The sequence below is a fragment of the Corvus hawaiiensis genome, chromosome Z, assembly GCF_020740725.1.
Source record: "Corvus hawaiiensis isolate bCorHaw1 chromosome Z, bCorHaw1.pri.cur, whole genome shotgun sequence".
Taxonomy (NCBI): Eukaryota; Metazoa; Chordata; class Aves; order Passeriformes; family Corvidae; genus Corvus; species Corvus hawaiiensis.
In genome coordinates, this window is record NC_063255.1 from 3,902,794 (window position 1) to 4,046,972 (window position 144,179).

At 38.8% G+C, this 144,179-nt stretch overlaps 2 protein-coding genes across 5 annotated transcripts in view; one reads left to right on the top strand and one right to left on the bottom strand.

Moving 5' to 3' along the window:
• Nucleotides 1-10,162: 10,162 nt before the first annotated feature.
• RNF180 (ring finger protein 180) lies at nt 10,163-83,708 on the bottom strand. 3 transcript variants are annotated; one of them, XM_048292845.1, is made up of 7 exons: nt 83,216-83,708; nt 75,254-75,330; nt 70,107-70,229; nt 68,322-69,269; nt 31,825-32,050; nt 27,124-27,249; nt 10,163-10,379 (listed from the first exon to the last, which is right to left on the bottom strand). In XM_048292845.1, exons 3-7 carry the CDS (start codon nt 70,146-70,148, stop codon nt 10,360-10,362), a joined length of 1,362 nt encoding a protein of 453 aa, XP_048148802.1. In that variant the 5' UTR covers nt 70,149-70,229; nt 75,254-75,330; nt 83,216-83,708; the 3' UTR covers nt 10,163-10,359. The 3 variants fall into 3 exon arrangements, with proteins under 3 accessions (XP_048148802.1, XP_048148801.1, XP_048148800.1); XM_048292844.1 differs by having other exon boundaries at nt 10,163-10,579; nt 83,216-83,707; XM_048292843.1 differs by having other exon boundaries at nt 10,163-10,582; nt 83,216-83,707.
• A 60,198-nt stretch (nt 83,709-143,906) lies between these two features.
• The window catches only part of HTR1A (5-hydroxytryptamine receptor 1A), a 24,859-nt gene continuing 24,586 nt past the window's right edge, over nt 143,907-144,179 (top strand). For both annotated transcript variants that reach the window (XR_007201084.1, XM_048292623.1), the window contains exon 1: nt 143,907-144,179. This exon is cut by the window's right edge. Coding sequence is in view for 1 of the 2 variants with exons in the window: in XM_048292623.1 (XP_048148580.1) it covers nt 144,042-144,179 (138 nt within the window). In the remaining variant the exon portion in view is untranslated.

Consider the following 144,179-nt stretch of genomic DNA (forward strand, 5'->3'; position numbering starts at 1 on the left):
AAATAATTAATTTTTAATGTTTGCATCTGTATCAGATGACTTACTATGATCCTTTTATTGGTGGCACTTACATTCTCTGCTTCACTGTCTTGTTTGAGGATAAAAGATTACATATGGAGTATTTTTAAGTAATTGCCTGATTATATTTTAATGATTTAATGGAAATGTAGAAACACTTCAACTAAATGTTTAAAATGTTTGATGGAAAGTGAAATAGATTATTAATAAGTTAAAATGGTATCTACTGAAAAGTCAGAATATAATTACTGCAGTTTTCTCATCCTAAAACCAAACTGCAAATTTAAATAAGCCATCATTAATATAGTAGCATAATGATTTGTATCACTTGTATAACATCAATCTAGGAATCCTGGGAGCAATTTTATTTCATTTGTAAATTAGTATTGAGATGTCAAGGGCATGAAAGTGTATTTTGTAGAGTGGACAATAAAAAATGTGGCTGAGGGAAGGCAGCATTGCTGTCGAGTACCAGAGAGGTATCTGTAGTATTGAGTTCCAGAATATTGTTTAAACTCAAAATCTACTTAGATAAGTGCACACAGGACAGTGACAGCTGCTACAATATTACAGGAATATATTTTAAATTTCAAACAATCCTGTGGGGCTTTTTCAGTAACATTTCCATGTATCATGAATAATCCTGAATGAAGCAGTATACTTTCCTGATCAAGGACCAAGGATTAAAGAGCCCTTAAGAAGATCAGGTCCAGGCAGGCTGAGCCAAGACCTTGAAGGCTCTCATCTTCACAGAAACAATGAGCAAACAGGCCCATAAGCCACTCTTCTGTTCTTACCAGCCATAAACAGAACTGAGGGAACAGCCAGTTGTTTTCTAGGCAGTGGTCTGTAAAATAATCTTGTGCTGTTAACACTGATTGTGCTTTTACTGAGCCAGGCTGAAGGGCATTCATCCAGTACCTGGCACTGCTACCTGGCACTGCTACCCAGTACTGCTATCCAGTACCTCCCTGGAAGCAGCTGCTTTGCTGTCCTTTGCTTATCTGCTATTTTACACCTTCACGGTTGCTTTCCTGCAAGAACCAACCATACTCTGGCTCCTGGCATCTTTTTTACAGGGACACAGAAGTTCCTTTGAAAAGATCTTGGGGTTTTATTTACATCTAATACAACAAGGTGTTTTGTTCCTCTTTGTCATGCATATATATTTTCCTTCCATTTATATATGCCACAACTTACATTAAAGGCTGTAGAATAAGTCAGGTTACAGTTCCTCACCTGTGTGTAAGTTCAGAATTTTGGGAGGGGGGTATGTCATGCCTTAGCAAAACCAACTGATTGAAATAGAAGAGCAGCCCCAGAGGGCAAAAAAGCAATGAAAAATAACAGCACATCATCTTGCCTTCTTTGGACAGACTCCAGTAGTCATAGGTGAACCAAAATACCTTAAGAAAACTGGGAGTATTTGGGAATCCTTTAATAAAGCAGAAAAGGAAAATCAATGTGTGCCATCAGATGACCTACATAATTCCCGAGGACTTGTTATGGGACACCTCTGCAACAGAGGACACCAGAGTGCCAGGGGAGACTGTAGAGACTGCCTTGCACAGCACTCAAAGGGCAGGGAAATCCATTTGGTCTCCTACATAACTCTGCCCTGATGAGAGTCTTTCCTTGAGAAGTGTTGGGGTTTTAGGAGTTCTCCTAGGTTTTTTTCTGTTAAAGGAATTTTCCCCATACGTGTTGCTAGGGGGACAAATTGCTGGGTATTTAAGAAAAACAAAGAACTACCCACTAGGAGTGGGGTGCATCTGGCTACTCTTTTGTTTCACCTGGGTGTGCGATTAGTCGGTCCCTGAATGCTGGAGAGGGAGGCTGGTTTTCGTCAGCTGCTTTTCCTTCTGCGGAGAAAAACCCCAGGATCCCCAGCCCGCCTTCCCTGCCCTGCTGGGAGCCGGGCCGTGGCCACCCTGCCCCGCCGTTGCTTCGAGCCTTTGCCGCGTTGTAGCCCTGCTTGCCCTGCCTGCCCAGACCTCCGGGGGGTTCTCCGTTTGGATACACCTCGTCTGCCACCTGGGATTTGTGCTCGTCCCTGCCGTTCCAGCCTGCTGTTCCAGCCTGCTGTTCCCGAGGGTCCGGCCGGACACCGGGATCGGCTGCCCAGGGGTTTGTGAAGCCTTTGTCCCATCCCTTCCCGGGATCCCAGGCCGCCGGTGCCGCGTGCTCCCCGAGCTCGCTCCGGAGCGCCCCCTGCAGCCGCGGGGGAACCATCGCACCTGCCCTGCTCACCGGGAGCCGCCAGCGCCCCTGCCGGCTGCGAGCGGAACTGCACCCGAGGGGAAAGGGCCTGACAGCCGAGAGGGCTGGGACTGGGTTTGTGATTGTTTGCTGTTACTGCCATAGTTATTGTTGTTTGTTTGCCTTGTTATACACATATAGATATATAATAGTAAAGAACTGTTATTCCTGTTTCTCATATCTTTGCCTGAAAGCCCCTGGATTTCAAAATGATAATAACTCGGAGGGAAGGGGGGTTGCATCTGCCATTCCAAGGGGGGCTCCTGCCTTCCTTAGCAGACACCTGTCTTTCAAACCAAGACAAAAAGCAAGCCCAGAGCTTTTTTTTTTTCCAGTGTCAATCTGATGACTTGTCCAGAAGCATTCCTCTGATCAAATTTGTCGGTTCATTTGGTACATTTTCTGCAGTGTTCATCAGAGATGAAGTTTGTCCTGTAGGATTTGCCTGTAATAAAGTAATTTTAGTGAAACCAAACTATGGGACTATACATACCCTCAGTCTTCTTTTAGGAACTTTTTAAAGTAAAAAAAAAACTGTAAAAATATGATTAAGTGAAAAGTTAAATGTCCTCAATTATACATTATTACATTTCATGGTTAACCTTCCACAGTGTAACAGTGGAAAGTACTTTCAAATAAGGACACATTTTAGTGCCTTACCAGAAACGTAGAAATATTTCAACCAAAGAAGATATTTGCTGGAAAATTAAATAGATTATTATTATTTTTAACTCAGTAATTTTATTAAGCTAATATTGACAGTATTTATTTTCCAGGATTACATCACAGCAACAAAGAAATCCTAATACATTTAAGATTCTGGAGGTTTAGTTTACTTTCAGTCATAGAGGAATCAAATATAAGTAAATATAAAATGTGAACTTCCTTTCACAAGAAATTCTCAAAACTATAGAAATGCCATCAGAACATGTTTTACAGTAATAGAAAAAGTTTGTAAGACACAAATTCAGTTGCAGGTGTATATGAGAAACTAGATTTTACAGTGATGACTCTTATTGATTCTGCTGGGATCCAGATCACTGCTGAAGTCCATCTTAAATATATTTAAGGCCTTGGATCCCAGTATAAGAAATCCTAAAAAACCCATTTTGGAGAAATGTGATCTTCAGTTCTGCATCAAGTCACTTTAGAAGGAAGGTCTCACATTGAGAATGACAAACTGAGGCAGCCAAAATTAGGAGGTAATGTTTGAAATTTGAATTCAAACCCTTACCTGTAAAAAATTAGATTTTAAGCTTTAAAATTTAAATAATAATAAAAAGTTTAGCTATAAGGTCAGCATATCGATTTCTGACAGTAAGATGACTCATACTGAAATAATACAACTAAACTTTCTGTGATTCTTTCCTTAGTACTTTTCTGAGTACTGCAGACAACTGCAACAACCAGATTTCAGTAAGTAGGAAGAAAAATAACCCCTTAAAGATTGAACTGTTACCAAAGAGAGACTGGTTGTATTGACTCAAGATAACAGTGAAAGAAAAGAAAATTATAATTAATTATTCTAGACAGAGAATTACAGATATGTACAGAAAAGAACAGAAATGAACAAAAATGTAGGCCAAGTTCTTCCAGCATTGTACTGCCTTTTGTTATTAAGGGAAAACATGATGTTCTCCTCAGATATTTCTGTTTTATTTACCCATTACTGAGGAATCACTTATTCTAGTCCTCAACCAGTCAATTGTGTGTCGACTCACAGAATTACTCATATGAGAGAAACTTCATTTCCTTAATCATCTTAGTAGTCCTTTGCTGACATCTCACTAATAGCTCTGTATCTCTTCTGCACAGGGCAGACCAGAACTGGACACAGCACCCCAGAGATGGCCTCATCAGTGCTGAGCAGAGTGGCAGGATCATCTCCTGTGACCTGCTGGCCACACTGCCTAATGCAGCTGAGGACACCATTAGCCTTCTTGACATAAGGATGCACTGCTGGCTCATACTCAATTTGAAGTCTACCAGGACCCCCAGGTTCTTCTCTGTAGAGCTGCTTTCCAGCTGGGTGACCTCCTGCATGTATTGAGGCATGGGGGGACTGTTCCCAGGTGCAAGACTTTGCACTTCTCCTTGTTGAACAGCACGATGTTCCTTTCAGTCCATTTCTCCAGCCAGTCAGAGTTCCACTGGACAGCAGCACAACCCTCTGGTGTATTACCCACTTCTTCCTGTTTTGTCCTCTGCAGCTTGCTGAGGGTATGCTCTGCTCCAAAATCCAGGTCATTAATGAAGATGATTAACAGGATAGGACCCAGGTTTTTTCTCTGGGATACACCCCTAGCTACTTGCCTCCAGGCAGACTTTGTGCCCCTAATCAAAGCACTCTGAGCTTGGCTGTTCAGCCAGTTTTAAATCCACCTCACTGTTTGTTAAAGATCCTATTACTGAGAGAAGCCTTGGTCTGAACTGAGGTGCAAATGAGACCATATGCCAAAGTCAATAGTATGGATTTTATTTAACAATAAAATGAGTGTGAAAGAGAAAGACAGAGGGAGAGAGAGAGAGAGAAGGAGTGAAAGAGATAGAGAGCAGAAGATAGTCACCACCCATGGTCCTTCTGGTCCTTCTTTACCTGGGGGTTCTTGGTGGTATGGGTTTTGAGGTCATTCAAAGCTTTTCACTATTTATACATTTTTGTAAGCAAAGGAATTAATGGTCATTGGCTACACAGTTCTCTTATTCTATTCGCTAAATGATTCCCTCACTTCTAATGATAATTAGTGCCATGCTCAGTCTTCTTCTGGGTTGTGAGTCAGTGGCTGCAATCTCCCCTGCAAGAATTACCTTTTACCCAGTCTGAGCTGACTTCAGCACAGCTGGTGAGTTGGCTTTCCTTGTGGCCCATAAATTCAGCCATTATCACTGATTCATTCTTCTTCCCCAGCTTTGTTTACCTCCCCCTAGGCCTGAGATAACAGACAATAGTACCACCTTTATCTTGTCTCAAGTATTCCTCATGGTGGCTCAGTTCACAGTCCAAGTTTCAGGTATCCACAGAGGCATATTTGGGGGAAGGGGCCTCTGGTGGCTGAAGATGCCAGATGTCCTATAACTTGGGGTGATCTTTATTTGACCAGTGATATGCATATGAGCAGCTGCTTCTTTACACACTTTGTCACAGTGTGAATTTTTGTCTGGATTACCCGGGATGTGCTAGCCAGACCTTGCAGGCTTGGAGTTACGCCATCCTGTCACTCCATTCTGTGCTTATCTCATGACAAAGTCTTTCTGTAGTAACTGCATTTGCAACAGAAAACTGTGATCTTTAAGTCCTTACACTATAACTGTCTTAGAACTTTCTGCTAAATAAAAGGCATCTCTAAGGAGAGCTTCATATCTTGCTCCAGATCCAGAGCAATCCACATCATATTTTTCCTCCTTCCTCACAGCATCTGCCTGGGTGTGGGGCTGAACATCAGCACATGCTCTTGATGTTCGACCTTTCTTTTCTGTTCATGTGTGACCTGGAATTCCCTAGAGGAAAGTGTGCATCTCATGATGTTGTCAGGATTGCAAAGAACAAAAGATGCTGAAAACACATCCACAAAAGCAACACTACACACTGTCAAGACAGTTACTTGTCAGATGATAGCTAAAGTAGCTACTCTTACTCCCAGACTTTCACATTATCAGCAATAATTTTCTCTAAAAATGACAAAACATACCTAAACTCTGGTTCTTCCTTCTTTTCCATCTCAGTATCAGTAATTGAGGCTGTTGTTGGTGTGATAAAACCACGAGGTGTGTATGTAGAATACTGGAAAAAGCTTAACTTGGATCTGAGCTTCTGTAGGCAGGGCAAACAGCCATGAAAGACTCTGCTGTGCTTCAGAGCAGCTACTCCCGGAGCAGCTATTGTTTGGGATTTTTTTTAGAACTGTCTCATGGGAGAAGTAAAATGACTGAACCTTTGGCAGGTAGGGGAGCTACAAACATACCCACTGCTAGGCAAAAAACCTCACACACTTCTGAGTATGCATGAAGTTCCTTTGCCTGTAAAAGTTAATCTTGTTCTGGATTTCTGCTGTCTTCAAATGGTCTTGACTAACAGCACCAGTACTGACTATTCTTCATCATCAGAATGTGTTAAGATCCAGACCATACCTCCAGATGATTTCTGACAAGAGCTGACTGCTGCCTGGAAAGTACTGAAACAAAAAAAAAAGGCTGCTAAGTATGAAAAGAGGTAATCCCCGTAGTGAAAAGTTCAGCAAACCTTAGCTGCACCCACAAAAGAGATATCAAAGAAGACAATGATTGAAAAAAAATTTTAATTCCACCAAGCAAAATTGTGAAATGGCTGCAAAATAATCAAAACAACTTAATTTTATTGTAAACATTTTAATACTAAGGTAGTTAAGAAATACAAGCTTGCTGATCAGTACAAATTTAACCAGAAAATAGCCTACAAAGGACCTGCTCTGGCTCCAAGAGGTATCAACAGCATTACAGCAAACTTCAAATTGGAGCCTTTGAATTGTAACTGCATTTTTACAAAGCTATGTATCTCAAAAAAACCCAATACATGACAAAAAAAGTGCATCTCTGTGGAAGGTATCTTTTCAGCTTTTATACCGGCTAGCACTTGTATTTCAATGCCTTAGAGAGCCTCGAGCAGCCTTGAGAGGTAGCACGGGCAATCTGGCACTTTAGTAGCTCTAAAATCGGTACCTGAATCAGCTGCAGAGCAAATACCATCAGCAGAAGCAAAGAGGGAGAAATAGAGCTCCCTGCTCGCTCAATTCCCTGCAGTTGGAAGCTTTCAAATGAGACAGACGACCAGAGATGTTTACAGGAAAGTAGCTGAGCTGAGAGAGGGCGTTTGCCTCCCCTCGACCATCTTTATTAGGAGAAGGGGAAAGGGGAGGACTGGGGGCGGACCCGGGGTGAGCGGCCAATCAGACACTGCTGAAGAGTCTGAGTTACATTTGGCTTTGCCCGCGCTTGGAACAAAGGAACTCGGAGCACATGTCTTTGGGAGGGGGGAGGGGAAGATCAGAACAGGCAGCAACACATCTCCACTCTATACCTTTTAGATGGTTGTTTTCCAGTAGAGGATGTCTCTCAGAGTTGGAGTAGTCTTCATCATGTACATTTTTAATAATTTTAAAATAATTTTCCTCTGGAATTAATAACAACCAGTAAAACAATATTGCTCAAGAAACAGTTTATTGTTTAGGCCTTGAAGAAAGGTAGAATTAAACAATTAGAAATGTCCTACAAAATTGTGAGACCTACTAACTTTAGAAAAATGTTGCACTCTCAGCCATCAATTCTTATCAAAAATGTACAGAAGGGGCCAACTTAGATTGGATTTTTCCTCTTCTTTGTTGCCCTTTTTCAAATAAAACCATAGTAACATGTTATTACTGTATCCTGCAGCCGTAGGGAGGAGGAGAGAAGATCCAGCAGGCAGGAATTGTGCAGCAAGATTGATTTATTTAATTATTTTACAAACTCTTTTATAGACTTTTTTCTTCATAGTCTAATTGGACAAAGGATCAGCCACCCCCTGGGTTGACTGGCTAAAATCCTAAAACATCCATTGTCAAAATATTTTCCTACTGTACCATAAACAAAGCTCTGCAAAGTCGCAGGTGTTCATAGTTTATAGAACTCTGCAAATATCTTTGTGAGAGAGAAAAGTATTCCACAGGACTAGAAAGCAGCAGGAGAATTTCCTGCTGACAGCATTTTTGTATCCACAACACGTTATTAAAAATGATGAAACTTTTTCTTATATAACTAGTTAGCACCTATATTACATTTCCTATGTCTCAATATATTTTTGAATATTTACTGAAGGATATTGCTTTATCAGACATCTCAGTTAAAAAAATTTAAATAACATTACTGGAATTTTAGACTATGTCACTTGAGTTAAAGTAATTTTTCATGACATTTTTTTATTTTAGTTTTTTTATGAGATCAAAAGGTAGAAGCAGTTTTGTCTTAACAGGTGAATTGGTCCCTTCCTTCTTGAGATATGAGCAGTAATTTCATAAGTTTAGAGTGGCAAACAAAAATTGCAGTTAGAATGCCAGTCTTGGCATATATGAGAGAAATGCTTAAAGTTACTGATAATATTTTAGCATACACACCCACACATCTGCATGTACCAAACAGGAGCCTATGACATATGAGGAGCCCCCAGATTCTAAAAGACTAGCTTTTAAAAGACTTTCACCAAATGATTTATTACAGCTTTAAACCTTTTAAAACATTATGCCTACTGCCACTAATAATAGAGCCAGTCACTTTTAGGTAGAGACAAAGTAACTAAGTGGATTATTATTACAAAAATGCATTTTTGTCACAAACACAACTATGTGGTGATGGTGAATTTCAGTTTTCACATCTCTTTAAATTTGCATCTATTAAAAAAGATGGCAAAGTTTATTTAGTCTAACCAGTGTAGTTACACTTGTAATTTTAAATTCTACTCTTATATTCTTGAAAAGATTGTTTTATGCAGCCTGTAAGAAAACTAAGTATTAGTAGTTGATTTACTGCTGGTTTTCAGATTAAGTGAAAGTTTCTGGTCCTGATCCCTTCACAGCCTGTAAGAGGTTGACCATGCTGGAGCTGCTTCAGTAAAGGAATATAAGCTCATGCTTAATAAAACTCTGATTTCATTCCATCACATTTGGCAGATGGCACCTTCCACAACACATTTCTCCTTGTTCTCTGCTAGAACAGGGGAGTACACCACCTACTGAAAAACCACAGGTCTCCCACACAAATTCTGATACTAGAGGGACAATATACCTACACTCCCATGCCTTTCTAGATGAAAGTACAGTGTACTTTGAAGAGTCATGCCATTAGAAATAAAAACTTCTTTGTACCTTCCTGACAAGTAAGGCCCTAAAGTATCTTGTGCCATTCTTCAGTACCTGATTCCCACATTAGTTTCTAGTATCTTTTTCTATAATTTAATAGATGCTCTTTCACTTTCACTTGAAAATACCATGTAAAGCAGCAAGTCTGGAATGATTGTTGAACTGGCTGCAGTTTGGTACTGTAAGTCATCAACCTATATACAGAATAACTATAAAGTGCTTTAGAATTGTTTCACAAGAAAGGTGCAAATAAATACTGTGCCCTCTTATGTACTCTCCCATGAGACATGAAGTCCTGGAGAGCCCACACTTAAAGAGTATCCTCAATTATTACAGCAATTTAATAATGATACTGATTTACACTGGAGAATACTTCTATTGCCAGTATTTATTTGGGTCAGTGTCTCACAGCATCACAGCCAGCAGGCCTACTGCTTGCCCTCCATTAGCTGTCTTGCTGAATCCAAACACACTCACCTGGATGGGTAAAAAAGGCACAGTGCTACACTGGAAATCTGCACAAAAATGGTCCTCTTATTGTGCAGAACTTATGGTTGTTAGTTGATTCCTTTTGATGGCTATTTGCTGAAAAGATGAACTGGCAGCACACTGCAGTATAATTTTTCTTTTTGGTTAATAGGTTCAAAATGTCCACAGTGGAATGCTGACAGGTCTATCAGTTGTCAAAATTTTTCAGGATTTGGATCAAGCCACTGAAATAGCTCTGATGAATGTCTATATAATGCATGGTGCAGCACTGCTCCTGCTCCCAAAAGATCTGAGTAAAAATGGGAAGCATCTTTATTGCTTTTATGTATGATGAATTGAAGCACCAGTGAGTGAGCAAAGTGTGTCAACAGGAGTCAAACCCCAAAATGATTCTATGGATGACATTCTGTTGTGGTACACAGACCTCCCCTAAAAACTGAGAGTACTTCTACAGAGTAATCACTTTATAAATTAGAGGTAAATTATTTTCCCATCAAAATCTCCCAAAGGCAAAACTCCACTGAATGAAGTATGATACAGATTTCACAGTATATTTGTAACCAAACTCAAGTACTTTGTCACATATAGCAGAAGAATCAAATAGCTTCACAGCATGCTTGATGCAGTCTATTACAATTCTGAATGATAAAAATGCAGTGTCAAACATTTTACCTTTTTAAATATTTTTCTATTCACATTTCTGTGGTTCACACGGCTGTCATTTTCCTTAACTGTTATTTCTACAGCCTAAAGAGGGAAAAAGAAATAACAAAGAAAACAGAAAACAATAAATCCTATAATCCAATTGACTGAATAAATGTAGATTATCACCATGTCCATATCAAACCACCATCCACAGCTATCATCCTCGAAGTCCATATAGTCCATCCTGTGAGCAGCATGTGGGAAATGCCTCCTTGTTACAGTATTTGAGTGCCTTTGAAAACCTGCTGAAAAACAGACTAGGAGATAAAAATCTTTTTAAAAGAAACCAGATTGACTAGCAAAAAAAAGTTAACACTCCTTCCCCCAGTTATCAAAAAGACAAATAGAAGCAGGAAATCTCACACCCCACAGCTAAGTTTCATCACTTTGTCGGACAAGAAGCTATCTGTGGAATTGATTTTGTAAGACTTAAAAAGTAACTCTGTGTTCCATGTCTAGAAAATAATATGTTTGTTTGTTTGTATTTGGAATTCTCTACTATAGTTAAGTAATGCTATCTGCTTATTTTATCGAGATCTATGAACACCTCTCTTTTGGTGCCTTCTTTCACTGACTTTGACTCAGTGATCTAGAAGTGAAAGGCTCCATACGCTGTAATCAATCTCTTCAGTAGTTAATTAATCTGGATTCTCTAAGTCTACTGATCTGAATTCTTCAGTAATCAAAACATATCCAGATTTGTATATACATAGTTCAGTGGCTGAAACACATTTGAATTCCTATTTCTAGAGTCTGAGATTCTTTTTCAAAACAGTCTTCAAAATAAATTCTGCTTGCTTTAGTATTATGTGCATTATGTTTAATATAAAGCGTACCAGGTTAAAATTCAATTTTTAAATCACTGTTTGTATGCTGATAACACCTTAAAAATATATAGGCAGATGCAAACAAGTCAAGTGGAAGTAAAAATCCTGTGACTACAAGATGGCCTGAATGTGGGGTCCTGTCCTCTTCATTGTTCCCCAGACTTCTCCATGTAGCAAGAGAGGTACTGTGGAAGCATAGATCTTCCCTATGTCAAGACATGAGGTTAGAGAAGAGTCTGTGCAGCTGTGTCAGACAGTAGGTTGTGGTACAAAAAAAGCCTGGGAGCTGTGGTGTAAAGGCAGAAAATCTGTCCCATTCTGACAAAGGACAGTTGTACTCTGGATTTTCGTCTGTTTTCATGTAATGTGCAATTTTTATGAATCATTCTGTGATTCTTTAATAAATTCTGATAAGAAAAATACCTTCAGATGTCTGTATCTCCAGCCAGAGTGGAAATAAGCCATGTCTCTTAGCCATCTGCAGATAAAAACTGAGAGCTGTAGAGCTCCTCAAAAACTAAACAGCAACAGGGAGTAGGGGTTTGAATTATGAAACAGAAGACCTGAGGGAGCATCAAACCCTTTCTAATGTATTTTCTCCTTCTTAAAAAATAAATCTTATCATACAGGATTTCAGTCCCCAAATAATTTATGCATGGGCATGTATTTGTGAGAATGTGTTATTTAACTTCCTTGCACATGCCTGTGTTGCTATACTCTGAACAAGAACTTCTACTCAAATCACATGAATATGCATGCACAGTGCCGGCAGAGTCTGGCAGACTACTAGTGGGAACCTGTTACTAGATAACAAAAACAATGTTGTGTGCAAATCACACTTTTATATGCACCAAAGTGTGCAAACCATAAACGATTGTCACTACAGCATCAGCAGGCACATCTGTTGTGTTTTGCAACCTTCTGCTGAAGTACTAGCAAAACACAAAATAAAACTACAAAAAAACTAAAATAGTCTCCCAATTTTATAAATTGACCTACTTTTTAAAAACTTGAGAATAGAAGGTATCAGATAGAAAATTTTACTCTAAAAATGTCCCCAAATGAATAATAATGCAAGCTACAATAACCATTTCCATTATAAGTGCTCATGTAAAATTAAATTATGTACGAACAAGTGTTCTGAGGTAATCAGATATATCAAAGTACATAACTTTGGCACAGTCTCTTCTTTCTGCAGAAGATAAGATAGATCTATTGAAAGATTGTGAGAAAAAATGCATGTACAGACGGAGACCTTCCCATATGTGCCCTTGCAGCAACTGGCAGCTTAGTGTGCTAGATCTTTGGAAGCTGTTTTCAGAACAATGTGTTAAAACAGCATTACATGTGTCTCTGCATGCTTTTGAACCAGATCTCACACTGACTCCATTTACTGCACTTTATGTCCCTTGGTGCAAGAGTTTTGGAGCAAACAAATTGTTTTCCTTTCAGGTAAAACTAGAGACAGAAGATGAGCTCTAAGAGCTCAGAAGTGTTCCAGTAATATGCTTTAACCACTAATGGGCATTTAGCCCTTGGGATTGCAAGTAAGTTGCCTCACATGCAAATGTGGACATCTGACCCCACAGCACCAATTTTTGTGCTCTATTATGGCTCATATAATTGCTAATGCAAGAATGCCTCTGAGAGACCATGAATAATCTTTCCTAAAACATCTTTATGCCATTCATAATTTTACAGACCTCTTGTATCTGTCTTCTCTAATACGCTTTCCAAACAAAAGAACTTTTGAATTTCCTTTGTATGGAAAAGCTTCAATACTTCAAATTATCCTTTCCACAATATGCTTCACCCTGCTTTATCTTTCTCTGAGATGATGTAATCTAAAATTATATGCAAAACTTGAGATGTGGGATCACCGCAAATCTAGACAACGACATAATATTTTCCATTTTGGTATGATTTTAATAATTCCTGCTTACCTTTTGACTGTGCCTATGCATGAAATGTTTTCAGAAAATTAATCCCAGTATTATCCAAATGTCTTTTTTTAAATGGCAATAGCTAATTTACAGCTCATCACAGTGCATATTATGCATTACGGAGATGGAGATGGATAGCCTTTGTGGCCATGTGCTCCACCATCTGACTGTCCTCCCAGTGGAAGTGTTTTCCTTACTTGCAAATCTGAACTTTTCATATCTCCTAATGCTCATCCTCTTGCCATGCATCACTGTGAACAGCTGGTCTTTCCTCTTGGTGGTCTCCTTATTGATAAGGATGATAAGGTTGACTAGAGATCCTCCCCAAAGCCTACCCTTCCTCAGATTGAAGAAGCCAGTTCTCTCAGCCTCTGCTTTCTCGTCAGGTTCTCCAGGCCTCTGAGCGCTCTAGTCTACTGCCATCTTCCCCATACAGGGGAGGAAGACAAAATGGCAGGATTTTAGATGTGGTGTGCTGAGTAGTAGGGGATAAAAGCTCCATGTACAGGTTTTCATACATCATACTCCTGGTCACAAAGCCCAGGATATGTTGGCCATCTTCACTGCCAGGGCACACTTCCAGCTCACACTTGCTCTCCATCAGGATGCCCAGGCTCTTTACAGAGATCTGTCCCCAGGCTGTAAGTGCCCAACCTGTCTCATTGCCAGGGGCTCTTCCTTCCCAGATGCAGGTCTCAGCATTTGTCCTTGTTGAATTTCACGAAGTCCTTCCAGCACAGTTCTGCAACTTGTCTAGGTATCTCTGAATGGCAGCCCTGTGCTAAGTCTATCAATCTGTCCTTGACTTTGCTTTTCCCTGCAGACCAGAAGAAAATGTATCCTTGCTTCCTCAAGGTCACTGATCAAGACAACTGTTAGCTGTCAAGTTCATATTTACTATCATCAGTGAAGTGAGTAATTTAATATCACTGTAAATTTTATCAGCTATATATGTATCACTTTCCCAAATCACATATGAATGTTCTGAACTACAAAGACCGCTGTGGCATTCCAACAAGGACTCAACTTGGCTTGCTACGTGCTCTTCTACACTGTATTTTCCATCTTCTACTTGGGTCTGTTTTTCTTTTTAGGTCCCTGGCAAAAGGGTCTTTGTCTGCTGAAGCACCTGCATTTCTCCAACTTGTTGTTCTCTCTGAATAGCAGCACCACTGAGTCTACCAATTTGTTGTCACCTGCAGACTTGATGACAGCATGGAGGAAAAAACCAAAATTTCCAAGTATTCTATAATTTTTCAAGTATAAAGGTGTTTTTATGTTCTTTTCACGAATAAGGTATCATCCCAAACTTCTTGCATAAATGCCCGCTTTCTCCCATACACACATCAAGAGACATTATGATGCCGGTTATGCTAACATAATAGCTAAATTGCAAGATTTGCTAGTTAAGATGAGCTGTGAGATTTGTATTTCCAAGAAATAAAAATCATATATTGCCAGAGAGGTTTATGAGAGAATAGCACTTATCCTGTGTGAATGACTGCAGGCATGTCCCATTGACTCCGCATCTTGTGCCCCAAGCCTCTAACTCAGTCTCAAGTCTCCACTGAAACTCAAGTTCCCAAAGTATCCAGTTCCTTCCCCAAATCAAGGCCACAATGCAACCACCATCCTTCTCAGATCCAGACATCATTCCTTCTGCATGAAAAGCTTGAACCTCCCCACCCTCTTGCCTCAGTATTTCAGCTCCACACACCCACTGTCTCAGAAGTCTTTTTTTCTTAGAGAGAGACATACCAAATTCCAAACCCTTCTTGCTCCAGGATGCACACTAGGACCTTCAGCTTTCCTATCTTAAAACTTCTTCTATCACCTTTCAAGGCCTTTTCCACAGCAAAATCATCTTTGCAAATCTTCCTTCCTATCCTGCTCTTACCTTCCTCTCACTTTCTCTCTCTTCTCTTTGCATATTTCTCTTCTCTTGCCCATCTGATTTCACCCATGGGCTCTCACTGGCTGCTAACACCTTATATCCATGTGTGACTAAACTTGCATGATAGCCTAAACATCTCTCCTTTTCTTTTCCATCCCCAAAATCCAAGACCTGCTTTCTGATAGTAGCTGGGCTTCAGAAAAACTGGATGTAAAATGGACATAATTCTTATCTGAAACCATTTTTACACTCACTATGTTGTCTGTCTTACCAGTTATAGGACTTTTGCTGGGCTTTTTGTTTAAATGTTGAATTCTATGACAGTCTCAGAGAGGTAAATCATGTTGAAGCAGTAATCTGTGCATGCATGTCATTTATTGAACTCACTGTGCATATGATACAGGTACTTTCTGCACATGAACAAATCAGCCGCATGCGGGCAATTTAGTGAGGAACACACAGTAACTGCTTTTAAAGGTGTCAAAGAGCACTGTCTGTTTTATTAAAAGAGTCTAGGTAAGCAACTGGTTACTGTGAAAATCTGTAAAAGCCATGTCCTGAAGCCTTTCATATGGGACACAAGACATGATTCCATAAGGGATACTCCTTTCTATAAGCCAAAGTGGCTGGGAACCACTGTTACAGCTAGATGTCTGTTTTGTGACTTCCATAAAGCATTTAACATGAAAAGAAGAACATGCTACAGACAATACTATGCAGAAATGCCAAAATGTGGAAGTGTCACTACTGACATACATTTCATTTGTCAAAACAAAAAGCTTGTAAAAACTTCAGTCCTACAGAATCAAGCACCAGGCAAACAATGCTTCTTGCTGTCTGGTATCAGCAAAACTATTGGCATTTATATCTAAGAATAGTCTCCCCTCTCTTAAAACTTTATAAATCCTACATGGGTCTGGGAAGAGAATATACCAAAATGAACCAAAAATATACAAAATGGAAAGAATGAAAAATCCCAACCAAAACAATTCATAGAAGTTCCTGTAACAATGACAGTTCTTAAAAATATTTATTTCATACTGCTCTAACTTCTCATATTATTTTCAAGACTATAAGTACTATTTTTTTTGGATAGCTAATCTCAGTGTTTTTCTACAGAGATATGTAAACAAAATAAGCCCAGAATGTAAGGTTGTTAACTACACATCAATACATAAAAGCCACTTGAATTTAGCATTTCTTTGGGTCATTTATGGTCAGTCCCTGAAATTAACATCTCTCAGGCCTTTAGAACAGAGTGGAGGCAACTTGTCATTTGAAGTTTTTCCTCTGTGAAATACTGTAAATTGCATTCCATCACAATTACAATTATTTTCACTTGACAAAGAGATTTGACAGTCTTACTCTGGATAGGAAATAAATATAAGATCTTTTTCCATTCAAATACAGCTTGTCAGATTTCAGTGAAAATTTGTAAGTGAAGTTTTTGCACATTCCTACTATTAGTCTGAATTCTAAGAAAAAAAATAGTACCTCTCCAACAGTTAACAATTATGTTCAGAATACTAAGCAAATAAATAAAAAATCTGAAGACAGTTACTTCTTGCTATTTTATAGCTGAATAATTCAGCTTTTACCAGTTAAAATACAACCCATGAAGTTAGCTTGTATATATAGACAAATAAGCAGATTGTTAGAGAAGAAAACGAGGAAGTTTAAAAATTAATAACAAAACCAATAAAGCCACATTAAATGCATGCATACACATTTTACATTGGATATCCTGCATAACTAGAATTTTCACTCATTTATTAAATAAGAAGTGTATTTACCAATTTTATGAGTATTATTCAATGACTACTATGTCCAGACCCTCTCAAAATTCACAGAAAAAGTAGAACTCCTAATTTCTGTCTTGGGATGCTTATTTTCCTGAAAATAAAGGAATCAAGAAACAAGAGGACTGTGGGAGGGCATAATGAGCTTAGAAAGCAAGCTCAGTCTGTCATTATTATCACAGAAAACATAATCATCTGTGATTATTCTATAATTATCAATACTCACAAATAGAAGCCACTTGGCTAGCTTAACTGCTAGGATATATACTAAAATGGGAGTAATTAATCCACATGTCACAGTGTAAAAATCACTTGACTTTGGAAGACTTGAAGGAATTTTGGAAGCTAGTCAGCAAGCAGATCTTTTTTTTAAGTAACTAGGTGAATTACCTGTTTGCTTTTTCTTTCTTCCCCTAAACACACAAAGTACCAGTCAGGATATTATGTAACAGTTGAGGACTGATATCAAGGAATGAAGCTGCATGGTCCCATGCATGTCACAGAGATCTAAATGCATAGGTTGCATACATTCTAGACCATAAAATGTCTTCCTTTGATTTTAAAGGTAAGTTTTGTACATGTATATTGATGACATAAAAATGACAGTTATAGTAATTTTTATATATTTGCCTTTAAGACGGGGAGTAGTAATCACTTTTGTTCGCATTTTCTTTGTAGATAAATTGTATCTTAACAGTGAACTTAATTTGTGGACAACTTCTCTCTTTGCCATGACAGTGCAGACAGTGAAAACCAAGGAATCTCAAACAGCAACTTAAGGTATTTAACTTTCTGTAGTATGTGCATCAATAATCTATATGAAAAAATAATTTTGAAAAGTATTCAGAATATTGTAAATCAGTGAATTTTTGTCTTATTTTTAATCTATTTTCTATTTCTTTTATCATCATTCATCTCTCTCTGCTGTTCCTACATTTTACCACTGAATATTTCTATGTCACCTTCTCAGATAACCAAATACTGTATTTCAGCTGATAGCAACTCTTGCTAAGTTATCATCACAAAAGCCTTTACCCATTTGTCTCATACAGCTGTAATGGCATCACCTCCCTCTAGTTTCATTCTTCCCTACAGCTCCTCCCTCCCTAACTACTTACAGCCTTGGGCTCTGTACAGACTGCTACCTCACAATATGTAGAGGGGCAAAACTATTGATATTTACAGGCAGACAATATAATAAGAGATGACTGAATAAGTATAAAATAGCATTAAAAATACGTCATATCCCTTCTTGTCTTTACTGTGAACGCTACTTGGCATGCTGCTTAATTCCCTCTAGATTCTTATTTTGTGACCTGCATGATTGCTGTCTTTTGTCAAAAAATAATATTAACTCAATACTAATGATGATTTAACAAAAACTTCACAGAGTTTTGTTATAAACTGCTGTTACAACCCTTTTAGTGCTTAAGGCTTTAACGTTTGAAGCCAATTTTAGTGAAATATCATAAGATAACAGTAATGCAAATAATTTCTTAAAAATAAATTCATGCATTGGCCCAACTTCTCTTAAGACAAGGACTGTGTGACAGCAGAGGTCAGAGGGAATACACATAATAGGCATGCCTCACCACACCCCTCCGTAAGACAAGGCTCTGAGTATTTACACAAAACATTTAGTTTATATGCAAATCTGACAACATACATCCCTTAATTTCTCCAGAGAAACTGGTGAATGGCCTACCTTGGAGCCATGCCATTGTCTTTAAACAAAGCCATGCTCAGCTTTAGCTAATGTCAATGGACAAAATTCCTATTTCTCATCTGAGCAAACAAAAGAAATATTCCTCCAGAGAATGAAAAATCCAAAGTACAAGACTGTATCTTCAGAAAGCTGGCACAGTTTTTCTGAACTGAAAGTTTTCTGATGCTGACAGTAGTCAACCAATTTTTAGGAAGTTAGCCAAGGTTTCACAGAAAGAGCTGTCTAAAAAGCCTTCATAGATGCTCAACAGAAAATCGAAAATAAATTTTCATAAAGCAGGGTTTTTTAAAAAGTTAGTAAGAAAGAAGCTGTTTGAAATAAAAAGAAAATGCTTATGAACTGTTAAAAATTCCTTCCTTTAATCCTTGATTAGATGTGTAATAGTTGTTATCTCTGATTTTTTTCTGATGCCATTTCAAACATTCAACTTTATCTACTCAGCAAGGATATTCACCAAAGCTCCTGAATTTATTCTGCTGTTTGCTCATCTCTGGCTTCTTTGAAAAGGCATGCTTAGGCTGGCACTGGACTAATTAAAATATGATCACCTTTTCTTGCTTATTGTTCTCACACATCACCTTGAGTGCTTCCATGGCTCCTCTTTTGTCCTTCATCAAATTAAAATGTCAGCTTTCGTTTTCACTTTAAGGAGTCTCCACAATTCCGTATTGCCTAGAAAATGTTGCCTAACTTTTTACAATTATGCTGTGCAAGCACCATATTCTTCCAAAAATCTTGTCAGGTTTCTGCCCAATAAATGCTCCAGGATCAAAATGAACTTGTGTTTATGTCCAAATTTGGAATGGGCACAGACCTATCTGTCACTGGTACAGGTGTATGAAGTAGTAATCACAGGCATGCTAGGTAGGAAAAACACTGTACATGGCTGTCCTGCTTTCTTCTCTGTCAACTCATTGACAGCAATGAAGCCAACCATCTACCATCTGTGGAAGGTATCTTTTCAGCTTTTTACCGGCTAGCGCTTGTATTTCAATGCCTTAGAAAGCCTTGAGCAGCCCAGAGAGGTAGCACGGGCAGTCTGGCACTTTAGTAGCTCTAAAATCGGTACCTGAATCAGCTGCAGAGCAAATACCATCAGCAGAAGCAAAGAGGGAGAAATATAGCTCCCTGCTCGCTCAATTCCCTGCAGTTAGAAGCCTTCAAATGAGACAGACGACCAGAGACGTTCACAGGAAAGTAGCTGAGCTGAGAGAGAGGGCAGAGCCTCCCCTTGACCATCTTTTATTCGGAGAAGGGGAAAGGGGAGGACTGGGGGCGGACCCGGGATGACCGGCCAATCAGACACTACTAAAGAGTTTGAGTTACATTTGGTTTTGCCCGCGCTTAGAACAAAGGAGCTCGGAGCACATGGGCAGGAGCAGGTGTCTTTGGGAGGGGGAAGGGAAGCTCAGAGCAGGCAGCAACAACCATCTAGATGGTAGATGGTAAAAATATAAAATTGTTATTTTTATAGCAAACAAAGTTTCTCTGAAGTATCAAATCAAAGGACTGAAAACCAAGAAAACTTAACTTTCAAGATAAGATATTTACACCAGCAGCGTCAGACCCTTTAGGGGCTACATGAGTACAAACTGCTCTCCTAGGCAGTGCATTTCAGTGCTGGGGAAGAACGTATGACATAAACTTTACTAACCATAATAGTTAACAGCTAATTAAGAATATAACCATTTTTTCCTATTCTACTTGGCATAGCTGGCAAGGATTATTCCCCATTTCCACTAAAACACATAAAAACCACTTGCTAATTCCTATGAAGAAAGAAGGCATCTTTTCTTCCACTTGTTCACAGAGACCAATCCTAACCTGATCTAATCAAAGCAGAATTTTGCACAAAACATAAATACTAAAACCAAGAGGTATTTTATGCTCTGAACAAATTCTGTGATGAAAAACTACCACTTCAAAAAACTAGTAATTCAAAGTTTGCCTAGGGTGGTTAAACTAAGATTATGTATTGTTTACAATTGTCTCTAGAGAGCAAATAGTAAATATTTATGTGATCTTATTTAATTAAAAAAAAATTCTTTTATGATGGCTTAAATAAAATTGTAATGGAAGACACCATTGTCATAAAACTGTAGAACATCTCATAAAACAGGCATACTCAGTAGTCTAAAAGTCTTCCTACCCTATCATTCTTTCTCTGACAAGTCAAACTATGAGGAATTGGTTGGCATTGAAAAAAACTAAGAACAGGGCAAGCATATTGCAATACTTTTCCCTCTCAGTCCCAGGGACTTGCAGTTCCAGGATCTCTGTAGACAAATGTGCTATCTTTGAGTTTAACAGGAACAAGAATCTGTCATTATTTAAACCCATGCTTTGGCATAATGATAATTTTATTTAATGTCTTTTAGTTCTTTTGCAGAGTTCTAGATCTTTTATTATGAGACCAGGAACAACAGCAGCCCATACACTTCTGTCCCGATTTTTGTGATCTTAATTACCACAACCATCCTCCCTCTTTTAGTAATCTCTTTCTTTGTGTGAAGCATTCTAGTCTATTTACATACTCCTCATCAGGAAACAATTGAAACCTGACTTTCTCTTTTATCTTGTCTGTACCCTTCCCGTTAACTACCTTGTTTTGCGATGAAAGGAAAACAATGTAAACATTGCTGAAGAACACTAGGTACCAAGACAGTCTCCTGCCACTCCTTGCACATCATGTTAATTTTTATTATCCCAAATATTTCAGTACTGTAAACAAATGTTACATCTTCATATCTTGTAAACAAATATGCTGGATGCTAGAAACTGTAATATAGACCCACACAGGACCCATATAATATCCCTTCAGTGAGAAAAGTTAATCATTAATTTATATTCCTTGTTTGGTATCTTTTAACTGGCTATTAATGCTTCAAAGAACTTTCCCTCTTACCCTGAACACAGCTATATTTTATCAAGCATCTTTAGAAAAGGACCTTTTTAAAAGATTTTAGGAATTGTAGGCTGCAGAGTCAAAACCACAATACCTCCAACTCCCCTACAAGTTCATTTGGGTCTCTCTGTGGGACCATGGCTTTGTGAGAGGTGCCAAGATGTTCTTAGTTTGTCTCACTGACCAGTATGAACACTTGGTTACCTAAGCAGAACTAAAGATGCCAATCTAACATCCAGTCAGGTCCATGTCAAACAGGGAAAGGCTATAGTATGCTTTTTTTGCCATGGCCATTCTATTCAATCCTTGGCATTGTGTAATTACAGCTATCAATATTCCTGGTACACCAGTCTTACAACATCATGGTTAAATGGAAACAAGCAATCCTGATGACACATACAAATTAGCTAGAATTTGATTCCCTTCAGTGCATTGATGAACCAATAGAGACAAATCAGCAACCATAATTTTTGAGCAGTAAATTACTCTCCTACACAGGCTAGTGCTGGAGGCAATCTTTAGGAATGGAAAAAGGTTACAGAACATTCTTTTCAATCAGAGTGTGGCTCTGAAGGAGTCCCTAAAGAACAGTGACTGCAAAAAAGCTTAAAAGATAAACAAGGCTATTGATACTTGCACAATGTTTTGTACTAGCACTGTTGGCAAAATAACAGGGACAAGTGGCAGCTCTGAAGCTGAAGCTTAAGATATCTCTGTGGCAATGACTTTTTTATTTTGGTTTCCCGTCCATCTTATTTTCCTTCCAGATTGACTTCTACTTGGTGAGGTGCAGAAGGAGAGGCATAAAGGCTAGCTAGAGCACAGCTAGGAGGAGGCACCAGCTGGAACTGAAAGAACTTGTGGGCAAGAAAAATGGGTGCAAGAGTTAGGTCCAAGTGCTGAAAAATCAGCAAAATAACAAAGTTGCCATCAGTGGAGCTGACCAAAGACACTCAACCAGCAGGGCTTGGATTCTGTCTTTCTGTATTAGTGTACTATAAGCCTAACAGACGTTCTGAGACAACACTTTCCAGTAAAGTCTCTTTTTTCGGCAGAAAATTCACTTTCTGTGAAGACTGTAGATTGCAAATGCATTTGTGAGAAATAGACGTGTGCAAATTAACTTTTTGTGATTTCACAAGCTCTACTGAAGAATCTTATGAGGAGACACCTGAGAGAGCTGGGCCTGTGGAGTCTAGACAAAAGAAGACAGAGAGAAAAGCTCAATAACACATAAATATCTCGAAGGCAGCTGCCAAGAGGATGGTGCCAGACTCTGTTCACTGGTGTTCAGAGAACGGGAAAGGGGCAATGGCCATAAACTAAAACACAAAAGTTCCACCTCAACATGAGGAAGAATTTCTTTACATTGAGGGCTGCAGAGCTGCCCAGGGAGGTTGTGGAGTCTCCCTCTCCAGAGACATTAAAAGCCCACCTGGATGAGTTCCTGTCTCACCTGCTCTGGGTGACCCTGATGGGATGGAATAGTAGAATTTGGGAAAAATAGCCCAAAATAAGGATTATTCTGGGATCCTTCTTATATGCCAGCAGTACTCTTTATAGCTAAAATTAAATGCTGCACCTTCTATTTTCAGTAACACCTGTCTTGTTTTCTTCTCAGTAGATCACAGTATCTGAACTTGAAAACTAGTATTACTTTTTTTGGTTATTTTTAAAAAAAGGAAATATGAACTTAAAACCTGTAAATTTTCTCAGTTTTTAACATCCTGCTTTTGTTGCCTATCAAACTGAAATAACGATAACAAGGATCTTGAATCAAGAAAGTAAATTTAGTGTTGTACCCCTATTTTAAAGACAGAGATATTTAAAAATGTACCAACAGGTATTATCAAAAGCTTTCTCTAAAGGAAATTGTTCACCATTTTCTCTAGAGAATGATTACACTAAAGGACATGGCAGATGTAACCTACTGAGATGGTGGTAATTTCCACTGGTATTAGTAGCCTTGGAAAACACTCTATTGTGTAGTCCTTGACTGATGTAGAAGTCAATCTTTTTATTAAGTACCTAAAGAGATGAGTTCAGGAAAAAATCTGCACAGATTTCATGGTATGCAACACTGGAGGAATGTTTTCTAGAGTAAACATTTGAAAAGATAGAAATAAATATTCTATTTTTAACTAGACTTTCAATTTAACTGCCATATTTTAAATAAAAACGTTAGCAAAAGTAACACTTGGAGGGAATTTCCTATTAGCCTAGGAATAATTATGATTTCAAACAGTCACCAAGGGTTGTAACTCAGAGGTTTCATAATCCCCTTCTCCCGCTCTGAACACCCACCTCTACTTTTCCGGAGCCATCTCTACAACCTTACTCTATATGCAGGCAGCCAGCACCCATCTACAATGCTACCATCACTTTATCCTCTATCTCTTCAATGCATTTCTATCTCAGATTTATGCAAAAACTTTTGAAATAACACTTTTAGGCCCAGTGCACTGTCTCCGTCATTTTTAATTTCCGCACTTGATTACACAAAAGTCACTGTCAAATTAGTTATCATATTTGCAATTTAAATTATCCTAATCACTTCTTTTAGCTCACATTTCTGTATCAAATTACTTTTGGAGACTTACCCTTAGTTGGTGAACTTTCTGTGACTGTACAGTGCTTACAGAATGCAATTCCACTTTAATGGCATATAAAGGCCACCTGTTATTAAACTATGAATATATGATAATAGGATCCAATTAAGTTTTGCTATTTAACTCTCCTGTTCAAACTACACTATTTATCGGTTTTAAAATCTATTTAAGGAAACCACTAATTGACATGTTATTTCTACTGTGCAATTACATTTTTTTGAAGTTGCCACAACTCAAAAGAATAAATAATTTAATTTTTGTTTATCTCATATGAAACAGAAGACATTTTAGAGAAATATTTAAAATTAGCTTGTTAACTTTTCCATGTATTAAAAATCTGAATAGGAAAAGAAGAATTGGTTTCCTTCTTGAATAGCATTTCCATTTTATCATTAACCTATCCTTGACCAAACAGAGCATACCATATAGCGAGTGATACTATAAGCAATGTTTATGAAACAAATGGGAACTCTGTCGATTATTTTATTGGAAAAAAATACAGTACAATACAAGGGCAAACTACTCTGGAGGAATTTTCATCAGCTTAAAGCCCAAAAGTGCTTGCAGTGCTGAGGTTTTTTCATTTTGTATAAGAACTCAAAAGTTATGGTTGGTTGTATGATTAGTTAAAGATAATTCTACATTCCTCATGGAAAATCTGATATGAAAGAAGACTTACATGTAGATTACCAACTATATTTGGCTTAGTGAATCAGTTCAGGAAAAAAAGTAAGGAAGAAGAGAAAGTGCTTGATTTTATCTAGCAGCCCTGCAATGTTCAGAAAGTCTAAATTAGTTACACTGATAAATCTTGTATATGATCTAGACTTCCTAACAGCCATCTTTCTCTCCTCATATCCTGATCTAGTTCTGAGGTCTGATCTTATCTAGCATCTCTAAAGAGTGATTTACTGTTCAAGGTTTACTATTTTTATATCTGTAGCATTAAAACGATATTGTGGAAGAGGTTTTGTCACAATGAAAGCTGGAATCATACAAAAAAAGCTTCTAGATTCTCAGTGAACACTGGACCTGCTGGATATGAAGGTGAAAGAGCATATGCATTTCTAACATGGCTACAGAATTTTTTCTTTGAAAATGCAGTATTGTATTGCAGTATTTGACAATGCACTCTTATACAAAGGTGGTTATTTTCACATTCAAATTTGCAAGATTTCACTGCTTTCTAGCACTGTAATCATATCCTGTTTCACTCCAGTCACTCTATTCATGTACCCACCATATTCCTCTTCCCATTCCTTATTTTTGACTTCTGAAATTCTAATATCTTATTAGGCTATTACCTTCTGAATTAAAAAAAAAAAATTAATCTAAGTACTCACTTTACCCCTTCAGCTCTCAGTGGTATCAGGGTTTTGCATTTGCAATGGAATCTAATACAGTGTCAGAAGACTTTTGCTGCCACTATTCTCAGTCTTTTATGCCTGTTAAGTCCCTAGGAGCCTCCTGAGGCAGAGAACACAAGCAATTATGAAAACAAAATATGGAACTTTAGGTGCTGCCAAGCACGATTTAGATATGAGCCCAAATAAGCAGTCCCGGAAGAAGTACTATATCTTTGCTTGTTGAATGCACACAAACCTGGAGTAGTTTCTATTGATATAGAAAGTCAGAAGAGAGAGACATGGCAGCAACACTTTTATTAGGAATGCAAAAACAAAGTTTCAGGCAGCTTTGTGGTTTGGGTGTCCTATTAAGTAGGTCTAATCATGCTTCCATTTAGTGTGGGACTTCTAGGCTACCCTGTGGAAACACGTAATTTCAGCATTTGAAATTACCTTTGTTGAACAATATGCCAAATTTTTAGGTACCACAATAGTGAAACTGTATGACCTCTCCAGGTCCTTCTTTTATTTCTAATTATTTATGCTTTGTACAATGCTTAGCATTGTGGCCCTTCATATTTATGAAAGGCGTAATTTATATAATACTACAGAACATAAAAGAACTATGTCACATACATAATATATATTAAAATAAACCAATAAGCCAGCATTAACACCCATACTACATTAACTCCTGTTAGAGAAAATAAATAGTCATCTTAGTTTGTCCTGCCAACACCTTCCTCTCTGAGTAATACCAAAGACTCTACCAGACCTCAAACTTCTCAGCTTTGCTATTTTTCATAGCCACGAACATGTCTTGATATTCTCAGTATCAAATCTTGACCTTACATGACATAGTTTTATAAGTGGAGTACCAGAATTTACCAAATTTCACCTTTACAAAGGCCTGGGTAGACTTATAAAATGAATATAAAATGGATGTCCCATTTTATTTTTTCCACATACTTTTAAAAGCAATCTCTTCTTAAAAACAGAAAAAGTGTATCTGCTAGCCAGACTCAGCACTATAAAAAGTATATACAAGTAACTATATAAGTAAATGTACATGAGGCCTGGTGAAGAAAGGCCATTAGACTGAAAACAGGGAAATATGGGTAAACAATGAATCCTGCATTTAAGTGGTCTAACTTAAATGCTGTTTAGTTAACAATCAGATAATCATGAAAATGTTTAAGTGTTAAAGTAGCAATAAGACGATTAAGCTTTCTTCATACAAAAAAGAGAAAATTAAACTAAAACACCCATACCCATTACTCCATTTCATATGTATTAAACAAGCAGTATGGAAATATTTAAAATAATTTATATTATTTGAAACTTTTAATATGACTTCTTTCATAAAAGACTGATTTTTTTTGAGAGGTCTTTATTGACCACACTCAGAACTAGGAACTTTTTTCCTAGAGTAATTTTCTTTATTCCACTATGCAGACAGAAATTTTTCTAAGGAGGAAGGTACATACAATTATCCTGATAATGTGCACAGAATTAAAGATTCAAAAATAAATTAAAATGTACACACACAGTTGTCTTTTTACAGTTTGTAGTTTATCTTTAGATTCAGAGCCCTGTGTATGAATCACCCAGGAGAGTTAAACTCAGCTCTACTTTAAGAATCATCCATTTGCCAATGGCATGTATTTCTCAGAATCTTATTTCCAAATATTACACTTGAGAATGAATGATATTTAGGAAAAAAATTAAAAATCTTACCTTCAAAAACTCTGAATGCTTTCTTGCAGCTTGGTAGAGGCCATTTAGCAGAACTGGAGTTTTGAAAGCTTTCCTTTAGATTCAAATATTCCATAGGGAAAAAAGATCTGGTAGAGTTATTCAGATCTACAATAATTAAGAGGAAAGAATGCATACATCAATGCTCTAAATAAAGCGATAATTTGCATAAATTTATACAAAATAAAAATGCCATATCTACTCTGTAATCCTTTTTCTGATTATAACATCTAATTTTCTTTTAAAATGACATTTACCCAAGCATTTCCATGTATAGCAAGAGCAAGTCTTAAACATTCTGTTTCTTTGGAAAAAAAATTAGAAAAGCTGATGTCAATTTCTGGCAAAATGATATATTTAAGAAATCAAGCTATTTAACTTATAAAACTATGATGACCTCTATGAATAAAAATTATATCCATAAAAGTGACTGTGGTATGAATTCTCAGTTCATATTGCTTTTTGTTTAACACCCCCACTCAGTAATAGTCAGTAATGCAAAGAAAGGGGAAGAGTCTGAAATTTTTTTGAGATTTTTAAAAATACTTTGGATTAACAGGAACTAAGAAAACATTTGTAGGATGATTCATGACACATTGGAGGAGTTGGCATTATGTACTAATCTCAATAAATCAACATTTTCTCAGGGCATAATTTGGGGAAATACCTTCATGATTGCAACCCAAAACTGCCAAACTAATCTATCCATAGCAGTGCAATGGAAAACAATTTAAAATCAACAATATTTTCCTACCATAGAATTGATCTGCTGATAACAAACAGGGTTGCTAAGCTAGTAGTTAACAGGAAAAACTTCAACCCCTGCCCATGAAACCCCTGCCCAATTCGTGTCTCCAAACCAAGAAGGCTCCAGATAAATACCAACAGCAGCTGCTACCAAATTCTTTCTGCACCTTCAAAAAAGAAAAGACATTCCCGGGTTTTTTGAGAAGGCTTGTGTTTAATTACTTTATGTAGCCCACTGTAATGGTACATACTTTTCTTATAATAAATATTTTATGAAAGGATAAAATCTTTTTCTCTGGCAAATTTAAGAAAGCTAAGCTTTTTGTGAGCAGGATCCAAAAAGAAGAAAAAAATTCCGAATACCTTTGTTTCCAGTAGCTTTTTCTGTGTAAGGGGAAGACAGCAGATTTGAAGTAAAAACTCTATGCTGGTCTTACTCTAAAATTATCCTTTATTTCACCATGTCACAATGCAGGTGGAATAAGGCTACACAATACATGAAGAACACAGAAATCTTCAAATCTTCTGTCTCATTATGTGAAAATAGAGCTACTGCACATATAAACTGCTGTCACTGAAGCAGGAAAGGCCATTTTCTCTCCTAAATGTAAAATGAACAAACTGTGTATTTTTCAGTAGTGTTTTTAAAATTTTTATGGGAAGAGCTTTATATGCTACTGAACATATTTGGATTAAGTACTATTCAGATTCAGGCTTCTGATGAGACTCTGCTTGCCTCTCACAGCATAGACAGAGAACATTTTAATTTCCTGCTACAGACCATAGAAATCAACACAGTTCTTTCAATTTTATTGTCCAAATTTAAATACTGAAACCTCTTTTCAGAAAAGGGAGTGCTGACAAGTCCTACGGGTTTCTAGAAAGCTGCTTGGCTAGGCTTTCACTGAAAGATCCCCTCAGGCTGGCCAGGTCACCCATCTTTCTGTACGTACATGACCCCTTCCCTGCCATGTGCCTGGACCTCCCTTGCACAACCACTACCCTGAATCTGCATTCCTCCAAAGTGGTGGATTTATTGTACATGAGTGTCAGATCTGCCCTTCTTGGAAACAACATAAATGAAACTTTGTATGAATGAAAGTGTAGAAGATCACTCTTTCCTGGTAAGTGAAGCATTTAAAAGATACTTGGTAATTTGGAAGTTACTTGGTGCAATCAGCTCAAAAGCTGATGTCTCAGGTGTATCCTGGGCACCCTATCATCTGATCAGATGTGAGTTTATCCTGACGGGAGAAGGGCTTCTAAGAAGGCATTTAAGAAAGATGGGAATGCATGGTAAACACCATCAGAGCAACCTATCTGGATTGGAACTCAAGCTTAAGGGATTCTGTAAAAAAGGCCCAGTTGATCAAGGCAACCAGCCAGAGGAAGTACCCTCATGAGTCAAATCTGGCTTTGTAGCTCCCAGTTAAACATTGTTTTTCTCCATAACTGATGGATAATCGACCTGTTAGCCTTTTTTTTTTTTCAATGTTACATGCATCCTTCTGTTGCAGTTATGTTCAGTCTGCAAAACTGTACAAGCTAAGAAGTGAACTTCTGAATAGATCCTTAATTGTTTTTCTTTTTGATATATCTTTGTAAAATAAATGCACATACACAAATGGAAAGCTGCAGAATGCATCCAAAATAAATTAATGAGGGAAATAAGACATCCCAGCTGCAGCATTAGAGAAGTATGTAAAGAGTACTAGCAACTTTGCTTTGCTGCTTGCACAAACCTATAGTAGCAGTGACTTTATCATAACTTTAAAAAGGCTTAATAAATCTTCTGAGTGAAAAAAAAATTACTATACTTTACATTGCTCTGGCACCATCACTCTTCTTAATGTGCTGATTTTACTAATTTCTCTAAGGATATGGTATCATCATCAATACCACTTGGTTAATTTAAAAGCTGCTCAGTATGTTACACACTGGAAAATTTCAAAATATTTTTCTAAATATAGATAATAAAACAAAGCTAAATTAGCATAGCTATTTTTAAATATATTGCTAAGTCAAGCATATATTGCTATACACTGCACAGCAATATACAAATAGCTGCTGATTTCTCTCATCTGAAGTTGTTAATTCTAAATATCTTATACATTGTTATGGTTCTCTATTTATAGTAGACTCTGTTTACATATCTAAGACACCGTATTTCCTCCTTAGTCACATAAATCCTTTTCCTCAAAAAAGCTACACACCTATTTAATATTTTAACAGAGTGGGTGAGGTTGAATGGGATGTCTTGAGAACAACTAGTCCAACCTGCTCAAGCAGGGTTAGCTATGCAGGTGCCCAGAACCAGGTCCAGCTGGGTTTTGATGGGTACTCCACAGCCTCTCTGACCAGCCTGTTTGACCACCCTCCCATGAAAGAAAGTGTTTTCTTGTGTACAGATGGGATCTCATGTGTTTCAGTTTGTGCCCAATGCCTCTTGTGCTTGAAGTGAGCACCACTCAGAAGAATCTGGCTCCTTCTTCTTCACTCCCTCCCACCAGGCATTTTTACACATTGTATGTTAAGTACTTAAAGGCTACAAATAATCCTGGTAGTAATCTCACTTAGATGACTGTAATGTGTTGAAAAGTTTTGCAAATACATTTTAGGAAGCATCTTTATTCTCCCTTTGTGCTCTACCAGTAGTATTTTTCTCCAGCAAATCTGCTAAATAGCTTTTTAAAAATTTAAATAGCCCTAGAAAAAGCTAACTCTCTATCAGTGAAACACACTTCATCGGTACATCAAATTGAAGGGAGCATCAAACATTAGGGAAATGAAATGAGAACAGCTTGAAATCTCTATACACCAGACAGGCAGGTGGTTGAGAGTGCTCAGGCTGCAGCTTTCCATCCATTTCCTCTGCTGCAGTGCAGTCAATGCAGGGATAGCCAGTTTCTATCCCTGACCACCAGCAGCTGCTCAGTGAATCATCCTGGGGCAATAGGTTTGTGTGAAAAATGCCTCCTTCCCACCCAAATCAGTTCTTATTTACCCCAGTCAGTTCCTCAAACTGACCCGCCATCAAATCATACAAAGTTATGCCTGTACAAAGGCAGAGTCTGTGCACAACCAGAAACAGAAGGTGGGCAGCTCTGCTGATCAATGTGAAATCCTACTTCAGTCTGCATCCCTAACCTGTCATCACAGCACTTACAATAGCTTAAAGAGGATCACTGCAAGATCTCTGTAGCATCTAAAATGAAACAAACACTTCTGCATGCCTGAGTCATTCCATTACTTTGTGATCTGTCTATGCACAGTTTTAAGTGCTGTAAATGACCTAACTCCAGATGCCACAGTGCAATTTTATCAATGGTACTTGAATCGACCATATAAGCTTTGGACATAAAAGACTGACTCATGCTGTTCCAGATATTCTATCTGCAGGACTACTTACCCTCTTCTATTTCTATACCCAATATGACATCAAACACCCCCTACCCACCATATTTTCCTACTGTTAAGGTTAAGGAACACTAGAAATGAGGGTATAAGAGGCCAGGATGGGAGATTTAAGAAAATTACCAAGAGTTCTGCCAGCCTTTATTTTCACTTGTGTCCAAATTTAATGTCATAAATGAAAAGAGCATTTTTTGGTGTGCCATTAAGCTAGCAATTTTAAAAACATTTTCCCAGTACGATAGTTTGAAAAATGTTTATTATGTTTGGAGCCTGTTATTATTTAGGAAGAAGAAACCAAAGAAATACAAAATATCAGAATCTCACTTCTAAAATAAAAAGTTTAGAAGTACAGTGCCTGAGTAACTTTTTGACACTGAAGAGAGCCTGCATGGAATGGTCCTAGGAGGAGTTACATGGAAAGAAAACCTTGCAGTGGATTAACATTACCAGAATTTGCTCTGCATGCATACAGGAAAGAAAATTACCAGTATTTTTCTATGTGTAAAAAACTTTCATTTTTACCTGTTTGGAAAAATACTCTGGCAATTGTACTGCGACACAGCGGACATGGGGTGCTGGTTGGATTGTCTTTGGCAAGCATCCTTAAGCAAGGTTCACAAAAGATATGGTGGCATGGATAGCACATGTAAGGATTGAAATAAACATCCAGACACACAGCACAGAGATAGCTTTCTTTATCTCCTCTGAGTCCATGTTCATCATCTGTCTGCAGGTTATCATTTGCAGGCTGCAAGAAGAAAAAGAGAACATATTTTCACATTCAGGTCATAACTGGTTTTGATAAAGCAATTGTTCAGAAGGTCACTTTAAATAGTGCTTAAGAAGATGGTACACACCGGTGATACTCTTAAATTTAATACAGGTTACTTTTAACAAGATGATGAAACATACAACAGGAATGTCAGAAACAGTTCTCTGTGGGAAAGAAGAAAAATCACAAGACAGTAAAAAAAGGAAGTCATAAAACCAAAAAGGCTGAGTACAACTGTATTATCATCAGATTTCTTCTTTTAAAATGAATTTCAACAATTTATGTGTAGCTGCATTACAAAAATTGTGGAAACACAGAATGGTTTGGGTTAAACGGGACCTTAAAGATCATCTAGTTCCTACCCTCCTGCCATGTGCAGGACACCTTTCACTAGACCAGGCTGATCAGAGCTCCATGCAACCTGGCCTTGAATACTTCCTATAATGGTGCATCCACAGCTTCTCTGGGCAACCTGTTCCAGTGCCTCACCATCCTCACAGTGAAGAATTTTTCCCTAATAGCTAATCTAAACTTATCTTCTTGATGTTTGAAGTCATTCCCCCTTTACATGCCCTTGTAAATAGCCTCTCTCCATCTTTCTTGTAGCCCTTTCAAGTACTGGAAGACTACAATTAGGTCACCCTTAAGCCTTCTCTTTTCCAGTTTGTACAAACCAAATTCTCAGTCTTTCCTTGTTAGAGAGGTGCTCCATCCCTCTGATTATTTTTCTGGCTTGTCTGAACCTGCTCTAATAGGTCCATGTCCTTCCCGTGCTGGGACCCCAGAGCTGGATGCAGCACTGCAGGTGGGGTCTCAGCAGAGCAGAGCAGAGGGGCAGAATCCCCTCCCTGGCCCTGCTGGCCGCGCTGCTTTGGATGCAGCCCAGGACACGTTTGGCTCTCTGGGCTGTGAGTGCCCATGGCTGGGTCATGTCCAGCCTCTCACCCACCAGCACCCCCAAATCCTTCTCTCAAGGCTGCTCTTGATCCCTTCATGCTTCAGCCTGTACTGATATCAGGGCTTGCTCCAACCAGGTGTAGTGTATTTCACTTGGTCTTATTAAACCTCATGAGATTCCTGTATACCCACTTTTTGAGCTTGTCCACATCCCTCTGGATAGCATCCCATCCTTCAGGTGTGAAAATACCTTTACTTTGCCAAGAAAGGCAAAACAAAATAAAAATCTCTAAAAATAAAACTGTGGATTTTTCTGCTTTTGAACAGTAATTTGTGAAGGCCATGTTCCAAAAAGAATGAGTTCGAAACAAGCTGCGACTTTATTACTACAAAGCACAATATAAACATTAGAGTAGAAAGCCTAGGAACTTCTAACATCTTTGGTGACTGCTTGCTTTGGTCAGCACATATGCTTCAAATTTACTTGCACTCATATATTTGTAGGAAGACATAGTTGGACTTCACAAATGGTGCATATCCCATATGAATGTAACAACTTGTGTATATTGCCATGTTCCTGCTTTGCTCTTGTAAGATGACTAAACCTTTCCAAGTAATCTGAAAAATCTGGTATTAATAGCACCCAGGGTTTTTGACTGTCGTGATTAACGAATGGTACTCCTCAATTTAGTGCTCCCACTGAGACTCTCCAAAACATGTGCCACTCACTTGCTCCCCCTCCCCTCTGCAGAGGGCTGGAGAGGAGAATTGGAAGCACAAAAGGTAAAGATCACAGGCTGAGATAAGAACAATTTACTGGGAACGGCAATGAGATGAGAAAATTAACAGTAACAGCAACAACACTAATGGCAGAAAGTATAAGAAAAAACCCCATTATTGCTCACTGTGGAAACTCCTGAGAATAGATAATACTCCACTGCTCCCTCTGGCTCAGAACTGGCACCATGCTTACTCAACTGGAAGGAAGCCCTTCTCTCCCTTCCCCTGACCTCAGCAATGACCTGAGGTAGAATAGAACAATCTTCCAGGTCCTAGCCATGTTCCCTCCTGGCTGCTGCAAAAGTTAACACTATCCTGATTAGAATGAGGATATTGGCTTAAAGAAAAAAAAAAATTATCTTTATGGGAACCGGTCAGGAGAAATTTACCATGCTCTACCGCCTCTATCCATCTTCTTTGTTTCTGGTTTTCTCTTTCACAGCTCACAGAACCCATTACAGTCCAATATCCAAGAGACCCACCAGGAAAAACAAAGACAGAAGCATATCAGACACTGCTGAGTGTCAAAACTCTTCTCTCATGTCCCTTATTTTTGCAGTGGCTGAGCCAGCGGCAGTGGAGGCCAAGGGGCCAAAGAGCTCCGGAGCAGGAGAGGCCCGTTGGTGGGCCAGCTCAATAGTTTAACATCACCCCCAGGCTCAGAGTGGGAAAGAAAGCCTCCCCCACCAGGCTTTGTGGTTCTATGCAGATTCGGTCTGTGTGGTTGGCTGGTTGACCATACACACCTTTTACCTCTTAAAAGGTTGTAATGCAGTAAGTTCTCCACTCCAGGTTCCCCCCATTGGCCCTTGCCCCTCGCCACTCCCCCAGAGCTTCCCCATTGGCTCCCATTCCCTAGCCCGCCTTTGTAGTGCCCTCATGCCCTCATATCACTAATCCCTGATGCTTGCCCTACTCCTGCATAAAACCCTGGACCCTGCATTGTTCTGGGCTCTTTGTCACTGGATCCCTTCACAGTGTGGCTGCTGTGAACCTCTGTCTGTGGGACTCTATACAAGGAACCCCTCCTGACTCTTTGCCTCTGGTAACGCATGAGCTATCCAGCCTGAGTGTGTGTGCTTTCATGCCTCTATTGGCACAGGTGTGAAAGTTAGCCTGCTGGCGTGCTACATGGCACTGCTGGAGCGATCCCTTCCCAGGAATGCTTTTGGGAAAACATGGTGACCTCTCCACCGACCACTGCACCGCGTTACCTTACTCTAAACTCCCAATACTTGCGTCCCCTGTCCAGCTGGGGTGGGAAGGGATAGAGAAGCTTTGGTGGGTGCCCGGAGTCCAGCCAGGGTCAACCCACAACACTACATATTACAGAGGCCACTTTTGACACTCATAGGCCATCACAGACCACTACTGCCTGACACTGGTACTAAAAGTTAATGACAATTGTTAATATTGGTAATATTGTGGTTACTGTAGATATGGGAATCTCTAGGTGTTTCAGAGAAGATTACATTTATGGCTTACTGGTTTGGATTTCTGTGTCTCTCATTACTCCCAAAGAGTATCTCTCTCTGTGGGAGATACTGAACTCTGCAAATAGTGATTAAGTCCTTAACAGTATGGCTACTGTGAAATGCACTAAAAACACAGAGCATAAGTATTTAGCCAGGATTTATCAGTTCTGGATAAACACTTGTCCTTTCATTCTGTGTCAGCCTTTGCATTGCACTTTCCAGGATATTACGTGCCGAGAGGGCTTGTAAATTCTGACCTGCTGTGCCAAAAATGGACGGAGATAGTTTGGGTTTAGCACTGTGTCCAAATGCAAGCTCTTGTACAACCATGAATGTCAGTAACTGTGTGTCTCTAACCTTAGAACTTACCACTCCAGCTTGATTTTCTCCACTTGACAGGGTCCCAGAAAACTTCAGTGTGTACGGAAATTTACTACAGAGGCAAGTAGGTTGTACTGATAAGCAGGCAGCATAGATCTGGCTGGACTAACATCCACAGAAGCTAGTCACAGACAGCAACAGCTTGGGACCATTACTTCCAGCTCCATGCTGTAGGAAATGCTGTTAGAGCAACGTTAAATACCAGACTATTACAGCTCTCAGTAAAACTGTTTAACTCAGACTGTCTCTGCACTTACAGCAGAGAAAACTCTCACCAGCACAGAATGGCAAAGGTAACAGAATTGATTACAGCTAAGTAATTTTAGAATGAAGGAAGCTTCATAATACCATTTCTTTGTAAAAAAAGTGGAAAATAATTTGGCGGAGAAAGTGAGGAAAGTAATCTCAGGTAATTACAGGACAGATGACTTCAGCAGAAATTAGGAAACACTAATACATTGTGAAAATAACAGTCCCCTCCAACCCCGCCACATGAGCTTGCCAGTGCTGGGTTAGTGTTTGCACTTGATGATCTTAAAGGTCTTTTCCAACCTAAATGACTCTCTGATTCTATGTAAGGTCAAAATCATAATTAAAATCTAGCACAAAACCAAAATATGCGGAAGAGCAAGCTCTTGCTGACTGGTTTTGAAGAGCACTGTTTGGAAAGAAAATGGGTACAGAGGAGCTGACAACAACATAAATGTCTTACATAAAGCAATTAAGTAAATAAGAGAGCTAGAGGCAAAACAGCTGAGGACTCAAGGGTAATGGTTGGTTCTGAGACAGGTTTGTAATCACGGTAAGATGAACAGACAGGGGTATCTCAGAACCAATTGCAATTAGAAAGATCAAAACTATTCTAATGTGCAAACAATATCTAGTTAAGAGTAATTTTCTTAGTGGAAGAGATGTCTTTTCCACGCCTTTGTGACCCTTTTCAAAAGACCTATGTAGGCACATGGCATTATTCAGTACTGCAAAGCTAAAACCAGAGGAACTTTTTTATGCAAGAAGATAATGCACAATAATTGAAACAACCATTATTTTTTGGTTTGCAATTATGTGGTGCCTATGCATTACGAGAGTCACGGCTTTAGTGTATGAGAACTTTACAAGCATAAACCAGAATGGTTTTCTTACAGGATTATAGTACAAACAAAATTGAGAAAGGACATGTAAACATCAAGGACAGTAAAAGATTGCCAAATAATAACATAAAAACCTTGAAAGCAAAACTATTCCTCCTAAGAAATGAAGGAAAGGTAAGAGCCTTTCATCTTCGCACGTCGATTGGGAACTGCTAATATGGATTTGAAAGTAACCCCTGATATTTCACTGGTTGGATATCTGAAGGACATTAACAAAAGAAAAGAGAGGAACAGTGGATCAACTTCTGCTTGAGAAGCCTCCAAAACATGTTAAGTAACATGGAGTCTAACACAGCGGTGGTTGAGAAGTGGCATGAGGGCATTAAATACAGATATTGGAGCTTGTGAGAACTCACTGCTACTGGACTGCAATGAAGTATTTGATTGAGTTCCACATTCAGAAAGAACACGTGCACCGCTGAGTAACGTTATATTTAATGTATGATTTATCTGTAATAATGTGAAAGACCTAGACCTAGCGGTTATAGACACTTACAAGAAAAGATTTTGTAAGAATGCTATCAGTAAAAGGAAGTTCAGAGTAAAACCTGGAAGTATGATCAGAAGAGTGGTAAAATCAAATAAAGCACATAGGACATTTGACAAAGATGCCCCATTATGAATAAAAAAAACTTGCAAAACCCTTCATTTTAAACTGACCTATTCAGAATGCTTTGTAAGCTCAAAAATGTCCACAGCTGAAAGGAATGATGACTGAGGAAAAATCAGTTTTATATTTCATATGGTTATCCTGCAAAGAAAACTGCCTCTAGAATGATTTGCAACTCTAAACCAAACTTTTTATTCTTCAGTTATAATGCAGAATCAGAATCATACACCTCAGGTCTGAAAAAGTAAGAAAGCGTGAGTATCGATACTGTTTTGTACAAAAACAGAACAAAAAGAAATAAATGCTTCTTTGTTGCTGCTGGACAAAAATATTAGTAGGTTTAGTCTGGTTTCCAACAAGAAAGTAGCTTATAGGAGTGCCATGTCTATCCATACATCAGATTGTCCCACAAGAGCTTTTGAGCCTCTCAGTCAATTGCAAAAAAACCTGGCACAAGGGTTATGACATCAGGTACATTGCTTCCAGAAAATATCTTAAAATTGATAGGTATATTGAGTACAGGGACTGAAATGACTGTCATTGCTATAGGGAAGTCTTTAAGTGCTCTGTTGCTTCAAACAGAATTTATCTAGCCTTATTTCTGTAAATAAATTAGTGATTTTTAATGGAATTTCAAAAGTAAACTCAGAAAAAAAAATCCAATATTAAAATGCAGAAAAACCCTACCAAAAATTTTTGCTAGCTATTCTAGCAGAAGTTCTTCCAAATTAGGCCATAAGGTATGCCAGGGTTTGTATGCCTTTGAACACCATTTCAGTTTACTGGTATAATGAATACAAAAGGACGTATTTTGAGGTGTTTGGCAAAACTAAGGTTGAAACATATAAATCATAATAGGGTAGAGATATCAATGCCCATGGCTTAAACATCTTTACAAATCAATAACTGAGTCTAAACTCCCTCCACTCTAAATTTCTCCCCATACAACATTTCAGAAAAACCCAAAGGCAAGCCAAAAACTTCAAAGCAGAGCCAAGCAGCTGAGGCAGCTCTGTGGAGCTATCTATTGCCATGTCCTCTATTCAAAATCACAGAACCACAGGATGGGTCAGGTTGGGAGAGACCACAGTGGTTCTTTTCTATCAACCTCCCTTCCCCAGCAGGGTCATTTCCAGAGCACATGGCACAGGACTGTGTCCAGACAGTTCTTGAGTATCTCCAGTGAGGGAGACTCTATCAACTCTCTGGGCAACCTGTTCCAGTGCACAGTTATCTACAAAGTACAGAAGTTCTTCCTCATGTTCAGGTGGAACTTCCTGTGCATTAGTTTCTGCCCATTGCCTCTTGTCCTATTGTTCAGCACCTCCGAGAAGAGCCTGGATCCGTCCTATTGACACCCTCCTGTCAGACACCTGTGTACATTGATAAGGCGCCCCCTCAGTCATCTCTTCGAGGCTTAGCAGGACCAGTTCCTCAGCCTTTCTGTGTAAAAGAGATGCTCCAGCTCTTTAATCATCTCTCTAACCCTCCACTGGACCCACTCCAGGAGCTCCGTGTCTCTCGTCCTGAGGAGCCCAGAACTGGACACAGCACTCCAGGTGAGGTCTCACCAGGGTTGAGTACAGGGGCAGGATCACCTTCCTCCACCTGCTGGCAATGCTCTTCCTAATGCACCCAGGGTAGCCTTCTTGGGCAGTGCTAGCTCATTCAGACTCACTCTTCTGCATTTGGGGTTGGTAAAGTGCTCTAGGGGAAACAACTGAAAGACTTTTTTTTCATTATTTTTCTAGAGAAATTTCTTTTTAGAGCTAAGAAGCTAACAGTGGTATTTATTTGGATGTTGGGTTGCTTTGGTTATATATTTTTTTTTTCATTCAGCTTCATTTAGAAGTTGCCTTAGGCATTGGAATTGTTCATCAAGCACAAATACAGGTTGGATGGAGCTCTGAGTGACCCAGTCTACTGAGTGGCATCCCTGTCCATGGAAAAGGGTCGGAACTAGATGATCTTTAAGGTCCCTTCCAACCCAAAGCATTCTATGATCTTGTGTGATTAAGTGCATTGTAGACCAAGGCTTCAAAGGCAACTACTGATAGGACACATATACTAGAGTGTCTTAAAAAAGAAAGAGTATAAAAGGCCGGAGACACAACAAGTTAACCAACTTGTTTCAATGAAATACTTTTACTTTGTCAGGAGATAAAGGCTTATTCGGTGAAGAAGTGGGGAAAAAAAAAACCTCAGAAAAAACAAACAAGGGGAAGAAATGATCTAATTTATTTTCTTTTTATTCCTGTACATACCTCACAGAAAAAGAGAAACAACTATTCTAATTTATTGCTGATTCATATTGTTTTAATCAAGTTAAAACAGGCCAGACAGAATTGCTTCTTGTGCTAGATATTGTACATGGGTATTATGCACTTATCCCCTTTCTTTCCAAGCATCTTATATAATATACTTCAGTTTCTTATCATGATGGATTTGAAATTATTTAAGCATTTTTTGTTATGCAATCTGTTTAATCTCTGCAGTTCCTTCTATTGAGTAAATGAGCCTTTAGGCTTTTGAAATATACATCTAAACCAGCAGCTCTACATATTATTACCCTTTTGGAAATTTCTCTTGGAAGAATCATATTTATTGTTAAGGAACACCTGTAAACACAGCTTTTATGAAAATATCTTGAAGATCCCTGCAACTACTTCATAGACTTACAACAAAGTTTTATTCCTATTAAAATAATTCAATTATAAAGATGAATTGAGAGATAGGCCACTGGAAAAAATATTACTCAAAGTTCTTGTACCACAATCATCTAAACACTTTAATATTTATAATCATCCTTAACTAGTATATAAGAAATTAGTAGCATGTTACAAGCTTATCTTCATTTTTATTTTGGATTTCATACAACACGTACACAGTTTATACAGGCATTTAAGAAGACGATGTAAGCATTATAGCTAAGTGGCAGATGAAGATTTCCACCAAAAATAAAGATCCAGGCACAGCTATTAGTGTGACTAGATCTAAGAATAAAGCAAATATGAACAATTATTCATCTTTATTGTAACCGCTATTTCAAACAAAGAGAAGGAAAATTCATTCAGGCCCAGAGGCCTGCAGAAACTTCTCTGAATTTCCTAGAGCCCTGGTATGATGTCTCAATGATAGACAAAAGGATCTGTTGTAACAACTTCTTCATTTTTTTACAGAAGTTGTAGGGAAGAAAAGGCAATTATTCTTCCTCCTTATGGTACTATAGACCTCCTTTGCATTTTGGAAACTGAAAGGATGCAGAATTGGCACTATCATGAGTGCTAAACATTCTACTCAGTTTTACAAACATATTTGAACTGGAAGGTCAAATTAGAGTCCTAAAGAAGTAAATGAACTGCCAGAACAATTGTTTTTTGTTAGTTAGAGCAAAACAGTTGCTATCTACACCTGAAGTCCTCCTCTCCAGTACAGTGAGAGTACAACTCCTCTCTAGTACAAACTTGTAGTTGTTCTTGTTCCTGGTAAAAAGATGAAGTCCTGTCAATTTACATACACAGTGGGCTGGATAATCAATAAAATATTTTGGCTTAAATATTAATTTTATACCTGCAAAAACAGCATTTTTTTTAGATTTTAGCAAAAAGATTTGCAGCACTGAAATAACAGACGAGTGCATATTTCTAAATACTTTTTCTAGGATTTGTGTGAATGTATACACTATTACTTTTAGGGAAAACGCTCATAACGGTATGTCTGTAAAAGAATGTCTTGAACAGTGCTGCTACATTTTGGCAGCTTTGCATAAGTATAGTATAGGAAAGAATGCAACTGAAATGCTTCTTGTCATTCGGTATAAATTTAAGGCAAATTACAGTGATGCATGACACAATCTGAGGTAGCAGCATACAACAGACCCTTAGTGAAGAATACCTACTCTTATCATTAACACAGGTCTCTTCCCCAGCACTATACAGCAGAAAGTGGAGGAGACAACATGGAAGAGTGTTGGTCAGATGTGGAGGTTTGCTACTTTTCTGAACAGCATTTATAAACTGTTTATACTCAGTGGGTCTCCACTTGTGGAACACTGCTTTCCAAAACAGTAAGATCAATGTACAGATTTTAAGTTTCCTACCAGTCTCAATGCTCCTGGCATTTCCCAGCTTCAAGGTAAAGTTCTTTCTACTCATAAAGTCTATAGTAAGTACAAAGATTTGTCTGCTAGCAATGAGCAAAAAATCAACAAAATGAGAGTTACACTGAGTTTTTGGCTGCTAGATACAGTTACAGAAGACTTCTTACTGTTTTGGACGGAAAGATGAGTTTGCTGAACTGAACTCTCAGAACAGGCTTTTTCAAAAATGTCTTCAAATAATTTTTACATAAATTCCTCACTATTACTATGTAGCCATGACCATCCTTTCAGCTGTGGTGGTTACATGATCACTCAAATTTTATGAATACAATAATAACATGTTTCCAACACAAGCTGGGGTAGAAGTGAGAAAATTCTTGCCTTTTATTCATCAGATAGAAGATAATTTAGTTAGGATTCATAACAACTATAACCAAAGGAGGTATTTAACCCAGATAAACTAACTCTGCTTTTATCTTTATTCAACAGGATGCGCATTATGGTACGACCAACTCTGACCCTTCATCTGGACACCTGTGGCATGTGACATCCTTCTGTATGGGCTGCGTGCCCACTGTGGGCCTCAGATTGAGCCTACTATTCACCCCAAAATCAAGAGTTATGAATCTGCAAGTATCCTCTGTTTCCACAAGTGAGGTATAGTTCATAAGATACCGCATAAAAAGAAAGATTCACCTAGTGTGATGAATTGCTTTAAAATAAGTTGTCCTAAAATTAGGAACCTAAAGCTATATTTAGACAATTAAAGGACTGTTCCAGTTTTCAAAAGTTTCCTTATCTGGCTGGAGCAACTGGGTGATCATCTTGCTTAGAACAATCAGGCCACCTATTTAAAGTGGGTTGACTAAGTTTATTAAAACCAGTTTAAATATTGATTACTGAAATCGATTCCATCACTAAACAGTGCTTGGAGTACAGCATTCAATTGCTCTGAAGGAAAATTAAGACAAGCAAAGGGTTTCAAAAAAGAGTATCTCTGAGAAACTTAGGTGAAGGTAATCAGATTGCATCACTGTTGCTTAATTCTTTATACCTACTAAAATGACTATGGAATAATCCTAGCTTCATCACAATCAAATGTTTTAATTCACTTCTTATGCAGTTTGGAATGACTTGAAAAATTCACATACAGTTTTTCCTTAAAATGCAAACACACACATCACCAAAATACACAGGTATCTGTTTCTACTTAAAAAAATAAATCAGGAAAATTACATTAGATTTTCCATTACTACAAACTTACTGGAAGTACAAATCTGTTTGATTTTCTACAGAAGCTACACTGCTTTTCTGGAGATTTTCTCAAAGTTGTAAATGACATTTTTAAAAGTAAAAAATTATTTAAGGTTAAGACTCTAAGTGCCATCAACAAAGAGATCTTTATCTCCATTTTGATAACGTAATTATCTGACTCAGTAAAACTTGCAGTTTGTAATCCATCTGTAGTAGACATTGCAATGCAAAATTATAACAATAAACAACCAAAATACAAAAGTGTTTCAGGTGTCCTCATGCAGCAACAGAAAAAAAAAAAGTCCCTTTTGTTCTTCTTTTTGTGTAACCCTTGGAAACTGATACTGAAACTTGATCCTGTGCTGTTGAGAAAAATAATCCAGGTGGACCTGCAGTAACAAAACGCAGCACAAATGTTGTGTATATTGTTTTTTCTGACAAATAATATATAGATGCTCAGTTTGATTAATCCTTCTCTCCTCAATTCTACATCTTTATGATACTTTATCAGAAAATTTATCAGAAATATTATTATAAACTGTGCTTCTGTATCGGCAGTAGTCAGCAACAAGCACTACATTCTTACCTTGGTATTTTATTTGGCTATATCCAAAGTAATCCAAAAAGCAAATAAGCAAAAGCTTATTTTCCTCAAATTTAATTGTTAGATGCCTCAACGTGAAAGTGCTAAAGATGAATGGATTCAAAGGGGTCAGCTGTCAGTATTCTGATACCTGAATAAATCCACTTTCCAAATACTTAAATTAAGCTCCTGTTATGTAAATCTTTTCTGCCTGATAAACAGAGCACTAATGATTGCTTACTTTTTATTTCATAGTATAAGTGAAAAATTTTACATGCATGCATCTTTCTGTAATTATTAGTAATTTCATACACATATCTGTAAACACTTCATTTCATACAGAGCAAACTACATTCCCTGAACAGGTATGAGACACTGACACTTTATTTTATGGAAGGCATAAATTTTCTGTGTTAAATAAGCAAGATATTGCACCCTACTTTATTTTCCCCAGATGTTATTTAAGAAGACAGTGAGGCCATTTTAAATTTCCTTTCCATTTCCTTTCTCATGAGCCTTCTTACAAAAGCCTTGAGGGGTCTCAATAATGACCTCTTTGAAGATTTCAATCTTTTCTCTCTGCTACAATGTAACTGTATATTTAAAAAAATACTGCAGATTTTTCTTCTAATGAAGTATCTCACAAAGCCTTTCAGAAACTGAGTATGAAAATCCACCATCCAAAAAAATGTATCAGTGTGTAAAGCTTTTCTTTGGATTTGCAGGATACTGAAACAGAAAAATAATCTACTATTTCACATTTCTCTGCCTGGATTAAAAAAGTAGGCTGCAACTACAAATGTTGGTGCAACACACCAACAGAAAATTGAGTTTTATCAGTTACTACTTACCTTTCAACAAAGACAATGTTACCATGAAATATGATTTGTGATCCTTAGATGAAGGCAAGATTCTTGTTTGAGGGTTAACATTTTTCCAAAACATACCAGAAAAAAAATTCACCATAAGCATGATCATCTTCTCACGTCTAAAATGAATCTGAACCTTTGGATTTATCTTAGCACTGGTACACTTTATCTAAAAAGCTGAATTGCTTGTGCAACAAATTGCCATCTACATTCATTAAAATTCTCACAATACATGGATTTACTGAATTGAATGCACTGCCCTATACTTCTTGTATTTGACCCAACTCAGATATATGACATAATGAATACTTGGATCTGGCTATGATGGCCAACATGCAAAATAATTAATCATCCGAGGACAAAGCACCTCAAAAAATTTCACTGCTGACATGCTAAAAATACTTGCAAGACTGACAACAAGAAGATATAAAAGCGTTAGGAAATTTGTTGAATCATAAAGAAAACTAGAACACATGGCTTTCATGTGAAGAACATTTCAAAATATACACAAGAAAAAAAGAACACCAGGAAGGGTTATTTCAGACTTACTGTTCTACATGGTGTAAAATAAACTGCAATTTATTTCTGTGGCAAAGTATTGTACTATAGTTTGATATTAGAATATCTATCCCCTTTCTGAAAAATTCAACAGATTTCTAACGCTGCCCACTACTGTTAACATATTAGTTAAATATTGTTTCATTTTTAATTATCTATACTGACATTAAGCAAAGACACTACTTCGTACTTCGCATTTAGTAGAACAGTGAGGGGAAAAATGGAATTACTATAAAAATAATCCTAGTAGACTGAGGTAGAGGACAGGTCTCACACAACAGCCTCCTCATAATCCTAGGACTATCAAGTGAGGTCTTGGAAACTGTTAGATGTCAGCTAATAATTTTCATCTCCTTAATGTGGGCAGCATCCTATGTCCTAGTTTAGAAGAACACTGGAAGTCTTTTCTAATGAGGAAACATAACAGGCAAAGACAAAAGACCCAATACAGTGAAGCACACAAAGCACACCAATGCCATTTAATTTGATTGTGCTGGGTTGGTTGCCTCCTTAATGTAAGTTTGTAGATGACAAACTGTGAGCATTTTTAGATGTATTATTTATGTCAGTTCTTCAGGCAAAAGCAGGACATGTTTAGAGCAACAAAGCTCACTTTTATACTGTTCAAAAGCCTGACAATCTCACAAAGAATAAAACTTGTTCAGCTACAAACTTTTAATTTTATGACTTTCACAGTGCACTCAGTGCAAGGGTAGGACTTAATTTTGGACCTTAAACAACACAAGCTAAAGCCCTCAAGCAGAAGATGTAACATAAAGCCTTTGTGAAGGACACAACCAGCACAAATTCTTAGACTGCACACAACAAATTCAAATCTTCTAGCACCTAACATTCTGTTGCTAAAAAGAAGTCTCTTAGTCCTCATTCTACAGATAAACTTTCAAAAGTAATAAAATTTAACTGATGGAGACAACCTGAAAGAAAAACTCAGCGATGCGAGCTCTGTCCTGCTTAAGCCTGAATGCAGTCTTAGCTCTGAAGTCCATCACTGTCAACTTTAGTTATTTAACCATGATCATTTAGTGGACACATGGTGCATGAAACAGATGCGGGACCTGGGGAGGCTGCTGGGAAGAAAACGCAGAGAAAAGCTGTAAGGTGTGTCAAAAAACTACTATCAAGTGCAGAAATAAAAAATTTCTTCATACATAGTATGAAGATATATGGCATAGATATATGTCTGTGCTTTATACCTGTGGCCAAAACAGTGCTGACAGCACATGTGTGTTTTGGCTATTGCTTCATTCCTTGGAATGCGTCCTTTGGTATTTCAAACAGGCTGGGACTGGGCTTGAGGTCAGGAGCTGATAGAGTCAAGACAGATGACCCATACCACTGAGTATGAGCAATAAATGCTCAGGGAGATGAGGAGGAAGGGGTGAATGCTTGTGGTTTTATTTCCCTGTGCAAGCAACCATTACATGTGCTGAGGCCCTGACTACCAGGAAGTAGTTGGACATCTAACTGCTGATAGAAAGGAGTGAATAAAGCCCTCTTTTTGCTCTGCTTGTACACAGAGCTTTTACCTTCCCTGCTAAATTGTCACTATCTTGATCCATGAGTGTTCTCACCTTCCTTTTATTTGCCCCCCAAGAACTGCCCCCCTATTTGCATTTGCAAAAAAGAGGAGTGAGCAAGGGGCTGGGTGGGTGGGTGTTTGGCTGCTGGCTGGGACAGCCCTGAAGGTTCTGAGCAGGTATTATTAAAAAAAAAAAACCCAAACCAAAACCCATCAAACAAAAAACAAGTCACTTGCTCCATAATAGTGGAATTGTACAATAAAAAATATAACCACTGTAATACTAAATTAAATGATATACACAAGTTTTTAATAGTTCTTATAGTTCTTCAGCCTTCAATCACAGTTCATTCACATGGCTCCTTACATTACTGTATGTAAACTTTGAGTTTCAACAGCTATTTTTTCAATTCCAGGAGAGACCAATTCATATTAAGTGCTTTAAAACATTATGTAAAAAGATCTTGTCAAAAGCCCAAACCAATTCTATAATGTAATAAAACCCAGCGAAATCTTACTTCCATGATTTTTTTAAAACTCTTCACCATAAGCCCCCCAAACTAAGAGGAAGGAAATCAATGACAGATAACATTGGAAAGGAAACTATGAACTTGTCCTTAGGTCTGTACTACACACCTGCTTTCACTAGTTCAACCTTTGTTCTTCCTGGCACCATATCTAGTCACTAAGGTACTCCTGAGATTGAAAAGATAACACATCAACACAGAATCTGATAAATTAATGCCAAAATATTCTGCCTGCCTTATCTCTAGGTGGTGTGGATTTCCAGTGACTGGTGACTTTCTGAGTGCCTAAATGTAATACAAACAAAAACTTAAACAGTATAAACAATACATCTCTGCCTTGGTAGCAATGACACTTTGAAAAGAAAGGACCTCAGACATTTCCCTTGACAAAGAATATGACTTTGTTCTCATTTTTCACAAAAAGAACATTTAATTCTCTGTGTTTACAACGAAAGTACATAATCTGACAATCTAAATGATACCGTTTTCTAGGTCTGTATTTCAAAAGGACAATCTTTCAGAAGTTTAAAAGGTATACATGCTAGCATCAAACAGATGCTGGTGTCTCATGTTTCTCTTTGCACTCATAGAACAGATACCATCATTGAGCTCTTCACTTACATCAAATGAGATTACTTTATAATGGAAAAAATATAATGGAAAAAAATACCTTCAAATATTATTTCATAAAATGTATAGCTGTACACATCATAAGAATTATCATATGGCTATCTGATATAGTTTCTTGTGCTAGAGCTGCAATTCTTTTCAGAATCCAAAGGTTAACAAGATTCTTAGAAAAACTTAGAATGAGAATAATGACTCATTTCAGTTAAAAATTACAGCAATTTTTACAAGGCAGAAAGAATCCAGGAAAAATCCTCAGAGAACACAGTAATTACCTCTGTTCTCCCAGGTTTGAGTATAGCTGTTTTAACTTCAGTTTTCAGCATAGCAAAAACAAATGTATGTTATCATCAGAAATTATGCTTATAGACAGCTCTACTGTTAAGTGTGAATTTGATTTACCCACTTGACAAAGGTTATTTGCCAATTAAAGCTTCAAATAAAATTACCTATTCCAAAGTGATTTGCAACAGTAACCCAGCAAACAATTAATCTCTTAAAACTTAAGATCTATTACCTGAATTAGAGCCTCTTAAGCACTTCTGAAAATATGTATTTTTAGTTTCAGATTATACACTAGTTTTGAGCATACTGATTTATGAATATCAACATCAGATATTTACTTTTAACTTTCAAATACCGATAACTACTCTGTGAAAGAATATATCGTAAATAATAGTATAATCAATTAAAAGCTATTTTACCTGCAAAATGAAACTAAATTAATAATTCAGACTGCCTCACGTTACCACAATCAATGCAGCATCTTTTACTGCATCTGAGAAAAATACCACATAAAATGATGATCTCTCAAATTGGAGATGATTTGTCGTTTGCACCAGGCGTATACTTATATACACACATATATACAAAAGAAAATTCTTGCAATTGGGTAAGATGATCATTCAACCAATGTTTGGGTTTTTCACATTTTCATCCCTTGAAACACCCCAGGATTTCTAGTGCTCCGATGAAGTACCTACACTGTATTCAGTACTCTCAAAGAAAATACTGCTTGGAAAAAGTGACATGCTTAGTTTTGCATCAGTTCAAACTTAAATTTGAGTTAGCATACCCTGGTCTGCCAGCCTCACCCTTGTTCTCACACCAGTCTCTAAAAACTTCTCCAGATGAAATCTTACTGAACTGTATAAGCATTGGTCTTCAGAGCAGAGTCACTAAGATGATCAGAGGGATAGAGCACCTCTCCTTTGAGAAGAGTCTCAGAGAGCTGGAGTTGTTCAGACTGGAGAAGAGAAGGCTCCAGGGAGACCTTATAGCACCTTCCAGCACCAGAAGGGACCTACCAGGAAGATGGGGAGGGACTTTTTACAAGAGCATACAGTGACAGGATGAGGAGGAATGGCTTTAAAATGAAAGAGGGTTGATTTAGATGAGACATTTTGCAGAAATCTTTTACTGTGGGGAAAGTGAGACACTAGCACAGTTGCCCAGAGAAGCTGTGGCTCCCCCATCCCTGGAAGTGTTCAAGGCCAGGTTGGATGGGCTTCTGAGTAACCTGGTCTAATGGAAAGTGCCCTGCCAATGGCAGTGGGTTTGGAAATACATGGTTTTTAAGGTCTTTTCTAAACCAAACCATTCTGATTCTATGATTTCCAGAACACATTCTTTTTTTCAGAGAATATTTTTAATTTTCCGAAATTCTGACATGACATAAAAATTTTCTACAGAGATAGAATTAAAATGCCACTGATTCTTAAGACCTTTAAGTTCTCTGAAACACGGATGGGCAATTTTTCTGCTATCAAATGATAAAAATATAGTCAGTTCTGTAATTTCAGTTCAGTTTTAAAAATGTTTGTAGAGAGTAGTTAATTCTGTAGTTAATATGCTTATGATGTACAGTCATGTCCACTCAAACCAAATTTAGTGCAAAGCAAGGAGCCAAAAATGAGAGTGGAAAAGTGTCTTTCCTAGAATAAACTGAGGACTAAGTTCAGTCTTAGGATACATCTTCAGACTTTGGTTATCCAACATTATCAGCATGCAGGTCACCCAGGCACAACTGCTAAGTAAGATGTTCCTTTTCATTGTTCTTGCATCACTGAGTGTAAATTAAAATGTATCCTCCCCCAAATATTTTAGTATCTTAGGAAACACTGGATTCACCAGATACACAGTTTGCATTGTACTTTCGCTATGTGTTACCATACCGATTTTTTAACACAAGAATATGCTCACTGCCTTGTGGAATGAGGACAATCGCATGACTAGATGAGCAGGCAGTTCTTAGTGCCTAAGAAGTGCTCTCTAAAGTGACCACTGTCAAATACTTTTCATTACAGAAGTGGAACAGACATCTGGAACTGGGGGTTCAGATGAGTCCTTTCAGAATTGAAAAAAAAAAAAATTTGTATTAATATATTTTATAAATTCCCTCCACAAATGGTACTGCACAGGTGCTGAGACTGCTCTAATTAAATAAGAATCAACACATTTTTCCACAATACTGGTTCTCCCTATCCCAGCTCTCCCCCTGTCCCTCCTGCATAACCCCCTGGTATTTTAAGATTTCTTACGTAACATGGGAGGAAATTTACTTTCAGAGTTTTAAATTTTTAAATAATGTTTCAGACTCTGTTGCAGAAAAAGTAGTCCTTCTCAACACCACCCCCACCCACTAATCCCTATCATTTCTATAGCAGTATAAAAATACTATAGAGGCAAAATACAAACTCCCTGACCATAAAGCAAAGCAAAGTATCACTGTATATGCTATATGATTTAAGCGTGGATTGTTAGATACATTAAATATGCAAGGATAAAAAAGCTCAAAAGCAGATACAAAAGTCCATATTCAAAATTTAGAGAGATAGAAACTGGATCAGAGTTTCATATTCACATTATAAAGTCAGGGTTTCAATACATGGGGATTATACTCTAGCCTTCAACTTAATTCTGTCCACAGCAAATCAGTTCTGGATAATGTCTCATACACTTCCACTGAGAATAATTACATTTTTATAGCCATCATAAGAAACATCCATCAAGTAAAGATGACTTGCTGATAGGAAACAGTATGACTCCAAACAACCAAGACTTTAACATAAGAACATTTCCTATCAGGATTGTTAGACTACGGAACAAACTAGTAGCAAAAATCAAAAATATAAAGCCACTAGCTCAGCTACTAGCTCAGCTGATCTACCAGCTAACATTTGTATACCTCCAATCACACAGTTCCAACTATATTCTTATGCTGGCTACAGCAAACTAGTAAACCCAACATGATCTGATACAGTAGAAAAAGCAATAGGAAAGTATTTAGTTTTAGTCTTTTTTTTCCTCTCTGAAATCAGGGCACCATGGGTCAGATGAGACAAGAAAAGTAGAGAGTTCCAGCCAGAATTTTATGGGGGTTCCTTTTCATCCGCTTTCACATGAAACCACCACCTATACTGCCTACTCACACTATCATTTAAACTAAAAAGGTAATCAGATACTGGCATATTTTGGCACTGCCATGTGGTTCTGACTGTGTTGGTATTTTGAACAAAGAACTGTGCAAGTTTCCCAGAATATAATTCATAAAACGAAATTGCAATAGTGTATCAGTGAGGTGGTGAGTCATCACTGATGTTCATGTTTGACAAAAGCAAAACATAATTCCTGGAAAATTCCTGGAAATTTCTGGTTCAATCACAGACATGGTGTGCCCATCCACCATTCTGACAGGCTGGTCTTGTTCAGACAGTCTAAAAAAATCAGTAGTAGGAACTCCGTAGTAGGGAACATGAAGCAACATAGTACAATTATCACACCTTTTGCTCTTTCTTGTGCCAAAAATCTAGCTTGGTTAGTAAGTTGTCAAAAGGACTATCCTGTAAAGTAGAAGGGACTGTGAACTCCTAGTGAGCTTCCACAAGAATGTGTCATAGAAGATGCATCTTGCACCAACAGGCTCTAAATCAGGAAAGGTGAGCTATTGGCATTGACAAAAAGTTTGCACTTCAGCACAAATTTTTGTTGAAACAAAATTTAAACAAAGCACTATTTTGTTTCTGAATAAATTTGATACTAACTACAAACATTTCACAAACATTCTACACTAAATTAGGGGGGCAGTGTCCTTAGAAAAATTCCTTAAATCAGATGAAAAAACAGGTGAAGTTCTTGAGCAAACTGTGGAATGGCTGTACTTCATTTTTTACTAATATGTCTTAACTTCTTTCCTAAATGTAAAAAGATAGAGCTAAATGAATAAGAGACACTCTCCATCCTGTGTGTTCTACATACACCCACAAGTCCCTGGTCTATTACTTCAGCATCCAAATTTAAGTGCAAGTTGATGGGTATTACAGCTGGTGTGGGGGTCAGCAGCTCTGACCCAGGAAGAGGTGACCGGTCCGGGGAGATGGTCCCGAAAGGAATCGCCTTCCCGAGGCCCGGTGTCTTCCCTCAGCTGCTGGCAGAGGAGCCCTTGCAGAGACTGCCAGCTCTTTAGTGATTGTCAGCTCGTGATTCCAGCTCAGCTCTGCAGGGCAGCCTCCAGGCCAAGCCAGACCAGAGAGAGAGACGAGAGGTTCGTGTGGCTGGTTCCGCACGAAGGTAGCTTTATTGTTGGTCCCCTCCGGCGAAGGGGGAAGCCAGGGACGAGAACCCTCTCTCTGAGCCCCACAGCACCAGAGGGCTTGCTTTTATAGGGATACAGGGGATGGGTGAAGGCCAATGGGTTACAGAGCATCTGGGATGGGTGAGGACCAATGGATTACTAAGGATCTGCATAGGGTCTCCTAAAGGATTGTGGGTCTGTCTTTTCTCGTGACCAAAGAAGTGGTTGTCTTTCCAGGGAGTCCTGCTGGGCGATTGTGAAATCTCTTATCTCAGCAGAGATCCCTCCAGGGCAGGGGCTGGGCATACCCCACAGATGGGCACCACTCTGTTTTCGACTTAGATTTCACTTGTCTAAGTAATCACAGCCTCCCAGTGAGCATGCTCTGTTTCACCCCATTCCCTTTTCTTTTTATAGTCCAGCTTCACAACAAAGCACAGTAGAAGCAGGGAAGGTACATGCATTTGCACTCAAGCTCCACTACCTTTTGTTGTTCTTCCACCTTCAGCTGCAGTCCTATGCATCATAGCAGAAGCATGACAAGAGACAGCTAAAAAAAACCCCTGAATTTATTTTCTTAGGCTTAGTAGTCTCACTCTTGGATTCCAGATGCACAATTTGTCAATGAACTTCCAACCAGCTCTGTTTGTGCCAGGTCTCTTCCCTCTCCACACATAAAGTACTGCTTACAAGCTGAATGGGACATAAAGGAGTGCAGACAGTGCTGCGAGCTATGTTCGGGTCATGGTTCACTAGCTGAAGGGTTTCGCTGCAGAGGTTTCTATACCTATGGCACTAAAAAGTAATGTTTTTGTTCACATTCCATACATCATGTATATGGATAAGAAAATACTGACAAAGTTTTTTATAGTATCCATTTTGAGGTATAAGAATTGTTTTCTTCCACTATGCTCAAAATCCCATTTTCTGCCTGTTTTTCCTGAAGAATTACTTGAACAATTGAATGCTATGTACAAGAAATGATGATAAAAAGCTCACTACATACAAAATTACAGCAAGTCTGTTCGCACAGAACATGCACAACCGTATCTGAAAAATGACAAAAGATTGATGGAAGAAAAGTGGAAAAATACCCCAACTTATTTTAAAGTTCAAATAAGAAATTGAAGGTAAGATGCTGGGAGAACACATGAGAATTCAGAAAAGCAGCTGCACTGGGCCAAAGCCTTTTGATATGGTGTCGTGTACTGCACACGGAACGGCAAAAGAAGCTAACTGCTGCCAAGAACACAGGCAGAATATTAGGTAGAGAAACTTAGGACAGATAAACAGATATTGTGAATCTCATCTAATCAGATCACTGGATGTGTTGAGATTCAAAATGCCAAATAAAATCTGTCATGGAAGCAAGAGAACAATGTATTTTTGTAGCTGAAAGTGATGAAATAGTGGTATAGATAAACGGAAACAGAGAATTCATATAATATTCTGCTAGAGATAATAAGGTGTTCACTGCTACTGCCTCTAACAGGTTTTACAGAAGTTCAATCTAGAGAAAATGCAGAGAACAACTAGGAGCCCATCTTAGCACTCTGGCTGAGCAACTACATGCTAGTGCATCTTTCCATTATAAAGTAAGATTATATTATACTAATAGTGGCTCAAGTTAAGCCAAGGAGATCCTCAAAACATTCTGTCCTCACTGTGCTGGGTCACGTACTGTACTTTTCATCATTTATCCCAAAAATTCAGTAATGCTCACACATTCATATTAAAACAGTTTCCATGCACTAGTCAATGTCACATTTATACTTAAGGTAAAGGGAAGTGGGTTACTGTTTGAACAAAAGGAATCCAAAAGACAGACATCCACACACTGGTTAATACTATTCTAAATATGGATTCCATAGATTAACAGATTTCAATCCAGAAAGCTTTATCTAGTAGTAATTCTAATACATTATTCATATCGTCCTAATACAGCTTACTTTTAGAAACCAGATCGGTCTGTTGTGCTGTGCTGCAGATGGAAACAGCAGCATATTGTCACACCAACTACAAAAATGGTGCTCTGCCTTTCAGTTCAGTGGTTCCCCGATGAAGAGAATTGATCATCTATCAGAATTCTTTCTGTTCAGCATTTTTTCTAGTGCATAAACCCCAAATTCAGTTTGCTAATACACCAAAAGCAGTATTCCTCTTTACTGTAACATAATTAACATACTCAATTCAGTCTGGATTTTGGACCTACCTCAAAAGAAGCACTACTTAACAGTACAAGCTGTGTCATGCAGCCAAGAGGAACTACCAGGTCTGTCCATGTCTACTCTTTAAAAAATCTCTTCACATGTATTTTTTTACAACCTTGTCTGTCCTGTAGAATGTGAGATGGAGCACCAAACCCACTTCATGGGTTTTGCTGGAAAAATGCAAATAATAAAATCCATATACAATAGTCCACATGCAATGCAGTCTTTTTCTCTTTGCTATTCTAGAATCCTATTTTCCAATATTGCCAATAAAACAAACTCCAAACTCTAAAGTTCTCTAAACTACAGTTAAGTATATTTGATACGCATCAGACTAAAGGAATGAAAGAAAATCAATCTGACTGAAGAACAGCAGGTCCTTTGTGGGAAGACATGTTGCTTCTGGATGTGCCAGTGCTGAGTGGTCTGCTGCAGGGGGGCTTGGTTTCTACAGATTTTTGCCTTATGACTGGTATCTGTTCCTATTTCAAAGTTCCTGTACAACATTTCACATAGAGCATTTAGGAGTCTCCTATGTATACCTAATTTCCTAAAATTTCCTAATTATTACCAGTTATCTGAATAAAACTTAACAAATCATAAATTGTGACTGCAATGAAAAAAGAGGGCAGAAAACATTGAGGAAACACACAAAAAGGAAGATTGCAAATTTATTTCCATACGAATGATCAGCACACAGTTCTTAGCTTTTTCCAGAATGGCCAGCTCTCAGTTTTCACCTTTTGCCAAGAATCATAGGTGTAATGTTTCATGCTATTCATACATGTTTGTTTGTTGTTTTTTTAACAAACGTTTTGCTACATCCAATTGGAACACAGTCAGAAAGCTCCAAAGTCATCTATTTCTTCCAGTTCAGGGAGCTCACTGAATGTAACACTCCGCTTTGCCTGGTTTCTTTCACTATTTAATGTATTTTAGTTCCTTCACCATGTCTGGCCTTTTTGATGTTTTCATGAATGTTCTTTGCTCTGTTTTTTGTATTAATTAAATAGTTTCCCTTACTTATTTTCTTAATCTGCAGAATGCTTGACTTGAAAACTAATATGACAAGAAAAACAGTGGGGTAAGCACGCAGATGGAGTTTTGTTTTCCTAGTAAAGCACTTCTCAGAGTTGCACTATAATTCTAGCTCTCCTCTTCCTGAGACATACTAATTTTAATCTGAAAATGGAAACTGAGATATTCTAGATTATGTCTTTTTTTGATCTTCTAATTTTACTTTAAAAAAAGACCCTGAAATTCTTATTTATTACACTTTTCTGAGGGGGATGTGTGTATGTGTGTGTTTGTTTCAGTTTGTTTGTTTTTTTTTGGTTAGTCACGTCTCCATTTTCTATACTTCTTTGTCTTGGGGTGACTTTATGATGTGTATCCCCTATCGCTGCTCTATGCCCAGAAATTAACTTTGTGCCTTTCTGTGCCTTTAAACTGAGCCTGAGAGGGGGCAGAGGAAAAAAAACGAGTGAACTTTCAAAGCAGTTGTTCAAGGACACAGAAACACACTCCTCTGCTTCTAACAGCAGCAAAGGCGGAGGAAGCACCCTGCTTGCGTTTCAGCCAGCTTTCAGCTCCTTTTTCTCTGGAAGGAGATGGAGAGTTGAACTTTGTTTTCCTGGGACTTCAGTTTTTTCACTTCTTCTCTTCTGTACCGTTTCAACATCAGAACACATCGGGAGGATTTTTCCACCAAAGCCCCAGAGGTGGGCCCACGACCCAGCTCCAAGGAGGAGGAGAGAGACCACACCTATGGAAGGACTCTGAAATTTTCCCAGGTTTCTCTCCACAGTGAGAGGTTTTATTATTTAGCATTATTATCCTTTTCTTGTGTGTTTGTTAAATAAATAATTTTTATCTCTTTCACTTTCCTCTGAGGAAAATTTCTTTTTTCTCGAACCTGGTGGGGGAGGGATGGTTGCAACCTGCCTTCTCTCAGAGGCTATTTTCCTCCAAATTTGTCCAAACCAGCACACTTCTTTTACCAAAACATGAATTCAAATTTTTGCATTTATGGAAGAAATTGAGAACTATCTTTCTTCACCAGTTGCTTCCTCTCAGTTTCCCTTAGGTAAAATCCCATTTTAGTTTCCAAGCTGCTAGGTAATTATTTTCAATTTGCTTCAGAAACTGTATTAGCAGTGCACTTTAGCAAAAAGTCTAAATCCAAAGCAAAACTCAAAATAGCTTTTAAAAGCTACTGAAAAAAATACAAATGAAATAAATAATGCCATTAAAGTTGGGAGAAGCATCAAATTATTTATTTAGTTGAGCGTTCATAATGTCAAATATTTGATTCTACATACTTCTACTAATCATACAAGATTGATTAGTCTAAGTAGTGCAAGCTCTCCTCACAGTGTAGACAGAAGAAAATGAGATATACAAAATATGAAAATAAGATCTCTGCAACATTTGACCTGCAAAATATTAAGATCTGATTAACCTTTTGTCAAAGTTTTGGAATTTTTTTTAATAAAGGCTACAGAGAGAAAGCCTTGTCTAATGAATAGTTTCTTTAGACTTTCTTTAGCATTTTCAAAAATGTAAAATCATTAATGAATCAGGACATTTAATTTATTAATTTTCAATATGTCCAAATGTTTTCTTGTTCATACTCCCATCTCCAGCCTTTAGAAACAATATATCCTATCTCCTAATGCTCAAATGAAAGCTAAAATAACTTTAAATAGAAACTTGATTACAAATTACTAATAAGGGGAACTGAAAAATTGCTAGCATTCTCACACAGAGCAAATTAAAAGAGAAAGAACCCCCTCCACCACATTCCATCCCCCATATTCCAAACTGTATTAAATGTGAAGCATATTTTTAGCTAAATCATCTGTAAAGGAAACCATTCCCTTCTGATGTGTAATCATAATAATTTAGGTGTTGATATAAAGCATTAGGGATCACGTGACAGCAGAAAAAGCACTGTTCCAAATAAATCTTGGCAATAGCTAGCTTTAAAAAACGATGTTGTCACAGCTTAACAGAGGTCAGGGTGTTAGATCATCTAACTTGTTGGTATAAACTTGTTTTTTGGATGTTAAAAAGACATTCATATGCCCAAAAGACTTCCAGCTTCTTCATCTGTAACAGTAGGTGGTATCTTCCCTTACTTCTGAATTATTTCCTTAATTCTGAAATGCTGTTACCATACATGTCTTCAGTATTTTGCAGTACTATATAGAAAAATCCCTTTCACTAATTTGCTGCTTTAACTTCGCCATTTCCTACTAGAATCACTTATTGCTTATCAACTGCAGAAACAGTTTATATAAAATCTGATCTCTTCTATTAGTGTGATGTCTTTTGGATGTGTACAATGACTTTTTCTCAGTGACTGCCTGCGTAATGAAAGAAATGTAAAGAAAAAAATTTTTTTCAGATAGCATTACTTTCTCCCAAAAGCAGACATGAGGGGAAAAAAAAGCGCTTTGGAGTTGAATACCATTAAAGTAAATGGGAGGTTATACATTAAAACATTCATAGATACACTTACTGCTACAAAGCATGAAGAAATAGTTGTCGTTTCCTCATCCCTGGAAGTATTCAAGGCCAGGTTGAATGGGATTTGAGCAACATGGTCTACTGGAAGGAAGACAGAAGGGTTGAGGGGTGAAAATGAGATGATCCCTTCCAATCCAAACCATTCTATAATTCTGATTCTATGAAATAGTAGGGAGCATTAATTCTCCCAGATGTCAGGAACTTTTTTTCCTAAAAAACCCAATTTTTTAATTTGAAGAACCAAGTCCTGCACTCAAATCTCCATACAAGCCACATTTCATTTACCTCAGTTATATGTATTCAGAAAGTTTAATACCCTGAAAACTAATCAGAAATACAAAACTTACTCAAACTCTTAGTCACTGAGAATGAGTCAGTACCAATTCGAAGAAATGAAGAACTAGGAGTACAATTTTTTTTTTTTGTAAAATTCTATCTTAAATTCTCTCCTTACTGTGTGTTTGACATTGTTCTGGTAATACACAGTAAAACTCGCAATATGAAAGTACTCTTGTATTATTGTTCCTACCATTGCTGAACTTTGATTTTCATCTGCCACAAAGCATCTTACATAACTGCAATTTAGTGTACTCTTCACTCTATCTATGTAATAAGAATCACTTCTGAAATTATGGGATTCACCTAACTGCACAATACTGCAACCTACCTCTGTGAACAGGTCATTGTCTTTCTCAGCTGAGAGACTGCAAATTTCATAAATTCTTATGATCTAAGTTGTCTGTGAGCTTCTAGAAAAACTAAAATAGTTCCTAAACCTTACAGTTTCTGAAAGAAAAAAACTGTATGGTATTTCTACAGTTCTAGGCTGATCATCAGTATTTTCTTGGAATAGCAATCAATATAGCCTTGGCACAGCAGCAGATTCTATGGTTATTTATTCAAAAAACATGCTTTTTTCTTTTTTCCAGACAGTCAGCAATAAAATATGTAATTAATTTCAATGGGCTGTTTCTTTCTTTTGCTGTTTTAATCCAGCAAGGCACAGTGCCTGTGAAGATGGATCAGGATCTTATTTGTGCGTGGGACATTACCCCAGCTATTGACCCTTTGGGTTGTAGCACTATGAGTACATTACTACTTAAGGCAGAGGTGGCTGCATTTGAAGACTTCCTATGTCCCTCTTCAGAAGAACTACACATTACCAAGGACACAGGAAAAGCACAAATACGTCAGTGAATGCTACTGCCTCTTCTTAGCAGACTACCCACTAATGCTGGCCTAGCGCAGGAAGTAGCCCTCCCTCTTTTGCAAGATGGGCACATAATGCGTAACAGCTCGTGGAATTCCACTCTGCTGAGATCATTCTATAATTTCTATATATCCTAAAAGCATTTTATAGACAAGCAGCTTAATAACATTTATTTAAAAGAAGGAATAAATTCACAGCACAGCCAGCTATTCTGGCCTTCAGCAGAGCTATTATGACAGCGCAGCTACCCCATATTCTAGTCTAAATAATCTAGCTTCAAGATGATCATAAAATATGTTGAAGTACATACAGGTACACTCAGACAATCCTGATATACTGTTTTTATCCAGTAGCATCCTGAGCAACTTTCCCTCTCCAACACAAGTGTTGTTTACAACATAACTCATAACCAAATGCAAACAAAGGTTCTTCCTGAAAATTTGCAAAGCTGTCTATTCCATTTGTTATTATTAACACCAAATTGTGTAGAAGACATGTCCAACAGTAGAAGAGATCAGGTCAGAAAATACCCTCAAAAACTGTAATCACAAATAATGGCATAAAAAGACTGTAGCTAAAAGTAATTAAGACTCTCAAATGCTGACGTTAAAATGCATGCAACAGGAGGTTTAGGTGCATCTCAGAAAACAGTAGCTTTTACAGGCTATTTTACTCAGATACAACTTCCACAGAAATCACAGCTGCTGTTTTACAAAGGTAAATCATGCATTTGGGCATGAATCCATAATTCTTAATACCTTCTTCTTAATCCAGTTATAATCAGCGACAGAATGAATGTGCTAATAGCAAAAGTCACCATGTAGCAACAATAGTTACCACCAGAGCAAAAGCAAAGAGAAACTTCAGCTCAGCAGCAACCCATGCCTGAAATTTCTTCCTCCTTTTATCAGGAAGTTCAAAAAGACACTGCCTCATGTACCCGCACTGCCCTGTAATGCTGCACTGCTGCTGGAGGAACAGCTGTGCTTGCTGTGGCTGACTCCCCTTGCCCTGCCCGCTGCTTGGCTTTGCTTTGTTTAGCTGTGACAGCAATTTCTCTGACCAGATATCTGCAGCTAATTTGTTTTACTTTTCTTATATTTCTATGGTACAACAACTAACAGCAGTTATTCCATGTATAAAGAGATAGTTGCATTGCTAATATAATGATGCAGTGTAAAGAAATGCAGGGCTGCTAACAATAGCAGAGGTCTTGAGAAATGGGTACCCAGGACACAATATGGAGGAGTACATGCACGGGATCACAATAGGGTTGGCACTGCAGACTAAAACAGCTATGAGAAACTTCCCAGAGGTCTGTTAAAGAAACGCAGACTTGGCCCTGCACAGAACTGGTTTTAAGGATAACAAACAGAACATAGTAACTGTATCTTACACACATGAACTGCACCACATAAGGTACTTTGGATGTGGCACGAAGCTGCAGTTCAGTGAAGGGAGAGTGAAGGTACAAAAGTATGTTACCAACCTACAAAAATGACCACAAGTATATTCTGGGGTAAATAAAAGAAACCATTAACATTACTTCATTTTACACTCAGTGAAGGACTTTAAACGTAAGAGCTTCCCCTTTTGCCCTGTATTTCCTCTTTTTCTATTTCAAATGACTTCTCCAGGTCCTTGTATTTCGCTAACAAAGGTCTCAACTGAACTTCGTAGGTACAGCCTGCCTAGTCTAGCTGTGATTTCATTTCACTTCCTTCTCTTCCTGCTTTACTTTGGTGCCTAACACTAAATAATGTTTTTAGTCCCCCAGCAGCCAGCTGAGAGATCCATAAGCAATCTGAGAATAATTCTTTTTATGAGTATCATCACAGAGTGAATAAAATCCAAGTACATAAATGCATAACTAGACACTTAAAGGATTTATAGTTTCAATAAAAACACGACAGTGCAAGAAAAAGAACTGTAAACCAATGTGTACATGAAAAAGAGACTTGGAAAGATGAAACAAACTTTGGTCACAAGCTAAACCTTTAAAGCCTAGCACCGTCACTACAAGACTGTCAGTTGCTAGAGGGCAGCAGTATGAACTTAAAAACTCAAGGCTCTGGGACAAAATAACAGACCTGACAGTGTGGATAAACAATGCTGTATCTCACACACCTGTTTATCCAGAGTTCAGATGAACATTGGCAGCATGAAAAGCAAATTGACTTCTTGGAAACTGACCAGTAACCATATTTGTAAGACAAAACATCGATGTTTTCAAAAAGATACAAAAGAACCAGTGAAGCATCATTGAGGAATGAAGCAAAACTGCCAGTATTTTTTCCTACAAATCAGTATCCTTTCCAAGAGGATACTGCACTTTTGAAGCTGACTACAGAGCCTTCTTCAATGTAAAATGACTGTAAGAAAAAAAGCAATATAGCTGGAGAAGTCACAAATGGTATTTTTCTGAGATCTTCCAGAAAATTATCATCATTAGCAAACAATGTAAACATGTAAGAAAATACACACAAATGGAATTTATAAAAGAAATACTTCATCTGCTTAGCTATAGCAACTATAACAAGAATCATTGCTAATATCGGCAATTCCTAGATTTAAGTAGCTATTATCATACCCTAACAGTTTATATAATTACCATGTGCTAACAACATAATCATACCCTAACAGAAGCCTAAAAATCCCCATGAACACAGATGTGCAGAAACACACACACACACAAAATGCTAGCATCCCCTGCACAGGCATTAAGAGCTGTCCTTTGCAGAACAGAGAGAGGAAGCCTGGGTCCCTCTACTGTTAGCTAGCTAGTTCAGTCCAGCAGCTACACCTCAGAACCTGCATCAGTGCAAGCCTCTGGAGGAAGTGCAGGTCAGGAGCTCACAGAATTGCTCCTATTTACAAGTTTTAAATACTTCAATTTAATTACAGAGTGCATTCTGCTGCCACACAATGTTTATGGCCGCACTTTGCCTTTCTGCAAGACATAAAATAACTCTGACAGATAGCTATCTTGTTACAAAATAAACTTAGTAAAGCAGTCCTTGCATTTACAAAGAAATTCCAAAGCCTGAACTCCCAGGGCTACATGGCAGGGGGGAGGGCCCCAACACTTAAGCATATATGGTATGATAGAAATTGTGGTTACAAAGTACCACAGATCAGCTTTCTATTGGAAGTACCAGAGTGATAAAATCCACATTTTTACAAGAAGGATTGTTAGAATACAGAACAAAAAGGATGAAAAGTAAAACTTGCAAAAATAAAACGAGGATACCATCCTGACATGAGAGGTGAGCAGCCACGAAACGGAGTGCGTGGCAGAGGACCATTCCCGTTTACAACACGTCAGACAGTAGGGAGGATGCAATTTTCTAGATTCACATTCTCCTGGGAAGATACCTCAGCACCGGGAAACACAGCAGCACTAGACACACGTGCTGCTTGACACAGTCCAAGAAGCAGACCATTTAAATATTCCCTGCCATGATTGCAAACTCCCACCAAGGTTAAAATAATCAATGCAAAACCAAAGTATCTTCTTCTGAAAGCTACTACTTGAAACCAATCACTTAGTTTACATACTAATTCTGAAATTTTTGTATTTTGTAAACTGTATGCTTATTGATGAGACTTAACAGATTTACAAATTGTATATAATTTTCTATATAATACTGCAAGAGACTTAGAGATCATAATTGCCTCAAACATTGTTAAGACCACCAAATGACTTTGCCCATTATGGCAAACCATATCAAGAGGCAACTGCTCATCGGTGACCACCCTGCCCCCCTCGCCCCCTGCCCTGCCACTGTTGGATGTGCCTTTGTGAATTCCTGGAAATCTGGACAGTAAATTAAGTCACATGAAAGGAACTTGAGATAAGATAAAGGTGGTAACATTGTCCAATTATCTCAGACTAGGAAGAGGTAAACAAACTGGGGGAGCACTGATAATGAACACAAAGAATCCACAAGGAAAGCCAGCTCAGTAACTGTGCTGACAAATCAGCTCTGACTGGGCCCAGAAGGGGAAGGCCATGGACCACTGACTCAAAAGAAGAGGAAGACTGAGCACAGGAAGCAAGGAATCATTTAACCAATAGAACAGGAGAACTGTGTATCCAATGAGCATTGATTCCTTTGTTTGCTAAAGTGTATAAATGAGAAGTTTTGAGTGACCTTGGACCCCCACTACTGAGAAGACCAGAAGAAGAAGACCAACGGGATGATGTCTGGATCCTTGGGTGGTGATAATTTTTTACTTAATCTGTCTCTCTGTTAGTCTTTTCATTTTCTCACCTCCCTTTTTCAGTTTCCTTCTATCTCTCTCTATTTCCCATTTACTGTTAAATGAAATCTGTACGATTGACTTCAGCATACGGTCTCATCTGCACCTTAATTTGAGCAGAGGTATCTCTTGAATAATGGGATCTTAACACTATTTTGGCATAGTTGGCAGGATACTGTTCTCTAATCTGAAGTGCCTTTGACAATGGTACAATTCCCTCTAGGGGGGTTGTGTGGTTCCTTCGCTGTGAACTCTTGGAAACTTTTCCACAGCTTTCCTCTGAGGAAGGTTATGTGTTTTGTCCTGGGGGAACTTTTGGAAAAAAATGGCTGTCCAGGGTGGCCCGTGTAAAAAAAGTATTTTGTTATCCTTCCTTGAAAAATTTTTTAGTTGCCCCTCTATCCCACAGGTGGAGTTGACGCAAGAAAATTCACCTACTGGTTCCTCAAAATGAGCTACTGGTTATTCAAAAATCTGAAGATGAAATAATGCTATCCTCACAAGTTTGGTGAAAGAATTGTACTTTCAGTTAAATAAGGAAAATGAAAATTGAATGCAAGTAGAGGCACTGCTAGCTGTCAAGCATGATGACATCCAAGAGCTTCAGGCAGAGCTTCAGAATGTGCATGAGAAAGAGGGAGAATCTTATGGGAAGAACTGCAGGACATAGAACCTGTAACATATTCTGAAACATGATCTTGTAACTCGACCTTTTTTTGTTCAGTGGAGAATTTGGGAGACAGTGCATGAGTCCACTGTTTGGATAAAGAAAAAAATGTAACATTTGCATTGACATTTGATGACAAGGAAGTAGCATGTTGATGCTTAATTAAAATTGAAACCAAAAATGATTGCCAGGATCAGCAAACAGCTACTAAAATGGTGCCGTATATGGCTAACTAAGATATCAAAGTCTGGCCATAAATCAGGCAAGATTTAAATCCATCAATATTAATGCAGTGGGATACTGAAAATCTCGGTATACTTCCAAGATGGCAAAGAGGTAAAATCACTGGAGTAAATGGAGCCAATGTTATCTGTGGAACTGATTAGGTTAATTCATGGCTCCTGGGTGAGAAGCTGAAGTCTGCTAATCCTAACCCTAAAAGAAATCCAGGTTAAGCCATTAAAGCAGCCCCTAATTCACAAGTGGTGGCACTTCCCAAATTTTAACAAGCAGCTTCATTCCCTCTAGACATGAAATTAATTGGAGGAAACCCCCCATGAAAAGATGAGGGAAGAAGCAGCAAGAGGAGTGTACCAAACACTTCATGAAACAGAAGTTAAAACTCTACCTGAGAGGTATCAAGCTCAAGCTGTTAAGGGATAACTTGCCAGGGAAGTTTGTGTTGCTTTCTTTTTCTAAGAGTGCCAACACCCCTGCCCAAGCTGAAGATCAAAAGAACCAGCTCGAAGTGGGTGAACTGCCAGTGAATTTACATGAGAAAGCTCACAGAAGTCAACCAAGACTATATGATGATGACTTTTCCTTTAGGCCCTTTTACCTTTGTGGTAGACACAGGACCTTTGAATCAACACTGAATGCATTTTCCATCCTACTAATAATCTGTCTATAGTAGGCTGAATTTTCACTTTTCTTTTTATAGGAACCTGCCAACAGATGAGATCAAGCTGCGTGGAACTGATTAAATTTTTTAACTGCCACCATAACTGCTTGTATTATCAGCTTATTAATGTTTGTGATTTGTTTGTGTTTTCATTGCAAGTGACTTGTTGAGAGACCATATATTAGTCAAACCATTTTATATGTTGTTAGTTTGATTTTTGCCAAGTTTGTCTTTTACTGGAAAAAAATTGTGTGGGAAGAGCTTTTACTTTTGTCTTATGAATGTATAATTTTGTCTAAATCAAATTTAGCCTGGGAGTTGGTGTAAGAATTTATGCATATTTGGAACCATACAAATATGTATTAAGCAGTTCTGCCTCAGAAGGCTTTAGACTGATGATGATTTGGCTAAATTTTTCAGAGATATTAATGAGTGAACTAAATAATCCTAATAAAACAGAAGAAAATGTTACATGGGAAATGAGTGACCATTTCCTTTCTAGATAAGGAGAACAGACAGCCATGGACTGCAAATGGGACATGGGTGAAATACAGAAAAGCCTTTTACCAGCTATTAAGCAACTTTACCTGTGACCATTTTCGGAACCAAATATGTTATCAATCATGAGACATTCCAAATCAAATCAGAGACTTATATTCCCAGTTGAATGTGTCTCATGTACAATTGGCTTTCCTACCATGTGTTCTAATAGAATATTTTAACTTTACCTAATTTCTTTTATTTGTGCTAATCAATATGGTAACTGCAGTACATTCTGCACCACACAAGCTTCTCAGCTGCGGGTGCAATTTACTGTGGAAGAAATTAAAAAGGAATGTGACAAGGGCAGTTTGCCCACTGAAATGAAAAAAAAATTAAAAAGCAACCTGGGATAATATAACTAAATCTGAAAGTCTTATTTTGTGTCAGGATTAAATTGCAACCGAGCTATACTCCATCCCCTGGACAAGAGAGTATAGGCCCGATGTAAAGATGTGTTTGCATAAGAACCTTTTGTATGAGAACTCTTTTGTATATTGACTGAAAACTTCGTAAGCTAGAAGTTAATTTTCCATGGTTTACAGAATTACCCAGCTGGACAGGAACATTACGTATAAAATTCTTCCAACTACATGTGGATGTGATTGAAAGAGAACACCATTTTAAAGACTTCAAAGTATGTAAGCACACCTTGTCAACAAACCCATTCACACTTATTCCCAGTGTGCAAAGGTGTACTAAGGGACCTGAAAATCTGCTTCAGAGTAGGCTGACTGACACATCTTAATACATGACATATGTATCTGTTGGGGATACCTCTTTATGGGATTTAAAAATCAAGACCCACTGTGTAATTCTATGGCTAATTTGGGCCTATATCCAACACACACAGTATTGTGAAATCCATCACACCCACTACCCATTAAAGAACACTCTGATCCTTGGGAATCACTGGATAGGGGCAGTGGCTAATTAGAATTGGGTTGATAAGTGCATAGCTGTTGTATGCAGTATGATTACTTATTTGTGTTATTGCTTCTGCTGTTTCTGTCTTTTCTCCTAGTGACCACAATCTTTATCACCCCCATGGACAACTTATGAACTGAGGAAAAGTTCCTGGAAGAGTGTTTGTCCTTACACACAGGGTGGTGTAAGGAAAGCCAGCTCAGCAACTGTGCTGACAATCAGCTCTGACTGGGCCCAGAAGGGGGAGGCCATGGACTACTGACTCAAAAGAAGAGGAAAACTGAGCATGGAATCAAGGGAATAATTTAACCAATAGAACAGGAGAACTGTGTATCCAATGAGCATTGATTCCTTTGTTTGCTGAAGTGTACAAATGGGGAGGAGTTTTGAGTGACCTTGGATCTCCATTACAGAGAAAACCAGAAGAGGACCACTGGGATGATGTCTAGATCCTCAGGTGGTGATAACTTTTTACTTAATCTGTCTCTCTGTCACTCTTTTTCACTCCCCTCCTCTCTTTTTCTCTTTCTTTCTATCTCTCTCTACTTCCCATTTACTGTTAAATGAAATCTGTACTACAGTCTTCAGCATATGGTCTTTTTTGCAGCCTAATTTGGGTAGAGGCATCTCTCCAATAATTGGACCTTAACAAATGTAACTAAAATAATGTAGGAATTGGTTAAGCATGTTTTAACAAGGAAAAGGTCTGAAAGTACCTTTCTTTCTTAGCTATCAAAAATTCTGAAAATTTGTACAATGTTTTATTCTTGAAAGTAACATCTAAAGATTAAAGTGTCTCGAAAGACTGTAGATGACATGACTGTGAAAATGCTCATATACATGGAGCTTGTGCATCATCATTTCATTTACCAAAACAATGAGATCTGGAACTTTTAAAGCCATTTTGGGGATCCAGACAGCTAAGAATCTTTAGACTTAGTAAAAAACAAGTATTCAGTATTAAGACATCCAGACTCTCAGCTTTAGAGATGCATTTTACAAAACAAGAACAAGTTTTAAAAAGGTCCCAATACCAATTTAAGTCTTTAAGCAAAACAAAAACCTTTCCCAAAGAAAAAAGAATATATGCATACCATACTGAGAAGACTAATAATATTTCCCAGACCCATTACATTTTCAAGCTGGTTCTCACCTTTAATTGAGAGAGACAGCCTTTAAGTATCTCTCTTAAATCCTGAATTCACAGTGACAAACCTACCTCATGCAGGAATAATTGCTTGTGTAGATACTGCTTCTCTGATTAGTTAGCATGTTTGCTCTTGCTTACCACACAGGTATTTTGTTGCAGGAAATTTATGATGAGAAATTTCCTTTCAAAGTCATATTTATCATTAGTCATTCTACTAAATTTGAGAGGAAACCAGAACTGTGTAAGTAATTTTATGACTGGCTTTTCTCCACGGCCCTTCACCAAAAATTGCAACTGCCTATGGCCTTTAACTCTGTTCTGCTTTAGATGGTTTGAAGATGGAAACCGTTATTGTATAATTGGTAAGAAAATGTTAACAGTTTGTGTTAGATTTGCAGACAAAATACTTACCTACTAAAGACTAATATTTTAAATGGCAGTAATCAATTCTTTACTCATAGAAAAATATTTGTCTTACAACAAATAATACATGTAATTATCTTTTAAAACATTCTTAACTGTAAAGATAACTCAAAATGCCATTAGTTTAAAGTTAGAAAATTCTGACATGGTAGGTTTCTCATTTAGAAGATACAAATGTTTAGTTTTTCTTTAATCACACTGATTAAATTTCACTGTGTTTTTTCCCACTTCAAATTTATTATTACATCACAAAACATTAAGAAAGCAAATGAAAACCCGTCGTGGTTTGATTTTGCACAGAAAGAAAACTTGATACGATGGAATTAGAAAAAAACGACATGTAGGACAGGGTCACAAATTTTTGCTTGCCTGACACCTGACTCTAGACAGTTCCACATTAAACCAGTATTAAAAGACAGCAACTAAAAAAAAGTCAGAATGATTTCTAAAAGCAAGTCAAACTTTACCAAAAAAGTAGCATAATTAATTTTAAACACTTACCTGCTTCTGTAGACATTGCTCTTGCCTTCTCTGTTTTCTCCTCAGGCTTTTTGACTTGTTTCTTTCTCTCTTACTCAGCTTTCGGTTGAAGGAAATACTCCTAGGCTGCACAAGACCAATAGGTGTGATGTATTGTTTGTCTTCTACAGCCCTTGTAGGTAAGGAAAGGTTCATCACAAACGGTAACCCATCAGCAGTGACACTCCCAGAAGATTGTCCAGTAACTCCAAAATCACACTCACTTTCTGTTTCTCTGTGTAGTAATGTGGTAATGGAAGCAACTTGCAATTGGCTTTGTAGTATGTCAGCACAGGAACTATACAGATCCTGAAAAGAACTACCATCTTTCCTATTGGACTCTAATTGCAAGCCCCCTTGTGCGTAAACAGGTGGATTTTCATTTTGGCCAGGGTAAAGTGTTCCCATATTGCAAATTTTATATAACACAGGTGAAAAAATAAGTCTTTCTCTGATATTTAAATCTAAGCTATGTGATCTTCTGTGAAAAGGTTTTACAGTGCATGCATCTTTCTTAGGATAGGAAGAAGGGAGACTTCTTTTTCGATTTAATGCCTTTAAGGGAAGTTTTTTACTTTTTATCTCATATCTGGGAGCTCTTACTTCTAGAGAAAGTGCTTCTGTTAATCTTCCAGCACCTTTATTACTTCCAGCCATATAGGAAAGCCCTTGATTTTTTATTCCCAAAGTTGCAGTTACCACTTCATGGCAGGTATCCTTGTTAAAACCAGACTGAATTTTGAGAAGCAAATGATTTTCTGATGATTTTGACAATTTAGCAGAGAAAGGTGGCTGATGCTCAGTCCAAGTTCTGCAGGAATGTATATTTACTAACTGTCCACAGGAACATTCTTTGTTGCAAACAAAGTTAAAGCCCCCTAAGCAGGCGTCACAGAAGGGACAGTGCAATTTTCCAATTGTCCACTGAGCCTATTGACAAGAAAAGAAAAAAATAAAGCACCCAACATGTTCACTGAAAATAAATGAGCAAGAAATAATTACTGGAGTTATTTTCTCCTTTAATAAGAAGATTTTCTTCTTGTTTTTTAAATACAATAAAAGACACTTCACAGCAGAAAGAAAATCCACCATAAATAATGTTCTGGTCAAAGCTCTGCTTGCTACAGCGATAAACAATTCTAAGAAATCTAACACACATTTTAAAATGTAGGAGCTTTGAAATATGTTTAAAATTTGTCCATAGATAGAATAATGCTGCAATACTAATGAAAACATCAGATCCTTAAAGCAGTGAAATCAATTTCCCATGTTAATCTGGAATTGGCAAGCACAGCTTCTCAGCTGAGTGTTCTGAGTGCTGATACATTTCTTGCATACTAAGTACAGTGGAAGGAGATTTCTTTCAAAAAGAATATAGCTTTTCAGTTTGATTACCCCACAAAAGCTTAAAATGGTACTTGTATTTTGTTGTACAGAGCATTACAACATAACCTCTGTGCAGATACCATGACAAATCCTTAATACTCTACATATAAGGAGACAATTATTTTCATTATTTATAATTCTATGAATTTCTTTTCAATCCTGAAGGCCCTTTTTCCAAAGGAAATACATATCAAAGATCTATAAACTCCTACATATTAATACAACTATTAGTACTCCTACATATTTAGGCAACTATTAGTATTTTCAGCAATTATATTTATCTGTCAGGAGCACTGCTGAGGACTAAAGTTATGCAACTGTTTGTATGATCAAAGCCCAGACAAGAAACAACATTATCAACTCCAGTCACACTTTACTCACTTCAGTGTCTAAAGAGCCATGAATACAGAAGATGCCCAACATTTCTAGTTTATTTCAGTTGCAAATGTCCTTCAAGGTAATTTGGGAAGATGTGTCCAAAACTGATGCTTGTCCTATAGAAAGCTACAGAAAATGTCAGGAAAACCAATTTTGTAGTTTCAGGAAAAAAACCCCAGCAACTTGTGTGGAAAAAAGGTTATTTTTCACACACAATGCTACAAGAAGTTCTGGAAACACTTATTTGAGAAACTTACTCCTGTCTTGCGGGTTAAACCCTCAAAATTACACAAAATATCAAAGATGTGTCTTTCATTGCTGACAGGTTTTTTACTTGAGGGAAAAAATAGTTTACATATAACTAAAGGCTTTCAAATTCTTGGGAATTCTGTGAACATACAAAATCTCTCTCAGTTTATAAGGCTGACCAATGTGTCATATGCCATTCCCAAAGGAGAATTAAGCTCCTTCAGAGATTTACTCTTAAACCTCCCACACTCAATTTCCCAGATGCCAGGGGCTAGACACTAAAAATAGAGGGAAAGCACTTTCTAGTGACTTTTTTGAGTCTCTCTGACATGGAATAGTATCCTGAATCTTCAAATGGAGAGGACGAGTGATTAATGAAAATTAAGAAGGCTAGAAGCCTGGAAAAAATGGAAATGCACAACACAGTATGGAGGAAAAAGGACATCTTTATGTCCCATGTGCACAGAGACTGGGAGATGAGGTGTGGTACCAAGGAGCCCGGAATTGATTTAGCATTAGAGTTTGGCAACAGAGTGTGGAAGCATTGACTCAGTAAAAGAAGTAACAGCCTACTAGTGGAGGAGGTGGTAGGGGGAAAATCAGCAAGATCTGAAGGGGAGCTGAGGGTACACAGATTTAGTGATGGACTGCGTAAAGAGGAAAAAATGGAAGTGGTTAGAAAAAGAAACCAAAACAAGTGATAAGTGATGGGTTAAAGAAATGCAGGTCAATAAAGGTCACTAGCAACACTAGCTGTAATATATTTGTATATTTGTAATTACTGAAGATTATCTATACACTAATATGTAAATGAAATCCAAGGAGATTGGTTAAGAACAGGGACAGATGGCAAAAAAGAACCGGCTGGGAAGCAGTGGGTTTTTACAGCCTGCAAATAGACTTTGCGCTTATGTAAAATGATTTAGCCTTTGATTCAGGAGTCATACAGGAGAAAATAACATATGATCACAAAATTATTCAGAGCCCAGGAGGATCTGGAGATAAGTCAGAATTGTTTAGCATCCCATACCCTCCGCCACCCCCCACCCCATTTATCCATAAAAACACAGGATCTTGCTGGAGGAGATAGAGTGAACGAGGCAGGAGTTCCAAGGATATTAAGTGATGCAATGAACACAAAGATGTTGAAAGGGTACACAAAGAATTGCATTCTCTGCCTTTTTCACCAGAGGAGAACTGCTCCTCTGCAGTCTCAAACAAATATGGCAAGCCTTTTCTGGGCAGTCTATGGGTATTTTGTATTTTTATTTCCTCAGTCCCCAGTTTGACCCTCCAAGTTTTCAAATGCAGAAGCAAAAGGTGCAAAAGAATAATTTAAGAGCTAAAGGTGAAAAGAATAATATTACAATCAATATTGAATCCAATTATACTGAAATAATTTAAGAGGCAAAGTACTGTAAAAAACTGCATCCTTATTATTAAGGATTCATGATTAGGCAATATTGTAAAGTGAGGATATAACTCATGAGATGTGATTTTCAAACACACTTCCAAGATTAGTGTTTCTGAATATAACTATTCTGTTATGTTCACTGAAGTATAAGAGATCACTAATTTTAAAAAGTTTAATTAATGTTTAACAAAAAACCCAAATAGAAGAATAGAAAGACGGAAGATGATTTTTTTTTTTTTAATTTTGAATTCTTAGTTTTACAGTTGTAACAATTTTTTCTCTTTATGCATCATTTTCAGTATGGATTTGCTTAGGGCATAAATTACTTAACATATAGTAAAATTTTACACTGAAGTCTAAGGAAAAAGGAATGCAACTATCATTTACTTACCAAAATCAAAGATTCATAAAATAAAATCTGTGCGGCAGAAGAAAAGCACTGCTTCTGCTTATTAGTATCTATGCAACAACATTAACTTCTAGATCTAAAACAACTTAAAGAAAATACCAACTGAGGCAGTCAGTACAATAGGAGATTATGAGATGGTTTGTCATTTCAAATGGGCAGTTAAAACTCAAAAGCAGTGACACTGGCTTGTCATCAGATCTTTGAATTTGCAGGAAGGTATCTACTTTCTATTCTTATGACATAAGAGCACATTAAGTATAAAAGACTTAAGTATAAAACACATTATATTCCAAAAACTGAACTCTTAACAAATCTCCAGTCCACTTTTATGGGGAAATATGCTTCTTGTTGTCACTGTCAACCTATATGTTAGTACTGCAAGATATGATGATCAAAACAAAGCAAACACCAAAGCCTAGGTAATAAATATAATATTAAGCATTGAAAAACATGCAGAGATGCCCATGACGGTTATCTGAAGAACCATAAATACATTCATCTGTTAAAGAGCAGGAAACAGAATTAATCACTTGTAGCTCTTCTGCATATATTAAAAACAAAACAAAATGAAACAACATTTAAGAGATTAAAAAAAAATCTGTAAATGGTAATGATAGAAGTTACTGAGAAGAATTTCCTCAGTTATAAGGTCTCTGTAACATACATAGACCTTGAATGAAAAATGTCCTTGAAACTTGTTCCGTTTAATTATTTTACGTCTTGAATGATAAAGATTTAAAGCAAAAAAAAAAAAAAAAAAAACAAAACCTACCTTTTCAATGACACATTTCACCCACTCTGGAATGGCTTCTAAGCTCACATGCCATACACTGCCAGAATTCTGAGCAGCAGCTGAAGGCTGTGATATCCATTAACAAAACAACTGTATTGATACTCAACATTTATGTAAGCTTTTTTTTTCTTTAAATATAACCATAAGTCAGCTTCCCAAATTCAGTGAACATTAACGAATTATAAACCTCAAATATGATGTGCTTCTTTAAGCTAAAAATCAGGTAGATATTGTCCATAATTCTCTGTTTCTGAATCTAAAAACATTGGACAAACTCCACTGTGGAGATGAAGGCATCTGGAGGTGGCTTTGTTTTGTTTAAAAGAACAGAAAGTATGCAGTTGCAGGCCTTCCAAGAATATTTGGAAATTGATTTTAGAATCACTGTCAGCTGGCACAATTTTTCAGTAAAGATAGAAATATGTAAGTTACAGTTTACCTGAAGACTATGATCAGCAATACACAAATGCAACAAGTAGTTTCTAATTAATTTTCTAATGCTTTTTAAAATAACTAGGAGAGAAACCAGGTAATCTTAGCAGCTTTACAATTTTTACTGCAATAATGTGATAAACTGAATAGAAAAAAAGTCTAAAACCTGTAGCATTTTACTAACTGGTACTAAAATAAAAGCAATTACCTAACTGAAATAGAGTTATACGGATGGCTAAAATTATAAGGAAACCCTGGTGAGAAAGTCCTAACATCAGTTGTTAAAATTTATGAATATGGAAAGTTGTGGATGCCTATGTTATGAAAGTCACTGGAATAAAAGTTTCATTCTGCTGAAAATTAAAAGTGGGGCTATAGACAGAAGGTAGAAGTTTTTTAAAATTCTCCAAGTGTTGACAGAAGACAGATAGATCCATTTATGATGTCTATGCTATTGTTTCTGTCCTATCTGTGAAGACTACCTGCATGTCAATTTGCATATAATTCTAAGTGTTTATACTGTGTTTGTAACTTCAACATTTGTTTTCAAATTTGTTCTGCATTTTTTCATTCACATTTCAGCTATGTCTTTGTTTAAAGGCCTAAAATTCATCAGTGAAAACATTCTGAAAACATCATAGTACTGTCTTTGCCTCCCAACCTCTTCACATACAGCGTTAAATTACACTTTTTTTATCTGCTACCTACATAACTAGAGAGGAAGCCACTTCAGTCACGTGCACAATGATGGTGGATCTCCACTCACAACTGAAAAGCTCCACCGGGGGAGCTTGGACAAAGACACCTCCTTTTCACTACATTTTTTCCATGGAAGGAGTTGGAATTTCCACATTCTCCCCCAAAAATCACTTCAAACCACGCACAAAAAACCCATCAAATATAAAGTGTGAAAATTATTCCAGAACTTCAAGCTCTGTAAGTGGCATGATTAAATTTTGGTGTATTTATAATACTTATTATATAATGGTCTTAAAAAACCCTTTTGTTTCTACATCTATTGGCTATACCCCTCTCTAGTGTGAAAAAGGATGTTGTTGCATTACTATTGTGTTAATAAAAAACATCACCACCTTCTATTTGGTTTTTAACTTTGATTCAAGATCATCAGCTGTAAGCCTTTTTGGCACATTTCACAAGACCCTAGCTCTTTATGATTACTAGCTGCCATTATAAAACAGGAGGAAATAGTCTGTCACGGTTTTGTGTAATTATCCTTCTGTTTATTTTAAAAAAGACAATATAAATTACTTAGCAGGGCATAATCCCACTCAGGGCAGAATAATCTTCTGAACTATTTTTGTGCACAGACTATGTCCCATTTTTAAAAAATGAAGGGCAAAATTTTCTGATGTAGGGATACTTCATACACAGTTAACTACCACAGTGGAAATTAGAATCAGTCTTTGAAATACACCTTATACACAAAGAGTTGTCCATTAGGAGATATTAAAACAAAAAAATGACTGCTCTAAAACCATCAAAACCAAACCCCATTTTTATATGTGAAATGGTAATTCTCTACACAGGCTAGTAGTCAAGTGTCCACAAACACCGGCCTTCATGCTGCAGAACATGAAGGTGATCAGTGCCTACTTGGCTTCACTACAATTACTTCTCTCTACAGAACTGTCTATGCTTTACTACTTATCTCCACAAGAGATTAGTTACAAAATGAGGCTACGTCTAACACTTCTCCTTCATTTGAAAAAAATGGCACCAGAAGAACTTACAAACTTCTTCAGAAGAAGCTATACTTACTTTGGATGGTTTTTTTCCATTACATTTTGCAAGAAAAATGTATTTCTATATATATTCTACTATATATTTCCTACCTCTCCAGCAATGCAGAACACCAGCCTCTCGGTTGTTCATTATTTGAACTTGTGATTCTTCAGCTCTGTATGTTGACCTGTAAAGACCACAAAACATACAATTTGGTCACCTGTTGAAACCACCACTTTTCTCTTGCGATGTAGGAACCCAGAGTGCCGAGAGGATTTCTCTGCCTGTTTTTAAGGGTTCTTACCCCCCTGAACAACATTGTTTTTACCTCCAACCTTGGAAAAAATTACCAATGATCAGACAGGAACTAGAAAATACAGTGGTGTGAATCAGGTGATAGACTATTATGTAAGATTGTCACAGGGTGAAAAATGTAGAGGTTTTGGGCTTCTCTTTGTAGTAAACAGATAAGAGTAAAAAATATCAAAATAGAGGATTGTTGTTGTTCTCTAAACCTTCTTCTCCTTCTTCTACTACTCCATGTCCTGCAGTAAAAGTAGTTTGGAATGACTGGATAGAGAATGCCACAACTCCTGCCCATGTTACTGAATAATTGGTAGGAAAGTGAAAATAATACACGTTTCTAGTAACCGTTGGTTAAATTATCTTTAAAAGGCTGTGTAAATCTTGATAATTAAAGACTTCACTCCTGCTTTCTGTGCTCTATGCTGTACCTGGGTCATGCTAGTGGCTCTGTTCCTCTGGTAAGACTTAATAAACAACAATCCAGCAACATTGAAACTCAAGGAAAAGTCTTGGTTTATCTTTGAAACTCCATGCAAGGACTTTTAGAAAATTCTCTCCCATCAGGAGGGATTTGATTTATGGCACGGTTCAGTGTCATTGCAACCCTGAAGTCCATAAATATTTGTTGCAGTGGGGATCCTGCAACACGCATATATCAAACCAGGAGTCCCGTGGAAAGGAAATATATACGGACAGACAGATTCTTGCTAGCTGTTTCAGAGATGTTTATTTCTCCAGCCGCATGGCCGGAGCTCTGCCCAGGAACTGTTCCAGTCACGGGACCAAGGGTCCTTCTGCCCGCGCAGGGAACACAAACCAACCAATGGGAACGAGGCTGAGCAGGGACAGGGTAGCCCTGTGTCTGTGCCCTCAGGGCCCCTCTCCCAGGGCTACATGGCAGGGGAGGGACCCCAACACCTCACCCGTTTTATTTTAATAAAAGGAGAATGAAAACAACTGGATAAACATAACAAGAACAGATTCAAAACAAAACAAGCCACCCTCCTGAGTCTTTAAATGTCCAAACAGATTCTGTGGAACATCTTAGGGCTGACAGAAGGGAGACAGAACTCTGAGCATGCTTTGTGGGGAAACTGAGGCAGGAGAGGGTTTAACTTCTTCCCTCCCCCTTTTCATCCCCCACTCGGCATTGGAAAGGGATTTTTGGGGAAACAATTGGCAAAAGCATGGTTTTGTGAGGGAAACCATGGATGAAAAAACGGATTGGGAATACACTGGGGGTAATAGGACATAGAGTAAAAGGGAAAGGTGGGATTAGGAAAGGGAAACTGTAGGGGGGGCTTACAATGGAGATACTGTCTAACATGACTACGATTTTTTGCATATATACTGCCTTTTACAGGAACACCATCAGGCCCAGTGACCTGCGATGCTTGTAACCCTTTTCTCCCTAGTACAATATTAAATTCCACCACTTCTCCATCTCCCAAGCTTGGGATGCATTTTTCAGGGTTATTCTTTTTAATAGCAGTTCTATGCACGAATATGTCTTGCTGGTTGTCACATCTTGTTATAAAACCATAATTTTGCTTAACATTATACCATTTTACTATCCCTAAGGTCTTAGTTGCTATGATCTTTTCCTTTTTCCGAGTGGCTGCTGTTTTCTGTCTCGCTGCGTCTTTGCTCTCTCCTTCGGTCGCTCCCGTGTTGGAATTGTCGGGGCTGCTGGTGCCTGCGCGCTCTTCCCGGGGTCGCGTTCGGGGCTGCGCGGGCCGGGCCGGGCCACGCCGCTCAGTTCTCCGTGCGTCGCCTCCTCTGGTCGCAGCTTCGCTGCCGCTGCCGGGCGCTGCACCCACGTCTCGGCCGGGCCCCCGAGCGACGACCCCCCCGCGCCCTGCTCCAGCGCGCGTCTCGGCTGGGCACGGCTCCGTTCCATCGCCACCGCCGCCAGCCGCCGCCCGCGTGCCGCCCCTCTCGGTCGGGCGTTCCCGGGGCTCGCTCCACCACGCGCTGCACAGGACCGGGCGGGCACTGCCGGGTCCCGCCGCGCCTCGCTCCGCCACCGACACTGCGGCTCGCGTGGCTCCGCCCGCGCGCGGGAACTGCCTCGCTGCTGCTCTCAGAGCGCTCGGTGCACGTGGCCTGGGCCGCACGGTCCCTGCGCCACGCTTCCCTTCACCAGGACACAGCTGACATTGCTCAACAGTCTCGGTAACTAAATAATATTCACGAAAATATTCTTCCATCGGCATATATTTTGACTCCAGTATTAACTGTGTCCAAACGGTTTTCCAAAAGCCCTTGGTAATAATTAAATCCCAAGAAACATAGAAAAAGTTCTTAAACAACCATGCCAGGAAGTGTTTCAGTTCTTTTTGAGCTTGAATCAAGCTAAAATTCACAAATCGTTGTTCAAGAATCATTTTAAGTTTAAGATAAATGTCCATATGCGGCTCTGAGAGCCAAGAGTCTTCCCACGGTTCCTCCATAGTTTAGATATGGAATAGCAAAGCAAAACCAAGAAGAGGAATCCAAAGTTTCCAGGGTTTACTCACACAAATCAGTCGCTTAGGGATCGGGGATCGTTCTGCTCACAAATCTCCACCATTTTTTGCAGTGGGGATCCTGCAACACGCATATATCAAACCAGGAGTCCCGTGGAAAGGAAATATATACGGACAGACAGATTCTTGCTAGCTGTTTCAGAGATGTTTATTTCTCCAGCCGCATGGCCGGGGCTCTGCCCAGGAACTGTTCCAGTCACGGGACCAGGGGTCCTTCTGCCCCCGCGCAGGGAACACAAACCAACCAATGGGAACGAGGCTGAGCAGGGACAGGGAAGCCCCGTGTCTGTGCCCTCAGGGCCCCTCTCCCAGGGCTACACGGCAGGGGAGGGACCCCAACAAATATTCTCACTACCACAGAGGAGACTAATACATTACTTATAAACACTCTCTCATCTTGTATAGCATGCCACCTAGATGTTATAAATAGCAAAGTGAAACAGCTGGTTTTATTTCCAGGTTGCATAAAAGAACTAGAAAGCAACAACAACAAAACAATTAAAACCAAAAGAAAATAAAACGAAGCTGGCCAATCAACAAGTAACTTGTCCAATATTTGGACAAAAGAGAAGAGAACTCCAGTTTTTCTAGAATATGTCCATAGGAATAAGACATTGGTATCCTAAGCAATAAATAAACATACAGACATATAATAGCACATAACAATAATGAATGCTAACATAAAACTATAGATGACAAAGACTCTTCTCTCAACATGCCCCTAGAGGCTCGCTCCCTTAAATTATTTTGTGTGGAAGGATCAGCGCTACTGGTGCATCCGTTTTCCATGGACCTGTATTAACCTCATTGTGAAACAGAACCTAAATTAAGACAACCAGAAGGACAAGACAAATTCTGTTTTTCTTCTTTTGTGTCTTGTTTTGTCCCGATTGTCTCTCTGGTCTTCTCTATCATATTCCAAAGTCTTCCCTTTTTGTCATGTTTTCTCCAAAGGTCCTCCAACTCTTCCTTCTATGTACTTATGCTCTTACCCCTTTGTGCTAGCGACATGAAAAAAATAAGAAAATCTTTTTCATCTACATATCAACTCAAGCTCTATTCTAGAGTTATGCCTACTCAAGAGTGCTAAAGCGCACAGTGCTCACTGACAGGGAAGTTGGAACATAAAACTAAAAATTGGTGTCAAAAGTTTCAGAGTCCAAACATCTGATTTTGCAACTATTTTAACACCTAATTTTTTTTAGTTTTCACTTACTAAAGAAACTTTGAGGTCTTCACTACGGGCTGTCTGGAGAGCACTTTGCCTTGTTGAAACACACAGACTTTCGCATTTTTCTCATTTCTACCTTTCCTTTTTCTGCCTTGTTTTCCGATTTAATCAAAGACAATGAAACACACAGAGAGGTGACTCATTATCTTTTATTTACATCTGAGGTCTTTGTTTATCACATTTTCTACTTTTTCCAGAAAAGTAAAGGTCTGAAATATAGTTTGACAAGGACAAGCTGAAATGTGTGTACATACAGAAGACTCTGCACTCAAGTGTACGTGCAGTTTTTAACAGTCAGATCCACCCTAAGCTTAAAAAGTGAAATTAAGGCAAACATTCAATATTTTCTTGCAATATCACAATAAATTAAAATGAATTTTTGTTAAAGGTCCATTAACATACCTTAAGACAGCCAAGCAGATGATCATGGAAGAGACACTTAAATTGAAGATACTAACTTATACTAGTAACCTGTCTCATTCCTGACAAAAATGGAATGATTCAAATGCTTTGTCTTAAGCAGAACTTCAGTTTTTACTTAAACTTAGTTTTTACTAACTCCCATATGTCAGTGCTGCTACTTTCTGTATCAGACACATTTCAAAAGTGGAATGTATAAAATAATTAACCTGTCCATGAATGATTACTTTAAAAAAAAAGTAAGTTCAGACTCTGATAAATTTTAGAAGTACTATGTATCACTTTGCTGTTAAAACATTAGGTACCACAGGGTACTGAAAGAATGATTATCAGCTATGAATTTCTTTATATCACTCAAACACTTTAAAGCCATTCTAATTAATTTATTCTTCACAAATTCATAACACACTTCTAAAATGAATTTAATTTTACAACAGTTCAGTTAGAGCCTCAAATCTAAGACCAACCAGGATGGACTGAAGGACATTTACCATCAGACATTCTTTTTAGATACAGCCATATCCTAATCTACTGAAATACATTCTTGAAATGATGTGATACATACTTTGCATCACTTCTTATATTGTATTTTTTTATCCAAATGATATATTTAAGTCTCCATATACATTCTGTTCCCCTTAGAGAAAAGGATGTTTTGCCATCTGTTGAACAGCTGCTTCATTTGAAGCTGAGGATGCTGGAGCAAGGCAAAACCCACTTGGTGATAGAACTCTCAACAATTTAGATAGAAGACTGATGAATAAATGCACTTGCTATATTTAAAAGACAAGGTTCAAGTCATGCAAACAAAAGCTCTCTAAGGATCACTGGCATTTGAGGTGATGTAAACATCCTCCTCATCTCATAATATCTTTAAGCTTTACTGCAAAATAAAAGGTCTTTCATTTATTTATTTATTCAATTAGTTAGTTAGCTATACACTTTGGAAGGTTCTTTTTAGTTCAGCATATACCTTTTATTAAAAATAACACTTACATAAGAGAAATGAGTGCATAGTATACGTGTAGTAACACACATAGTATGGGTTATATTTTGTGTAAGCAAGAATTCTGATAGTGAACTGCATGGAAAAAATCCAACTCAAGTGGATACTTTTTTTAACATTATGGCACCGCAGGCTGAAGTGTCCTTTGGGCCTAGGAGTATTTAAAGAGTAGAACTCCTGTAGGTCTATTAAAAATCTGCATGTATGTGTCTTTTGCAGTTCTTACAAAGGACAGAAGAAACTCTACAGATGCACGTTAACACATTGCAGAGGTTTCTACACACATCATGTTTCTCATCACACTGGCATTCACTTTTATTTTGCTTTTTTTTTTTAGTTTTCCATTTGAAACTCCAAAAATAGTGTCAGGCCCTGAGTGGGCATTTTCATCTAAATACTGAGTCATGTGTGTTGTGGCTGTACTGTTTTCAGGTCAGTAGCTTTGTGGGAGCTCATGTTTGCCTCCAAAATAGCATGCAGATACATCAGGATGTTAAAAAGCCTGTATTCTTCCCTAGCTATTTTTGATGACCTTCAAACTCTTTTCCATTATTTCGTACCAGTAAAACCAGTAGCAGAGTCCTAAGACTTCCTTTCCAAGTCAGTCTCTGTTCCCTTTCTAGAAAATCATTTGTCTAATCTTCTCTTAGAGACCTCTGATGCAGATCTCACAGCCTTTTCAAACGATTCCATTATCTCCTTATCTTCCTTATCTTTTATTATTAACATTTCCCCTAATACTTAAATGGAACTTTCTTGTAATTTCCCTTATTTGCTGTGAATACAGAGACCAAAAATTGCTCCTTTTCTTCCATGCAAGAACATTTTACAACTTTAAACACTTATTACTAGGTATTAATTCCCCTATAATCTGATCCTTGAACTAAATAAATCTTCCTCTTTTTCCTCAGAGATAATGCTTTCTTGATCTCCAACTGTCACTGCTATTTTGTGAACTCTTTCAAATGGGTCAGCTATTTTTGCTGAATGCAAGTTCTGGATGCAGAACTCACTGAAGTTTTACCAGCTGAGGACACTAGACAGTTTGCATATATTTTCAAGGGAAAAAAAAAAAAAGAATGCCTGTTTATATCTAAATTTCTTATAAAATCCAAGTTATATGATGTATTAAGTTTTGGTCATTCTGTTTTTAAAAAGATTGCTAAAGAAATTTAAGTACAACTTCAACTGAAAATTCTCAAATGTTCACAGTGAAGAACTAAACACAAAGCCCTAAATTTCTGTTGAAATCTGGTCTAGAATTTCAACTACCTTGCCCTTCTTTCACAAATAAAAATGAGAAAATAAATATAGCGGCACAAATGGTTATCACCGTCTTTTGTTAAAAAATCACCTGTGACCCCTTCAGAATATTGCAGCCATGAAAATTACAGTAATAATTAGGTTGCAGCAAGAAACTAGGGCAGTGAGCAGTAGTTACCGAGAGTCTTGAAAAAATATTAGATGAGCGTCAGCTTTGTAACAGGATGGCAGAGAAAAGCTAGATGAGCTGTCCTAGCCAAAAAGAGTCCATACCAGAAGTTCCAGCTCCCAGAAAAGGAGCAACTGGTAGTTTACCCGACACAGAAACAATCATGGAAGACATTAAGGTACACTTTAAAAACTTGCTGCTAGTTTCTGATCTCCAAAGTATTTCTGCTTAAAGAAATGCTTTAAGAAACCTACTTTAACAGTGTTTCTCAGTAAAATAGCACATAAGATGGGGAGACAGAAAATTTAAAGAACTGTCTCCAGGCTGCCACAGAAGAAAAGCAGAAAGATGCATCATCTGCTCCTGTGTGTCCTCTCGTCTATGAACTCTTCTACCAGTTCAGCCATTGTGCGATCAGCTTCCATATCATGTAAGCTAATGACAGTGATGACTAGTTGATGATAGAGGGTGGCCAGCATGTGATACTCTTTCTTTCGTAGCAAGACTAACCATGTAATTAAAAGGAAGTTAAAAGAAAAAAAAAGAAAGAAAGTTACTTGCAACGCATTTTTTAACTTGCTAAAACACCCTACTACATGCTGCTTAAGTCAACAAGTCTTCCAGACACAGCTAGGGTGTGGAGTGTGTACATGGCTTTGACGAGGAACAGACCAGGCGGGTCAATGGAAGACCACGGATGGGCGTGTAATCAATCTCTTTTTTCCATGAGATTCCAAGATCAAAGCTGTCTGTTTCATGCTCTTACACATACAAATACTAGCTGTTGCACAAAAGAAAGGCCGAAACAAGCAGGAATAGGGTGCCATTGTCCCAGCGTAGCGCGGGACACCAGGCTGAGCACTGCCGCAGCCGCTGCCCCCGGACACCCCCGGCCCGGGCGCGGCGGGTGCTGAGGGCCGGCGGCGGCCCCGCCGAGTTAACCCCCGGCAGTAAGGAGCGGGGCTGCACCTCAGGCGGGCGCCGGGCTCACCCGGGGCGGACAGCCTGGCCGCTCCCGCGGCTCCGGGCGGGTATCGGCACCACCGCTCTCACCCCGCGCCCCCCGCGCCCCCCGGCCCGGGCCCGGGCCCAGCTCGGCTCCACGGGCGGCTGCGGCGCCTCCCGCCGCCCCGGCCCCGCTCTGCTCACCGGGCCGCGCCGTGCGAGGCTGCGATGAGGACGCGACGGCACTGGAGCGAGCGGGCGGGCGGGGAAGGGGTTGCGCAGCAGCAGCTGCTCCTGCGAACGGGAAGAGACGGGAGACAAACGGCGGCGGAAAGCGCTCCGCCACCGCGGCCCCTGCCCTCGGGCGGCACACGGCGGCAGCCCGGGCCGCCCAGGCGATTGCTGTCGTCCCGCGGCCCCGCGGGAGCCCGGGACCCTCGCCAGCGGCGGGGCCAGCCGTGCTGCCGCGAGGACGAAAGCAACGCCCGCCAGGCCCGCGCCGCGCCGAGCCCTGAGGCTGGCACATTCCTGTCGTCTCCTGACTGGCAGAGCTGGAGCGGGGTGGGGTCAGCCCGACGGCAAGCTGTGACCAGGGAGAAGACAGGCGGAGGGAATTAAGGGAATGAGCGAAAACTTTTCAATAGGTATTGGGACAGAAACTGCCTTTCCTCAGGCCCGAGGAACAAGCCCAGACCCAGAGATCGTTCAGTTATAGAGCGAGGCCAGGGACATCGCAGAGACCGGCGAGCGCCCGCCAGCCGTCACCTGCTAGGCTGGGTGTCCTCAACAGCCCCCGACGGTCGTAATGTGCAGCAAGAGAAAGGAGGAAGCATTAAATGAAATGGGACGCGGGAACGAAGTACACTTATGAATCGTTGTAGGAAATTGCTGCACATCACGCGGGGCTCCATGGCAGGAAAGGCAGCACGGCGGCCCCTGGCCGGTGAGCGTCTGTGCCGCGGCAGCCAAGAGTAGCGAGCTGGCGGAGTTCGTACGGCCTCTCTTGTGCCTCAGTGGGGATTTGATCTCTTGCGGTGACACTGTGGCTTCACCGGGAGCTGAAACGTGCCCGTAGCTGACAATTTCCTAATGATGGTTGCTGCACTTCAAACACTGGAAGGAAACAAATTTAAAGTAATGTAAGAGTAAGAAAGGCTGGCAGATTGCTGGGGAAAATAAAATTAGAGTCTGTTCATTTTTTTTGCCTGTGGAGATGAGTTGGAACACTGATACCTGCATTTCAGGCTTTCTTCTCTATTTATGATATATGATTTCTGTGATCTTTGTATTTCCATGTACGATCCCTGCAGGTCAACTCAAGGTTATATTATCAGGTAGCTGTTTTGGATAATGTAGGACTCACAGTAAGATTTAGGCTCTCATGGAGACCAAAGTGCACTACCACCATTTTTTTTTTCCCAGTGCTCTCATTTACCTGATCTTTTTATTAGTATTTTCTCTTTGCTACCCTATTATTGTTATTTCTACCCTATTATTACAGAATATCCTGTAAGAATAGAACTATTTGGTTGCTTGGTTTTTTTTAACTTGGGAGAGTTACTCAGTTCTTGCTATTTGCAGACCTGCTCATTTGAAAAGTTTTCAAACAACGGTGTGACACAAGTGTTTTAAATAACAGTATAAAAACATTAATTCAGAAAGCTGTATTCTTTTTGGTATTTACAGCAAGCTAAATTCCTTTATATCTGTTTCTGCTTAAACAGTGTAATTGGATGTGATGAGTTTTAAAAAAAACCAAAACGTGAACTAACAACAAGCCTGTGCTACAATGAACCATATTCTTATCTTACCATTTTCCCATTCCATGGTCAGAAAACCTGTTGTTTTTATTTTTGGAGGAGATTATTGTTAGGAGCTTTTTTAGTGATTATTACATGAGATTACAACATGAGATGTGCTAATTGCTACATTTTCTTTCTTAGTGAAGACCCAATAAAGAACATCACAAGTAGGATGTCCCAATAATAAAATTCTGTTTTGCTCTGCCAGGATTGTACAGTAATTATATGTAGGAGAAACACACTATTATTTTCAAATAATTTCTAGTGTGCTACAGTATGCTCAAATTTAGACTAAAAGGACTATTAGAAAAAGCGATATTTATCAGTAATAAGAGTTGCAGCTTATAAGGCGCTTTTTAGCAAACTTAATTGATAGAGCTGTAGAGCAACACGTGAAATAGATGAATGAAAGAAATAAAATACAGGTTAAAATGATGAGTTTAAGATATTTCAGACCTCAACTTCTGACATAAAATAATGTTGAGAATATTAGGAGAGAGGTATTTTAAATTTTTTTCATCTCATTTGCTTCTGTTTAAGTAGGATGTAGGGTTGGACTACTTGGATTTAATGGAATCCCACAGATAAGGCGAAATAGTCATGAAGGTGGCACTGGGGGCAAGAAATGAAAAGGACCGTATGGCTCATGTCACAGCAACAGCAAATGGAATGAGGAAAAATGAAACTTTGCTACTGGCTATAAGATTATATTCAGAGCCATTCAGCTGTACTGTGTGGTTAACTCTATTTATTATCTTAGAGATAGTGTTTGTCTATCACAGGGCAGCTGGACTGTGCAAGGCTAGAGAGGATGAATTACAGAGGTTAATGGATATTGCTTGTGCTGTGGCTTTGGGACTCACGACAGGCTGATGCAGTAGTTAATTCCAAGGCAGGCTATATACGAAATGCCTTTTCCTGGGATAGCCCCTTAAATCTGTGGTGGGAGTTCAAGGATCAGTGCCAAACTGACACAGTAAGTCAGAAACCAGAGAGTCTCTTTGCTGTTCTGAGGCACTGACCGTGTCTTGGGAAGACTGCACTGAAGGTCTGTGCAATGGGTCATTGAACAAGGAAGCACCCTGCAGGACTGTAGTGATTTGTGTGTACACAGCAGCACTTTCTGTTCTCATGTCCATGGCAATGAATAGTGTATCCAGCTCACAGGTGCTCTATGAGAACCTCTTAACAAGTGGTCATGTATTCCAATAATCACACAGGAACATGTTATTTCTATTCCAATTGTGTTGATATAACTGCCATGGGGAAGGGATGACCTAATTGTCATTCCTGTAGAGTTTACCAAAATATTTCTTCAATACAAGAAGTTACATTTTCTGCAGCTATTTGGTAGTGCACTAATGACTACCCAAGGCATTAACCCAATCTGTAATCCCTGTTTCTTCAACCCATTAGGTTGCTCCATTATGTGGGGTCATCTCTAAGACCTGCATGTCTATTATTTGGTCATGTGTTATGGAGGAAAATATCTTTTAAAATGGCCAGAGAGGGAGCATTAGGAGAAAAGAATGAAGAAATGGAAATAGTTGGGTAGAACTTTTAGGACTTGATACTGAGCACAAAAGGAAAATTATCTTTGCCATTACCTGTTAGGTTTTTTTGTTTCTTTTTGTTTGTTTGTTTTGGTGGGGTTTTTTTGTTTGGTTTGGTTTTGGTTTTTTTTTCCTTTTCTAAGCAGCTTGCATATTCAGACAGCATTGTATCAGGAGAAACTCAGTGAGCAACACTGGCCTCTTTCACCCTTCACTATAGGATTAATTGTTGGATAAATTTTAATAACCTTAGGCACTACAATAGCCATAAAGCATAACATTTTTACTATATGGATATTACATTTTTGTATATTATTATCTTATTGAGAATACAGCCTGACTTTCAATTCAGCACATCGTTGAAAAGCTTTTCCTATTACAAAGTAAATTGTAAGAAAATTACATTTCATACCCTTTTACTTGAAGATAATGGTTTATATTTGATTTGTAAATCTTGTGATACTCCTATAAGAAATTTAAAGTCTATACTGAATATCCATCAATTAACAAAACATTTGCTTTGCTTTGCTTTTGCTTCTTTTTGAAAAATAATCAAATCCATCTAAAATTTCTGTGTGTGATGATAGGCTGGATTATAGCTAGGCAAAACATTTATTAAGTCACATAGGACTAGGTCTAATAAAGTAATTCTTATTGTAGTTTTCTTAATTTATGGTCACTTTTTCCCTGGAATGGACTCCAGAGCTGTGTTAAATGTTGGGATCCTTTCTTTGCTTCAGAATCCTGCTGGTCAAGGAATCCTGCTATCTTGAGAGAGGACAGAAGAAAACATAAAAAAACATGTACGGCAAATATAGTAAGTTGCTGCACTTTATTGCTTGTCAGCTGTTGAGAACTAGCTCCTAGAAGGAAACTACTTATACAGAAAAGAGATTTATCCCACATTTCCCACAACTTGGGAGGACATACCAGTTATCCAGCTGAAAATAAAAGCACTGGTTTTTTTCTCCATGGTGGCAGGTTTTCAAAGAATTTGTGTTCTCTGGGAATATACAGGATGGAGAAGAGCATGTCTGTGCCCAAAGAATTGTGGAGTTTACATCAGAAAGAGAATATCAGGGATTTTCAAGGAAGAACTTAAGTGTTGTTCACTAAACAGACATAACATTGCACTATCAACCCTTTGAAGGGGGTACTATGTTATATTTAGTTTGTGTAAATAATACCAACATTACCATTAAGCCAGTCATTGTAAATTTTGATCAGGGCTTTTGATTAAGTTGGTTCTGTTTAGTTTTCAGTAAAGAAAAACAAAAGTATATCTTCAGCTAAAGTGCTTGACTTGTAAATTGAGCTTAGATAAGCTAAAGAAATTCAGCCAGTCTGTACTGCTCAGGAATTTGGGGAAGGTATCTGAAATTGAAGTTAAATTTCTTTAAAAACCCAAGAATTTTATACACAAGCAAGGATAATACTTTCAGAAATAATATTAGAATGAAATGGATAGTTACTTGAAGCAGTATTTTAATCAGACCTTCATGGACTAGAAAAGACCAGAAAGGAATCAAAAAATACTGATCAGCAGATAACATCTTTTTTTAGAATGTGGAATAGCAATTAAAACTGCTTAAATTGAAGCTGGATTAGAACTTGGAAAGATTATTAACTTTATAACCTTGGCTGTTAGGGAATTGGAAAATGAATGAGATTCAGGTGAATAATATACATGGTTATGCACTTTGAGATTGCTGGCAAGAATTTCTGCTATCAGGTGGTGACTCATCAATTGGAAGCAATAAAGAGGTTAAGTAATGGAGTATATTAATTGATCACAGGGTGTCTGTGCACTGATTGTGTGATGTAGCTCTGAAAAGACTAATTCTGCCCTGGACTGTGGGTGTATTTCCAGTATACGCAGGTGAATATCAGTGCTCTGGTAATTTTTTATTTGAAATAATATGGATAGTGAGAATAATTTTTTTTTAAAAAAATTAACTTGGGCTAGAGTAGACACAAAGAAAAATACTAAGGTGATAGAAATGGATAGAGCCTACTTTATGGGAAAACAGAAATAGCTGTTCTTACTCAGTTCAGCAAAACAAATGCTGTGAAAAGTTTTTCTTGATAGGTCAGCACTGAGGAAATAAAATATTATTGCAGCCTTATATAACTTAGAAAATGTATACAAAGAAACCTCCACAAATTAATTGACCAATAAGAAACTTAGTTGCTGAAAAGTTGTACTACTGGGGAGATTATTGGAAAAGCTTCCTAAGAAAAATATTGGAGCAAAACACCAACTAACTTGAAGTACAGCTGTCTGGTATGAAGTTTACAGAAGCTGGTGGTGGCACTTTTATTTTTAATTTTACACTTTCTGTGAAAAGATTATCCTTGGTAATTTGCTAACTCATGGCTGTGTCTCTTTGTTCTTAGTCCTGACTTCCTTTCCCATGAGAGTCACTGCCTTGTCAGTGCTTAATATGTATATAAAGATAATATTTCCTAAGTAGTGTAACAATACCTTTTGTATCCTTCAGAGGGAATATAAAGGAATTCAGGGTTTTTTCAATGCTACTGTCATTCAAACATTCTGAACAGCTCTGCACAGTAATTTCTATTTGGTGAAGTTTAATCTTTCGTAGATTAAAACGAAATCTAGCATCATCTTCAGTTTTACTATTGTCTAAATTAAATCCTTGTAAATATTTTTTTATTGCAGCATTATATGAAGCAGTTTGAAATGCATTTCTTTTCTAGAATTATCAATTTAACTTTTCAATAGGAATGGGTAGAAAAGAGTGAAAATTTCTTTCACTCATTAGTGCTAATGCCTACACATGCCAGGCTTGTTCTTAGGCTGAGATATAAAGAAATTACCTATAGAATGGTTCGGATTGAAAAGGACCTTAGAGATCATCTGGTTCCAAACCCTCCTTCCATGGGCAGGGACAACTCCCATGAGACCAAGTTGCTCAAAGCTCCATCCAGCCTGGCCTTGAATACTTCCAGGGATGAGACATCCACAGCTTCTCTGGGCAATCTGTTCCAGTGTCACACAACCCTCACTGTGAATAATTTCTTCCTAATATCTAATCTAAACCTGCCCTCTTTCAGTTTAAAACTGTTACTCTTGTTCTGCTGCTACTTGTTCTTGAAAAAATTCCTCTCTAGCTCTCTTGTAGGCCCCCTTTAGGCATGGGAAGGTGCTATAAAGTCTCCCTGGAGCCTTTAGTTCTCTAGGCTGAACAGCCCCAACTCTCTCAGCCTTTCTTCATAGCTGAGGTCTGATCATCTTGGCTCTGAACTCATTCCAACAGAACATCTTTCCTGTTCTGGGGACCCCAGAGCTGGATGCAGTGTTCCAGGTGGGGTCTCACCAGAGCAAAGCAGAGGGGCAGAATTCCCTCCCTGGTCCTGCTGGCCGCACTGCTTTGGGTGGAGCCAAGGACACGTTAGGATTTTTGGGCTGCAAGTACACATTGCTGGGTCTTTTCCAGCTTCTTGCCTGGTTACTATGCTGTTAAACTGAAAATTGTTTTGAGCTTAGCTTTTAAATAGTGTTTGTCTTTTAAATGTAAATGTATGTATGCCTACTGTATTTAATCTTATGTCTTACAAATATTAAATAGAGAGTAAGTAGAGAGAATTAGTAATTTGTCTGACTGCTGAAGAAAACAATGTAATCCGGTTTTGATTTTAGAAGACACTCCAGCTTAAAGAATCACATCATCCTTGATAACAGATCAAAATATTAGTTTCATATGACCTGTTTAAGTGGATATATACTGTGAACAAGGTATTTTTGTAGAAATAATTGTTTCAACAGATTGTTCTGTTGAATTAAATTCTCTTTTTATTTCCTTTTAATGACAATCTGAACTCTCTTTAGTCTGTGAAGTTGCTGGAACTTAGCAGATAAAAATCTTGTTACATAATAAAACAGTGAGCAGTCAATCTCTAAATTACTCTGGAATTAGCGTGTTTATATATATGTTTCAGTTTCAATTATGTAAATAAAATGTTTAATTATGAAAAACTTACTTGTCTTACTCTCAGAAGACAATGTCCTCATTCAGATACCAATTTCAGTTGAGGACATAAAGAGTTTTGCAATAATTTCTAGCTTTACATTTTTGAAAATTATTTCTGTTTTACAGTTTCTGAGTTGAGAATTGTGGTCTGAAAAATTCCGTGTTGCACTTGCTATTTGCAATTTGATGGCATAACAAAACCAAAATGGAGATCTTTGAAGCTTTATAACATGAGACTGTGTTCAAACACTCTCTTGCTTTATTCAAAAGAACTTCCTACACTCATCCCTGATTATGCATAGTGTTTTTACTGTTACTGAAACATGATACCTATGAATTCTCATGACAGATCTCATAGAGATCCAAAATTCTTATCATATAGTAATCTAAAATATGTAATATAATATGATGCTAAATAGTAAATAGTGTTTTCACTTTAGTTATTTAACTTTTACCAGATTCTACATAAATTGTTACCTCACTGCTTTTGCCATGGAAATCCTTCTTTAATCCTTAAATGTAAACCTTGGTTTTATCCCAACAAACAGGCCTGTTAAAGTGACCATTTCAATTGCCAAAACTAAGTACTGATGGGCTGAAAGAAGTTCTCTGCTTTACCTATAATTCTTGTAGAGTCAGTGCAGAGTGAGATTGCTTAAAAGGTTCTCTGTTCCAGCACTGAGCAGGTTGCTGCCAGAGCTCTCACTAAGAACAACCAACCATGTAACCATGACTCTGAACTCCAGGTAGATGCACTAATGCCACAAGCTAACACAGCAGTTGCTTTTATGGCCTTTGACATGGTTTAGTCGCACTTGCACTTCAGGTTTAAGCCATAGGACAAATACTTAAGGAAAAAGCTATGTGCCCATAGTTTCTGAGCAAGACATTAGGCTTAAAAATGTAGAAAATGTTGTCGTTTATATTATGGGCATTATAAACTGCCGACAGCTTAGGAGCTGCTTGGCCATGGAAAGCTGGTATTTTAAGTCTCTTTTGTGATTTTGGTACAAGGCTTGATTGAGATACCCACACATATGTCTTCAGTACTACTTAAATTTCTCACGTGTTTATAATGTTGACATCTATGACATGGTCCTCTAAAGCAGCACATAGAGGCCAGTTTCGTACCTGAGGGCATCTCATATGTCTATAAGAGTTTATTTACTGGTAGCTGAACAGAGTCCTAATATTCCATTGAAGTGTGTCTGAGATGCCTAAAAAGTAACTGTTCTTTGTTGGGGAAGATGAAACAGGAAAGCCTTATAAATATGATTGCCTGACAAAAGATTTTGGGAATATGAAAACTACAGGCAACATCGAAATGAAAGCCACTTTTGAAATACCAAGTCTTAGTTACTGAACAACTGGAAAACAATGGTATGGCCGACTGAAGGTAATCCCCTCTTGATTGAACAATACCCTCTGCTTGCAGGCAGGTCCAAGGGTCAGAGCAGACCCTACTAGCTCAGCAGAAGGGGTCCAAAGAGTAGTTTTTAGAAGTTAAGATGTAACACTCTATGGTAATATAAGAACTCTTATAGGCTGTATGTAAATGCTATAGGATTTGTATCTTGTATTAGATTGGTTAGTGACAATTAGAATATTCAGTACAGAAGATGATTTATTGTATTGTAACCAGGACTTCACCATTCTATTCTATTCTATTCCGTTCCTCTCTTACTCTTCGCACATTCTTACACTCTCTCTCTCTCTCTCTCTCCTTACTTACTCGCTTACTCTCTTGCTCTCTTGGGCCTGCTCAGAGCTGAGTCTGGCAGCTCTGAGCAGTGCCCCTATACCCACGCCCTTTGCAATAAACCCCATGTGTCCTAAGATCTGCTTATAGAGATCTCCCGACTGGACCCCGTCAGAGTCCCTACAGTTCTTATTTGCCTAAGTATTTCAGTTTTTAAGGATGATGACTGGGAAAACAAAATCAGAGACTGCCTTCTTTTGGGCATCAGTTTCCAGTAGTGAACATCTCTGAAAATCTCTGAATGTGAGATTTGTGTTTCTGCTGAATCCAGGGCATTTTTTGTGTAAACTAAGCCTGTTTTTGAGCTTCCTTACAGGACTTATTAGGCCCCATAGAAAGAGCTTGAAGCTGTCTGTGTGGGGAGCGCTTGGGAGGTGCTTGAGCCATGGGGAGCTAGAAAATGTCCTTCCTGAGGGACCTGGGCTTTTCTTCCTCTTCTCTGTGAAGCGGTGAATGATGATGCTCTCCTCTGTTCCATGTGTGTGACACTGCTGTTGTGGTGCTGGCAAGGGGGAGCAGCTTATTGTCCTCGTGTCTCTCTAGCCTGTTGCAACACACAAACGTGGTTGTGGAGACCAAATGGAACTGGCCATCTGTTGCAATACTCAATAGAATCTTGGTTATGTTAGGCCCTGCTTTACCAGTTCTGCCTGGGATGCATTTTGTGGTGGACAATGAAAACAGAGTTTCCCCCTTTTCAGGAAGGCTGTAAACACCAACATTTACTCCATGCGGTCAGTTTTTGGAGATGGTTCAACACCCTGAGATCCATTAGTTGTCAGTCACCAGGATCAGCAGGTGCTGTGGGGCAAGAGCCCAGGACTTACACAAGTATCGTCCAGCCTGATGTCTAGGCAGGCATTTTCTGGGACTGCTCAGAGATCTTTGCAGCCCTGATGCCCTGGCTGAAACAGGTGCTGTAAGGGCCCATTGGTGAGAGGTGGCTTTGGCACAAGGCACTGACACAGTAAATCTGTGGTGCTGGGTGAGGAGGCCTTGGTTTGGGAGTTGCAGCCCTTTCTGCAAAACCAGTCAGTCATCTTTGAGTGTCAGGTCATCAGCATTGCTGGAGGCAAGTGCCCTCCAAAGAGGAGCGCCAGTGACTGTCAAAACTCTTCAGCCTCCAGGAAATCACACCTCTGGCAACACCAGGGCAGTGAAACCAGGGGCAGGTCAGCAGCTGGGAAATGTGCTGGCCCCTAAGAGGACCTGAAGGCACTTGTAAAAGAAGAATATAAAACTATGAAAACTGCAGGAAAAGCCTTGGTCTCCCATTAAAATAATGCAGCTGGTATTGCTACCCCCACCTGTGAAGTTTTCTCCTCCTTCTGGTGGTGTGCACACCTTTCGCCTCATGTGGCTGCTGCAGCCTGAGGTGGATGGGGACTGTCTGGTGGGATGGGGTACAGCCATGTACTCCTTTGCCAGGGTGGGAAGGCCTTCAGGTCCAGCCTATGACTGGTTGCTCATTAGCCCAGACCTGGCCTCCTCCATGCCTCACACTGTGTTGTACTCTTGAAGCTGCACATCTTGAAGCTCTTCTCCCCTCCAGCCTTTGCTGTTCACTACAATCTTGGTATGGTTGCACTCATTACTTCCTTCTGCACAGAAGGACAACTTTGTGATGGTCTTTGGGTAGAGCCATCCGTGTAGTCTGATGAGGAGAGCAGGACTACAATGGAAGCACCTGTGGCCGCCTGGTCAGCAGGGAGAGTGTTATGGCAGCTCAGCCTGGTGGCAGCCTGTCTCCAGGCTGGCCAGACCACATTCTGGCAGGGCATGCCTGAGCAGTCTGCCTATGAGGTCTTGAGCAGACTGCAGAGCCTGCATCCTGCTGCTGGCAATGGCTGTGGCCTGATTCTGTGTTATGGGGCTCAAGGGTAGGAGTGCAGGATCTCCCTTCCCAACCCAGGCATGTGGAAGGCAGGCAGGGTGGGGCTCAGATCCTGGGAAGAGCAGAGGCGCAATCCCATTTACTTTCATCTCCTGGGCAGAAGATGGGAATGATTTAAACCAGACTCTTCCTCAGGGATGCTCTGGATTTAGCAAAAGTGCTCTTCACTGTAAACATCTTCCCAGCATAATCTGGGTGTGTTGCAAGCAGTCTGGGGAAATCTGTGTGGAACTCTGGTGTAGAAGCACTTTGTGGTGTGTGAAACGAGAGCTTTTCTAGCCAGAAACCTGGCAAGAGTTTCTGAACATATAGAAACTCACAGCATCTGCATGAGAAGACAGTCCATACTGTCTTCTCATCTCCCCAGTCTTTGCAAGTTTTTGTGTGGCCTTTTATGGAGAGAGACCTGCTGTTTCCATCTTGTTTTTCAAAACCAATGCCTGCATCCAGAAATGGCATGCCTGGGAGCTTGCTCTGACCTGACAATGGAAAAACCACACAGCTCACAAAAGCAATGGCACTTGATCTGTACCATTGTGTGGTCTGTCCCTTATGTCAGCCCCGAAAAGCCTGATGTCTTCCCTGTCTGCCTTCTCAGCAGGACGCTGTCCTCCTCACTGGAGCTATTGACTATTGCATCATTTTCGGAAGAAGGTGTCAAAAATCCACCTTTGGACCAATAAAGTAGTAAGACTTTCTGTTTTGAAATGTAGGTTGTTAAGTGGCTGAGTATGTGGTCCTTTGGGAGCAGTAGGAACTCTTTCCCAGGTTTCTTATGTCCAGAGAAAATTCCAGCAGTTGCAGAGAACTTCTAATGTAGTTTGGTGTCACAGATAATTTCCTTCATTTGTGTATACATTAAAAATATACCCATTAATTTTATCATGAAAATTATTATGCTGAGGCTATGAACTTCGCTTAGTGTCAAAATTTTAACAAGGCATTGAAAAAATATCTGCTGTTAATAGTGGGGGAAAAATCTGCAGATAAAAATCATTCCACAGAAGATAATGAAAATGTAATTCTGTCAGATAACAGTTGTCTGCAGCTAAGTTTTATTTCCATTTGCTTTCACTCCCCTGACTGCTGCTTGCTTTGCCAAACCCAGACTTAAAATGGACTGAGCATCCTGAAGTTAAGCAGCCTCATTAGTCCAGTAGACTTGACTGTATGCATCATATACTTTTCATACTGTGATAAATATGCTTTCCTGTCATGTCTCAGGACACAGGAGCCCGAAATACATAGTAGTTAGTCACAACATTTTATACACAAGACTTTCCAAATATGAGAAAAATGTCAGGATTTTTAATGAGCTGATAGGTGATGAATATTTGACCCAGCTCAGCAGAATCTTATAAGATATGAGACAGAAAAGCTATAGCAGACTGAAATTCATTAAACCTTTTCCTGTCTTTTCTCATATGTTTGAAACTTGATCTAATTATCATGATTACCATAAAATAAATAGATTAAAAAATGGGACGTAGGAAGAAAAGGAAAAGAAGGAAAAAGCAAAGGAAAATGAGAAGGAGGAAGTGAAGGAAAAATGAAAAATAAAACAATTCCTAAAATCCTTTTATCGGGTAGCATGTTCTTACATCCTGGCATATAAAATACTTTTGTATGTGTTTTGTATATGAAAGAAGAAAAATGTTTTAAACTTTGAAATATGACAACTGCTACAAAGAAATTAACTTTGCTACAAGAGAAACAATCCAGTGAGATTTTGAATATTTCTGGGGAGGGAGACTCCACGGCCTCTCTAAGCAATCTGTTCCAGTACTCTGTCACTCTCACAGTAAAGAACTGCAGAATCACAGGATATCCTGGGTTGGAATAGACCTTAAAGATAATCAAATTCCAAGCCTCCTGCTGTGTGCAGGGACACCTTTCACCAGCCCAGGCTGCTCAGAGCACCATCCAACCAGACCTTGAACACTTCCAGGGATGGGGCAGCCAAATATCCTCTGAGCAACCTGTTTTAGTGCCTCACAACCCTCACAGTAAATAATTTTTTCCTAATATCTAATCTAAACTTACTCTCTTCCAATTTGAAACCACTGATGTGCCAAAGAATCATATTCCCCGCCTTTGTCAGGTTGGCAGTGAGAGTGTACTAGTGTTTGTAGTGCTCCAGGAGAACAGCTGGAGGAATTTGTGGGCTGGAGCTCTCTGTCCCAGGCACATGCTTCCCCAAAAGTTTTCTGTTTCTGAGTAGCCACTGTGTGTGGGCAGCACATCAGACACTGCTATTGATGCTTCTGAACGATCCTGAGACACAGTCATCTCCTGAAGCAACCCATCTGTGCTGAGGCCTTCAATTATCACATCACTGACCAAAAGAGCTAAAGAGGCTATTTCTGCATTTGATAGATATCATTGTCTGACTCATGCCCATAACCATGTTCTCACATCTTCTAAGCTGAGAAATCAGATGTATGCTTTGGCATATTTCTAACATTACAATTTTGAAATAAAGTAGAGATGTCAGGAAAATTGAATTTTCAGCTATTCATATTCTTCCCAGAAGCTAAATTGTCAGTGACTGAGAGCAGTACAGCCCTGATATAAGCTGATGGTCCTGCACAGTTCAGATCCTGCACTGCACAGGATACATGCATTTCTCACCTTGCCTTGCAAAAAGTACAAGCTTGGGGTAGCCACAGAATCATAGAATGGCTTCGGCTGGAAGGGTCCACAAAGATAATCTAGTTCCAACCCCCCTACCATGGGCAGCAACACCTCCCACCCACTTGATCAGAGCCTCATCCAGCCCTGCCCTGAACACTTCCAGGGATGGGACATTGGCAACTTCTCTGAGTGACTGGTTCAAGTGTCTCACCACCCTCACAGAAAAGAATTTCTTCTTAATATCTAACCTAAGCCTGCTCTTTGCACTTTAAAGCCATTACCCCTTGTCCTATCACTACTTGCCCATGTAAAAAGTCCCTCTCCAGCTTTCTTGTAGGCCCCTTTAGGTTCTGGAAGTCTGCTGCCCATTGTAGGTATCTCCATTTAGGGTTTTCTTTGAATTTTCCATGTTTCACCTAATTGCATTTTCTAGGCACTTCTGATACCTGCTTAGCTTCTATGTGTTTTCTGTAGTATCGGCTTTAAAGCATTTTCTTTGTCCCATTTGCACATATATGTCTTATTTTGCCAGGGTACTAATATTCTTTTGTTCTGGTTGTTAACTACCTTTTCTTATTTGCATTCAATTTTTATTTTTTCTTTTAATCTGGCACTGCCTTTTCCTTTCATTTATTTACAAAGCATCTTCTCTTTCCATTAGACTTCTGTCTCTCTCTTAACTTCTGAGCTGAGCAGACACATGTGGACCGTATCTTTTGCTGACTGTAGAAATACGTATGAGATGACTACTGGCTGTGGTTTCAGTGGGCCACCAACATATAGGGAAATGTAAACCCTCAGTTGAAATCCTTTTGATAAATGCTGGGTTGAGATTGCAGTAAGAGCGAGAGGCTCGAATATCCAGCAGAGGGAGTGATCTCCTCAGCCAATACCCCTCTGATCGGGGTGTCTTGACTCCAGCCTCGAGGAAAGAGCATCAGCATGCCGGCGGCGGCACAAGAGTGAAGCTTGTGAGATGTGCAGAAAGAGATCCCTAAAATACATTATGTAAACTACCTAACCAGAAAGAAATATCTTGAAATGGCTGTAATTTTTATGTAACTACTAAAAAGTTTGAAGAATTTAGGAGGTAAAACTCAAAAATAATGATTAGCTGGTGTGGTGGTTTAACCTCAGTGGACAGCTAAGTACTACACAACTGCTTGCTTGCTCAATCCTTGCTCCCCATTCCCCTGGTGGGGAGGAAAATCAGAATAAAAGAAAAGTAAGCTTGTGCTATGACATAAGAACAGTTTAATAATTAAAACAAAATAAAATATTATTACACTACAACTACTGCTTCTGCTACAACTACTACTACTTCTTATACTACTACTACTAGTAATAATAATAATGATGATGATGATGAAAAGAAGAGAGAGTAATAAAGCCCAAAAGGAACAAGTGACACACAATACGCAAAGTCTTACCACCTGCTGACCAATGCCCAGCCCAACCCCCAGCAGCAGCCAGCCTCTCCTGACCCCCTCCCTCCAGTTTACGTTCTGGCCATGATGTTCTGTGGTGTGGAACATCCCTGTGGCCTGTTCAGGTCAGCTCTCCTGGCCATGCTCCCTCCCAGTGTCTCTCGCATGTGTTCACTGACAGGGAATGGGACACTGAGAGGTCCTTGGCTTAGGGTGAGCACTGCTCAGCAACAACTAAAACATCAGTGTGCTACCAGCATTACTCTTGTGCTGAACCTAAAACACAGTACTGTACCAGTGACAACAAAAAAAATTCTATCCCAGCCAAACTCCAGCTAACTAGAAGTGTGAGATATTAGTCAGGAAATAATTTTAACCAGTGCTGGTGATATTTGTCTTAATGATTGCCACAAATCAAATATTGATGAAGTGATGTTAAGTCTGTAATATGGGAATTTAATAGCTGGAACATGTAATTTATCACATCAGTTCATTAAAGCATAAACTGCACATATATGTCTTATTTTGCCAGGGTACTAATATTCTTTTTTCCTGGTTGTTAACTACCTTTTCTTATCTTTTTCTGCTGAAATGCTACCTCTGTTAGTTGAAATTCTTATTGGTTAACAAAAGTTTTTCCACTAGCTATGAAAATTATGTAAACAAATGATAAAAACAAACAACTCATAAAAGCTGACCTATTAATTCACTGGTAATGCCTGGAACTTTTTGAATCTCAGTTTGATCAGTATGTACTGGGCAAGTAGCAAGGTAAAAACCTCCGGATGTTTTTCCAGAATGTTTGTTATTAATGACTCCAAGGATTTTCCTGAGGTAACTTCCTGGGAATGAATGGAAAAGTCAAGTTGATTTATCCATGAGCTGTCAACATTTTGAAAGCAGTCATTGATCTCTAGGTGTAATGAGCACTAAGAAAGGTGTTGACTGTACTGAAGTATTTAGCTATTGCTTTGTCTCAGTTTTTACTGGAAGCAGAGAAGGGTGAATAGACATGAGACACAGACAAAGTGGACTGACCTGAATAACAACACAGCAATTAAATTGACCCAAATCAGCTTTCTATCATGTTTGCTATCTTCTCTTCCTTCCATAATTTACCAAAATTAATTTTTGGTTCTATAAAAAATAAGGCTGCTGAGTAATAATCCTTTAGTACATATAGATTAGAAACAAAATTAATGGACTTGGTTATTATGAGCTAAAAAATAATTATTCAAACTGGTTTTGGAGAGGTAAGTGTCAAGATTCAAAAAAAAAGAGTCAATGTTAGAAACAATACCAACTTGTTAATGATTCAAGTAACATTTTATTGTATGGATTGCCAATGTTCTAGGATGCCATTTTAGATCAAAACACAACATAAAAGGAAATTGTGGAACAGTGTGTCATTTTCAAAAAGCATAGTGTAGCAAAGTTTATTAACAATAGGGCATGCTATGTAACAACCTAAACCACACCTAATGGAGCTCTGGGTAAGTAATCCAGTCTGTAGTATGTATAGATTGATTGAAACTTGGGTGAAGTAAGGAGGTTTAGTCTTGTTGATCTTTAGGTCATGCCAAATGCCAAAGTCATATTTACCTAGACTGTTGTCCCTGGGATAGCTAGTAAAAGGATATTTTGTTCAAATGGAGAAAGGATTACTTTGTTCTGATAGTGTTTTCTCAATTTATCAAAACTGTGTTATAAAGTGTGCACAACAACTACTCATTTAATACTTGGAAATACTTCTAGAATTCAACAGAAAGCAGATGCAACCCCCCAGAAAATTTATCTGGAAATTATCAACATTGCCTACTTGCCGTGTTTTTGTTCAGCACCTGTCACCATAGAACTCAGCATGGCTTTGGTCATTAGAAGCTACTTTAAGAATATCTAGTATTAAAATTCAAAGGGAGAATACAGAAGTATCTTGCTCACCATAATTATTGCAAAATATTGTGGTAATTTCGCAGTAGCCACAACTGAGGCAGGGAGGCAGTTGTGCTTCATTCCACATCGAGACAGAATGTTTCTCTTAAAAATCTCATCTGAAACTGTGAACCATCAGTGAGTAATATAGGTATTGTCATCTAATAAAATAGGAACATTATATCAAGTGATGAACACCTGTGACTTATTTTCACTGTCTGTTGAACTCTGAAAATAAGGCTGAGATTTAGTTGTTTGATAACATTAGCCAAATTTGTATTCTCCTCAGAAAGTGAGGTGGTACTAGGTAATGTTCTCCTTAATTTCTTTTGTTGATTAGAATACCTATAATCTAGATCTAAACAGAAAACGAAAATTTCAAAAGATAAGGGAAATTGAAGTTGTTAGCAGTGAAAAACAATAAAACTGAGGTACTAAGAGGTGGCAAAGGCTGTATACACTGGAACTCTCAAAAGGATACGATGCTTAACATGAAGATTTCTGCATTATACCATTGGGTCTGGACAATATGTAACATTCACAAAAAACCCCTGAAATACTGGCAGAAAGATGGGTGGGTGATGTAGCTATTTTTGACTCTACCTGCTGCAATTATTTTGATATAGAATTAAGGAAAGCAATTCTTGTGATTTATTCTGATACAAATATGGGGTTTAGAAGACGTAATAGGATATTAATATATGAAGGAATGTTTCTGTCAGATTGAGTGTTTGGAAGTGTTTTGGCAGCAGGTGTCATTCTAAGGATATTTTCTAGATTTGATATGGTTTCTTCTTTTTTTTTGTAAGGGAAGAGGGGGAGCAGGTTTCTGAGGGAGGGTTTGATACTTATCTTAGGCTAAATTATATGATCAGAAAAAAAATTAAACAGTGCTTCAGAAGACTGCTCTTCTTTAAAAATAGATATAAACAGACTGCAGAGACCATCCCAATGCTGTGATGTAAGTGGCTTAAGTATATACAAGGACAAGATCAAGACAGAGACTTTATTCAGGCATGTAGCTATACTTACTTACTTCATCTTCATATACAAGGATATTTTAACAAACTGTATGAATTTTCACTGATTTTTGATCCTCAAAACTCTCTTCTGCAGTGTCACCACAAGGTCAATTAATTTTTAAATAATTGTGTAATGAAATACAGGTTTTTTAGTGTGAGATATATCAATGACAATCATATATGTTAATTCCCATCATTTTCTCACCATCAAACTGTCTCCAAAACATCCTCCAAAATGCAGAGTGCACTTGGCATTGTTTGTATTCTAGGGATACTTTTACCAAGGAAAATAGTGTATGTTGGAGAAGACTGCTAATGAAAATTGACTAAAAAGCATATATTCGACTTCTGTATCTTTTCAAAAGGAAATAAAAATATATGGTTTGTGAAATGATTAACTTATTGCTTTTCACTTTTTTCCTCCCCTGGGAATTAATACCATATTGATTGTTAAATACTTTTGTCAGGCTTCAAGGGATAGCAGAATCTACTGAAAGAAATTGGAAAACCTAGTATTTATAATTAGGTCTTCCCAAGTGCAACAAGTACTAGTAAAAATTGGTATTTTCAGAAGTGTTATTTCCCTATTAGATCTTTCTGAAGTGCCTTCCATGCTCTGTCAAGCATTGTTCTAGATAGTTACCTGAAGTATATTTAGTGGATTTGGTTAGGGTTTCTGTAGTCATCATGTAATAGTATATAGTATGGTATAATAGTATGGTATAATTAGCTGTAAGCTCAATACCAGTAGTATTTACCTTGAGAAGAACTTGTAGCTTAAAAGGAAGAAGATGGATATTATTGCTTGCTTTGTATCATACAGCCGTAGAATCATTATTAAGGTTGGAAAAGACATCCAAGATCATTGAGCCCAACTTTTGACTGAGCATCACCATATCAAATAAACCATAGCACCACGTGCTATGTGGGGACTCCATCACTTATCTGGGCAGACTGGTTCGATGCTTCACAAGCGAAGAAATTATTGCTGAAAAAGATGTTGACTTTTATGTAAATTTAAAAAATTTATTTAGTGCCCATAAGCACACTGCCAGTAGGAGTATCATGTGGTAGCAATATGTTTGCAAAGTACAGTAATTGTATGGTTTCTAAAAGCTCTAAGGGAGCAATGTTTAAGAAAGTAAGGTCCAATAATGAGAAACAATGAAAGAAATAATCAATGTGTGAATATACACTTAAAAAATATTAGCACATATAGATATCAGTTAAACAAAAATCTTGCATTCATTGAAAAGATGTGATAAGGCTTGGCAGTCCTTTTCACAATTTGTTCAAAAAGTCACCTCTCCCTTCTTCTAGACTGGGCAGTATCTTTCAGGAAAATATACTGTCCAGGTCATACTGAGATTCTTTCTATAGGCTGTTAAAGGTTATGTCTTGCTCTAAACTATAGGGGTATACGAAACATGGCCTGAAAATCAAGAACTGTCCACTCAAAGCAGGATCGAGTTACGAACCAGTATTTACCAGGGGAAATGCTTCTTCTGCTGAGCTGTGTGACTGTGGCTAGACTGTCAAAAGTTCCTGAGTGTTGCTGTTATCCCCAGAGAATGGTGAATCACGACATAGGTCCAGGTTAAAAGATATGGCCAAAGCAGAGCTAAAACCTCATTTAATGAATTTCTCCTCTTTTATAGCGTAGTTCGCAATAGAGAAATTACATGATTGACTTAATCACTCACCACCTCTCAAGGTGATAGGCTGAGCAGTAAGACACCCATTTCCAAATATTATTCTCACAAGACTGAAAACAATTCTAGTGTTCTGGCAACAATAGCAGGTGTAGAAATAGTTTACGTTCTTACAAACTGTTGTCCATCCAGTTCTCACGAGAACGAAAGCTCTCACAGAGAAACTGTGAGAAGCTGGATTTCTCTGTGTACTAGTTTGAAAACAAACCAGTGGGAGGCACTAAGTCAGAATAACAATTTAATGGAAATTAAAGAAAAGGGGAAAAAAAAAAGGTAAAAGAAAACACTGTCAAACTGACAGAGTCAAGGTACAACCTGACACCCTGTTAGGCAGGGTGGTGGTAGCAGTCTGGTAGAATGGTGGCTGCAGTCCTCTGAAGCGGTGATCCTGTAGTAAAACAGTCTGCTCTTCCTCAGAAAGTCCAATGGTGGCTGTGTAGCTCCTGTCCTCTGGAAATCCAGTGGGAAGCCAGTGTCTCTGGTGTTCAGCCTCAGCTTATATCCATGATGGGATGCTTGGTTCCTCCCTCTGGGTGGAGCATCTCACAATGGGGTAACGAGTCATGAGGCAAAGTGTTGATTAGGCTCATTAACAGAAGATAGTCCGGAGGGAGTTATCTCTGAGTCATGTGGCAGGACAATGATGGGCAATTAACAGAAAGATAGTCTGGGGGGAGGAGGCAAGGAAACACTGCCCCACCTGATTTCAACAGCTGATGGGGATGGTAATAGAATACACTGCAACCCAGGACACTCTGTTTCTCAGCTAAAGCATGAGAAAGGAAAAACTTCACAAACTGCAGAGCTGGAAAATTTCTCTGCTCCTGCCTTTTAGCATCCAAACCTGAGTTTCTTGAAAGTTGTCATGATGATTGCTAGGACTGATGCTGAATGGTGGAGTATGCAGAGACATGTATACTTGAGGGTTTCCTAAGCACCACTGCAACAGGCTTTCACTTTGAATTGTGGTTTACATTTCTGTTATTTTAATTAGTTTAAAAGTTATCATTATTTATAAAATGCATTTATAGGAAATAGTGCATTCAGTTTATCTAGACCATTTAGGTGAGGCCATGTGTTTTGGACTAATTATTGCCAGAATTTACCCTGTGGCATGACAAGTGCTTTCAGATGTTAGACATCAAAAATACAAAAAACTTGAAGAATAACTCTTCTTCTGACACCTCTAAATATCTAGTGTGTCTCTTTAAGTACAAAATGTAATGTGTCTTGGTACTGGGTGCCCCAATTGTGTATTTATTAAGTTTTACTGGCTCTGACTGATCTCCTGTGTAAAGTGTATATGGATCCAAGTGGACTGTGATTGCCCTCTCCAGCATGTCTGCCATAACTTTAGAATTTACATGCATCACACTAAACAAACAGAACAAATAAACACACAACTCTTTGATTATTAGGTTTTCAATACTATCCAGAAGTCTCAGATTTTTCTGTGAATAGAAAAAAAACATGATGAGCCATCAGTAGTGTGCAATGAACCTCTTTCATTCCAGACTACTGCTGAGGGAAAATAACTAAATGTGGATGTCCCTTTTCTTCAATAAAACTAAACCAAGTGGCTACCAGGAAAGGCAATGGCTTTTATGGGCTGTCTCAGAGCACTTCATGGCCCAAAACAGGTAGCACCACAACCATAGTTGTTTTTTAAGGGCTAGATACTGGCCATCCTTTTCCTCATTTTGAAGGCATGCAGGAGAACACTGAGCCATAAGTTGTCAAATAGAGCTCCTTCTCAAAATTCTAGAATTGGTATGGAAATCACAGGTCTCTTCTGGGCTGCTTTTATTGCAAAAATATTTCTGATTTTCAGTGAGATATTCCAATTCTCTTTCTTATTCTGAAACCTAATGAGAGGCTCATACTTCTTCATGGATATAAAGATGTATTTGTATTCATCTTTGGCTGAATGTACTTTCCTTTTGGCTGCTCCTTCCCCACATGTAGAAGTCAACTACCTGAATAAAGAACAACACAGACAAGAAGGGGATGAGGACACTGAGAAAGAGTGGAAGTAATAATACTGCAGCTTGGAATGAAGAGGCTAAGAGGAGATACCTCTCTTACAGTGCACCCAAGAAGGCTTCTTGAAGTTGTCAGCTGTCTTATGGATTTGAATGTGAAGCTAAATGCTGATATTAATGCAAATTAATGCAAATTTAACATGAATATTCTTAAAAGCTTGTGCTGGCCTTTCCCCACTACTTTGGAGAATTCAAATCCCAGGGCAGAGCATATGAAAGACTAGAGAACAAAATCAGTTTGATAATTTCTTTAATATAATTTAAACTTTTGGTCTGGTACCATATTGTGTTAGGGATGAGTGCACTGCCTATTGCTCTTTTGGAACCTGGCTTGGATTACACTGAGACCTAACCCTTCTTGCATTCCAGTAGAGTAGTATCAGTAATCAAAAGAGAAGGATGGTAAAACTGAAGAAGCACATATGTGTCGGGGCCCTCCCCCCTCCCGTGGGCTCCTGGGAGAGGGGCCCTGAGGGCACAGACACGGGGTTTCCCTGGCCCTGCTCAGCCTCGTTCCCCACTGGTTGTTCTGTGTTCCCCTGTGTGGTCAAGGACCCTCGGGTCCCGTGATTGCAGCAGTTCCTCGGCAGAGCCCCGGCCATGCGGCTGGAGAAATAAACATCTCTGAAACATCTATCAAGAATCGGTCCATGTATATTTCTTTTCTACGGGCCTCCTTGATTGATACGCGTGTTACAGTATCCACACTGTAACACATATGGTAATAAATCCACTGAAAAGAATACAGGCTAGGGCATAAATCTACCATCTGCTCTAAGATTTACAGTCTCCCTTTTTGCTTACTAGACGGCAAAGAGATTACCCACCCTATTTGCCTATGATGAAAGGAATTTTTCTGCTGTCTTGTTATAAAATTATCTGGGCTGAAATTTGCTTCTTACCTGGGCTTGCTCAACTGAGCCTCCTCAGTGGATGGAAGCAGTATAATGTGTAAATTCTAGACAAGAATCTCCCTTCCCACAATGAAAGGTGTTACTCAAAAGTCATTGTAACAGCTAGTGGTTTCTTAAAGCATGATGAAAGAGAGGGTGGGCAAAAGTTTCTACTAATAAGGCAAATTGGCTGTAAACCCGCATTTACAATTTAGAAACGCAACAGAATGAGAGCACAGTCCTGTCTTGTTTAGGAAATACTTCACTTTGCTGTGGTTATTTTTTTGCAACTGGGATCATGGCACAGTAGTGTCCTTTTGTTCCAGGTGTTGCCCAGCAACATGATGTGGTTGCTTCTACATATAGATAATATTTATGTCTGCGCAAAAAGAGACTAATTCAGTACTTTGTACCTTCCAAACCTTCAGTCAAAATTCCTTATTTTTGCGGTAGGTTCATGCAGCAGAGCAAGAGTGGAAGGAAGCTATTTTCCACCTCTTCTGAAGTGGTTGCTACTTGCTTGCCTTTCACAGAATTCTGCTCCATGCACATGAGTATGGAGAACTATTGAAAACGTGGAATAATCTCAGTGTCTGTAGAAGAAATTTGAATCAGTATCTCCAAAGCTTAACTCTTCCATTTCTACACTCTAACTGTTACTAATTAACCAGAGGACAGCAGTCCACTGAGCAAATACACCAGCGTAACATCTACATTTCCTCTACTTTTGGAGCTGGTAATTGTGTTCTGAGTGAGACATAACACCCTCAAGGCCTAACGATTTGTCATCCCCCCGGAATGTCCTTTCAGATTAGTTTTTCTCATCCGAATATAATATAATTAACAGTATTGATATTTCAGATGTCTACATTTGACTCCAGATTTAAGACCTCAGACAAGAATGAGGCACTTAAAGTCTTTTCTCTGAACTTTTGTTCCCTGTCACTGATCTGCATTCTCATTTGGATCACACAGAGGTTTCAAGCCCAGAGTCACAGCTGCATATAGAGGAAATAGAATCTGAACGGCCTGATCTGCAAGACTGCTAAGCACACAAAATTTAAGGAAATCCTTATAGAAATCTTTGAAATTCAGAAAACATTGAGAAGTTTTTCATCTTCAGTAAAAAACCAAAAGAAAGCAGAAAGAAAAAAAGAGAAAAAAACCCTAACAAACAATAGAAAAGAGGAAGAGACAAAGTTTAGGTACTATGTAAAATTTTAAGATATACTAAAAATGCACAGATAGACCATTGATCTGTTTGGTTGAACTGGATTTTTATTATATTTGACATTTATCTCTCTTACAGTATTTTCTCAGTGAAAACATCCTAAGTAAGATTATTTTATTTCTTCTTCTGTCTCATTGAAGGTTTCTGCTGGAAAGCTCATTAGTTCTACTTTTTCCTGATTTGAGAATTTGTAGGCTCATGTGAAAATAGGAGATGGTCTAGAAGGTAGATGGGAATAAAAAAATTTCATTCTGAGTATATCCTTTTCATCTTTAAGATACTTTTCCCTTCTAAATGCAGCTTTAGCAGTAATACCCCAAATGCTTTTAACTTTTAGATAAGCAGCAAGGGCATGAATCATACTTAAGTCAGTTAAAAGCTGAACTTCTTTAATATCAGCCATTTCCTTTTGGTCAGAATACCTTTGAGAATTCAGGATGTTTCAGACTAGGCTTTCTTCCCTTCTTTCTTCTGCAAATTTGAGGAAACTCTGGAGAACTGCCACTGCATCAGAGACTGCTGGGTTCTCTCACACTCTGAACCAGGTGTGAATAGGAATGTTGAAAAAAAGCTCTTGATACCATGTAGCTACTATCCTTGCACAGAAAGGGTGTGGAATTGCTCATACAAACAATTACATCCATCAATTTCATGTAGAGAAAAACAAAAAGCAATTCCATCTTTCTTTCAGTGTGATACCTACTTAACACACCCCTTGTCTTAGTGATTGTTATTACAGGGAGCAAGTGTAGCCACTATTCTTCAAACACAGAGACATTTGCATCACTGTCTAGATTATGTTAATAATTACATTAACAGAATAAACTACCTCAAACAGTTCTAAGGGACATAAGAACCTCACTGTTGTGAGCTGTCTTTTTGAAACCTACTAGTAAATTGAACTGTGCCAGGGAGCACTCCTGAGAGCTGAAATTCAACTGTACATGCTGTGAAATTTTTTTGTGGTTCTGTTGGTGTTTAACAGCAGTCAGCAATCAAGCTCCACACAGCAACCTGCTCTCTCCCCCACCAGCACGATCTGGCAGAGAATCAGAAGGGTAAAAGCTGGAAAACTTGTGGGTTGAGATAAAGAGAGCTTAATACGGAAAGCAAAAGTCATGCACACAGACAAAGCAAAACAAAGGAATGAATTCACTGCTTCCCATGGGCAGGCAGGTGTTCAGCCATCTCCAGGAGAGCAGGGCCCTAACACGTGTAACAGTGACTTGGGAAAACCAACCATCACTCCAAATGTTCCCCCCTTCCTCCTTCTTTCCCCCACTTTATGCACTGAGCATGATGTCACAGGGTCTGGAATATCCCTTTGGTCAGTTGGGGTTACCTGTCCTGGCTGTGTCTCCTTCCAATGTCGCAGGCACCCTCAGCATCGTCCCCAGTGTGGCAGTACGAGAAGTAGAAAAGGGCTTGGTGCTGTATAAGAACTGTTCAGTGACAAAAAAACCCCCCTCTATATTCTCAGCTCTGTGTTCAGCACAACTCCAAAACAAATCCCCATGCCAGCCACTGTGAAGAAAATTAACTCTACCCCAGCCAAAGCCAGCACAGGTCACTAGTATATTTTTGTCCCACATGAGATTGCACTGTTTCAAATAATTTCCAATCTCAGTTTGTGATATATTATGGATCATTTCCACTAGTCAGATTGCATGTACCTAAGCCTTTATAGGCTAAGATAACTTAGGGGTGTGGAAGTGAGCTGTTCTCTCCCAGATGGCACCAGCAACTGTAATGCAGGCACACTTAACTAAACTTACAGTATATGAAAAGTCTCAAGAGAGACCACATAATTTTTTTCATTGGCATAATGAAGGGCTAGTAGCAATCTCAGTCTGTAAGGCTCACTTATTCCCTCTTTCAGGGTAGCCAGCCAGAATGACCTTGTCTCCTTGACATCTGGCTGAGCATGCTAAAACCAGCTGATACACAAATCTTATCTCCTTCCCTCAAATCTCAACCAGAAGTGATGATGCTCATTTAAAAACTCTTTGCTTACTAAGAAACCTGTTACCAGCTCTCAGTCATAAGATTTACTTGTATGAAAGCAGTGATCCTGCTTCTTAAATTGCATCTGTGAGTGCATTTTCTCACTCAAACTAGGCAAAAAAACCCAACCTAAAACTGCAAATGTACACTAAAAATCACAGAAAATATATGTTATTGCAGGAAAGTTCATTAGGTGTTGAGAGAAATCAAGAGAGAAATCCCAAAGACATAAACCAGGCAGTGTACAAACTATGTTTCTGAATATCACTTTAATAATGTTTCTGTCTGTTCTGTGTGTACCCATCCAATTTAGGTCAACTACTAAAGATTCCCAAAGCACAAACTACTCTGACGTACTCTGGGGAGATAAATTAGTTTTACTTAAAAGCAATTACTACTACAGTGATGTAGCTGAATGAAAATAATTAAGTCATATTCTCAAGGGCAATTTCATACTTGCTTAAATATAAAGGTATCAAAGAAACTCTTAAACACGTGGAAGGCAAGAGATTTAAAAGTTAATCACACCTGTCAAAGTTAAATAGATTCTGCAAAATTCTGAAATAAGCAGTCAAACATTTCATGTCGTCACCAGTGACAGTAATAGAATTCCTTTTTTAAGACACCAGTTTCATATTGTAATTACTAATTCTTAAGGCATTCTTTATCCCTTCTCCTGATGCCTTCTGACATTCTGGAGTGCCTCATTCTTCGTCCTGGATAGCAGAGTATTTTGCTTGTCTAATACTACATCTGTGGTATTGCAGCTTCCAGCTAAAAAAAATCGAAGAGCCAAATAATGAAGGTACAGAATCAAGAGTGGCTGGAACTTTATTGCCATAAATGTGGGAAGACCTGGGAGTAATTCTGAACAGCAATTCTGAGTCTTGTCTGGATAACAGTTTTGAAGACTTTAGTAATTTCAAGGATTATCTGTTTGAATATACCAATGTCAAAATTTTCTTTCCTTCCCTCTAAAGGTAATTAATACAAGGTATAGATAAAACTTGAATGGGGATTGCATATTAGTGTGATGTCCGTTCATTGACAATATCTGCATTGACCTTTAATCTGTATAGTATTTTTTTAAAAGTTGAGTGTATTTCCACCATTCCACCTTATAACTAAAGTCATGTTAAAATTGCGTAGGGATGAGGTATTAAGACAAGCTGTGAAATACAATTACTTGTTTTTGGATTTGACAGAAGGGAGGCAAAAATATTGCAATTCTTCTGACTGCAAGTCATATATTCCACAAATAATAAACACCTCAGAAAAAGTACACAGCCACTTCTGTTATGCAGCTGCTCTTGCAATATCTCCTCAATTTTATCTTTTCATCATTCTCAGACTGAACTAGTGTACCCTGAACAGAAGTTAAAAGCAGTTGGAGTCACAGATAGAAAAGATTTGGAACATAAGGAGAGCTTTGTTGATCCTTCTCCTCATGTAAAGTATGCTGTATAGCTCTGGAGAGATGAGCAGGAAACTGACCAATCCCCAGTGGTTCAAAGCATTAGTAAGAAATGTTAGAGTCCCCAGTGTTATAGATGAATTACTGAGAGTTGGCTTTTGCCGTATGTTGTATGAATTATGGGTTATATTATGAGTAATATTATGAGCTGTGATGTTGGATATTATGATATTTTCCCAGGGGAAATATCAAGGTGATAGGGTATGCTGAAATGTTTAATGTTGCTGGGGTGGTCTGGTTGTAAGGGTTGGTTTTGCAGAGCTGTTAGGTTTGCATGTTGTAATATCAGTTCTGTGGGGTTTGCAAATGGATGGGCTGCTGCCAGCCAGACTTCGAAGACACCACCATAAAAGGAATAGGACTCCAACCAGTGAGGACCCTGAAGGCCACAGCAACAGAAAAGCGCAGGCTCCCAAAAGATTGACACGGAAGTGAGACTATGCAAAACCATAAATAAATATGCATTAGACTGATGCAACCACAAGGGTATAAAATGCAGGATCGCCATTTTGTGGGCAAGCCTTTGGTACCCAGCCACACTCCCAGTGCTGTCCCCTTTTGCTTTGCCATTTTTATTGAGTTCTCAGTAAATTTTAATAGCCCGTTTCCATATCGGATCTGGGTCGTTTATAACCCCCAGATTAGGAACTTTCAGTATGAACATAAGGAAAAGACCATGGATGAGGAAAGGAATGCAGTATATAGTCAGTACATAGTCACAAATGCTATTTTCTTTATATGGCTACATAGATTATGAATTATGACAAAAAAAAGTGACTGGCAAGTTTGTCTCACTGAGGATTTTCATTGAATTCTTGATTGATTTGAGTTTGGTCATCAATCCTTTTTTGTTACTGATATCCATGGGAGTCAGAATTTTTATATGGTCTATGAAGTCTAATGAATACAAAAGCAAACATCATTCCTTGCTTTTTAAATGGGAAAGCACAACTGTACAGAATCCTAATAATTATTTAGTCCAGTCTTATACTGAGCAGCAACTGTAGTATGTTGATGACTCACTCAAATTTGAGCTGTGGCTTTGTATATGAACTTCTGTATTTTGATTTTTTAATTTCTGATTTTTGAAGGGGGCCCTTCAAGTTAAATAAAAGCACTACTTTATGGCCACAAAACAAGCTGAGCACTAGAGATGCAAGTAGAACATACTGTAGTAGGTCGAGACTTATTTAATGGACAAGTTGCTGATCCAACGGCGCTTCATGCGATTTGCATATTTGAAGACAGCACAAGCGCAGGAAGTCCCCTTTTGTTCTGGTTTTTCCATGGGGAGCGAGGGGGAAAATGGGTGCCGGGGTGCATCTCTTGGAGCGGGCCTGGGCCTCCCCTTCCCCGGCGCAGCGACACAGCCCGCCGTGTGGCAGCGGGGGAACCATCCCAGAGCCACAGGCAGCCAAAAATAGCCATGAACTGCCACACAGCTAAAACCGCCCAGCACAGCTTCTGGGGACCAGCGGGCCTCTTCCCCTCTCCTCCACATGGCCGGTGCGGTCCCCGCAGACCAGGCGGGAGCCGGCGGAGCCTCTCTGCAGCCAGCACAACTTGTACCAAACTGAAGACACCATGCAGCCAGCAGCATACAAGGGAGCAAGGCTTTCCCCAATGTAAAGCCTGAACAAGATCAATTCCTTAACATGGCGATGTCAAGGTCAGAAAGAAAGGGGAAGTAAGTCACATGGGATGAAGTCAAGATGCCAGCATGGAAAGAGAGCTGAGGTGCTTTTAGAGCATAGCTTAACAATGTTTTCTGCAGGCCCTGGTAAAAACTGCAATATCACAAACTGTATGTCTCTGTAATCCATTTGAAGTGCATGGGGGGATGGAGAATTCAGGCGCAGCATGTGAGGATATGAAAATGCCTATGCCAAGTTATATAGAAGCCGTGAAAGGCTTTTAGAGATTTTGAAGAAGAGAGCCTTTGTTTTCAGGCCAGAATAACTCATCCTTAAAAGAATAAAACCCATATTATGGGCCCATGACTGCAGTATGAATAGACTATGAGATTTTCATGGGAGAGACATTTTTCCACCTCAGCAGATTGCTTCCAGGTGGGACTGTTGCTGGTGACAGCTTGAAAACCACGTTAAAGCAGAAGAAACTCTTTTGCCCTAATATTGGAGAAACTTCTAAGAACTGCAACTCTGACCAAATCCCATGATTTGTTTTTGCCTTATGTGGGTTTGGTGGGAAGGAGCAGGTGCTGGAAGAGAGGAGAGTTTGCTTTAATTTCTTACTATTTCTTTTTACTTTTAATTCTGTTAGTAATAAACTTTTCTTCATACTGCAACTGTTTAAGTCTGAACCTGTTTTGCCTTGCAGTTTTTCAGTTTTCTTCAATAATATTTATTTCCTCTTATGAACAAATTATAAATTTCATGGGGCTTGGTGCCTAGCTGGCTTCAAACCACGACAGATTCTTATGAGAACACTTTTTGGAATAACAACATAGATTTTGTATTGCAGCCTTGGCTTGGAATGATCTGTCTTAGCTAACAACTCATTTGAAGGTCAAATTTACTAGGGAAATCATAGGGTAGAAAAGGTAGAAAAGAAACTCCTTCCCACCACTTTGCTTACAGTCCCAGTGGCATTGAAGTATTCTTTTTGTTGTTACATTTAAGAGATGATCTGCGAGGACCAAAGTTCAAACTTTTAAAATGTTCCATCAATGTTGCTGATTTCTGACAAAGTAACTGTGAAGGACATAGAAAAGCATTGTAGAATGAAACAAATAATTTGAAGAACAATCTGTAGGTGATGTAACTGTCTAAAAATGGCAGCCATTCAAAATGGAAAGTTATCTGAGAAAGAGAAATTATCAATAGTTTTTCCATGTAGAGGAGTTAATTATTAAGCTTCTCTGTATATTTTGCAAATTATTTTTTAATAGGAAAAGCAAGAGATAGTTGCTACATTGTTGGACATATTCTGATTTCTCTTCTTCAACCCCATCTGTTGGAGTTTTGCTCCTTTTCCTGCTTCTGCAGTTTTTACCTCGTCTCCTAGTAAAGAACAGTAGACAGTAAAGTGGACTTTGACTTTGGACTTTGAACATCATTTCTTCTAGTTGAGCTTAAGAATTTGATGCCACATATTTTCTTTTATTTTATACTATTTTAATATCAGGTGTCTGTAATTACAGTAAACATAATTATACTATTAATATTTATTATTATGATTATGAAATTATATTAGAAGAATATAATGTCATAAAGTCATAGAATTATAGAATATCTTGAGTTGGAAAGGACCTCCAAGAATCATTGAGTCCAACTCCTAGCCCTGCACACAAGACACCCCAAGAATCACAGAATCACCATTTGCCTAAGAACATTTTTCAAACTCTTCTTGAACCCTGGCAGACTTGGTGCTGTGACCAACACTGTTCCAGTGCCCAACAACCCTCCAGGTGAAAAACCTTTTCCTAATATCCAACTTAACCACCCTGATACTGCCTCATGCAGTTCCCTTTGGTCATATCACTGGTCACCAGAGAGAAATCAGCCCCTGCCCCTCCTCTTCCCCCCTTGAGGAAGCTGTAGACTGTGATGAGGCATCCCGTCAGTCTCCTCCAGGCTGAACAGACCAAGCTGTGTTGCTCAAGCTGCTCTTCAAACAATCTCCCCTCAAGGCACTTCACCATCTTCTTTGCCCTCCTTTGGACACTCTTCAATAGCTTTATGTTCTCCTTCTACTGAGGCACCCAAAACTACAGACAGGACGCTCAAGGTCAGTCTCCACCTACAAGTGCAGAGTAGAGTGGGAAAATCACCTCCCTCAAGTGTGCAGCAATGCTGTGCTTGATGCACCCTTGAGATTTTCCACATATGGGAGAGCATGTAGCGATAGATTTGCCTGGCTGGCTTGTCTATATGCTTGCATACATACTTGAATTTCCTGTTTGTGCCTATCCCTTCAAACCATTGTAGTCTGAGCCAATTTTTAGCTCAAATTGCAGAAACCTTGATTCTTACAGTTAAGTTCTTCCTTTTGTCCTTGTGTGTTGATCAACAGGCAGACTTTACAAACTGTGATTCTTTTGGGTTTTCCACATATGCAAAATGTTGCAGCAGGGCAAACTGAAGCAGCTTACATGGAGCAGTTCAAAGGCCTAAAAAAATTTTTGATGTAATTATACTTTACTTGAATTAACTTGAGTCAATAAGTTACCTGTGCAAAACAGATTTAAACAAATATTCAACTCATTTAAGTGTCTCTACATTAAGGGCCTTTTTATTGTTTGGTGACCAGTATAGGAAAATGTGAAAATGCTCATCTTCAGAGGCTCAGAATACAGAAGTCCAATAAACACGTTTTGTACACTGGCTTTAGAAATCAAATGTTATTTGGTCTAATTAGCAGAAGTACACAGGAGCAAAACATTTGCCAATGAAAAATGTTGTCCTTGTTATTCTGTAGTTTAATTAGAATTAAGATATACCTGTGCTGATATAATAGGCTGCACTCAATCAACCATATAAATCACAGCTTACACTGACAGACTGCTTCCCTGTTGTCCTGGTTTTTGGCCAGGACAGAGTTAATATTTTGCAGTAGCCAGGAAGGGGGCAGAGACTGGAGCTGTGTGAGCATGTCTGGGTTGTTATTCTATACCACCTCATGTCACCCCTGGGGTCAGAAGAATGGGATTTCTTTCATAGGTGCAGAGGGTCTATTGGTCAGGGTAAATTGTCTCAGGGTGGTGCCACATTGGATCGGTTGGCGAGCATTTTTTGCTTGTAAGTCACCCTCTTTTTGTATACTTTTTAGTATTCTTTCTGTTACTGTTTGTTTTCTTGTCTAACTGCTGTTTCCAGTAAATTGCTCCTATCTGTACCCATTATTTTTGCCTTTTTTTCTCCTCTCACCAGAAGAATGGGGGGAACAAGCAAGCAGCGTCTGGTTTGGGAGTGTCTTGTTTGTGGGGGAGACTCAGCTGGGGAGTGCTATTGCTAAATGATGGCACCTGTCCTATGGACCTCCATGAGCTGCAGGGGCTCAGATGCCTCACCATGGTCTTCACCATGTGCTGCAGGGGAAATCTCTGCTCCAGCATCTGGATTACCTCCTTCCTTTCCTTTTGCACTGACCTTGTGTCTACAGGGCCATTTCTCTCACATATTGTCACTCCTTTCTTCTGGCTTCAATTGTGCATTTTCTCCCTTTCTAAAATACATTATCCCAGAGGCACTACCACAGCTACCGAAGGGCCTGGCCTCAGCCTGCAGCGGGTATGTCTCAGACCCAGCTGGCCCTGGCTCTGCCAGCCATATAGGAAGCTTCTTGCAGCTTCTCACAGAAGCCACTCCTGTAGCCCCCTCACTACCAAAACCTGGCCATGCAAACCCAATACACACGCTTCCAGTAAAAGCTAGATTTCTGTTTTATCACATTAATTTTTCTGTGAGGTAAATTTGCCCTTGGAAGATACCACTTTTAATAATCTTTTGAGCACTTAGGTATCTTAGCCAATAGATGGTGAATGGGACTTTCCAGGATAAAAAAGTGAAAAGGAAATATTTAAGTAGAATAAAATAGAGACATGAAATCTCTGAAAGTTTGGCCAAGGAAGGTGTGTTAGCCTACGATAGCTGTCATCAGCCTATCATGGGCTTTGTTCTCAAGTATTCTTGGCCCCTGAGTTTCATCATCTTTATCTAGCTATTAAGACAAAGATGCTCTTAATACCCCACTATCTGTTCACAAGTCTAAAACTGAGAACCTCTTTTCTAGTACATGTGAAATCTGAAGTATAAGAAAATAATAAAATGTTACAATAATAGAGTTTTTTATTTCCCTGTTCTGGAAGATAGTGACCTTTCTGCTAGGATTTGTTAGTATTCAACTGTTGAGGTGCATTTAAAATTTTATTTCTCTTTTAAAATTTTTGTATCGAGTTAACTTGTTCTAATGTCAGATATTATTCACTTTTTCTGAAGTAACATTTATAAGGGGAAACATCAACAGAACTTGATGGAAAAATGATTGTGTTTTTAATAATCATCCAAGAATGTCCAATTATTTGAATAAAATAGTTTTGGAGGGATGTATTTCTAGATTACAAATCATAGCTTGTTTGAGCAATTTCTGCAGTCTGATTTTCTAATCTCTTCCTTGTTTTTTTCATTTTTGCATTCCATAGGACTTTCCCAGTGAGTTGCCATTACTCTAAACAACTCCTGTCATCCTTAATGATAACAGATGTCTGAATATTGAAAAACTGTTTTTTGTTATGAGACAAGAACCTGTTGGGTCTAAAAGACTGTGCAACTTTACCCAGGTTTAATGTCAAGGTCAGATATTGTTTCTTTTTTACTTAAGCCAAAACAAACTTCTAATTTTTTTTTAAACATTGTGGACTCTTCATTTTCTAACTGGCATAAAGAGTCAAGTTGAAGATACAACACCCTCACTTCGAAAGAATTTGTGCTACATTGTATTTCTTAAGGGGCTCAATGAGCAAGAAAATAAACCAATACCTTTGAGAGAATAAGTAGATTTAGATTTTTTCAAAACGTAGTTATCTAAAGGTGACTGGACTTTAAAGGTAGTAAAACTGAGGTAAATGCTTACCACAGAGTCATCAGGGAAAAGTTCCTACAGCTAGAGGGAAGTCAAAAGATCTGCTTTCAAAGGACAACCTAATCTTTTCTCTCTAATTTTATGACTCTATGCCAGTGAACCGCATAGGAGAAATCGCTCTGGATAAAATAAAATAGAGGGAAGAAAACATCACTGTGTATCAGCCATGAATTTTAATCAAATAAAGGACAAATGTGCAGAATCACATTTCTGTTAATGCATATGAGACTTCTGTATTAATGCAAAAGTTTACTCATCTGTGATCTAAAGAGAATAAAATTTTATACTGTGGATATAGATAAAAGTGTAAAAAGATACAATGTTTTCATTCCTAGAGCTATAACTAAGTCCTATTTTGAGCAGAAAGCAATTATTTTCACTGCTGTGAACTGTGTCCAAAAATTGCAACTGCTCATTTTTAAAATGTTGTTTTAATATTTTGTTTTTAATTTTTTAACTGTCCAACTTTCAGAGACATTTCCCAGGCTTTGGAAAAATATCTTCTGCATATATTTCACTCTGATCTCTGTCCATCTTCATGCGAAACCTTTCACTGTTACGTACTGGTGGAATAAAAATATACTTGTTAACATTTGCTGATGGTACACAATCCACCTCATCCAGTGGCAAACATTGAGAAGGAAGTATCTTGACTAAAGGGAAAAAAGACCCTGAAGTTCTCATGGGAAGAGAAGATGAAAAAATATTAGCATGCAGACATTAGCTTGCTTCTCACAGATGATACTGAAAGTTTTATTCCTAGAAGATTATGCCAGAAATGTGGTTGTGTGGGTCACTGTGAAAGAAAAAACTGGCAAATATGTTTGGTATTTCAAAGTCAGTTACATTTCTTGAGTTGTAATTGTATAAAATTGACCATATGAGTGTGTAAATGTCAGCATCAAAGACACTGGCAAAAGAATGAGAGAACAGAGCACCCCAGGGGAGAAGGGGCAAGCATCTTCCCACAGATTAAATAATTTAGTTCTAACTGGTTTGATTAACCATGGAATTAGCACCTGCGATAAGATTTTTTTTTTTTCGGAAAGGATCAGAACAGCTGCTAAGGAGAAGACACACATGATGGCATCTCCAGGAATTACTTAACTCACCAAAAATCCCCAAACACTCTCTTGGGTACTGGAAGGGAAGCACAGCTGTTCAACAGGAGTGTGTATGAGATGTAAGATTCATCCTTACACTTTCTCATAAAGGTGTGCCAGAATTTGTAGATTACTTCTGAATTTACACCTGGCAAATGTTAATAACAAGGAAAGGATTCTTCCCACATGCTGTTGTACTCCCATTTGGACTGTCTCAGGCACTTGAGAATTGGCCTTGGGAAAATGCTAATAACACAAGTGGAGACCTGTGAATGAATGAGTCCTGTCAAACATTTGGGCACAACAGTCACATGAGAGCTAATGACAATCCACCTGTAGCATCAACGTGGTCTTTGGGATCCTGCTTACAGAAGTACAGTAGTTGCCCTATTTTGAAGGATGTCACACTGCATATGTTACAGATCTACATGCTGAGAAGGAAAGAGGAGCAGCTTAAGGGGTTTCTCCTTCCCTGTTAATGAGATTGATTTGTAAGAAGCATGAGGTTTGCTAATGGAAAGAGAGTTTTATTTTAATGTTTTGTGTCTAGTTGTCGTTACCATGTCACTGGCTGTATAAATTCTGTATAGTTTTGAGACAGGTATAGCCTGTACCTGCCTTATTCTTTCTGGTATCCTGTTCAGCCAAAAAAAATATGGAGAAACAGTGAGACTAACACATCTTTGGTGTTGTATCCAGTAGGTTTATTAGTCTTACATTTCAATCTTGACTAATTATTTTAGCGGTTTCATGCAGATACAGTAGAAACTGATTCATCACTAAACACAAGTTCCATTACACAATGGCTGAATAAGTCTATGCTAAAGAATAGACCCTTTCCCCCCATGTGATGCATGGCATGCAGCTGTGTATTATTTCTATAATCAGTAAATACTGGAGAGAGATTTCTTAAAGATTAGATGCCTCTGAAAGGTATTGCTGACAGCTTTTAAGTGTTGCATAGCAAGACTGATTCACCACCTTTAGGCAGACAGAAATTACAAACTCTGAGCGTCATTTTTCTATTCACATTTAAGAAATGTGAAATAGAAACTTCTTTATTGCTACGTTTTATATGAAGATTAGGTCCTTAAAAGCGTAAGTCGCTGTTACTGTGCATAATATGGTATGCATCAAAGCAGAAGGAACATAAAATACTTATCTGATATTAGCAGCATTTTAGCATTTGCTATGTATTATTGTAAAGTGGAGAATTTTATAGGTAATAAAGGATAAAATCATCCACAAGGAGAGAAATAGGTTCTGTGTAGTACAGACTTACATGTATAAGTTACTTAAGATTGTATGTTTACCTTTGTAATATTTGAGCACAAGTCTGTCCATTCTGCCCTGTTACACTAGGCATGTATGACTTACATAGCATAAAGACAAAACACTAAATTATAAAAACTTGTGTTCATCCTTTTAGCACTAGCAGAACCCAGAAGTACTTAGAGACAGCTGAGCAGTGTTGTAAACGTTTTTACCAACTGGCCTGTCCTGGAGGTGTGGTAAAACTTGGGTGCTGCTAATGCTCAAACTAGTCTTGCAGAAGACATATATGGATGAATTTTTGAACAAATCAGCTGCTGAGCAAAGTCCCAATCTAATGGCTCCATATAGCTGAAATGTGTAGTAGTCCTGAGCAACTTGGCAAAATTGAATCCCTTTAGCAGCTGTGAGATGATGTCACAGCAAAACCAAACAGCTTCCCTCCCCTAACCTTCCTGCCTAGCTCCTTGATAGCACTGCTGTCTCTAAAGCAAACCCACCTGATCACTCATAAATCAGCTTGGTTTTCATTTAGCCTACGAAATTAGTGAGAAATATTGCCCCTGTGAAACACCACCAGAGCATCTTACCTACCAATCTTGTGAGTGTTCCCCCAATATATAGCAAAATACATAAGTAACCCACAGACTGCAGAACTATTACCTTTTGGCTGGAATCACCTTTGATTGCTTGAGATAAGGGATAACATTTCTTCCAAGTTTTTTTTACTCCAACACACGATCCTGAATGAATCTGGTATTGTTCTGAATTTGTGGCTGGAGTCTTTTCTAGGAGAAACAAATAGATAATTAGGAAACAACTAGTTGGAGGTGTTTTCTAGTAGGAGGTGTTTGCTAATGCTTTATATCAGAGAACCGATTGGAATAACAATATTAGTAAAGGAAAATTCCTTAGGGAAGAGGAATTACTATATAGCAAGTAGAAACTGTTTAAATTCACATATTTAATAGTCATAAACGTGAATGTAGAAGTAAGAATACAATTACACTAGAAATTTGGAGTACTTTGATATAAGGCAGAATTCAGCTGTTCTTATGTTCCTGAAAGGACACCTAAGTGAATGCAAAGAGCTAGTCAGTGAGCTCTTAGCATGATCATTTCAAGGACTATGTAAGAGAAGTATAAAAGAAATTTTATTGAAATCAGGATGGCAAACTGACCTGTTGTGGAGAAAACATAACTAACAAAAAGGGAGAAATACGGCTGCATGTGCTGTTATTAAATGGACAAGAAAAAACAGATATACCAGGACAAAATTAAAAAGACTAAACAAGAATAAATGAAACAAAAAACCCCACTGAGAATCAGACAATATTTTGTGATAGAATGAAACAGAGACTTATTCTGTAAGGGAGAGTGATGGTTAAATAATCATAGGTGCAGAAAAGGACAAAATAGCTGTCAAAGAGCTGTTTATTACTACTTGGTTAAAGAACTTTCTTTACAATAGTAAACAGATCATAACATAAAGAAAAATACAATATGTGCATATGCTGTATACTACAGGTTGCAAGAGCTGGTGAAGCTCGGTTTTGTTTGATGAAAAAATCCTGAGCATTCTTGAAAGCAATCGAGATTACTGCTTCAAATGTGGAAAAGATAAGGCATGTGTGGAACATAACTTGAAAAGCAGGAAGAAAGAATTTGAAGAATTTTGAGGTTTTTAGCCTAATGTCAACATTGGTTAAAGTGGTATAACAGCCACTTTTGTGAGCGTCTGTGGGACCAAAATAACAATTAAGTATCCAATGTAGATTTCTCAAGATCAAATAGTGGAACCCAATGTAATTTCCTTTCCCCTTTTGGTAGAACAAGACTAGTAAATGAGGGACAAACAGGTTATATGAGATACTGGCTTTGGTATGTCATCATTCTGCTTGACATTCTTATTTGCAAACTAAGGAAGGATGGTCCAGATGAAATGGTCCTACAGTGGGAAACACTGTACATTCCTCGACTGTATCTCTTAGTCTGGAAAGGCATTCCAATTCTGCATAAGCCTGTCTATAGCATGATTCTGTTCAAGATTTTTGTTAATGGCCTGGATTGTGGAAAACAGAACATATTGAAAAGGTCTGCAAATATTGCTGGAATACCAAGGATTTTAAATGTTTTGGAGGGAAGAGAGGAGGACTGGCATTCAGAGTGTTCTTATTATAATAAAGAGTTGAAACTCCAACGAACATTACTTTTGTGAATGTTATCCAAAAAACCAAATGCAAATAATATTACCTTTGTTGTGTATATTATATTGTTAAAGGCTAGTTTTTCTTTAAATTCATGGCATGAGTATATAGGCACTAGGGAAAAATGTCTTAATTAGCAGTCAGTGATCTTTGCAGAATTGAATAACCCTGCAATCCACTGCACTAAACCCCACAACAAGACAGAGATGTGTATATATTTTTTGAGGAATACCTGAGTAAGATTCTCATTATTAATTGAGCAACTGGCGTGATTAGAAGCTATTTTAACTTAACCCAGAAAAACAAACCAGGCTGGATAGATGAAATAAACTGTAGTGCCCATTTAGGAACAAGCAATCAAGCATAATCACATATCATATGATCATAGAATTACAGAATCACAGAGTAAACGGAGATGGACGGGATCCATCAGGATCATTGAGAGCAACTCCTGGTCCTGCATATATAAGATATGTGGGGAAAAATCACAGAATTGATTACTCTGAGGAGAGACACTAATGGAACAGGATGGGAGGGGAACAGAAGGGATAGAGTCTATTATTTTAGGATGACAGTGAAAAAGCGAACTTAAAAGACAGCTAATGTCATATTCTGCACAACAGGACATATTGTTACCACTAGGGAGAGGATACATAAACACACCATCAGGCTGTCCAAACTGGCAACACCAATTTATACAAATGGAGAATAATTTTATTACAGCAAAACAAGATACTCCTGATATCTGGTTTTCCTTTGTGGATTTTCTTTGTGGAAATGGCTCCTGAAATGGACTGTGAACTTTTTCCCAACTGTGTTTGGCATTGCAGTCTGTTGACTCCTTTTGTGCTCCCCTAGTGCAGTTGCATTAGTTTTTTTCTTGGAAATGTGTCAGTAGAAACTCAGGCATGTCTGACCACCTGCTATTTGGTGTGAAATGGGGGAATACAGTCTGCAATGGTGTTTCATGAGGTCTGACGCCAGAGCTTTTCATTAGAATAAACAAGGATGGGGGGCTCTGGGGGGTGCCCTTTAACATTTCTAACTGTAATTTTTTGTGTGTTTGTTTTCTGAGCTGAAGGGGTAAGATATTGAGGGAACCTTATGTACTTTCCCTATTGTAAGGTATTAGATTAGTAGAATCCTTGGTCCACTTATCCTGTGAGGGCTGTTAAGAGAGTGATTTGAGACCAGGAAAGTTGTGGCAGAAACCTTCCTTCAATCATTGCGCTAGACTGCTCTTTTGCGAATAATGTGAACAATAGTTATCAGAAAGATTATAGAATTCTTTATGACAAGGTATGAAGAATCTGCTATCTGAACTCATGCTAAGAAAGGGTAAAAGAGTGGAACAGAACATTGTCCTCCTTACACAATCCCCAACTCAGAGAAATATTCCAGTTTATTGTACCCAATCTGTACTTGAGTAGAAAAAGTAGTGGATAATTGAAGTGTATGTATGTGTATATAGCAGAAAAGGTGGTATTTGACTCAACTGGTTCCGTTCATTCCTAAACTCTGTATAATGAGAACTTTCCCACCTTTTCCTGAAAATTTGTATCAGATGTCAGAGTTAAAAAAATAGCAAGATAATTTTATTTCTCTTTAATGACTGTTGTTTTAAAGTGTATCACTCCAGAGTGAGGCCATACTTTCATAGTCATCAATACTAATAAGCCATATTACTGAATCATTTGTAAGAAATTGATCCAAATCAAGCATGCAGCTTATGGCTGTGTTTATATTGCTTTAGGTAAAGCGCACTGTGAAATTCATGAGAGCTTTTATGCCAATAGCCAGATATATAGGAGGTCAGATAATACTGGCCTTATGGTACAAAGTCAGCCCATCAAAAAGTGCAAAAATATCTCAAGCTGCCAATAATTTGTGCTGGATCAGTGCTTTTGTGTCATGCGATGGTACTGATTTTGATCTAGTACTGGGAGCTCTAAAGCCAGACTCAGTGTGTCATGAAACTTTGGACTAATGCCTTGGTGGCTGTTGTTTTCACAAGTACATCCTAACTGGTATGAAAAACTCCTCCTTTCATGTGTCATAGCTTAATCCCACACCTAAGTACCATGCAGCTGCTTGCTCACTCCTCTGCAACCTGCCTTCCCTCCAGTGTGGAGGAAAATGGAAAAGAAAATAAGACTTGTGGGTTGAGATAAGAACAATTTGATAATTGAAGCAAAGAAAAATACCATTACTACAGTAAGATTAATGATAATAATAACAACAATAATAATAGTAATGACTGCTGTGAAAAAGAGAGAGAGAGAGAGACTGAGAGAGAAGAATAAAGCCCAAGAGAAACAAGTGACACACAATACAAGGTCTTACCACCTGCTGACCAGTTCCCAGCCCATTCCCCATCCTCCTGACCACCTTCCCCCTGTTTACATCCTGGGCATGATGTTCTGTGGTATGGAACATCCCTTTGGCCTGTTCAGGTCAGCTCTCCTGGCCATGCTCCCTCCCAGTGTCTCATGAACCTGCTTATTGACAGAGAACGGGAAACTGAAAAGATTTAGGGTAAGCACAAATTAACATCAGCTAAAACATCAGTGTTATCAACATTATTCTCACCCTGAATGCAGCACTGTACCAGTTAGTAGGAAGAAAATTATCTCTATTCCAGCCAAAATCAGGACAGAATGCATGTTCTTATTTCTGCATTGCGGTCTGTCACCACCTCACCACTTTTGGCATTGCTAGAATGCATGAGCTGGGTTGCTCCCTGGGCCATGGGAATTAAGTGTTCCCCAAAATGTTCTTCCTTATTTACTCCTTTTTAGACTAGGAAATTTCAGTCATTCAGTGAATAAATCTGCAGATTCCACTAAGATGTGCAAAACCAACTGAGGTGTGATGCCTTGTGGCATGAGGTAGGAATGAATAGTCACAGGTGTGTAGCACATCATGCACAATTAAACTAATAAGCTCTTCTGGACAAAACAAGGTTTATTGTGGGATAAAAGGTGCAAAAACATATATGACAACTAAAATTACCATAGAAAGAAAAAGGGAAGGGGCAGTGTAACAGACTACTGATTCTGACTGCAGTTAAACCCTTGGTTTTGCCCTGAGTCTACCAGCTCTCGAATTGCATGAAATGGCCAGTACTCTCCAGATGACCCAAAAACCTCTGCAAAGCAAATTAATTGCTGAACATTTCAGATTTTTTTTTAATATTCAGAGAAGTGCTGGGTACTAAATATGCATTTGTCATGCCCAGCTCGTGTGAGTATAATTTGCAAGTGATTATATATTCACAGAATGGGAAAGGCTTTGTTAAGGTTGAAAATATACTAAATCCAGATCTTCCTTGAAAAGAAAGGTCGTTTTGAATGTTTTTGTTTTTAAAATGGGTGAGTACTTTAGTGATCTAACAGTGACCAAGGGGAAGCAGCTGAATGCTTATGAACAGATGTAGAAATACCTCCAAACCTGCTGGTGAATATGACTCTTTATGGAGATGCATAGGGAAATAACTTACCACAAAATTTTAAAAGGCTTTTCAAAACTGGGAGAGATGATTATTCTGAAAGTTACTATAATCCTTTAATTTTCCTTCTGTGGAATATTCTACAGCTAAAGAGTCTCTTCTCTGTCTGTAAAGAAAAAGAAATTTTTGAAGTGCAATTGCTGTAAATTAGAACTTGAAGCTGAAATGAGACTAATTAAAACTGGATGTTGAGCATGGGCTGTAACAAAAAAAGTGCGAAATATTGGAACAAACTATCAAAGTTTTGTTGTTTTTTTTTAATGATCAACTGCCTTCAAATCAAAATTGGATAATAAATTATTTGAATAAGTATAGGCGTAATTGGCAGAAACAGAACAGCTTGTGCCACCTAAAAGACCAGGCTAAATGATCAGAAATTCCTTTGGGATTTAATTTTATCAATTTCTGGAAAAATCTTTTTTTTCACTACTGCCAAACCTGCACTTTCACTAGCTGAGGATCCTGCATAACCAGCCATTGTACATCATTTTCTCATTTTATGGATATTGCTAATTTCAGAAATATCCCATGGCAGTGATCTCGTGCCAAGGCTGCAGCCTAGTTTAGTTCCAATGTGAAACGAAATGAACAGAAGAAAATCTGGATGTGGAAGTGAAGTAGATTAATGAAATTTAGAACTATATGAATTTGTATCTGTTTAGATAAAGGAGCAATCTCTCCTCTCCCAGAGTCTAGGCAGTTTATCACAGAAAATTCTGGAATTGTGCAACTATTAAGTGTTCAGATTTGCATACGGGGTGTGTGTATGACACATCGAGCATCAAGTTACAAATGTAGTAATACACCTGAATTATGAACCACTGCTTCCCAGTTGCTACGCAGTAGCTAAAACATGCCCATGCACTGGAATCTACTTTTCCTCAGATGTACTTCGCCTGGGATGCCTTCATCTCCGGTCATTTGCACTTCCAGTCTATTCCTGTGCCTCCGAGGTGTTACTAAGAGACATATTGTATCAACTACCACCTTGTGGGTGCTAAGAGAGTTTGTCAGCATAGCTGTGGGCCTTTTCACACATCTCATTTTGGCGCCCAAGAGCATTCCAATTTAATTGACTGGAATAGTGTGAGCTGCCTGCCTGGTTTATACTGAATGTGGTTACCAAACTGGGTGCTGCAATGGCTGATGCTTCCCAAACTGTTTAAATTATTAAAAGATACTAATAACTGAAGTAGTAATTAAATACAATAAAATGCCTACTTGTTCTGTTACTACTTTCTTTCCACTAGATAAACACTTTTAGCTGTACTCAGTGTTAACCTATTTTTTCCCCCAGATATCCATGAAATTCCCAGTCCATAAATATTTGTGATCTACAAAAATGTGTGTTTTACTTTATGTCAAGTGTGACTCCACATCTCAGAATGATAAATAGTGGATATGTGTAGCTAAAAATTGATCAGACATATTTCTGTCCACTTACTCACCCTATGTCAAAACCAGTCTGGCTTCCTGAGGGTAGATGATCCTGGAGAGTACAGAAACACATGAGCTTGCTGTCCCTTGGTCCTATAGCACATAGCCAGATTCTACAGTGTTTGACCTCTATGCCTACAGGAATGAGAAACTTACTGAGTATGAGCAGAAGGGGTTTCTGGAGGAGAGATGGTCTTTCTGTTTTTAACTCACAAGCTCCAATATTTGCATATGTAACATATAAGCACAGCTATAACTGCTATAACCTAGATAGAGTCATTATATAATTTTCTTTTAAAGGAAGGATTGTTCTTTAAACCATGGCTTTCTTTGATGGTAGGTTATATTCACTCCAGCCAATAATTTTTATTGTACTTCTTTCAACTCTAGCTATAAAATGCACATAGCATAAACCCTTCACCAGGGTATTAAAAGTTCAGTTACCAATAATTTAGTGATAAAGTTCTCCCCAACTTAATTCTGTTATGCTTGCAGACTTCTTTGCATAAGAGATTAATATCCTACCAGCTTTTATTTGTTCATTCATTTCTTTCAGTATTTCCACTCTGTGTATATGAAGAGTATTTGGCCAGTTCCCAGCTAAAAAGTCAGCCAGGACAATTTCATTAGAGTGCTGATGAATTGTTTCTTCTACAATGTGAAAACAGTACTTGCTGTTTTAGTGTCTTTGTGAAATTGACTTCCTGAAATCTGTAATCAATTGGTTAGGTTCCTCTTTAAATATTTACTAAGCTATATTCTCCTGGTCCCAAATTCCAAATATACTTTTTACTTAATCGGCAGAAAAACCCCCCTTCCCAGCCCCAAATAAACAAGTTGTCCCTAGAGAATATGACATAAACTGACCTGATTTGACATTTAGAGCTATTTCAGTATGTTTCACTGGTACTGCAGTGCTTGGCTCACATCTGTTAAGACAGAAGCAGTTTGTGTAAGTTCCCACACCCATTTCAAACCATTTCAGTGTTTTCAGGAGCACGTGAGGGTATTGGCAGCCTTTGGCAAGTCTTTGTACCTCACTGCAGCCCAGGCAGTAACTGACATCTGGTTTAATTTTAGGATTACTAATCTGAACTGAAATGGTGACTGAGAGACAGCAAACCCTATTGGAATATTACAAAATTCTATCCATCAGGCTCAAACCCAAGGGATTTCATCCTGGAACTTCTGAGGATTATGTAATACATACTCCAAGGCTTCTTGCATTTTTTCTATTAACTGATTCCTAATCACAGGTGTCTGAAAGAAAAAACTAGAGATTCCTGTCTGGAGTATCACAGTATGTTGGTTCATCCCAGCCACTGTTTGTACCTACATATTTAAAGGACAATCTCACCTATCTTTGTTTCAAGACTACATGCTCTAGTAACTCTCTATTGTGTCCATATCACCGTTTAATGTGTTGATCTGATTTAGAGATTTGACAGATTTATGTGCTTCCCTAAGGCAGAAACACCACTGAATGAGTGAAGAATACTGATCTGTAACGTCAAGCAGACATGGTTATGTGATTTCATTCAGTAGCACTGAAAAATGTAAATGCCTGCCAGTTTCAACACTTTTATAAGAATTTTGCTGTATCAGGAGTTATCTCTAAACATTCAAATAGTCCCACTCTAGCCCCTGGAATCACTATCTTTTAAAGGATGTGTTTTGCTACTGTAATTGCAGGCTTTAAACTCTTCCAAAAAAGGCTTGCTAAAAGCAGCACAGCTACCATTCCACTTCAATCTCCACGCTATACATTTTTGAAGAGAACTGGCATAGCTTTTGCTTCTTCTATGCTCTTCTTTGTAGCTATTAGCTGAATTCTAAATGGAATTCTCAAAATTTGGATTGCCTTCCTGCAGCTGAGATGTATTTAAAAATTAATTAACCTGTCTGTTTCTGATTGCCAGCTAAAATATATTTAAGCACATTTTCATTCTATTTTAAAAGATGGAGTTCCTTTCTGACAGCTTGTTACCTAATGCATTCCACCAGACCAGTTTCTTTCCAGCAAATAAAATATATTTTATCTTTCTAAGGATATGCATTGATCTGACTTCCAGAGCTCCTGTTTGAAATCTTGCCTGTCTTTGACTAAGAGACTGCTGCTCACAATCTGTATTTGATATAGAATTTTAACCTAGTGGGAGTGTATGAGAACTTTGAATTTCAGTGGAACCAGGATTTTATTCACAAGCTTCATACTCTTATCTATGAGATTATTTCAGGTCCTTTTCTGGTTTATTTCTCTGATTGTTTTAGTTTGTGTCATATGTGGCTTCTACAGTGCCACCTACATTTTCATATGAAACTGTGTGTTGGCAATTGCTTGACATGATGACATATGATGTCTTTGCAGAAAAAAACAGCTCTACATTGTTTTCCTGGGCAATAAGTAGGACAATTACTCTTAGCTATAGAAACCTTGATTGCAGAGCTAGCAGGCTTTGCTTCTTTATTGTTGTACACTTTAAACTGCTGAATGCTCCCTGACATTTAAAGTATAACTCAGAAAACCATTGTCATTGATAGTGACATGTAAATTACACAGGGGTAGACTTTGCTTAGAAAAAGAAATAGTAATTACAGAACTTTAGGACAATAGTCTTTAGAGTGGTGTGTACACCCCAGTGCATGCACAAGAAAATCTGTTGGAGTGTGGAAAGAGAATATTTTTTGTACTATTAAGAAATAAAATAATATTTAAAACTGCATTTTATTTTTATCTTATCTCTTTTATTTTATATTTTGTGTGCATTTTGTGCAGCTATGGGCTGCAGCTTGATTTTTTTGAAAAATATATATCCTGCTACAGTTAGTATCTAGTGAACAGGTAAAGAGGCATGACCACATACCCACACATAGGAAGTATTAGACATTTAGTCCAATGAAGGATCCCATTGTGGAAAAAAAGAAGATCTAGCTTGTAGATATCCAAAACTTCTGGTCTCTTACACAAATCATGGTTTGCCAGTCTAAAATTATGAGTGTGGAGACAAGTGCACATCCTGTACCTTTAAAATCAGGTGATTACCATGACAAATCCAGAGAAAAATGTTAAATTACTACAACTGATCTGCCAGGAAGAAAACGCCTGTCTATTTTGGTTTACTCTAAAATTTCAGGAAAACTCCATCCTGGTGCAGAAATGCTGATTGCAATAACTGTGAGATGTGAACCCATTGGAACAAGTCCTGAAAAGAGCCACTGAGTTGATCAGGGGGCTGGAATGTTTCTCCTTTGAAGACAGGCTGAGAGAGCTGGGGTTGTTCAGCCTGGAGAATAGAAGGCTCTGGGAGGACCTTCCAGGACTGAAAAGAGAGACAGAAAGGGACTTTTTAGAAGGGCAAGGAGTGATAGGATAAGGGGGAATGGCTTTAAGCTGACAGAGGGTAGATTTAAATTAGATATTAGGAAGAAATTCATTATTATAAGGATGGTGAGGCACTGGAACAGGCTGCTTGGAGAAGTTGTGAATGCCCCATGTCCAGAAGTGCTGAAGACCAGGCTGGATAATGTCCTGAGCAGCCTTGTCTATGGTGAGGTGATCCTGCTTGTGAATAGTTCTCCCTGTGGACTAATAAATCTTTATTTATTTACAGAAAGTAAAATACTTTTCACCAAGAGAAAATTAGAGAGAGAAATTCTGGCTCTGTACTTCTTTTATTATTCTTATCCATTTAAGAAATGAGCACTCAGTTAGTGTCAACTAGCAATGGTAAACGTGAAAATAAAATGTTGAAAAAAACCCTGTCTTCGCGGAAGACAATGGAATTAGCTTCAGTGCAAAACCATCTTGTTTTTAAAATAATCAGAGCTTATTGCTTATCTCTGAATTTTGAATATTTCTGGGGGAGTTGGCTTACCTATATATATAAGTGGGACATACCCATGCAAGCAGAACTATATGTTTTGTGGGTATTACACATGTGCTTAAAATGCTTTGCAAAACCAGCACACTCAACTCTCTCTGGCTGAAATAAATACCAGTTGAGAACAGAAGAAAATGATTTGTCATTTCATGAAGACTCTTATTCCGAGAATCAAATTATTAATTGATGTTTCCTTACCTTTATCTTTATTTTAATGTAGTTCTGTATTGTGGTATCCCAGAGTGGTAGGGAGGAGAAGAGAGATCCAGCAGGCAGGAATTGTGCAGCAAGATTCCTTTGTTTAATTATTTTACAACTCTTGTATAGACTTTTTTTCTTCATGGTCTAGTTGGTCAAAGGATCAGCCACCCCTTGGGGTGATTGGCTAAAATCCTAAAACATCCATTGTCAAAATATTTTTCTACTGTACTATAAACAAAGGTTTGCAAGGTCACAGGCATTCATAGCTTATAGAACTCTACTAATATCTTCTGTGTGAGAGAAAAATATCTCATGGGACTGGAAAATAGCAAGAAAAATTCTTGCTAGCCACATATTTGTACCCACAGTTCTGTAGAAAAAGGGTATTGAGAAGCTATCCATATATGTTTGGCAAACCTGTTGCCCTTATAGCTACAGAACTTACACTAAAATCAGTGGTAGTTTTCCTGAAGCACAAGTTGCTTTAAGTTATGACTAACTGCATTCCTGCTATGAGCACAATCCTATGAGGAATTGGAAGATCCACCTCAGGTATGAAGGAAAAAAGTAATATAGAAGAATTAAACTAATAAAGATTTGCTTTCAATGAACCCCAACAGAAGACAAATAAAAAATGGAGAAAGAAGTTAGAAAAAGTAACATGTACATACCATAACCATAATCTTTTGAGGTGGCCTTCACTACAATGGTCCCCAAAACAGCAGGCAAACAGATTTGTATACAGGTAACAACAATTATAGAGTGAGCATTGGTGTCCCGATTTGAGACAAATTTGGAGAAACGTCCAAATTTGAACATCCTCTGACAGAAGGCAGGTTACAGCCATCCCTCCCCCACCAGGTTCAGGAAAAATTTTCCTTGGAGGAAAATGAAAGGAAAAAAAGAAATTATTTAACAGAGACAATGCAAAATGGGAAAAGAATAATGCTAGATTATAAAACCTCTTGCTGTGAAGAGAACCTGGTAAGATTTGAGAGTCCTTTCTTTGGGTGTGGTCTCTCTCTCTCTTTCCTCTTCAGAGCTGGGTCAGCCTGGGCCCCCTCTGGACCTCATTGGAAAGTTCTAAACAGTTCCAGAAGAGAAGAAGAAGAAGCTGAAGTCCCAGGGAAAAAAAAAATTAACTCTCCATGTCTCTCTGGAGAAAACAGAGCCCAAAGCTGGCTGAAAAGCAGCAAAGGGTGCTTCCTCTTCTCTTGCCACCACAGAAGCATGACCTCGGAGCACAAACTGCTTTGAAAAGTTCATCTGGCTTTTATTTTCTTTCTCTCGCGCCCAGTTTTAAAGACACAGAAAGGCACAGGAATCATGTCTGGGCGTACAGCAGCAAAAGAGGATACACATCATAAAGTCACCCCAAGACAGTTGGTTAAACCATCATCAGAGGGACATGATAAACATTACAGCAAAAACTGGCATGTGCCCAAAGTCAGTAATGTAGCTCTAACAAAGGCGATCCTGTGGGTGAATAGTGATGAGTTCAAGAGCAATTAAATATTATATAGAAATAGAAGTTTGCTCCAACATTAACTAAGGTAGTTCAAGTAGAGGGAGAAGCTGTTTATAGAACTAGTTACTGATAATGCTCTTTTGAATTTGATACTTTAAACAGTAACTAAATAACTTCCTCATGTGAGAATTTCACATTTATCAAACTGAAAACTCTCAGGAAAAAGAACTTTACAGGCTTTTTTCTAGTGGGACAATGTTTGAAGAATCAAAACAGAGAAGAGCTTAGAGAGCTTCCCTGTGAGGTGGAGGGAGTGAAGTTATTCTGTTCAAACAGAAAATTATTAGAAAGAGATCTGAGACAGATAAAATGGGGATAAAGAAGTTATTTTTAGGCTTTTCTTGGTGTACAAATAGAAGACTTGCAATTAAAAATGTAAAAACTCATTTATAATGCTTTACATAACATATAATTAAACTATTCAAACTTTGCCAAATGTCAAGTAAGTGTGAAGAGCAAAAGATGCTTTCTTTCTGAACCTGATATTTTAATGACCTTAGTTACTTTAAGGTAAAAAATGTAAAGGAAGAGATATGAACAGATTATGTCTTCTTTTTGAACATCCATTAATCATGAGCTGTGCGGGACTGCAAAATCTCTCAAAATTTCTCCAGTTGGTATATCTTGAATAATTGCCCCGTGGGGGCTTATGGCCTCCTCTTGAACTCCAAGTGGTCACTGAAGCATCATTTGTCTCAAGGAGTGGAGCTTCTCCCTGCTGCAGTTATTTCTATACAACCGACTTGACTTTCTGCATTCAAGTGTTGGAGAGAGACACAAATGATGTTTGGATCCCATGAGACTTAAAAGAAAGGATTCCTGGTGATAGAAAAGAAGGACAGGCATTTATCCCTTTTTGAACCTTATGTACTTATTTACCACTGAGTGAATGAGCAGATAGAATCATAGAATCATAGAATCATCAAGGTTGGAAGAGACCTCTAAGGTCTATTGTGTCCAACTGTCCACCCAGCACCACCACTGTTACCTCTAGATCACTAAACCATATCGACCAGCAGCAGGTTCAGATGCTGCTTAAACACCAGCTGCTGTTGACTCCACCCTCTCCCCAGGAGCCTGACCACCCTAACAGTGGAAAAATGTTTTCTAATATCTAATCTGAATCTCCCCTGTCTCAGCTTAAGGCCATTTCCTCTAGACCTCTCACTGCAGGCACTGTAGGAGAGACCAGCCCCCACCTGGCTACACCCTCCTTTCAGGGGATTGTAGAGAGCGATGATGTCTCCTCAGAACCTCCTTTTCTTGTGACTAAACAAACCCAGCTCCCTCAGCTATTCCTCATAAGACATTTTCTCTAGATGCTTCCCGAGCCTTGTTGCCCTTTGCTGGACATGCTCCAACTCCTCAATCTACTTCTCAAAGGGAGGGGCCCAGAACTGAGCACAGTACTGAAGGTGAAGTTTCAGGGGTATGACCACTTATTTAGTCCTGCTGGATAAACTATTCTTGATCCAGGCGAGGATGCCATTGGCCTTCTTAGTCACCTGGGCACACCCTGGCTCATGTTCAGCCACTGTCAAGCACCACCCCCAAGTCCCTTTCTGTCCAACAGCTCTCAAGCCACTCCTCCCCAGCCTATGGAGCTGCCTGGGGTTGCTGTGACCCAATGCAGGACCCTGCACTGGGCCTTGTTGAACCTCCTGCAGCTGAGACCTCATCCCACTGACAGAGTCTGTCCAGATCTCTCTGCAGAGCCTTCCTACCCTCAAGCAGATCAACACTCCCACCCAAGTCGGTCTTGTCTGCAAATTTACTGAGGGTGCACTTAATTCCCACATCCAAATCATCAATAAAGATATAAATCAGGACTCTGCCAATTGATCTCCTAAACAGGCCAAAGTCTGCCCACCATAAATCCAAGGAGGAAGTTCTGCTGGTGCCCCTGCTTCTTTCAGCCACTATTGCAACCTCTCACATTCCTGGTGCTCCAGACAGTCTCTGAGCAGCACATCACCCACCAGTCCTCTGTTCACAAACAACAGGTCCAGCAGAGCACCTCCTCAGGTAGGCTCATTTTCCAGTTGTATAAGAAAGTTGTCTCCCACACACTCCAGGAACCTCCTAGATGCTTCCTATCTGCTGTGTTGTATTTCCAGCAGACATCTGGCAAGATGACGTTGTGCATGAGCAAAGGCTGGTGACCATGGGCCTTCTGGCAGCCATTTGTAGAACACCTCAAGTGCCCATTCACCCTGGCTGGCGGGTCTCTGGCAGGATCCCTGCAGAGCTGCGCCCTGCTGACCTTCCCCACTCTTCACCCAGAGGCTCTCAGCTGTGTCATCTTCATTATCACCAATCTCAATACAATCAAAGCACCTCTTAACACACAGGGCTATCTCACCACTTCCCCTGCTTCACCTGTCTCTCCTAAAGAGTTCACAGCCACCCACGGCAGCACCCCAGTGATGAGAGTCATCCCACCACATTACCATGATAGAAGTCACCACTGAGGAGGATGCAGCCACAGTTCAAAACATAAATCCATAAATGAATATACAAGACTTGCATAAGTAAGAAAATGGGCAACTTTTTTTTTGGGTTCCTCTGTTGTGTGTTTGGATCCAGATATATTATTGACTTGAATGATATTGCAGACAAAAAGAGTCATAAATGCCGTCTTCCTCAACTCTAGTGTCTCTCATTGTCTTGCAATAATTAAATACAAACAAATTTATCCCCATGATGGCAATGTTAATCTGACATTAAGATAAACAAAACCAATATGTGCATTTATACAGAAAACTATTTACTCCATTTCTTGTTTGAAAAGCCTTAGCCAGCATAATTACTCACTATAGCCTTGCACAAACAGAAATGGAGGGTAAGCCAAATGCAATTGAATTCACGGGTGATATCATAATATTGATTTCTTACTAAAATGGAATATAGTGCAGAAGAGGACTGATAGAAAGTAAACACTAGATGTGTGGCTGCAGTGCTAATTTTCATGGACCCATCTTTAGAAAAACCTAAGAATAACTTTGTATAGTTAATGAATAAACTACTTTTTTTTTTTTAGTTTACATAATCAGTGTCGCGTGGGGGAAAATAGAATGTCCCGCAGGTACTCAGAGAGGAAGGAATAAAGAACCTTTTGCCGTACTCCTTTTTCTTCTAAAGGAGATGGACAGAAACAGGTAAAAACTGGCATTTTACTCTCCCCTCTGAAGAAGTGGAAGGACAGAAATTAATTGCTCCTCTCAGGGACATAAAGCTACTCTTCTTTACAGTAATGCAATTGTGTATTGCACCAGAGTACAGGTTAAAAAAAGCTTGTCTAGTCTTTCATGACTAACATAAAATTTGTCTTATCAAGAAAAACTGTGACAAACCTTGTGGGATACATGATGTACTAGATGTATAAAACATATCGTGACTCTTTTGTATGAACAGTCATTAAGAGAAAATTATTGCAGAAAATGGAAAGGAAGAGTCTGGTTTGTTAAAATTTTCTTAATACCTTGTCTTATGTTTTTTCTTTTTAATGTTTTTCCTGGTTTTTGGATTTTTTTTTTTTTTGTAGTGGCACAGATACCGGTACTACAATGATGAGTCCTTTGATGTAAGTAAATGGAAGCAGCCTATAATCAAATTAATAAGTTGCTAGCTTTGCAACTGAGTTCATTTTAACATGTGCCTATGGGTAAGACTTTCATTCTCAAAAAGCCTACCTGTAGATGAAGATTCCTAGAAGTTTTAGCAGGATATTGCAGTACAATTACACAGTTGTAGTGTGCCATTCAGATAGTTTTGAGGGCCTCAAAATCTGATCTCATCTGCTCAGGTGAGATTAAAAATGAGGAAACCCTAATTAGGTGATCTCAGGCTAAAAAAACCTCACCCATTTTTACTTATTTTGAATTTAACTGAGTAACAACAGAAACTGTGAAGAGGGAGTTCAGATGACTTGACTAGAAAGGGAATGGTGAACGTCTGTGGCAGATATGATAGAGGTCCTGAGAGGACAGAAATTTTGCTTAGAGTTTAGGAGCTTATAAAGAGTGATTAACACATCATAAAAACACTGAAAAAGAATTAATGTCATCAAGGAACAACATCATCACCCAAGAAATTATATGAAACCTCCCATACTCTTTCCCTAGTGCTGAGATTTGATCAAATCTCACTTCAGTGTAGCTTCATGAGCTTTGTTCCATTGTAGCAGACAGGATCTGTATGGCTTATCTTGATTGTAAACTCATTCATTAGGTCATATAATGTGTTGCTCTCTGTGTGCCTCCAAGTGGCATAGTTAGCCAAAATATCTATTTGCCCTCATTGTATGGTTTCCTTTGCTGATGTCCTTTAAGGCCATCTGGTGAATAGACTGGAAATGAGGTGGGGGACAGTGGCCTGAGCTACTCATTAGTATCCTGGCCTTTTCTACTGTTTATTTCCCTGGTCAGCTCAAGAGAGCCCACATTGTTGCTGTTACGAACACACAGAACTGATTGTTTCCTAGCAACACTGAGAACTCATCTATGTGGATTCACAGACTGAACTCTGTCCAGCGGGTTTATTTTGAACTGGCTTAATCCCATACAAACACAACCAAGACAAGGTAGTAGCGCTGCCTTTCATCACTCTATACCCAAAGCCCCAGGATTTTTAAAACTGTTTGAAAACAGACAGCAATTTCCTGAGTTTTCTAGCTCTGCTGATGGAATTGGGTAGCTGAACAGCTTTGGTGAGAACAGGCTAAGAAACACTCTTCTTAGCATTTGATCATGGAAGGATTAAGAGGCTGTATGCTCAAGGCAGCAACTTTTGTGTATGTTTTTTGTGGATTGATGAACTCCATTTGTTACATAGGAACACTGGGTGATTAACTTAACCTGAAACCTATTAGTCAGTAGGGTGCCTGAAAGTTAATGAGTGGCAACAGTGAATGAACACTTTTAAACTGGCATCAGGTAGGGGATGCTGCTGAAGGGGCATTTCTACCTTACACTGCATCCCTGGCTGTACACTCCAACTGCCTCAAGCACTAGCATTTGTGCATGGCACAGAAATTGTACCAGGAAAACTCATAAAGAAAAAGAAGGCAGCTGCAGCTGAATAATTCCTCAAGAGTACATTTACTTCCAGCAAAAAATCCCACAACTTTTCTTCCTGAACAAGGCCCCAGGTTCTTTGGAATAGATGGTGGTTTACTACTGTGCCAGCTAATGCCCTAGGTAAAGGAGATTAATAGATCAGCAAAGACAATATCCTCATGGCCTTTGTCAATGTCAGTCTAAAAGCAGAGTCTGTGTGGGCCTCTGTAACTCCATGTGACTCATCTCTGTGTTGATAAAACAACTTGTTTTTCATTTAAAAGGATAAAGTTACTTTGCAAAGGCAAAACCTTTATTGTCTATACATCAGCCCTGCTTTTTCCAAGCTGTATTTTAAAAATAATAGTATTACATTAATTTAAATGTGAGAAAATTGAAATTAAATCATAATAACATCTTTTTTAAAACTTGACATGGATTAATATACTGAACTGCAGGCGCTACTGTTGAGCTCCAGCCAGTGTGCATAAAATTGGAGAATTTATATCCTTTATAAGCTATAATTTTGAAACTCTGGTTTCTGTCTTTGTTGATAAGGAGACAATGATGCTTATTTAATTTACTTTTAATCTAATGTAGTATTGAAGTTCTGACATGGTAAGAGCAGAAGTCATCAGTTGTTATACCTGCAACTCAATTGTAAGATTCATATACCTTAACTTTGTTTTGGAAAATCCTGATAAACATTTAGATTGGCCTGATAGTTAAAGGTGATGCCTGTAGAAGTCTAGTTAGAGATGTTTTTTCATAACTTACTGTTCTTATAGAATAATTTGTTTCTTTGTCTCCTCTGAAGTGAAATACTATACATATAAAAAAGGCAAAAAATATCCTTGCAATAAAAATCTTTAGAGCATAAATCTCCTTAAATGAAAATTTATTTGAAAGTCTTTTAATGCTCATTGTATTAAAGTCCTTCCCATTTAGAAGCCAGTCTTTTTTTTGAAGGGGGTGCTTGGGGTAAGGTAACAAACCAAAAAACCTGAGTTTTTCTGCTAAAATGTATCCATAAATAAAATAACTAAAGAGAGAAAAACTAGAAATTATTGCAAAGCTTGGAATATATCAGCACTCCTTGTTTAAACAGTTAGGCAAACATTGTATAAAACCTGTGAAAATTGCTTAAGATCTAGAATACTTCCGGAAGGGGGTATGTATTTTCAGCAAACAGTTTAAGCTAGTTATGTGTTTTGCTATAAGATCAATGTGACTGTTAAATAAATAGATGAAATAATCTTAATTAGCTGTAAGAAAAAGCCTGATTTAACCAAGACGTTCCTCAGTGCTAGTTATCAATTTTAGAGTTGTGTATGGGATAATATTAAGATGATTTTTTTTTTGAAAACTTTGAGAAAGCATGAATTGCGAGTGAGTATTTTTTAATTAGATCACAAATATCAGAACACAGTTTTTAACAATCCATTCAGGCAATATTCTGGACTCTTGGGACTGCATTGCACCACAGAGGTGATTCTTACCAGCACCTAATGCACCAGTTCTGTGCATTGCTGTCCCTTGTCTCTGACATGGATGTGCTGATAAAAACCTCAGCAGAGCTGGAACATTGCTTTGTTCCCCCCACAGCATGATTAAGATGACTAAGTAGATTCGCCCAGAGTTTCTTCTGAAGTCAAATTCATGCTTAGCAGCTTTAGTATCAAGAACGTGCACAAATGGTTAAAAGACATTATCACAGCTCTTCCTTCATCACAGCCGCACTGTTATACAGAAGGGGCAACATGGAAAATGAATCCTAAATTCCAGTTTTCATAGAATGTCAAAATTCCGAGAATTTTCTGCAAACTTATGAAAACTTATGTTCAAACAAACATGCTTGAAAGTCTCTTTACTTTACAGAGGGAGAATATGAAAGCAAACATTTTAAATTTGATCTTTATACTTCTAGACTTGCATAAAAGCTGCCCCATGATTTACTTAGCAGGCATCTCTAGTAACAGTTTCACTTCAGTGATATTGCTTGAATATACATAACACTTATTCATTTTAGATGAAATGTTTACCTACTCTTCTATTACTTCTAAGAGTGTGAGGTGAAATGGATTATCCCCTCTCGTGAGCCCTGCTGAGTTATGATGTAATTTTAGTTACTACTGTAAACTCTTGGCAGAGAAAGGCAAAAGTACCAAATAAATATGTGTGCATGTTATAAAGAATTAGTTTCTGTCTTTAATAAAAATGATGAGCATAAGAGTTGCAGTAAGGCAGATGAATGGAATGAGAATAGGACATGGGAACTTGTCATCAGCCCACTGTTTTCTATTATGACAGTGTCAAGTGGGATATCTGAGGCGATGGAAAATATGGTCAATACTATGGAAAAAAAAATAGAGAGGCATTTCAGCATTCTGAGATGGTAGTTATTCCTGCTTCTTTCAGATTGTTCTTCTGGGTTGTCAGGCCCAGATTACTGATCTGGTTCTAAGTGTGCAATAAAGAGGGAATAGAAATGACTGGCTTTGGAGCTGTGCCACCAAAAGCTGAAATCACAGCATGTGAACTGTTGCAGTAATCCCTGCTGCAACAGTGAACCCAGCTGTACCATTCTCAAGGCATCTTAAAGCCATAAAGCAGCACTGCTACTTAGCATGTCCAGCATGGAGCTAACAGATCTTTCCAGGCCTGGCCTTGGGTGCCATTGTTTGGTACAGAACTGGGAATGGTAAGGAGCAGCTTGAGAGATATCTCAGTATTTTGCAGCACCTAACGGCGCTGAAGCTGAGTGATGTGCTTATGTTCTACCCTCTGTTAGATCCCAGATGATCTTGCAGGACTAAAGGAATGTCTCAGTGCTGCACAGCTGCTAGTGGGCCACAGCTCACCAGCTTTTGGCTGGCTGGACAGGATGGCATGGAGAATTACACAGCCCACTTCCTTGCTCTAAAAGAGGAAAAAATACTAAAATGGCACAAAGGTGATTCAGAAGTTGAAAATTCGTACTTCCTTGTTGTGTTGTTGTACCGGCTTTGTAGTGTATTTATTCTGATTAGACTAATTGTAGGATTAATTTATTTTTTTTCCCACTTCAGAAGTATGAGTTTGACTCATATCCAGAATTTCACAAACTGGCTATACCCAGAGATAGGACACAGGAAACAGTTCTGCTACTGGTACTGAAAGTCACTTACTGTCCCAGCTGATTCATCTTGTCCACAAAGTCAGGACTAAGCAGTTTACTAAACCTGGACTCATTTTGATCCAGAACAGTTTGGCTGAGAGCTATGCAGCTACAACACTAACTTTGGCCTTAAGATTTTTGGTCACCTTCTGTTATCTTTCAGTGTTTTACAGGATAAAGCTTACATTTTTTAAAGTACTGTGAAATATTTTGTGCTTTATGAAAGATGGGAGCAGATATCCTGAAGTGGATCTTACATGTCCTTGTGTGAAGAGGATGTGTTTCAATGATACAGTCACTTCAGACACTAAGTTCTTGTTTGCTTCTCTGTATTTTCAAGTTACAGCTGTATCTCAGAAGGTTTTGAACTATGTAGTGATAATTCCTTTTGACTATACTTCCAAGATGCCTAAATAGAAAATTCAAGAAGGAACTATTTGGTAGGTTGCCTCCTGTCACGTGTTTCCTTTCACCTGTTTGGAACTTCTCTCACAGAAACCTGTACACACACTATCAGTTTCAGTGAACTGAAATAATTAATTTCCTTCACTCCCTAGTTCCTTAATCCTTTAATTCTGAAATCATTACTGGAATATAATTTCTTGAATACCACAAGTGCTGCATTTTATCATGGTGAAAAGTTTAAAAAAAGCCCAAGATTCAAATCCTTTTCAAACCAAAGTGCAATATGCAATTGCAGGAACAAAATGCTGCAATCAAATTATGGCATTTTAGTTTTACTTTGACAAATAGATAATACAGTTATAATCTGAGAGCATCAAGAACATGTAGTCTCTCCTTTTCTATTTTTGAAAAGTAGAATGAAATTTTTCAGAAAATAATGTTCTGACACCATTGTTAATGCTTTTTCTTTTTGTACTTACAGAGGACCCCCTTGTTTGCTGCTGTATCTTAACTGAATAATATTAATGTTTTGCCTTTTTGTGTGTGTAAAGTTTTCATTTACTGTCAAGTCAGGTTGGATTGTATGACTATATGGTTTTCCAAGAATTTCCCTAGGTTCTTCACCTGGGTTATCTAAACACATTAGGACATCATTTAGTTGCTTAAAAGTTTAAGTGGAATTTTGGTGTTTAAATGCTTAGTAGGATTAAAGACACTCTCACATCAAAAGGGTGAATTTTCCCTTCGTCTACATCTTCCACCTCCTACTCCCTCCCCTTCATCCACAGTTGCCTAAATTGCATCTTAATTTAATTCAGAGAGAGATGAATTTCGAACTCTGAAAAAAATTTAAAAATTAAAGCCGATTTAAAATATTTCAGTTGAAAAAGGACCCTGTCAATGTTTTCTCATCGGATTTCTTGCCAAAAAGTGTCTGGGATTAGCTTCACTTGGCCATGTCAGCACAAAACATCTCTGGAAACAGTTTCCCCAAAAGCTCGAATCCCCTGTGGCTTTGAAACGCTAATTTCAAGATAATCTAATTAGGCTAATGACTTGCCCACCACCATGCAAGAAAGCTGGGAGAATCTGCTCGAGATTTCCGTGCCTCCCAGACATGCTTTTTTTTTTTTTTTTAAATTTTTATTTTTAAACTCAGGCTGGTGCTAAATAGCAAGAAGCACAAACTTTGATTTCACTGAAGGAGAACAGTCTTTAAAGAGGTAGTTGCTTAGAAGCCAACCGTGTCATGCATTTAAGGAGACATTAAAAAGAAAATTGGTGTTGACAGTGAAACCATAATGCATACTTAAATATCGATTACATTTCGTCTGTGTCTCAACAGCATTAAGTCTTCATTCAGTAGGACACAGATCTTGTAAATGTTAGTGTGAGCAGCTGGGACAACAGGCATGCAGGGGTGCAGCTCTGATCCAGCTAATCTCTAAGCCTTGATCATTTACAGAGGAGAACGCAAGCCTAGGGGCAGAGAGATGCAGTCTGGAACCCTCGTAAAAAGGTACTGGCTGGGATCTGTCCAAACGTTTTGAAGCTGTAAATTCAGCTTGAACTGTTGACTGACAGAAGATGAAGGAAACCTGAGGGTGTGCAAAGCAGACTCTGAACGTCATCTCAAGTTTGATTAAGTTAGAATCAGCAAATTTTCCTGTTAGGCAATTACCTATTTGGCTCTTTGCGCTTACTGAGCTTGCATGGCAGAATTACAGAACAGAATGAAAGATCTCAAGTTATTAAAAACAATGAGCTGCAAGATAGTAGGAAACCTGTTATAGAAGTTGTGTTGGAGAACTTTCGTTTGCCTTTCACAGACAGATAGAGTTAACCCTGTAAACAAAACCACTTTTTTGTTTGTTTGTTTGTGGTTGTTGGTTCTACTTACTGGATAATAACTGATTTGCTTATGATGTGCCAATCTGACACTTTTTTTATTTAAGATTGCTTTCAGTGATGTTTCTCATTTCACTTTCAGACACAGCCTTTTTCCTCTCCTATCGGATTGAACTACAACCTACAACATTTTATTGTTTTGGGATTTTTTCAGTCTTTTTTACCACTTATTTTTGTTGCTGTCGCGGTTGTTAATGTCGTGAGAGGACAGTCATTTCACTAGTGCGCTGTACCGTCATTCGCCTCTCGGGAGGGCCGAGGAGCAATATCGCCGTTCTACGGGGAACCGGGCGGGCGGGCAGCTGCGCACCGGCTCGTAGCCCTCGACGGCAGGGCGCTGGGCCGACGGCATGAATCATCCCAACAGGGCTTTCATCGCTACAGCACTCAACAGCGGCCGAGTGGGAGCCCTGTCGGGCTGTACAGGGGTCCCTCTCGAGACACACACGAGCGCTGCCGGCCGCGCTCCCGCTTCTCTGCCCCTGCATGGCTGGTGCCGCTCCCGGGCAGCCCCGGCAGCTCGCTGCGGCGGCCGGGCAGGCGAGCGCCGAGCCGCACGGCCAGGCCGGTCCCGCGCCGGCGGTGCCCGGCCGAGTCCCGCGGGCGCCGCGCCCTCGGGCGGCCACCGCCTGCCTGCAGGTGGCGATCGACACCTCCAGCGCCGCCCGCTCGGCACCCCAGCCCCAGGCAGCCCGGGTGTGCGCTGCCCTCGCGCCGCAGCCAGCAGTGCCCGCTCACAGAATTCCCTCTCCCCTTGTCTCCCCTCCGCCTCGGCGCTGGTCCTGCGGGATAGCCCAGAGCCACCACTGCCGGGCGCGGAGCTGCGGAACGATTTGTAAAGGGCGGGGGTAAGAGGGGGAGTCGTGGAGAGTTTCTCTGCGGTGTCCCTCCAAACAGGTGGGGACGAAGGGGAATGACATCCGCGCCCACCCGACGATGGCGACCCAGCGAGACCCCCGCGGAGGGGCGGAGGGTGGGGAGTGGACGGGGAGGAGGAGGGGCGAGGGTAAGGAGGCAAGGAGAGGAGGGAGAAAGGGGAGCGCGGAGAGGCAGAGCAGGGAGGAACGGCGCGGGAGAGCGGCAGAGCGAGGGGCAGCATCTCGGCAAGCGGCGGCAGGAGGGCCGCCCCCACCGCGCGGGGCTGCGCGCTGGGCAGAGGCGGCGGGGATGGGCGGGCGCGGGGCGGCTCCGCCAGCCGCCGTCCTCCGAGCTTCGGCCGCCTCCCGCCGCGCTATATAGGGGAGGGAGGGGTGGTGGAGCGGGGGGTGCCCGGCGTGGCCAAACCGCACGGGGCGCCGATGCCTCCTGCCAGGGGAGCGCACAAGTGACCGGCGCCTCTTCCCATGTCTATCTCCTGAAGCGACTCCCTCCCCCGCCCCCCCGCCCGGCATGGATGTGGCCAACAACACTACCTCCCCAGCGCGCTCCCCCGAGGAAACAAGCGGCCCCGGCCTCGCCGAGGTGACCCTGGGCTACCAGGTGCTCACCTCCCTGCTCCTGGGCACACTTATCCTGTGCGCCGTGAGT

Excerpts from the sequence above, each read along its gene's own strand:
- RNF180 (XM_048292843.1), bottom strand. The coding sequence starts at position 70,148 with ATGTTGGGCATCTTCTGTATTCATGGCTCTTTAGACACTGAA. Across the intron at positions 27,250-31,824 it reads CAGAGTATTTTTCCAAACAG|ATCTGAATAACTCTACCAGA; the intron begins GTAAAAATGAAA and ends TAATTATTGTAG. Across the intron at positions 10,583-27,123 it reads AGCATTCAGAGTTTTTGAAG|CAGGTTTTCAAAGGCACTCA; the intron begins GTAAGATTTTTA and ends TCTGTTTTTCAG.